The sequence below is a fragment of the Phocoena phocoena genome, chromosome 1 (genome assembly GCF_963924675.1).
Source record: "Phocoena phocoena chromosome 1, mPhoPho1.1, whole genome shotgun sequence".
NCBI lineage: Eukaryota > Metazoa > Chordata > Mammalia > Artiodactyla > Phocoenidae > Phocoena > Phocoena phocoena.
The window spans coordinates 96,124,397-96,228,729 of record NC_089219.1 but is presented as its reverse complement, the minus strand read 5'-3'; the positions used below and the strand labels follow the sequence as shown (position 1 = coordinate 96,228,729).

Sequence of the window (104,333 nt, the reverse complement as noted above, 5' to 3'; positions counted from 1 at the left end):
GTTGCAGCATGCTGACTCTCAGTTGCAGCACGCATGCGGATCTAGTTCCCTGACCAGAGATCCAATCTGGCCCCCCTGCATTGGGAGCACGGAGTCTTACTTACTGGACCACCAGGGAAGTCCCTGTCCGGTGTATTTTAATTTAAAAAAATTGTGATAAGCAACACGCACACTCAAGTGTACTATATGATATACCAAATTTTAACTCACTTTTAAACTTGCTGCCAATAACTTTTGCGTACACCTCTCATTTCTTCCAAGTGTGTAAAACGCATTATTTCCTCTTTGGAGAATTTTTCTGAGCTTGCAAGGCCAGTAAAGGATAAAATGAAAAGAAAACTTAATATTTCCAACTACCACATAGCGTGCACTCCCCCACCCCTTCCCAGTACCCAATACTTTAGAACTACTGTTTGTCATTCATTATAACCCATTTAAAAAATTATACTCAAAATAGATTCCCGGGTTTTACTGCAAATGTTACACATTCGAGAACTTATAAAATAAATCGATACTAAGAGAATACGCTTCGTATCCGTTTTATATATTTGGCTTCCATGTAAGCCTTCCTTTGCAGAGTTCGGCTGACGAGCGTAAAAAAAAACTCTGGCCTAAAAACAAGCCGACGGGGGCCGGCCCCGCCCCCTCGGCAGGCCAATCAGCTGCGCACCCGGGAAGGACGTACAGCTGCAGGCCGAGCGAGTCGATGAGGCCGAGCGAGAGGTAGGACCCCGCTGAAGTGCTCGGCGGCTCGGGGGGCGGCTCGCCATCTTCTCCAGCCTCTCGGGTAGGTGTTTGTCTTCCCGGAGCGGTAGGCTGGCGACCAGAGACGTGAGTCCGCCCGGTCGGGTGTGTTTGTGCGGCAGGCGAGGCTGCGGTTCGGCCTGGGCGGGTCCCGCGGGCGGCGACGCAGGGGAGGCCGGGACCTCTGTGCTGGCGGGGGCCGAGCTCGCCCGGGCCTGCGGGGGACTTAGGAGCGGGGCGCAGACCAGGATGAGCGAGAAACCTGCCTCTTTATCTCCCCGGCCAGTTGGCGGTCCTAACTCTGGGTGCCACGCGGTTGCTCTTACTTTACGCCGTTCATAGAGCGGCCTAGGGAAAAGGGGCAAGAAGGGCAAAGCGAGACGCGAGCGAACGTTGACTTTTGTTGGCTTCAGTTATCTCTGAAAACTTTAGGTACAATCTGAACAAATACCGTCAGCAGAATGGCTCGGATTTGGTTGTAGTTGTTTTCAAAAACTCCAAATTAATTTGAATGTTAATAGTTAGAGATGCATATTCATGAGTGGGTGGTGAAAAACAATGACGATTTTCACTATGATGGTGGTTATGAAGGTGTGGTCCCCAGACTAGCTTGTCACCATTACTGGCATCATCATCGTAGTCATCGAGGAACCTTTAGAAATGCATACTCTAAGTTTGAGAACCACGGTTCCAGGAAACTGCACAACGCACACGAACTAAATTGCAAGACCCTGACTTTTATGCCAGGCTACTTCTAGGTTAATACAGAAGTTGACTCTAATACCCAAGTTAGCTTTGTCTTACTCATTTCACGTGTAAATTCATTGAAATCAGGTGTGTCTCCTTTGTGCCGATTTCCACTCAGTGGCTGGCAGTCTCCTTGGAGATCTCTGTCTTTGTTGGTAGCTGTACAGTCTAGTAACTCCTGTTAAAGCCACTGTCTGTATTTCCTGCTTTGTGGAGGTGGGGATCCCGCATTTCCTCCTCTCCATCTTCTCAGAAGAGCCCCACAGGGCCACTAGCATCTTGCCCTGGAGAGGCAGTTTTAGGTAGAACCAGTCTGGGTTTGACCACCTAATAGCTGAGTGGCCTTGGGCAAGTTACTTGTGTTTCTAATCTATAAGATGAAGATAATAATAGTACTACTTCTAAGAGTTCTTGTGAGGATTAAATGAATGAATGCACGTAACAGGGTTTCGCACATAGTAATCAAATACTAGTTACTATTATTATATAATAATTTTGACATTATTAGTGTCAAAGACACATAGATGAAAAAATTTTTAAAAAATAGAACTAAGGGAGAGAGACTATTACTGACAAATGGTAGAATAACAGGTGCCACCACTGAATTACACCAACATAGGATTACTTTTCATTAACATTTTGCTACTCAGAGTGTGGTCTGTGGGCCAGTGTCTCTGCCATCACTAGGAGCTTGTTAGAAATGCAGAATCTCAGGCCCACCTCAGATTTACTCAATCAGAATCTGTTTCTTAACAAGATCTCCACCAGGTTTAGATGTGGCTTTGTTTGGAGGAAGTGTGAGATTATCTGAAGGATTTCTCAAGGAGAAATCAGTGACCACAGGGATTTGGCAGGAGGCCCTGACTTTGCAGCTGATTTCACTATTCTGCATCACCTCCTGGTCTTCCATCATTTCTGCATTGCTAAACCCTATCCCTGGATCTGCTGATCATTATTGGAGAAAATAGCATAGTTGCCAATAGCATGACTTTGTGGGGGTCATAGTCAAAACTCAGCTGCTTGACAGGCGTTTTGATTCATCTCCCTTTGTGGAATGCTCCCTTTAGTGCTGTTTTTCCACATCTCCATTCTCTATCCCAGCCTCTGCGTGCACAGGGACACTCTGGGTTTTTCAGTGGGCTTTTTCAGTATCCTCTTGATATCAAACAGTAATGTGAACTTTGAGCTTCTCTTCTTTTTGCTTTAGAACCTTTATTTCCATCCTTCCTCATTCATTTCTGTTGATGAAGTCATGTAAAACTTTGTTGCCTATGAAAAGCCTTAACTGTAGCCTTGGTATTAGACACTGCCATCTTTTCCGAGTCTCTGCTCAGTTCAGACACTCCCCTTGTCACCTATTTAGTTCTTTTTTTTTTTTTTTGGCCGCGCCATGTGGCTTACAGGATCTTAGTTCCGGACCAGGGATTGAACCCGGGCCCACACAGTGGAAAAGTGTGGAGTCCTAACCACTGGACCGCCAGGGAATTCCTTAGTTCTTTTTTTGTTTTGTTTTCATTGAGGTAGAGTTGATTTACAATGTTGTGTTAATTTCTGCTGTACAGCAGAGTGATTCAGTTATACATATATATATACATTCTTCTTTTATATTCTTTACCATCATGGTTTATCATAGGATACTGAATACAGTTCTCTGTGCTATAGAGTAGGACCTTGGTGTTTATCCATTCCATGTATAATAGCTTACATCTGCTAACCCCACCATCCCACTCCATCCCTCCCCCAACCCCCTCCCCCTTGGCAACCACAAGTCTGTTCTCTATTCACCTTAGTTCTTAACTGCTTAGAATTAGGCTTCTCCCTGTCATTCTGTGAAAGTCAGTTCACAGATGACCAGCTAATTAACCAATCCAACGGCTTTTTTCAAACTTTATTTTTCTCATTTTCTCTGAAGTATTTAATATAGTTGACTAATACCTTCTTCAAATTAAGCCCCTCTTGCATAAAACACTGCATGTTTTTAGCTTGCCTTCTATTACTCTCATTAGTCTTTACTCTCTTCTTTTGTATTTGGGTCTTCTCAAGGCTTTATTCCTTAGCTTAACTCTTTTTTTTCCCCCAGTATACAGTTATCCAGTATTTCTAAGCATCTCTGGAGCGTGACGGATTTTAGAATGCCTTCCCCATCATTATTGTTATCTAGTATTTTGGCTTTACATTTTTAAACATAGAAAGTTAGGTTTTTAAAAAAAACTATCAGTTGTTTACTAAATTTATCGATATGCTTGATCAGTTCCCATGCTCGTTGTTGTTTCTTTTATTCACACCTTTCCTCATTGAGGTTAAACTTCTTTAACATATCAAGAATCTGTGGGTTGTAGACTTTATTAGTATTTTTTATGTCTAAAGAAATTTGTATCAGTTTGCTAGGACTACCTTGATGAAGTACCACAGACTGGGCAGCTTAGACAGCAGAAATTAATTTTCTCACAGTTCTGGAGGCTGGAAGTCCAAGATCAAGGTGTCAGCAGGGTGGGTTTCTCTGTGGCCTCTCTCTGTGGCTTGCAGGTGGCCGTCTTCTCCCTGTGTCTTCGCATCATCTTCCCTCTGACCTGTGTCCAAATTTCTGCTTATAAGGACATGAGTAATGTTGGATTAGGGCTAATGACCTCATTTTTAACTTAATTACTTGTTTAGAGATCCTGCCTTTAAATACAGTATTCTGAAGAGCTGGGAGTTAGCACTTCAACATATGAATTTGGTGGAGGGATGCAGTTTAGACTGTAACAATACTTTTTTAAAAATAATTTTCATTGGAGTATAGTTGCTTTACAATGTGTTTCTGCTGTACAGCAAAGCGAATCAGTTATACATATACATATATCCCCTCTCTTTTAGATTCCTTCCAGTTTCGGTCACCACAGAACACTGAGTAGAGTTCCCTGTGCTATACAGTAGGTTTTTGATATCTATTTTATACATAGTAGTGTATATATGTCCCGATCTCCCAGTTCATCCTGCCCCTGTTTCCCCGCCTTGGTATCCATAAGTTTGTCCTCTACATCTGTGTCTCTATATCTGCCTTGCAAATAAGCATAACTATATCTTTTTTTTTTTTTTTTTTGCTGTACACAGGCCTCTCACTGTTGTGGCCTCTCCCGTCGTTGCGGAGCACAGGCTCTGGACGCGCAGGCTCAGCGGCCATGGCTCACGGGCCCAGCCGCTCCGCGGCATGTGGGATCTTCCCGGACCGGGGCATGAACCCGTGTCCCCTGCATCGGCAGGCGGACTCCCAACCACTATGCCACCAGGGAAGCCCCATAACTATATCTTAATTAGTCTTTCCCACGGGGGGAGAAAAACCTTTTGTAAAATGTGAAATATACATACAGAAAAGTGTGTAAAATACAAGTGTTCACCTTAGCAAATTATTAAAAAGCAAGCACCTATGTAACTACCATCCAGGTTAAGGAGTAGAACATTGCCATCGTCTCAGAAGCCCTCCAGTACCTTCTCCCTTGTCTCATTCTTGATCTCAGAGGGAAGGGTTTCAATATTTACCACCAAGTGTGATGCTTGCTGTAGTACTCTGACAAAGTTTTCTTTTATTCCTGGTTTGTTAAGTGTTTTGTTTTAATCATGAATGAATTTAACCTGTTTCTTGATATTGGTTTTGGGGGCCTTCTCTTTTTCTTCATTAATCTTACTATAGGTTTATCAATTTTATTCATCATTTCAAAGAACCAAGTTTTGGTTTTGGTTTTGTCATCTTCTCTATTACATGTTTTCTAATTTATTAATTTTTACTCTTTGTTTTTGAATTGAATCTTTTCCATGATTCTTTCTCAGGCCTCAGGTACTTTTCTCCTATGTGTGCACTGATCAGTGTGGTGCTGAACATTCAAGGGAGTCTGTTCTCATACCAATTCCTCTGATACAGACTAATTCAGTTCAATTCTGACCCTAACTATCCAGTCCAGTTACTGCACACCCCACAAGTTAAGGCAAAGTCCTTTACAAGACTTTCCCCACATCAGATGCATGTCTTGGGGGCCCCCTGTACTTCTGACCAACTGGCTGTAGATTGAGGGCTTCCCATTACCCCATCAGATTGGGTAATTCACTAGAACCACTCACTGAAAGTTCTACAGTTAATGGTTTTATTATAAAGGCTATAGATGAAGATCAGCCAAATGAAGAGACACATAGGGGCAAAGTCTGTGGGGGAGAACGCAGAGCTTTTGTGTCCTCATGGAATCCAGGTGTGTCACCATCTCAGTACATCACTGTGTCACCAGCCAGGGAGCTCCTCTGAGCCTCAGTGTCCAGAGTTTTTATCAGGGTTTCAGTCCATAGGCATGATTGATTCATTGACCACAAGATTGAATTCAGTCTCCAGCTGTCCTCTCATCCCCAGAGGTTGGATGGCTGAAAGTTCCAACCCTCTAATCATGTGCTTGGTCTTTTGGATGACCGTTCCCCAACCTGAAGCTATCTAGGAGCCCACCATGAGGCACCTTGTTAGCATAACAGACAGTCCTATCACTCAGGAAATTTGGGTTTTTGAAGGAGCTGGGGCCAAGATGGAGTAATAGGGACCCTCTGCAGACCTCTGCAGGTCTGTCTCTATGCAAATTTCCCTTCTGAACTCCAGCTGCCTTAATTTCTCCAGACTCAACTCCATCTCCTCAATGATCCCAGCTCCTGGGCTCTCCCTGAATTTCCCCTCTGGGTGCCCGTGGTTACTTAAGACAGTAGCCTGGGACAGTGGAAGGGCTGTCCATGTTTGCTTCCCATCTTTCAAGGACCACCATTCTTTCTTGCCTGGTGTCCAGTTTCTTGAAAACCATCTCATTTTTTTTTTTTTTTTTTTTTGCTGTATGTGGGCCTCTCACTGTTGTGGCTTCTCCCGTTGCGGAGCACAGGCTCCTGATGCGCAGGCTCAGTGGCCATGGCTCACGGGCCCAGCCGCTCATGAGGATCTTCCCGGACCGGGGCACAAACCCATGTCCCCTGCATCGGCAAGTGGACTCACAACCACTGTGCCACCAGGGAAGCCCATCTCATATATTTTATGCAGGGTTCTTTCTTGGTTGTTCAGGCAGGAAGGTAAATCTGATCTCTGTTACTCCATCTTGGCCAGAAGTAGGAGTCTGGGGAGTGCTTTGGAACAAGGAGTTACTATGTCATCTTAACCCCAAACCTTTACCTGAATTCTTCCTTTATTCCTGTCAGGCTCTTGTCCCTAACACTTTGTTAAAAACTGCTGTACCAAATCCAGTGGTCAGTTTGCTGCCCTCTGATCACCTGATCTTTCAGCAGCATTTGATGTAGTTATCTGTTCCCTTCTTTCTTCACATGGCTTCTGGAATACCAGCCTCTCCTGGTTTTCTTCCTGCCTTACTAGTACTCACTGACAGTGTCTCGTCAGTTCCCCCTATTTTTTCTGACCTCCAAATGTTGGCATGCCCTAGGACTCAGTCTTTTATCTTCTTTTTTTTTTTTTTTTAACATCTTTATTGGGGTATAATTGCTTTACAATGGTGTGTTAGTTTCTGCTTTATAACAAAGTGAATCAGTTATACATATACATACGTTCCCATATCTCTTCCCTCTTGCATCTCCCTCCCTCCCACCCTCCCTATCCCACCCCTCCAGGCAGTCACAAAGCACTGAGCCGATATCCCTGTGCCATGTGACTGCTTCCCACTAGCTATCTACCTTACATTTGTTAGTGTGTATATGTCCATGCCTCTCTCTCGCCCTGTCACAGCTCACCCTTCCCATATCCTCCCCATATCCTCAAGTCCGTTCTCCAGTAGGTCTGTGTCTTTATTCCTGTCTTACCCCTAGGTTCTTCATGATATTTTTTTCCTTAAATTCCATATATATGTGTTAGCATACGGTATTTGTCTTTTTCTTTCTGAATTACTTCACTCTGTATGACAGACTCTAGGTCTATCCACCTCATTACAAATAGCTCAATTTCCTTTCTTTTTATGGCTGAGTAATATTCCATTGTATATATGTGCCACATCTTCTTTATCAATTCATCCAATAATGGGCACTTAGGTTGTTTCCATCTCCGGGTTATTGTAAATAGAGCTGCAATGAACATTTTGGTACATGACTCTTTTTGAATTATGGTTTTCTCAGGGTATATGCCCAGTAGTGGGATTGCTGGGTCATATGGTAGTTCTATTTGTAGTTTTTTAAGGAACCTCCATACTGTTCTCCATAGTGGCTGAACCAATTCACATTCCCACCAGCAGTGCAAGAGTGTTCCCTTTTCTCCACACCCTCTCCAGCATTTATTGTTTCTAGATTTTTTGATGATGGCCATTCTGACTGGTGTGAGATGATATCTCATTGTAGTTTTGATTTGCATTTCTCTAATGATTAATGATGTTGAGCATTCTTTCATGTGTTTGTTGGCATTCTGTATATCTTCTTTGGAGAAATGTCTATTTAGGTCTTCTGCCCATTTTTGGATTGGGTTGTTTGTTTTTTTGTTATTCAGCTGCTTGTAAATTTTGGAGATTAATCCTTTGTCAGTTGCTTCATTTGCAAATATTTTCTCCCATTCTGAGGGTTGTCTTTTGGTCTTGTTCATGGTTTCCTTTGCTGTGCAAAAGCTTTGAAGTTTCATTAGGTCCCATTTGTTTATTTTTGTTTTTATTTCCATTTCTCTAGGAGGTGGGTCAAAAAGGATCTTGCTGTGATTTATGCCATAGAGTGTTCTGCCTATGTTTTCCTCTAAGAGTTTGATAGTTTCTGGCCTTACATTTAGGTCTTTAATCCATTTTGAGCTTATTTTTGTGTATGGTGTTAGGGAGTGATCTAATCTCATAGTTTTACATGTACCTGTCCAGTTTTCCCAGCACCACTTATTGAAGAGGCTGTCCTTTCTCCACTGTACATTCCTGCCACCTTTATGAAAGATAAGCTCTCCATATGTGTGTGGGTTTATCTCTGGGCTTTCTGTCCTGTTCCATTGATCTTTCTGTTTTTGTGCCAGTACCATACTGTCTTGATTACTGTAGCTTTGTAGTATAGTCTGAAGTCAGGGAGCCTGATTCCTCCAGCTCCGTTTTTCGTTCTCAAGATTGCTTTGGCTATTCGGGGTCTTTTGTGTTTCTATACAAATTGTGAAATTTTTTGTTCTAGTTCTGTGAAAAATGCCAGTGGTAGTTTGATAGGGATTGCATTGAATCTATAGATTGCTTTGGGTAGTAGAGTCATTTTCACAATGTTGATTCTTCCAATCCACGAACATGGTATATCTCTCCATCTATTTGTATCATCTTTAATTTCTTTCATCAGTGTCTTATAATTTTCTGCATACAGGTCTTTTGTCTCCTTAGGTAGGTTTATTCCTAGATATTTTATACTTTTTGTTGCAATGGTAAATGGGAGAGTTTTCTTGATTTCACTTTCAGATTTTTCATCGTTAGTATATAGGAATGCCAGAGATTTCTGTGCATTAATTTTGTATCCTGCTGCTTTGCCAAATTCATTGATTAGCTCTAGTAGTTTTCTGGTAGAATCTTTAGGATTCTCTATGTATAGTATCATGTCATCTGCAAACAGTGACAGCTTTACTTCTTCTTTTCCGATTTGGATTCCTTTTATTTCCTTTTCTTCTCTGATTGCTGTGGCTAAATCTTCCAAAACTATGTTGAATAATAGTGGTGAGAGTGGGCAACCTTTTCTTCTTCCTGATCTTAGTGGAAATGGTTTCGGTTTTTCACCATTAAGAATGATATTGGCTGTGGGTTTGTCATATATGGCCTTTATTATGTTGAGGAAAGTTCCCTCTATGCCTACTTTCTGCAGGGTTTTTATCTTAAATGGGTGTTGAATTTTGTCAAAAGCTTTCTCTGCATCTATTGAGATGATCATATGGTTTTTCTCCTTTAATTTGTTAATATGGTTTATCACAGTCTTTTATCTTCTTAATGGATCTTATGGTGATCTTACCCAGTCTATGGCTTTAAACCTCATCTACATCCTGATGGCTCCCAACTGTGTTTCTGTAGCCCCACTCCTCTCCTTAGCTCCATACTGTGTATTAGACATCTCCACTTTGATATTAGTAGACATCTGAAATGTACTGTGTCTAAAACAGAACTCTTGATATGTCAGAACTTGCTATCTACTCACCTGAGTGTCCCTCAGTCTTTCCCATTCTCCAAGTTGCCATGATCACAAACCTTTATGTCATCCTGAATCTTTTCTTGTCCTTACTTCTTACATCCAATTTGCCAGCAATTTCTGCAGTGTATTTCTGGATTAGTTAGGGTAGCACAAGATGGTGTTAAAAAAACAAACCCCCAAATCTCAGGGCTTACCATAAAAGAAATGTATTTTTGTTCACATGAAAGTCAAAAAACATGTTCCCACTTAGTAGGTGGCCTTGCATGTGGTCATTTAGGGTCCCAGCTCCTTTAGTTTGGCTGCCCTCCTCTAGGGCTCAGTGCCTTCCCCATTCCCTGATGGTCAAGGGGGCCAGCTGATGGAGGGTCACGTGTGGGAGGCTTTCATGGATGTGTTGCATATCCCTTCCACTGCTGTTGTGCTGGCCAGGACTTAATTGTCACATACTTAACAGGAGGATGGGCTGGGATGTGTAGTTACCATGTGTCCAGAAGGAAGAAGATGGAATGTGCTTGGTGACCTGTTAGCTGGTCTTCGCCACATGTGGTAATGTCTACCTCAAATTTTAAAAATCTCATCATTTATCATCACCTTTGTTGCTGTCTTAGTTCATGCCTCCTTCATCTCTCAACTGGACTACTGCAAATCCTCCTTTCTAGTCTCTTGCTTTTGCTCTTCTCTTCCAGCCTCCACATAGTAGCCCCAGTCATTGTAGAATGTAACCCAGATTCTATCTCGTCTGTGCTCAAACTCTAGTGGAGACACAGATGTAGAGAACAAATGTATGGACACCAACGGGGGAAAGTGGCGGGGGGCTGGTGGTGTGGTGTGATGAATTGTGAGATTGGGATTGACATGTGTACACTGATGGGTATAAAATGGATAACTAATAAGAACCTGCTGTATAAAAAAATAAAATAAAATAAAATTCAAAAATTCAAAAAAAAACCACACCTCTCTAGTGGGTGGCTTCCTATTACACTTAGAGTAAAAACCACACTCATTACTGTGGCCTATTCCCCTTCTCCCCTCCAACTCATTCCCAGGACCCAGTTGTTCTGGCCTTCTTGCCCGTTCTTTGAATGCTTCAAACATAATCCCTGCTTGGACCTTTATGCCTGCTATGCCCTCTCTCTGGGTTTTCTTTTCCTAAGTCTTCCTAAGGTTAGCTTATCATTTTTCTGTTTAAATGTGGTTATCTACCACTGTGTAACAAACCACCCCAAAGTTTAGGGGCTTTCAACAACCATTTTATCATCTCTCATGAGTCCGTGGCTTGTGGGGCTTGACTGAGCTCAGCTGGGTAGTTATTTTTTTCCACATGATGTTGGCAGGATCACCAAGTCAGTTACCAAGGGATTGGACTGGAACCACCTAGAAGGCTTACCCACATGGCTGGTCGTTGATGTTGGCTGCCAACTGGGAGCTCAGTGTGCCCCTGCACGTGGTCTCTCCAGGTGACTTGGCATTCTCAAAGCGTGGTGGCTGAGTTCCAAGAGGGTGTCCCAAAAGCAGGTGTTCCAGAGTGATAAAGTAGAAGCAGCTGATCCTGGTATAGGTTAGGCCAGGCCCAGAACCAACACAGCATTTCTTCTACCACAGTATTTTGGCTGGTCACACGGCCAGCCCATATTTAGGAGGAAAGGAAACAAACTCCATCTCTAAGTGCGAGAAATGATAGAGAATTTGAGGCCATGTTTCATCTCCTCAGAGGCCTTCTCTAAAATACCCAGCATTACCTAATCCATCTACACCATTGCCTTGTTTTATTTTCCTTATATGACTTATCACTATCTGAAATTTTTTTTTTTTGCCAATTCATTGTCATCCCCCACTAGAGTGTAAGTTTCTTAAAGAAGACCTGGCTGGTCTAGTTTCCTGGTAGCCCTGTCACTTACCACAGTGCCCAGTATCCAGCAGGTATTTTGTAAACGTTGAACAAGAGAGTGCTGAACGTTCTCCCAAAACCTTATTCTCGTTCTGAAAATGATAGCACCATTTTTGTTGTTGGTAGGCCTTAAAATCTTGGAGTCATGTCTGCCATCGTTCTCTTTCTTTCCTTCTATGTGCATTCAGTTGCTGAGGTCTATAGAATTAATCTTTAAAACATGTCCGATGGGTTCTTTCTGTTCTCATCCACATCACTCTTTCAGACCAACATCCTTTTTCTACTCAAGCCTCCTTGTTAAACTCTCTGAGTGTACATTTAATGCTAGTTTCATCTTCCCAAAATGTAGTTCCCATCACCCTTGAAAGCTATTGTTAGCCCGTGAAGTTAGTCATAAGCGTTTTTACTTTTGCAAAGTCATCTCAGCCACCTCTCCACCTCTTGTGTTCCGCCATGTCCATTCTCGTGTTTCCAGTCTCTGAGGAGTACATTTTCCTCTCTGTCTCTGCCTCCCTCATCTCATACTCTTAGAATGTTGCCCATACTTCAAAGTCCATTTCCCATGCCCATTCCTCCATGAAATCTTCCCAGTTTCTCCCAGTCAGATGTGCTTCTTCATCCTGTGAGCCCCTAAAACCCTTTGAATCCCTGCTGAGGCTTTGATCGTTTGCATTCGCGGCTTAACAAACATTTGCTGAATGTCTTTCACTTGCTGGCCACTGGGCTGAGTGTTGGGCTTGGAGAGATGGAGGGGGCAAGTTGGAGAGGGCATTGGGAAGGTGAATTTACACTTGAGTAAGATGTTACCTTCCCTGGAAAAGTTCACGTTACAGTGCAGTGGTTTTCTACCTTCATTCTGTGATGGAACCCGGTGGGGAGCTTTAAAAATCCCAGTGCCTGGGTCCCTCGCCTAGAGATTCTGATTCAGTTGGGTTGGGATGTGGCCAGAAGATTGGAGGATTAAGAAGCTTCCCAGGTGATTCTAATGCACAGCCAAGACTGAGAGCCGCGGTGCTAAGGGATGAGACTGCCCAGTAAGTGGTTAATTTCAGTGTGTGATACTCTAGAAGAAGAAACAGAGCACACCAGGAACACAAAAGAGTATTTAGTTTAGCCTGGAGTTACTTTTATTCCTGCAGCTAGAGTGTAAGCCATTTATGGGCAGGGCCCAGGGCATTCTCATCTTGGAAATCCCTTACCTGATCCGTGTTCAGAGTAGGTATAAGAGAGGCTGTCTGACAGAACATTCTGCAGTGGTGGAAGTATTCTGTATCTGCGCTGTCCAGTTTGGTAGCCATGAGCCGTATGTGACAACTGAGCACTTGAAATGCAGCTAGTGAGAATGAGGAACTGACTTTCAATGTAACTTAATCTTAATTTAAATTTCAGTAGCCACATGTGGCTAATGACTACTGTGTTGGACACTTGAATAGAGGAGATACTGTGTTTTGAGATAGGATTTGAGGGTGTTTATGCAGAGGCTTAGATGAAGCAAGCTGTTTTCTCTGAGAGTTCAGTCACATCATTTGAATCTTAATTTTGCACCTTTTACATTTCCCATTTGTTAAAAAAAATGGGAGATGGGGAGGGTTTGGTTCAAATACCTGTTTTCCTTAAAACAGTTTTACTGAGAAATGATTCACATACTATACAATTCACCCATTTAAATTGTACAATTCAGCAGTTTTTAGTGTATTCACAGATATGTACAACCATTACCGCAGTTAATTTTAGATCGTTTTTCATCACGATCTAAAACTTTTCATCAGAGTTTTTCATCAAAAACTCTGTACCGGGGACTTCCCTGGTGGCAGAGTGGTTAAGAATCTGCCTGCCAATGCACGGGACGTGGGTTCGAGCCCTGGTCTGAGAAGATCCCGCATGCCGCGGAGCAGCTAAGCGCGTGCGCCACAACTACTGAGCCTGTGCCCTAGAGCCCGCGAGCCACAACTGCTGAGCCTGCGTGCCACAGCTACTAAAGCCCGCACGCCTAGAGCCCGTGCTCCACAACAAGAGAAGCCACCACAATGAGAAGGCCGCACACCACAATGAAGAGTAGCCCCTGCTCGCCAAAACTTGAGAAAGCCCGCACGCAGCAATGAAGATCCAATGCAGCCAAAAGTAAAATAAATAAAATTGAAAAAAAACCCCAAAAAAGTCTGTACCGACTCACAGACATAGAGAACAGACTTGTGGTTGCCAAGGGGTGGGGCAGGGATGGATTAGGAGTTTGGGGTTAGCAGACACAAACTATTATATATAGAACGGATAAATAACAAGGTCCTACTGTATAGCACAGGAAACTATATTCAATATCCTGTGATAAACCATAATGGAAAAGAATATAAAAAGGAATGTATACATATGTATAACTGAATCACTTTGCTGTACGGCAGAAACTAACACAACATTGTAAATCAACTATACTTCAATCAAAAAAAAAAGAAACCCTGTACCATTTAACTACCACCCCTCTGTCCCTTATTATATCCTCAAACTTATATACCTACCAATCTGCATAGATTTGCCTATTCTGGACATTTTGTATCAATGGAATCATATAATATATGGTTTTTGGTGACTGGTTTTTCTCACATGGCATGATGTTTTCAAGATTCATCCATGTTGTAGCACGTATCAATGCTTCATTCCTTTTTATGGCCTAATAATATTCCACTGTATGGTGCTCATTCATCAGTTTAGGGACATTTGGGTTGTTTCTCCTTTTTGGCTATTGTGAATAAGGCAACTATAAATGTTTGTGTACGAGTTTTTGTGTTGACGTATATTTTCATTTCTCTTGGAGATATACCTAGAAGTGGAATTGCTGAATCACTCAGAAAATCTTATGTATACTTTTTGACTCAGTGAGAATATGTGTGCATGTGTGTATGTGTTTTTATGCGAATACCACTTAACTGAATATTTTTATTTCAGTTATTATTAAGAAAGCATTATCTTAACACTAGAAGGAAGTGGATTGTTTTTATTAAAACAGTTTCCTTCAAAAGTAATCATACTTCACTATATCTATTAATTTTTGTAGCCTTCATGCAGGATGCTGTGTTCTGTGCTCTTTTGTGAATGTCTGTGGCTGATAACTGCTTATGCTCATGATGATGACTGGATTGACCCCACAGACATGCTTAACTATGATGCTGCTTCAGGAACAATGAGAAAATCTCAGGTATTTAAAAAATGCATGTGTGTATAACACCTTATCAGTCCTGTGATGGAAATAGTCTACTTTTGTTATTGTTTTTTCACAGAGCTATGAGAGTCCTATATCAATGATTAGCAATCATGCAGAATGTCTTCTTGCCTCCTAGTCTAAGATGATTTCAACCTCATCTATTTATTTCTGTTTCAAATTTGAATGTAAAGCCCGTCGAGAAGCAAACTCATTTGATTTTAGTTCTTAGCTAGTGTATAAATTTGAGGCTCTTACTTTTTTGGTGGTTTAATACAGTTGAGGAATATAATGAGCAAAGCCATAAAATGATGAAGTAAAAATTTTAGTCTCATTAACTGTAGGTTATTTTTACAACTGAGCTATAAAGAAAGAAAATCTCTCTCTCCTTTGCTTTAGGTGAAGTATGGTATATCAGAGAAAGAAGAGGTCAGTCCTGACTTATCACATGCTGATGAATTGTCAGAATGTTACAGCAGACTTGATTCTTTAACTTATAAGGTTAGGTTTTTTTATTCATGATTTTTGTATTATTTATAGTATGTTAAATTGCTCTCTGTTTTCCTGTCATTGCTAACATTATTTGTGTTTCTATCTAAACTACAATTGACATATATATGGGGTTTTTATCTTTAGTTACTCTGGCCTTTGATTGTTAAAATAGTACTTCTATTTTGCTGTAATAACATCTCACTATGCTGTAATTATTTCTTTACCAGACTGAAAATTTCTTGGGACAAGGAATGGGACAAGGTGATGCTCTATCACCTGTTGCAATGCTGGGCTGTAGTAACAACAAATATAGCAAATGAAGAAATGGCTCTACTGCTAGTTTCTAAGCATAAGAGCTGCTCTTATAAAATATAAGGGATTATTATAATTTAGTGTGTGGTAGCTATTCATTTATTCAGTCCTTTATGTGGCTGAAGTAGAGTTTATGAGAGAGGAAGTAAGTCAAGATTGCTGGGGAGTTTGAACACAGGTTATGCTGTGGGAACCCACCTCAGTTGGTTGTGAGGCAGGGTGCTGGTGGCAGTGTGGAGGGGGCTGGGATGGGGGGGATGGCAGAGGTCCAGCGACACTGGAGGCTCACACTGAGGCAGTGACAGGGTGAAGAGAAGAGGAAAGCGTGCAACTTTTCCGTGGTAGAATAAGCAAGTTGTGATGGTTGAGGGAGGAGGGGAAAAGGATAGGGAAGGCTAGCGTGAATGAGGGAGGTTTCCAGCTTGAGAGATTGGGAGGGCTTTTTAACTGAGATCCAGATATATCCGAATTCGAGATCTATAAGCAGCTGCTTGTGGTTCTTATCAAATGTGAATGTTTTCTCACCCGAGTGCTAGCAAAGAAATGCTTGGATAAAATTTGCTTCAGTCTTAACTGCATTTTGTGGTGTAGAGAATTAATTTGGCTGGATATTAGGAAATGGAGAAATGCCTTTTTACTGAAGTTTTTCATTCCATTGTTTGTGGCTTTGGTTCAAACATTGTAACAACATGATTGGTAAAATGGAGTCTTTAGTCTTTGTTTTTAAAAAATCGTTTCTCTTAAAAAATTGTTTCTCTTAAAAAGAAACTAAAAATTCTTAGGGTTTGTAAACCTTGCCTGAAAGCAGAGGAGACTGCCCTGTGACTTCTTGAGTGTCTTTCTGTCCTGAGTCTGTGTGTGCTGCTCAGTTATTGTATGTTCATCATCTGAAGCCCACTTCAGTGCTCCATGCAACTTGTGGTCCACACTTAAGTAAAAAGTACTTTTCACAGGTTCTAAATGTCTGTAAGATGTGCACTACCCTCCCTCAGAGACTAGGCCACTGTGGTGTTTGTAGAGCTAATTTCAGAGGAAGTCTGTTCTAATGAAGGACTCTGTGCAGAGGGGGCCATGTGTAGGACACTCTGGAGAAGCCATGGTTCCTGACATATGGTACGGGGTGATTGATAGTTGGCAGGAAAAATTAATAAAAGGCCAAAAGTAATATGCACATTCAAGAAAATCTTTGCTGTGTCCTTCATTTTCCGACTTCATGCTATCCCTGTTTCTCTTTGTCCTCTCTTTCTGGGTTATTTTTTCCCCCCTTTTTCCTTTCATTCCTTTCTTTGTTAAACCATTACTTTGGAATTAGGAAGAGGCAGATTGGTCCAGGTGTTCTTGTCCACATCTCTGCTTCCTTGTTTCACGATCTTCAGTTTGTTTTTTTTTTGTGGTACGCGGGCCTCTCACTGTTTTGGCCTCTCCCGCCGCGGAGCACAGGCTCCGGACGCGCAGGCCCAGCGGCCATGGCTCACGGGCCCAGCCGCTCCGCGGCATGTGGGATCCTCCCAGGCCGGGGCACAAACCCGCGTCCCCTGCATCGGCAGGCGGACTCCCAACCACTGCACCACCAGGGAAGCCCATGATCTTCAATTTTAAAATTGCTGAAAGTCAGCAAGAAAACTGCCAGTCAGGGCGCAGTGTGGGACATGTGTTCCTTATTTGTTGCCTACTTGCCCTTTGCAAAGAGAACCCACAAGAAGCAGGTGAGATCTACATTTTAATGCGAGCTTGATAAAAAATAAAGAGCTCCTTACTTTGATCTCGATGGGGCCACTAGGCTAGAAACTTGACCCTTATTACATTAAACTTTGACGCTAACTAATGTTGTATTTATTTTGTGGTTACAGATCGATGAGTGTGAAAAGCAGAAGAGAAAAGACTGTGAAAGTCAAAGCAATCCTGTTTTTAGGAGATACTTAAATAAGATTTTAATTGAAACCAGAAAGCTTGGCCTTGTGAGTATTTGGTGGTGTGATACTAATCAGTGTAGTGGGTATTTTCGTTATTTATTAATTTCACATTATATCAAGCAGTGGCAAAGCATCATCATGCTTCAACAGAGAATACCTGACTCACCCTTTTATCAAAACCTTCATGCAGGATTGAAGGCAGCTGCCTGCTTTACAGTGGTTTGGTGGAAGGCAAGTGAGCAGTGCAGATCCCTCCTCTTTTTCCTGTAGTTCATGGGGATTTACTTACTCTGTGCACTGCCCTACCACTTAATTGAGTTGGAGGGAGAGGGAGTTTTGTTTTGTTTTTTTTTAATTTTGGCTGCACTGCACTGCATGTGGGATCTTAGTTCCTCAACCAGGGATTGAACACACACCTCCCTGTATTGGAAGGTGAAGGGGAAGTCCAGAGGGAGATTGTTTTAAATTTGCTATTTGAACTTTACTGAACAGTTAGAAACTTAATAAACTCATGACTTGGTAAGGAAATTCTATCCCAGTCCTTACTTCTTGTTTTCTACCACTTCCACACTTTCTTATTCAGATGATGTAATATTACATATTGTGAAAAAGAAAAGTGTGTTTTAAGTAGTTTTTTCTCCCTAGCTGTTTACTGTGGCAAGGTTGCTTTATAGAAATTACATATCAGGCACACACTGTTCATGACTAATGTTAAGATTCCATTTTTTAGAGTCACTGTTTTCACTTTGAGGAGTCGAAACATCAAGAAAACTTAAAAAAAGGGGGTGTTAGATGAATAGTAATCCCACCTTATTTTGGAGATGTAAAAGCAGATGTACTCACATGTACACCCTTCAGTTTGAGTCTTATAACTGAGTGCAAGGTGGAAAAGAGTCTATTTTATAGATGAGGTAGAGTCAGAAAATACTCAAGATGGAGATGCTTGGAATATTTCGTTCCTGGTCTTTTAGAAATATTAATCAATGGACGCTTTTTTATACTTACTGATGATTTGTGATATTACATGACACTTTGGTTTTTCTTATTTTATATTTACTTTTTAATATAAATATCAGTATTTACTATTAGAAAAGATAATGTTTATAATGATTTTGCTAACCTGAACTCTCAGTAATATAGTTGTGACTGTCATGCATATTTATGGAAACCAGATTTTGCTGCTTTTTGAGATCCTTTTTGTTTTTCTTATTTGTACTACTGCAAATTTTAGGCTATTTGAAAACTGTGTCAGCAAATGGAAAGTCATAAATGGAATCATAAAATAATGATAGTTTATCCTCATTATTTGTGGATTCCATATTTTTGAATATTTCAAATATTAAACTTTATTTGTAACCTCAGAATCAGTACTCCTGCTTTTGTGGTCACTTTCAGATATGCGCGGAGTGACAAAACGTTTGAGTTGCTCAGTGAGCCCATTCTCAGCTGAGGTGAAACAAGGCCATTTTTTTGTCTTCTTGCTTTCAGCTCTCATGTTATAAACAAGTACTTTTATGTGGTCTGTTTATTTTTTCGGGCTTTCATTTTTTAATTTAAAAAATTTTGCTGTTTAAAAATCTCCCGGGCTTCCCTGGTGGGGCAGTGGTTGAGAGTCCGCCTGCTGATGCAGGGGACGCGGGTTCGTGCCCCGGTCTGGGAAGATCCCACATGCCGCGGAGCGGCTGGGCCCATGAGCCATGGCCGCTGAGCCTGTGCGTCCATGGCTGCTGAGCCTGCACGTCCAGAGCCTGTGCTCCGCAACGGGAGAGGCCACAACAGTGAGAGAGGCCCGCTTACTGCAAAAAAAAAAAAAAAAAATCTCCCAAGTGTTATGCTGTCTAGTGTTCCTAAGCACAAGAAGGCTGAGATGTGCCTTAAAGAGAATTCCCTTGTTAGTTAAGCTTAGTTCAGTCATTAGTCATAGTGCTGTTGGCTATGAGCTCAGTGTTAATGGATCCACAGTATATATATTAAGGTGTCTTTATATATTTTTAATTTCTTTCCTTTTTTTCCTTCAATATTTATTTATTTTGGCTGTGCTGGGTCTTAGTTGTGGCATGCGGGATGGTTTTTTTTTTTTAGTTGCAGCACACGGGGTTCTTAGTTGCGGCATGCATGTGGGATCTAGTTCTCAGACCAGGGATTGAACCTGGGCCCCCCACATTGGGAGCGTGGAGTCTTACACACTGGACCAGCAGGGAAGTCCCTATATTAAGGTGTCTTTAAACAGTAACATAAAAAGGTTATGAATTGATTGGTTGATGAAAATGTGCTTGCAGGAACCTAACCCTGTATTTCGTGTAGGAGCCATGGTTCAGTATTTGCTAACTAGTGTTCAGGGTGACTATAGAATGTAAGTACTGCAGTTAGCAGGAATCAACTGTAATTTAGTAAAATGTACTGTATGTTACTTGCATAGAGTTTTATAATTTTTGAAGTGTTTTTCACATTATCTTTGGTTTTCATGTTGGCCTGTGAGTCAGACAGGTAGATATTATTCCTCTTATTTTATACCTGTGAAATATTGTGAACTAATTATATATTTAGTTCCAAATTAGCTTTTGTCTTAAAATATTTCATTGAGTAATGATAAAATTCTCCTTTTCTGGTTTTTTTTTTTTTTTTTTTTTGGCAAATTTAATTCAGCCTGATGAAAACAAAGGTGATATGCATTATGATGCCGAGATTATCCTTAAAAGACAAACCTTGTTAGAAATACAGAAGTTTCTCAGTGGAGAGGATTGGAAGCCAGGAGCCTTGGATGATGCACTAAGTGATATTTTAATTAATTTTAAGTTTCATAATTTTGAAACATGGAAGTGGCAATTTGAAGATTCCTTTGGAGTGGATCCATATAATGTATTCATGGTAAGATGGGATGAGGGGGACATGATTAACATGTTTTTATTTTTAACATGTTTTTGTTTTTTAAAACACTTAAAAAACCCCACCACAATTATGTTGAGAACTCATACTAAGTCACTGTTACTGGGTTGACGAACATGCAGCAAAATGGTACGAATGATTTTGCGTATTCAAGTCCAGTTCTTTTGTTTTTGCTGACGATCAGTGTTGTTTTTGGGAAGGATGGCTTGGCGGTGACTCTTCTTTCTATTCTGTTTCTGTTTCTGAGGTGCTTCTGTGTCTGCTCTGCATCGTGGTGTTAGTAGCTACTGAGCTGTGGACACGTGTTCGTTGGTACACCCAGTTGAGACGTGTTTTATTCATCAGTTTTCTCATCAGTTTGGGATGGAATTGGTTGTATTTATATAAGGTATTGTATAGATAGAAGGTTTTTAAATTTTCAAATGTTATTTCATAATGAAAGACTGTAATCCATTTAGAGCTAGTATATAATCTTGCCTCAGACGAGGGCAGGAGGCAGTGATTGGAGGTGGTGATGGTGAGGAAATTGGCAGCTGCTCAGGTGTCCCTGGTGTTTTGGGTCCTTGACCAGTTAGTGGGGAAAAATGTGCAGTCCTGATTTTCATAACCCAATTCCTGATGTTGGGTGGCATCTGGACAGCTAAATCAGAATAGAGTTATGTAGACACACTTGAAAAATTCTCATGTAGGTAATTTGGGGTATGTCTTTTTATTTGCTAGAAGTGATACCAAAATACTGTTTTTAAAAATTAGTTTATTTTCTGAATATAAAAGTGGTATATTTATGGTAAAGAAGATAGGAAAGATAGAAAGATACAGAGAAAGTTAATTCTTAAAAATTGTCTAGGGAATTCCCTGGCAGTCCAGTGGTTAGAACTCGGCACTCTCACTGCCAGGGGCCCGGGTTCGATCCCTGGTCAGGGAACTAAGATCCTGCAAGCTGCGTGCAGTGGCCAAAAAATAAAATAAAATTGTTTATAATTTTACCACCTAGAGATAATCACTGTAGATATTTTGAGGTATTTCTTTATAAACTTTTTCTAAATTTTTAATTCTTTAAAAATCAGGACCACATTATATATAGAAATTTGAAGAAGCATTATTGTTCCTGTCAAAATAGCATAATCATTTAAGGAAAATTTTAGACCTTTTTAGCAGGGTGAGTCAAGTAGCCAACTATTTTCAGTGAATTCATCTGATTAAATCATTGTGATATTTCCTTAGCTCTAAGTTCTATAGCTTCTAGAACTAAGTATTTACAAATTGGAGGAAAGAAGGTAGTTTGGTTGAAAATTGTTCTCTCAATGATTTCCCCCAGGGCTTTTATTTATAAAAGGCATATTGGTCATTTGTGCTAAAAATCATCCAAAGCAAAACACCATTTTGTCATGAATTGTGTAAGAGAATGAGTAGTCGTTAATATGTATAGCTATATTTGGGGGCATGATATCAGCTATATTTGAACTAATTTTTAAAACAATCTTTTTAGTAAAAACGTTTTCCTTCCTCCTCATAATTACTTTATAAAGAAGGCAATTGCAGTTAGTTCTTTACCTGTTGCATTAAGACTGTTTTGCCATGAGCTGAAAAGAGCCACTTTAAAAAAATAATATATTTTTTTCTGTGAAAAATTTTTAAATAATCTGGTTTGGGTGAATGGTGAAGACACACTTTGAACTAAGGTTTTTAGGATGTGTAGGCGTAACCTTCATTGTTAGCAGCCTTTCATGGTTCCCTTTGGTGTTGGTCAGCTAGCCTTTGCCCAGCATCAGGCTGAAGTTGCCAAGATGGAGCCATTAAACAATGTGTGTGCTGAGAACATGGATTGGACTGGAAGTCTCTTGGGTAAGGTGTTGGTTCCCTTGGCCTTATTTTGAGTAGAATTTCTGAGAATGAAAAAACATATTAATAATTACAAAGAAATGATAAAATGCCAGAAGGAGGCTTTCTATGACTGAATCTTTAGTATCAGAACAGGCAAGAAGAGTCTTAGGTTTCAGACCAGTGACTTTTGTGTTCATGTAATGTGACAGGAAAGGGATAGAAAGTGTGTATATTGCTGGCTCTTATATTATCTGTCTCCCTGCATTAGACTCACTTTTGTTCATCTAGTCCTTAGCACAGTGTCTAGCACATTCTGGGTCCTCAGCAGAAGTTTATTAGAGAAGTGAATCAATGTATATATGAATTCATTTCCATCTTCGATTTAATCTCCTTATATTGTCGTGTGAAATCTTATTGTAGCTTTACTGTTTTTTTTAAAAATTAGGAATTATTTTACTTTTTCTTACAAATTTTATGAACACTCACTAATGTTGACTGCCTTTAGTTATAGGTATCTAACAGTGGGAATGGTTTGATGATCAAAGTCTCTTTATAAATGCAAGTCTGTAATGACTGACCCAGAATAGAATCTCAGCAACAAATCAAGGTGTCCAAAAAATTAATTTTCTTGAAAAGATACGGGAGCCAAACCAGCCCAGCCTTGCTTCCTGGTTTCAGGGGACAACTAAATGCCTCCTGTAGCTCTTGCTAGTACATAATGTACATGAGTCTGATTTAGAAAAAGTGAGAGAACTAATGTTCTACTTTATTTTGTAAATTAAGTAAAGAACTGACATTTTTAATTGAAATTTTTTGGACATAGTTGTAGATTCACAGGTAGCTGTAAGAAACAGAGAGATCCTGTGTACCCTTTACCCACTTCCCCCACTGGTAACATCTTGCATACTTACAATAGTGCAGTATCACAACCAGGATATCGACTTTGATACAAGCCACCAATCTTATTCAGATTTCCCCAGTTTTACTTGGATTCCTTTGTGTGTGTAAAGAACTGTTTTTGTTTACCTTTTGGAAATCCTAATAAAATATATTTTACCTGTATAAGAGTTGTATAATTTGAATGGATTTTTAGAATAAACATTTTGGACATAAGATGAAATTTTTAAAAATCACTGTTACTGGGAGACTGTTTGCAAAACAATTTAAAATTGATTGGGGGTTGTGGGGAGAGGGACAGTTAAAACTAAAATATTGTCTTATTTGGGAATGAAATGTGACTTTTTAAAAAAATGACTGTTTTTGTCTGTTTCTCTAAATAGAATGGCTTAGAAGTTCATGGACCTATAAGGATGACTCATGCCAAAAATACTATGAGCTCTTATTAGTCAACCCTATTTTGTTGGTCCCACCAACAAAGGTTAGAATATATTTTGTGAAAATTACTTATACAAAGCAAGTAAAAAGTCTCTGTATTTATTAAAAATTGTTAGTGTTTTTTACCATCATTTTGCTAATAATAAACCTTTGTTCTAGAAAAAAATACTTCCATTACACAGTGATTTTCACATGAAAAGTATATGATAACATTTAAATGTATGGAATTTCATAATTTCAGCCTCAGTACAGTCGATTATGGCTTATTCTATATGCCTCAATCCTTTGAGGAAAAAAATTAAGTTGTTTTTATCTTTTGTTGTAGGCACTAGCAGTTACATTCACCAACTTTGTCACGGAGCCATTGAAGCATATTGGAAAAGGAGTTGGTGAATTTATTAAAGCACTCATGAAGGAGATCCCAGTGTTACTACACATTCCAGTGCTGATAATTATGGCATTAGCTGTCCTGGTTAGTATATAGCACTGTTAACAATTAACAGGATTTACAGAAAAAAGGCAATTCTGAAATTATTAGGTTTCTTTTATGTTGTAAATCAGGCTAAGTCATGCTTAATGGTATGAAAAGATGATTTTTAAGTGATAAATGTTTGTTTATACTTACTTGTACATTCCTCTAAGCAAGAAAACGGTTCTCAAGTTTGATTGTAGGTGTCAAAGTGGTGATTTAGAATAATACCCTCTTTTAACATTTGTTCTTTAAACTTCATGAATTAATACACATGATATCAGTTATGTCTTCTTTGAGAAAGGAGACCTTATTTCAGTCTGAATTTTTGCCACACTGAGAACAGAAGAACAGTGGGTTTAACACAGCATCAGAAAGGGATGTAGAAAGAGGTGGGTGTACTAAGAAACAATTTGGGGGATCCAGGAGCAGACATTTATTAAGGAATATTACAATATTACTTGTCAGTCATCCATGGTCTCTTCATCTCTTTTTTTGGTTGATTTTCAGCCCTTACCCTAATAAAGCAGTTGTCTCATAAAACAAAATGCAAAGAACTCAGATGTGCCTGGGGAAATTATTAAAGAATTGTCTTCCCTTAAGGATACAAAATTCACTATGATCTATTTACTTAAAAATTATTCTTGTTTTGTTTTTTGGCTTGTGATTAGGATTCATTGGTTTAGGGATATGGTTTTGTTAGGTGACATTAGTTGTATAGTAGTAGTTTAGTCTCCAAGACTGAAATTATAAGCAAAACCCCTTCATCGCTTGTTGCTTTATCTGCTGCCTAAGAAAAGGCCTTTTGCTGCTCTGTCTTCAAAGAGTAGTATCTCCAGTACAGTGGTTTTCAAACTTTTTGTTCTCAGGACCCTTCTGTATTCTTCAGAATTGAACACCACAAAGAGTACTTGTTTGTGGGAGGTTTATTTATTGATATTTACCAGAAATTTTTAAAATACAAGTATACACAAGCACACAGTGCATGAGCCATCAGAGTGAGGCAGTCACTGTAGCCCCACAAGACTTTGCTGTACAAGAGGAGAGTGAAGAAGACTAATGTCTTTGTATTATGAAAACTTTTGACCTCACAGATTCCTGAGAGTCTCAGAGATCCCCTGAGGGGTCCCTGGGCCACACTTTGAGAACTGCTGCCTAGTTTTTCCCTTGGAGTGTGACTCAAAACCTGTTGAATTTTAGCTGTAGCTAAAGCGAGTTTGTAAAAAATAAGCCTACAGGAGAATATTTACATAATGGTGTACAACTTTAATTTTCAGCATTTACCTTATATGATGTGTGTGAATGCAGACAACACATGAGCAATGATCAGACAATTAATACCTTTTAAATTTCTAGACTTTAGCCTAACTGCTGTTATAATTCAATAAAAATGTGTCCAGCTGATTGAAATGTCTACTTAATACTTGGCAATTTCTCAAATTTTTTTGGCTACTCTGGCCCTGTGTTAATCTAGAGAAAACCCAGTGAAATTAAGATGTTTATATCTATAAATGCCACAAGTTATGATATTTTGTTGGCACCGTGGAAAGCACCTCAAAATTTCGTTGTAAGTCAGCCATTAAGTACTCAGGAATATGTATTTCTTTTCCTTCTAGAGTTTCTGCTATGGTGCTGGAAAATCAGTTAATATGCTGAGACATGTGGGTGGCCCTGAAAGAAAACCATCCCAGGCACTTCAGCCAGGTGAAAGAAGATGGCAGCAGGAAATTGATTATAGACCCCATGGTGGAGCAGGTGATGCAGATTTCTATTATAGGGGCCAGATTGGCCCCATTGAACAAGGCCCTAATGACAAAACATGTGAGGGTAGAAGAGATGTTTTGAGAGAGAGAGATGTTGACTTGAGATTTCAGACTGGCAACAAGAGCCTTGAAGTGCTTCCGGCATTTGATTTACCAGACGCAGAGGCGAGAGAACATCCCAAGGTGGTACCCAGTGTAAGTCAGCAACTGTTTATTTCGCTGTCCCTTCATACTAGGTGTAAGTGCTTCCTATAGTGCTTTTGGTTAAGTGCTTTTACTTTTCATGGTTAATTATATCACCAGTGATAATAATTATTCACTCTCCCCCTTTCTGGTTGAAAGTCCAGCCTCCTCAGAAGAAATGAGATTTAATTTTTATGTTAAATAGCATTTAACAGTAATTTGTTGGAACAGGTGGTAATTCATAATGACATTTCATAGGAAACCAACAAGTGAGCATGACTGAAATTTCTACCTTTGAAGAGATCAGAGAGAAGTCCTCACTGAAGGCCTGGAGCCTTAGGGAGCCAACCCGCAGGAGAGCCCTGAAGCCTTAGGTAGATGGAAGAGTGAGCTGGGAAAGGACCAAAAACCTCGCTTTCCCAAATCTTTTATATCGTTGGCTGGCTAGACTATACTTTTTACCTGTGGAATGGTGAGGCCTCTTTTCCACCATTATTGGCGATTTAAAGGGACATTTCCATTTCTGTTTGAGAGAGGACTTTGTATTGTCATTTGCAAAGTTTAGGTTGCAGACGCAAACCTTTGAGAAATAGTAAGAAGCGCAGTAGAATCTAGGAAATTGTAGAATCCCTTCCCATGGAGTTCCTTAGAAGAACGTATCTGCCTGCGTCTAGAAAATTAAGATGTTCCTTTCAGCTTTAATAGTTAATGGTTATCTGTCACTCATCTCAAAAATCCTCCAGTGAGTTCCGGGCTCACTTGAAGGGAAAGCCAAAGATATCAAGATGGCCTGGGGCTTCCCACCTCTGTTACCACGCTGCTCTCTCCTCCTGTGCCCCCTCCACCCTCATTCTCCTTCAGCCACAAGGGCCTCCTGCCTATTCCTTGAACTCAGGCCTTTGTACTTGCTGTTCACTATCTAGAATGCTGTTCCCAATATATTCATAAGGTTCATTTCTTCAAGCCTTTGCTCATGTCTTTTCAGACCGCCCTAATTTAAACAGCTATGCAACCCTCCCACCCCCAGCATGATACTTTGTTAATTTATTGCCTGATTCTCTCCCCAGCTTAAATGTAAATTCCAGGGAGGGCGGGGGTTTTTGTCTGTTTGTTGTCTTGTATCCCCAGCACCTCGAACTTAATGTATGCTCAGTAAATATTTGTTGAATGAATTATTCTCCCTAGCAAGAGGAGTTAGCAGTACTGGTCACCAGTCTTCCTGACCCTTCCTTAAGCTGCATCACTAGACCACCTGGCATATCCTGAGTTTCCCATTCCTCCATGTACAGTTCTGTGAGGCTTAATAACATTTATATAATTACAATCCAGCACTGGAACCAGGACTTGAAAGAGTTCAACATTTGCTATAACAGATTTATGTGGGAACTTGTTGAACATGTTTATTACAGACTTTCACATTATGTTAATTAAACAATTAAAACACTGTAATTCTCTACTTTGTAGCATAAATCACCTATTTTGGATACAAAGCCCAAAGAAATTGGTGGAATCTCAGGAGAAAGCACACTGACTGAAAGCAGCCAGTCTGCTAAGCCTGTCTCTGGCCAAAAGATACCAGAGTGTGTGGAAGGTTCACCTGCAGTGGAAAAGGCCCAGCTCAGGACTGACACCACAGGCGGCCCAGAGGAAGGCAGCACATCCAGCCCAGCACTGCAGTGAGGGTGTGTGGAAGGGATCCAGACTGCAGCCCATATGGCTAGAGGAACACAGACATGGACCACAGCTCTGAGGTCATCTTTGAGTTTTGTAAAGTATACTCCTCACAGCTATTTCTTCTTCTCTACAAATATTCTGTTATTTACTACACAGGTGCCAACTTAAACATCAGTATTTTTACTCACAATCAGAATTAACAAGCACACGTGTATCTCTGTTTAATTTCATGTTTCTTTGATATTAAGATGCATTATAAGGTTTTGAAGTGTTAATTCTGGAACAGGATCTCATAGATGACATATGGCAAGCATTAATGATTTTGAATAATCAAAGAGGCCAGTTTGAATTAGGGGACATTGAAAAAGAAGTTCTGTTGTTTACAGGCATATATAGGAACCAACTCACCAAAGTGTGTGTTGCCTCGTGGAAGTCCTGTGATACCTACTTTAGTGAACAGAATTATTTGTTGTGCACTGGACGCAGAATATTTCAAGTGGTAGGTACTCAAAACCAACATTTAAGGAAAGTCACTGTAGTCATGCTTACCCTCTTCAGTCACTTCAGCATTTTAGTGCAGCCACGGAGTCTGCATCACCAGTGTCAGTCTGCCTCATGTAGGCTGCCTGCAGATCAGCCTTCATCTCTCAACTCTTACCGCTATTACTGGGCCTGCTTCCTTATCACCCCCTTTACTTTATCCTTAGCTAAGACAGAACTGAAGATTGTCAGGGGAATTTAGATTACATAGCTTGTTAAGTCAGTAATCTCAGTTTTACATCCTTTGAGAATGGCTTTATTTCCCCAGCAGATGAAGTACACAGGCTTTATAAGACCTGTTTTCCTTGCTACTCAGAATCCCAGCAGTTGTGATTGTTAGATATTACTATATCTTATTTATATTACAGTAAACCATACTGTCCAAGCCATATGAAGTTCTAATTTTTAGAGATCTATACAAAGAGAGGAATAAATACCACAATAAGGAAAACAGAGTAGGATTTTTTTTTTAACCCTAGACAGGTGATATAATCAACATTTTAAATTAGTTATTCTGATTTTTAAACTATTCTTCATTTTAAACTTTCTAAAAAGGGAATTTATAAATTTTTCACAAGCTCTAACTAGGAAGCACATATATTACACATATTCGGGTACCCTTTATCTTAACCTTCATACTACAATTTATATTCAGCTGCTTACTAAAAATGATAGCAGTCAGGAATGGTCTTAAAATTTTCATGCAGGCATTTCTTTCAGAAAAAAAGATGTATTTAAAGCATTTGCTTTTTTTTTTTTTTTTTTTTTTTTTTGCAGTACGTGGGCCTCTCACTGTTGTGGCCTCTCCCGTTGCGGAGCACAGGCTCCGGACACGCAGGCTCAGCAGCCATGGCTCACGGGCCCAGCCGCTCTGTGGCATGTGGAATCTTCCTGGACCGGTGCACGAACCCGTGTCCCCTGCATCGGCAGGCGGACTCTCAACTACTGCGCCACCAGGGAAGCCCAGCATTTGCTTTTTGATATGTTTTTTACGTGAAATGCAGAAATACCCCCTTTTTGGCTCCCAGAAGCATCACTTAGATGCCTGTAACAATTTAATTTTATGTGTTAATATTATTTTCTAGCTTCGTACTGCAAACAGTATTTCATCAGAAAGGTAATTTTCTCCAAGAAATACAAAAGGATTTTATATAAAACTTTATAACATAGTAGGCATGTAGGGATGCCAGCAGTTTGGGATAGATTTGTGAACATTGATGAATATAAAGTAGTCATCTGGGGGCTAGGCCTGTTCACACTGATTGTATGCTCTGAAGGTGCTAATTGTCCTCTGAGCTGTGAAATGAATGCCTCAGTTGATAGACTGTAACTGTGAGAGTACAGTTAATGTTGTTTTGCACTTCTGACTGCTTTTTATCCAAAAATGAATCTTTAAAAGAAAATTTAAGAAAAAGTTCACCTTTGTATTCTTTCATTACAGATAACCATTTGGGGGTGAAATCTACTTTGACAGCAAGGCAGCAAGGTACTGCTGTTGAAAGGTGACAGCAATTCAGGGAAGACTTATTAAAGCAAATTGAATATATCAAGGCCAGTTTATAACTAGAAGAAACAGCCTTGTTTATTGTCTAGCCAATGTTTATCATTAAAATCAAGGATGATAGTAACGAGCTTTTAGGAAAATCAGAGTGGGGCAGATAGCTTTTCAAAAGCAGTTTTTAAGTGGAATGGATAACGCTGAATGTTTACAGGGTCTGAGAACTACCATATACACAAAATAAACACTTATTTTTACATTATTGTGGTTTGGTATGCTGTCTTTGCTCAGTAAATATGCTTATAAGAAAAAGCCCAATGGAATTTAAGTGCAGGTTTTAAAAGGATGCTAATCCAGGACATTATCCTCTATATATAATACATAAAGCATAATATAATCCAGGTGTTAGTACTTTTGACAAAATTTGTGCCTGATCTCAGAACCAGGAGTATCTTTTTTTTTTCCTCTGAGCCCTCAATGTGAGTCCAGATTGTGTAACTATCTTTCTTCTCATTTTTTAAAACATTAGCTATTTGTAGAAGTGCTTTTCACTGCCCGTAAAAATCGCCTGGAGGATTTTTAGAAAGAACAAAGGCCCAGAGCCCTAGATCCCATCCCAGCTGTGTAGAATCAGAAGCAACCAGAGGTGAATGAGTTGCCAACTTGTTCCAGGCGTGGGCATTTGTATTATGCAATTCAGCCTTAGTCCAGGCCCAGCTCTGTCCCATCCTCGTTGACTTGCTTTTGCTAAACTTATGTCATGTTGCATTATGTCCCCTTGTAAAACCACCTTCAGTTTCTGGGAGGAGGCTTAATGACAACTGAGGGCTTAACCTACGTCTTTCGTACTTAATTTTTGTGACCTACGTTCTTGACAGAGTCACAGGAGGGTTTTGGATTTTCTGACATTAGGTCCTAAAAAGTTTTACAACAGTACTTTGCAACAGAACATACAATTTTAAACCATTTTATATAGATATACACACACACACACACACACACACAAAATGTACATATATACATATCTGTACTTATATATGTAAATATATAAAAATTAGTTATTTAAAAAATTACACAGAGGCCAAAACATGCTAAAGAAGTTTATTTTTAAGAGTTTCTTTTATAATGGTTTTGGCCTAAAATTATATTGAAAATAGAGATTTTCTTAGTGGAAAAAAATCTAGATTTTTTAATAGACTGTATAATTTTTTACACACTGGTCAAGTATATTATTTTTATGAAATAGCATAATTTCCCACTATATCGGTATAAAAAAGAGCCATTGTCAATTAAAAGTTAAAAAAAAAAAAATCTACCTCAGCAAGAGGATTAAATCCTAGGTTAAATTCATTTAACTTCCTACTTTACAAATACTAGGTAAAGGAATCTAACAAGTTGCAGAACATAATCCCAAGCAGTAATCACAGAAGTTGATTTTTCACTGCCCGTAAAAATCACCTGGAGGATTTTTAGAAAGAACAAAGGCCCAGATCCCTAGATCCCACCTCTACCCTGAAACGAGTGTCCAGAGGAATGTTAATTAATACTATGCTATCAAAGGTTAAATATTTACATCATGCTAAAAACATTTTAAGCTCAGTACAGTGCTATAATTTCTCCTTTGAAGGAAAAAAGTAATAGATTGAATTTTCCTGCAGTGTTCTGAAAGGAAATAAGGTTGCTTTTAAAAAGATATTCATTGTATACTAGTGGTTTGCTTATTTTTTTCCTGAATTTTCAAGTTCCAACAGAGCATTATTCTGCAAAAGGTCCTTCGGTCCAAATTCAGTGTCTCTGTTTTGATCTCTTTGTAAAAGAACTCTCTGTTCATCCATTCTTTTTGCTTGAGACCGTAAAATAAGGCTAAAAAAGTCCTCATCTGGTACTGTTTGTCCCTTTGTGGCAGCAGGTGGTGGAGCGCATCTTTGATCATCTAATCTGGATCCCTAAAAATTTACAAGAAAGAGATTAAAATACAAATACTGCAGGGAAGGAGAGCACCAAGGTATGTCTGTCATTCACAATAAGAAAATGTAGCTTTAAACATTTTCTGCCTCTTAGAAGTTTACTCAATCTTTAGACCTGAAACCTAGTAAGATCTTTTATTTGAAATGACTTACATAATCAGAGCAAGTATAACAATAACAAGTATTGTGTATAACAAATATGAAGCCATAGCTTCATGGCTTTGGTAAGATTAGTTAAGATGCAAGGTCACCTATGTCTAAGATTATAATCTTACTGTAATAGGCATCACCAAATACAACGTACCAAATCCTTAGGTATATCGTGTGAGGTACAAAAACCCTACATCACTACCTTATAAATACTGTCTTCGGCCAAGGGTCAGCAAACTATAACCCACTGCCCACTGTTTTTTTACACAGTACTTTCATTTCAACACCACGCTTGTTTGTCTATGAACTGTGTATGGCTGTTTGCCTGCTACAAGGGCAGAGTTGAGAAGTTGCAACAAAGGCCACAGGGCCCCGAAAAGCCTAAAATATTTTCTCTGGCCCTTTACAGAAAAAGTTTGCCTACCCTTGTCTTAGGCAATAAAATCTGTTAAGGAAATAAATAACCCAGAGTGAATTTTTCCTTCAAGTTCTGACTTACGATTCTTATTTTAGAAGTACGTTAGAAATGTTTTTGATCAAATGAAAGCACTTAAAAGTCTACACGACAGTGTCTGGTATTGTAACTCAAGAATACAAGTAGGAATGTGATGGCTGCCATCGGAGTGCCCCGTGTTGCTAGGCGCCGTGCACTGACACGCCCGAGCGTTTAACCCCACCGCCCAGTGAGGGTGCCGTGGCTGCCCGGATTCCTAGTCAGCGCCATCCCACCCTCCACACACACCTGGTTCACTCTTCATCATCTCTCCCGTCACGATTCGTGGTCATTTCACTGTCCTCTAAGTTTACCCAGCACTCAGGCGCTTCAGCTCCTAGACCTCCCCTCCTCTGGTGTTTCATCCTTGCCCTCTGCCTTATCCAATAGCTCCCATGGTCAGAGGCCAGACACAGTCATTCTCAATAACTGCACCGTCTTTGAAATCATGATTTTAAAATATCTCATGTTGACCACGGACTCTTATTTTTCTAGATCAAGCTCCCCAGTACTACCCCCCAGTAAATCATTTTTTAAAAAACTGAGGTAAAATAAATATAAAATTTACCATTTTTTTTTTTTTTTTTTTGCGGTATGTGGGCCTCTCACTGTTGTGGCCTCTCCCGTTGCGGAGCACAGGCTCCAGACGCACAGGCTCAGTGACCATGGCTCACGGGCCCAGCCGCTCCGCGGCATGTGGGATCTTCCCGGACCGGGGCACGAACCCGTCCCCCCTGCATCGGCAGGCGGACTCTCAACCACTGCGCCACCAGGGAAGCCCCAAAATTTACCACTTTAACCATTTTTAAGTGTACAGTTCAGTATCAGGTACGTTCATATTGTTGTGCAATCATCACCACCATCCATCTCCAGAACTTTTTTCATCTTGCAAGACAAACTCTAAACCTATTAAACAACAACTCCCCATTCTCCCCTCTCTCCAGCCTCTGCAACCACCGTTCTACCTTGTCACTGTTAATTGGACCACTCTAACTAGCTCACATGAGTGGCATCAGAGTATTTGTCCTCTTGTGACTGCATATTTCTCAGCATCCATGTTGCAGCATGTTTTTAAGGCTGAAAATATTCTACTGTGTATGTACACCACATTTTGTTTATGCATTCATCTGCTGATGGACACTTGGGTTGCTTCCACCTTTTGGCTGTTGTGAATAATGCTGCTATGAATATGGGTGTACAAATATCTGTTCATGTCCCTGCTTTCAATCATACCTAGAAGTGGGACTGTGTATGATAATTCTGTTTTTAACTTTTTGAGGAACTGCTGTACCGTTTTCCATAGCAGCTGCACCATTTTATATTCCCACCTGCAGTGCACAAGGGTTCTAATTTCTCCATATCTACACCAGCATTTGCTATTTTCTGCATTTTTTGGCTTGTTTTGATAGCCATCTTAAGGGCGTGAGGTGGTATCTTACTGTGGGTTTTGTTTTTTGTCTTTTTTTTCGGTTGCACCAGGTCTTAGTTGTGGCATGTGAACTCTTAGTTGCGTCATGCATGGGGAATCTAGTTCCCTGACCAGGGATCGAACCGGGCCCCCTGCATTGGGAGCATGGAGTCTTATCCACTGTGACACCAGGGAAGTCCCTCATTGTGGTTTTGATCTACATTTCTCTAATGATTTGTGATGTCAAGCATCATTTCCTATAATTACTGGCCATTTGTATATCATCTTTGGAGAAATATCTATTTGGGTTCTTTGCCCACTTTTGAATCAGGTTTTTTGTTGTTGAGCTTTTGGAGTTCTCTATATTCTAGATTAATCTTTATGTTATATGATTTGCACATATTTTCTGTGGGTTGCCTTTTTGCTTTGTTGATGGTGTCCTTTGATCCATAAAAGTTTTAAGGTTTCATGAAGTCCAATTTGTCTTTTTTTTCTTTTGTTGCCTGTGCCTTTGGTGTTGTAACCCAGAAACCATAGCCAAATCCAAAGTCATGAAGCTTTCCCCTTACGTTTTCTTCTAAGAGCTTTATAGTTTTTTAGTGCTTATATTTAGGTCTTTGATCCACTTTGAGTTAATTTTTGTCTATGGTATTAGGTAAAGGTCCAACTTAATTCTTTTGTATGTGGATATCCTGTTTTCCCAGCATCAACTGTTGATAAGACTTCCTTCCATATTGAATGGTCTTGTCACCCTTGTTGAAAACTGTTTGACAGTATATGAGAGTGTTTATTTCTGGGCTGTCTATTCAATTCCATTGGGTCTCATTATGCTGGTATCACACTGTTTTGATTACTGTAGCTTTGTGATAAATTCTGAAACCAGGAAGTGTGAGTCCTCCAACTTTGTTCTTCTTGTTCAAGATTGTTTTGGCTATTTGGGTTTCCTTGAGATTCCATATGAATTTTAGGATGGATTTTTAAATTTTTGTAAAAAAGCATCACTGAAATTTTTGATAGGGATTGCATTAAATATGTAGATCACACTGGGTGGTACTGACTTAAAACAATTTTTTTTTCACTTTATTAAGTGTCAGACCAGTATACTGGTCTGACCATTCCGTCACACTACCCCACAAATGAGGAGCGATGGGATTATGTCAGGTGTCAAAACAGTATTGACTTTTTAACAATCTTAAGTCTTCCAGTGGGAGGGACTTACGTCATATTTAATTTCTTTCAGAAATATTTTGTAGTTTTCACTGTACAAGTCTTTCACCTTCTTGGTTAATTCCTAAGTATTTTATTCTCTTTGATGCTATTGTAAGTGGAATTGTTTCCTTAATTTCCTTTTTGGACTGTTCATTATTAGTGTATAGAAACGCAACTGATTTTGGATGTTGATCTTGTAACTTTCCTTCTTAGTGCTAATAGTTTTTTGGTGAAATCTTTAGGATTTCTACATATAAGACCCTGTCATCTCCAAACAGATCATTTTACTTCTTTTCCAATTTGGCTGCCTTCTGTTTCTTTTCCTTGCCTAATTGGCTAGAACTTCCAGTACTATGTTGAATATAAGTGGCAAAGTGGGCATCCATGTCTTGTTCCTGATCTTAAAAGCTTTCAGTCTTTTACCACTGAGTATGATGATAGCTGTGTGTGTGGTTCATAAATGATTTTTATTATGTCATTGTAGTTTCCTACTATTCTTAGTTTTTTTATCATGAAGATGTGTTGAATTTTGTCAAGTGACTTTTCTGCATCATTCTATTAATGTGGTATATTACATTGATTGATTTCCATATGTTGAACCATCTTTGCATTCCAGGAATAAATCCCATCAGGTTATGGCATATAATCCTTTTAATATGCCACTGGCTTCTGGTTGCTAGTATTTTGTTGCTAATTTTTGCATCTATATTCAGAAAGGATATTGGTCTGTAGTTTTCTTATAAAGTCTTAACTGGCTTTGGTATCAGGGCAATATTTGCCTCATAGAATGACTTAGGAATGGGAAATGTTCCCTTTTTTACAATTTTTGGAGTTGGTGTTGTTTAAATATTTGGTAGAATTCACCCATGAAGCCATCAAGTCCAAGGCTTTTCTTTTGTCAGGAGGTTTTTAATTACTAATACAATCTCCTTATGAATTATGGATCTATTTTCTATTTCTTCATGGTTCAGTCTTGGTTTTGTGTTTCTACTTGTTGGCCCATTTCATCTAGATTATCCAGCTTGTTGGCATACAGTCATTCATAGCATTCTCCTATAATTCTTTTTATTTCTGTAGAATCAGTAGTAATGTCCCTGCTTTCATTTCTAATTTTAGTAATTTGAACCTTCTCTTTTTCTTAATATAGCTAAAAGTTTGTCAATTTTGTTAATCTTTTCAAAGAACCAACTTTTGATTTTGTTGATTTTTCTCTATTTTTTCATGTTCTCTCTGCCTCTGCTCTACTCTTCATTATTCCTTCCTTCTGCTAGTTTTAAGTTTAGTTTATTGTTCTTTTTCTAGTTCCTTAAGTTGTAAAGTTAGGCTGTTGATCTGAGATCTTTTTTTTTTTTTTGCCGTATGTGGGCCTCTCACTGTTGTGGCCTCTCCCACTGCGGAGCACAGGCTCCGGACGCGCAGGCTCAACGGCCATGGCTCACGGGCCCAGCCGCTCCGCGGCATGTGGGATCTTCCCGGAACGGGCACAAACCCGTGTCCCCTGCATCGGCAGGTGGACTCTCAACCACTGCGCCACCAGGGAAGCCCGATCTTTCTTTTTAAGTGTAAGCATTTACAGCTATAAATTTTCCTGAGCACCACCTTCACTGCATCCCATAAGTTTTGGTAAATTGTGTTTTCATTTTCATTAGTCTCCAGGTTTTTTGTGGTTTTTTAAAAATATTTATTTATTTAGGCTGCACTGTGTCTTAGTTGCGGCACACAGGATCTTCCTTGTGGCACGCGGGATCTTTAGTTGTATCATGTGGACACTTGGTTGTGTGCTGGTGGGCTCTTAGTTGTGGCATGTGGACTTCTTAGTTGCATCACGTGGACACTTAGTTGTGGCATGTGGGCTTCTTTAGTTGCGGCATGCATGGGGGGATCTAGTTCCCTGATCAGAGATCAAACCCAGGCCCCCTGCATTGGGAGTGCAGAGTTTTACCCACTGGATCACTAGGGAAGTCCCTAGGTATTTTCTAATTTCCCTTTTAATTTCTTCTTTGACCCACTGGTTTAACTTCTACAAATTTGTGAATTTTGCAATTTTTCCTTTTGTTGCTTCTAACTTCATCCTATTTTGGTTGGAGAAGATACTTTGTATAGTATCTTAAGATATCTGTTGAGACTTAATTTGTGGTGTAACGTATGGTCTGTCCTGGAGAGTGTCCCGTATACATGTAAGAATGTGTATTCTGTTCTGTTGTGTATTATTCTAATCTGTTAGATGTAGTTGGTTTATCGTGTTGTTGTCCTCTGTTTTTTCTTATCTTCTGCTTGGTTGCCCTACCCAGTAATGAGTGGGGATTGAAGTCTTTAACTATTATTGTAAAAACACCATTTCTCCCTTCAGTTCTGTCAATTTTTGCTTTATAGATGTTGATGGTGTGTTATTAGGTAAGTAACTTCAGCATTTCTTGAATCCACTGAGACCACTGCCACTTTTCACTTTCACACCTTTCCTTACGTCCCTTCTTAGACACAGTCCAGGTTCCAAAATCTGTTACTAAAAGCACTTCCTGACATTGCTCTCCCTCTCTATCCTATTCTCCTGGCAATACAAAGCTTGATTAAATCTATCTCTCTGCCTCCTTAAGCAGCTGGTTATGACTGGAGAAAATATACAGCTACACTGACCAGCCTTAGTTCCATGACTGTGAACCTCAGCACAGCTCAGCAACCCTGTTTTCCCTGGTCAGCATGCTTTTAGTTTCTCCAAGTCAACTAATACTCCACTTCCTTTTTTTTTCATAATTACCATGCTCCAACCTCAATCTCTGCTAAATGGCTCTATTTTTCTTTCATTCATTCAATTTATTCTTTTGGCTGCGTCAGGTCTTAGTTGCAGCACGCAGGATCTTTTGTTGCAGTGTGCAGGCTTCTCTCTAGCTGTGGCAGCACGTGGGCGCTGTAGTTGCACATGGGCTCTCTAGTTCTGGCATGTGGGCTTAGTTGCCCCTTGGCACGTGGGGTCTTTGTTCCCCAACCAGGGATCGAACCTGCATCCCCTGCATTGGAAGGCAGATTCTTAACCACTGGACCACCAAGGAAGTCCCTCTATTTCTTTTTTTTTTTTTTTTTAATTAAGTATAATTAATTTACAATGTTGTGTTAGTTTCTGGTGTACAGCAGAGTGATTCAGTTATACATACTTTCTTTTTCATATTTTTTTCCATTATGGTTTATTAAAATATATTGAATACAGTTCCCTGTGCTATACAGTAGGACCTTGTTGGTTATCTATTTTATATATAGTAGTGTGTATATGTTAATTCCAAATTCCTAATTTATTCCTCCCCCTGTCCCCTTTCCCCCCCTTGGTAACCGTAAGTTTGTTCTCTATGTCTGTGAGTCTGTTTCTGTTTCATAGATAAGTTCATTTGTATCACGTTTTAGATTCCACATATAAGTGATATCATATAGCATTTGTCTTTCTCTGACTTACTTCACTTAGTATGATAATCTCTAGGTCCATCCATGTTGCTTCAAATGGCATTATTTCATTCTTTTTTATGGCTGAGTAGTATTCCATTGTATTTATGTACCACATCTTCTTTATCCATTCATCTGTCAATGGACATTTAGGTTGTTTCCATGTCTTGGCTGTTGTAAATGGTGCTGCTATGAACCTAGGGGTGCATGTATCTTTTCAAATAAGAGTTTTCTCCAGGTATATGCCCAGGAGTGGAATTGCAGGATAATAGGGTAACTCTATTTTTAGTTTTTTTGTTTGTTTTAATTGAAGTATAATTGGTTTACAGTGTTGTGCCTCTTTGCCCATTTTTGAATTGGATTGTCTTTTTTTTTTTTTTTTTGGCTGTGCCAGGTCTTCGTTGCTGCATTGGGCTTTCTCTAGTTGTGGCAAGCGGGGGCTAACTCCTCGTTGTGGTATGTGGGCTTCTCATTGTGGTGGCTTCTCTTGTTGAGGACCATGGGTTCTAGGTGCGCAGGCTTCAGTAGTTGCAGCACACAGGCTCTAGTAGCTGTGCTACTAGTTGCAGCACGTGGGCTTCAGTAGCTGTGGCACGTGGGCTCAGTAGTTGTGGCTCATGGGCTCTAGAGCACAGGCTCAGTAGTTGTGGCACACGGACTTAGTTGCTCTGCGGCATGTGGGGTCTTCCTGGACCAGGGATCGAACCCGTGTCCCCTGCATTGACAGGCAGATTCTTAACCACTGTGCCATCAGGGAAGTCCTATTTTTAGTTTTTTAAGGAACCTCCATACTGTTCTCCATAGTGGCTTTACCAATTTACATTCCTACCAACAGCATAGGAGGGTTCCCTTTTCTCCACACCCTCTCTAGTTATTATTTGTAGACTCTTTTCTTTGATGATGGGATTCTGACCTGTGTGAGGCAATACCTCACTGTAGTTTTGATTTGCATTTCTCTAATAATTAGCCATGTTGAGTATCTTTTCTTGTGCCTCTTGGTCTCTGTATGTCTTCTTTGGAGAAATGTCTGTTCAGGTCTTCTGTCTTAAATAGCTCTACTGCTTACTTTGCTAAGAAAATAAAAGCAACCAGAGATAATTCCTACTTGCTTCTACCTCCAAGTCTGTACACATATACTCTGTTTTCCTTCTCACCTATGCAACAACTGTTCTTTATCCTATACTCTTCTGCATCACTGGTTCCCCTCTCTACGTGATCGTTCCATCAGCAGACATGCTGTATATTAACTCTCAAAATAAGGAAAAACCCACCTATATCCTAAAACCCCCTCCAACTCATGATTCATTTCTTTGCCTTCCTTTTTTTCTGTGTACTATCTATCTATCTCCCCTTTTACATTTCCCATTTTCTCAACCCACTCAGTCCTTTGCCCCCTCATGCCACTAAAACAGTATCTTTCACAATTATAAATGTTGCCATATCTAGTAGCTCAGCCATCATCTTACTTCGCTTCTTAGCAGCATCTGACACAGATGAACATTCCTTAAACACTTTCTTCACTTGGCTTCTACCACACTCTCCAAGTTTTCTTCCAAATCTCTGATTTGGCTGATTTCCTGCTTCAGTGGTTCATCTTCCTTTATCCAGTTAGTGGTTTTCCAGTGCCCAGGGCTTAGTCTTCCTATTTCCTTATCTATTCTTTATGTAATCTCTTTCCCAGGGCTTTAATACCAGCTATATGCTGATGACTCCTAGAGTTACTTCTCTCTGGGGCTCTAGGTTTTTATTTTAATAGTGCCTATTCCACTTCAATGTCTAATTAGGTTTCCCACATTTACATATCTAAAGTAAAACTCTTGCTTTTCTCCCCATACCTGTCTCTCCTCTGGTCTTCTCCATTTCAGTAAATGGTACCATCCGTTTACTCAGTTATTCAAGCCAAGAAGGTAGGAATCATCCTTGATTCTCTTTCTCATACCCTCCACCCAGTTTATTAACAGGTCTTGCCAACCAACCGTAATTTCAAGTTATATCCCTATTCTGACCACTTACCATCACTGCTCCCACCATGCTAGTCCAAGTCACCAATATTTTTTGCCTTATTACCACATTAGTTTCCTAGCTGGTTTTCCTACTAACAAACACCCTTTGCCACTACATTCTTTCAGTGATGGTCAGGATGATCTCCCAGAACCCTCCAATGTCTTCCTATCACATCTGGAACACAAGACCTCATCATGGCCTACAAGGGCCTATAAGATCTAGGCACTGATCACTTCTCCATCCTCATCCTGTAGCACTTTCCTCTACCCTTTACTCACTCTACACCAGTCACACTACACTGGCCACCTTGCCATTCCTTGAACCTGCTAAGCTTCTATATCCAAGAGGGGACTTGCTGTCTCTGCATGGAACGCTCTTCCGGTAGATATGCACATGGCTGACTGCTTTACCTCATTCAGGTCTGTGTTCAAGTGTCAACCCAGAAAGGTCTTGCCTAACCACCATGTCTAAAACAGACACTCCATCAACCACCACCACCACCACCCCTGGTTACCCATTACCTCTTTATCTTGCTTTAATTTTCTTTATAGCAAGTATCAGTACCTGACATATACTACCTATCTATGTATCTGTACACACACACTCTTACTCAATGTCTCTCCCGCTAAAATGTAGGATCCTTTAAAAAGCAGTGTATCCCCAATATCTAGAATAGTGCCCAGAACATAAAAGGTGTTCGGTAATATTTTGATTGAATGAATGAGAGATCATCATTTCATCTTTTTATGAATGAGAAAACTGAGCCATAGGGGTTAGGCACAGGAAATGTCTCTTTTTAGTGAAAATAAGCATTATTTTTCTCATGGTCCTGTCCAAGCCATTTGAGATATTTCTTAACCACTTTGGTTAATAATTATTAAAACAGCTAAAATATGAAAGCTATCTCAATATATACATTTCTCCCAAATGGTAAACTGTCTAGAAAGGGCCCCAGCTAGACTCTCTCCATATTAATCACTGGGTTGTTCCTGATGCTATTCCGAAAATTCAGAAGAGGGGCTCTTCCTGTAGTCTCTACTACAGCTCAGAGGGAGTCATCGGCAACATCCCACCTCACCAGCCAAAAGGAACACAAAATATGAAGCGATCATAAGGGAGAAGAAACAGTGTCTGATGGACCCCTGAATAATCAACTTATTGCCTTTCTAATACAAAATGAGCTCTTCCCAATTTAGAATCATAATACTGCCAAAGCTCTCAACAACATCTGAGCTATATATACAGGATGACAAAAATATGCAGACATACTTGACATTTTACAAGGATGTCAAAGAAGTCTTCGTCAGCCTCTTTGTTGTCATTAGTCATCAGGTGGCCAAGTACTGACTGACTGTTGTTTTGTGTCAGACGAAGCCCGGGCAAATTACTGAAACTGGCTCTCTGATCATCCAAACGGCGGCTCTGTGAGCTGGCAAGAAGGTCTAAAAACTCATCTGTGTTGGGGGACACCATGGAAACAGATGGTGCTATGAAAAGAGGAAAAAAAATCAAAAAATAATAAAGTTATTTAAGCATATTTATTATATACATACAATTTCTTTCTGGCTTATTCACTCCCAACACCCTTTCTGCCCTCCTGCTTTAGCTCTGTCACTGAGAGTCACTGATAGGCTGGGGCCAGACTAGATGGGTGGGGAGGGAAGAATGAATCCCAGAGTACTTCAGATGGTCCTCTTGGAGGTAATTCGGACTTGACTATATTTCCCTTCATCTAATGTCACCCAATATGTAACTTTATAAGATATGGGGCTAGATTTCAGAAGGTAACTAAATTGTTTTTCTCACATACTTTCTCAGACCAGGATGAATGGACAGTATTTTTACCCCATGCCCTGGATAGGACATTCAGCTAACTAGACTTTGAGTTAAGTGCTGCTGGCAAGTCTTGGTCTATGGGGGAGGAAGTCTTTTGGTAACTGAGATAGAAAATTTTAAGTAACCTATTTTAGATCTTTCGAAGGCTCAGGCAAGCCTTAGCTTCTGCTATAGCCATAGGTTCCTCTTCAGTCTGTCCTGGCTTTTCTTTTTTAATCCACATATGAAGTATCTGCATTTTACATGTAATTATAAGGTATGTATAACTATAATTTTTTCCTCATTATTTTTATTTTTTTAAAGTTAGAATTTTTTCCCCCACCCCCTAGGAAACTTGGGAGGCAGTATGATATAGTTAGTAGAAAGTGCACTGGACCAGAAATACAGATAAACTTAGGGGAACTGAAACAAAACCTTGTTTGAAACTGTACAGATACCAGCGTTTCAGATGTACCTTGATTCAGGCTCCTTTACTGTACCTCCTAAATTCTCAGAAATAAATCACAAGAATATCAAGTTGCAGGAGAAGCACAGATAACTTACTTTGTAGCATCATTCTGGGGGGAGTGGCAGAAGCTGCTGTTGAAGCTGATCCGGAGTTCTGTTCTTTTAAGCAGCACCTCTGATCATCCATCCGATTGCTCTGAAATCGGCTCAGTAGGTCAAAGAACCCTTCATCTCCAATAGTATCTGCACTGATTTTCTAAAATATTGAGAGGAAATCTAAATATTTCAGCATTATCCTTAGATCATCAATGAAACAATATCATATATACCTCAAATGCAAATGGTAAACGATGAAGATTAAAAATAAACAATTGACATTTTCTTTATACAAGATGCCAACCACTTGGTAATAAAAAGTTATTTCAATCCAACTAACAAAAAGCATTTCTGGTTATTTTTTAATCCTTGTATTCCTAAAGCTAAATAAATGTACCTCAGACTTAGGGGAACTGCTACAGATACTGAATAAATTATGCAGATATCAGTGATACAGGCATGTACCCCAGGTTCAAAGTTCAGTTCTAAGATTCTACAACAGAATTTAAGTAAACTAGTCTTTCTAAGAACTGATTAAAGTAAGAAAGCATATATATTTTCCTGGCATATTGATTTTTAAGGTCTTTTATTGTATTTAAAGATTTGAAGATCCTGAAGAAATATAAACTTCAAATAAATGAATATTTGAGACAGAGGGGTACCAGTTATACTTTATTTGGAAAGCTTCAAAACTAAAATAATGTTTAATAAAAGTAATTATTTTAGTTTTCATAATGATAGTATTATAATAGAAGTACATATATACAAACTGTTATGAGCCTTGGGAGAAGGGTTTAACTAATTCTTAAGTGAAACAGCAGAAACTTATGTGATACTTGAGTGGGTTCCTGGAGAGTGAATAAACATTTGCAGGGTAGAGGTGTTTCACACAGATTAATGCGCAATTCCAAAGCTTTGTAGTGTTTAGGGGATAATGAACTGAAGGGTATGCAGGGGTGGTGAAAAGGGGAGGGGAAGAAGAGACCAACACAAGGACCTCTGTATGACATACTAACAAGTTAAAGACATCCCATGTGACATAAGAGAAGCACTGGTAATAGCCAATTTTAAGCGGTTTTGTACAGAAACAGAACTGGCCCTTCCAATTGATTGCAAGGGTTAATAATGGAAGGAAAGGGGTCAGTTCAGGTGCCTATTCCAGAAATCTGGGTAAGAGATAAAGCAGTACATTAAGAACTAACACATAGTAACAGAGATTTTTTTTTAAAGGTGGGGGGACGGTGGTCAGGGCAGATCTGAGTGATATAGGGATTAACTGGATGTGGTCAATGAAGGAGAGGGAGTCTAGAATGACACCAGCGTTCCTAGCTTGGGTGACAGTGTAGTATACATGGTATCCCTTTAATTGAAGTAAGGAAAACAGGAGGGCTTGAGACAGCACAATTTTTAACACGTCAAGCTTGAGGTTTGGGAATAAGTATGTACATAAGCTATAGTCAACTGTCTTAATCACTAACAAAAAGACTTTTCCCTAGGGGCAAAAAGCCTCTAATTAAAAATTCTGAATATCAAAAGACAGGCTCCAAAAATACAGACATTTTTGGTTGGGCTAAGTGGGCTTAGTTAAGACCTCAAACCTTGAACAAAGATATGCCTTCCAGATCTACAAAAATATTCTTGGACCATTTTTATATACCCCATAATATTTTTAATAATATAATAATAATTATAATAATTTCCTTTTGTTAGTCATACATGTGTAAGGAACATGTAAAAAACTGATGAAAACCAAGGCAAAGGACACTACAAGGGTGCAGATACAAAAAAAAAAAATGCTGACAACAGGACCAATAGAAATTTCTGTTAAAAAATAAAAGGCTAACAATTTTTTCAAAGGTTCTCAACTGCTTGAAAAATGGACTTGATAATTTGAAGTATCTTCTTTTGTAATTTATTTTGATCTTTTTATCAGACTGTAGGGTAGGTAGAGATACCCCTGATACTTACCAGTAAACCCATGGTATTTTTCAACTTCTAAATATTTTTTATGTTCAATAATCTGATATCTATGCTCACTTTTAAACAACATCGTTTTTAACTGTATAATTTTAACAATAGAAATAAATAGAAATTGATGCATGCAGACACTCTTCATTTTAAATTAGTATTTAAAACTCCTTGAACATCTGAATTTCATTTGTTCTGACTTCTAGACTGAGTGGAGGACATTTTCACTGGGAGACACTCTGGTGAAATGAAGGTAGTAATTTTGCAAACAACAGTGACTTAAAACACAAAGAAATAATTACTGCCCAAAGTAGTGGAGCAACTTATCTATGAATGGAGTAATTATAGTTTCTAGCTTTGAAGAACACAGAAAAGATAGGAAAATACAGAAGACTTCTTTGAATAACAAAGATATTTTATACTGAATATCTAAAAATATATTACAAAAATCCAGTATGAATATAAAAAACTCAAAACACAATACTCAAAAACTTATTTTAAACATACCCTTTGAGAATTTGAAATTCGGTGATCGATGGAATTACTGGCATCTTGGAGAACTTTGGTGGAGGAATTACTTTTGTATTTTTTCCCCTTCAATCTGTTGACAAAGAGGAGCTTTGCAGAAGGTTTGGCAATAAGAGGTTTTTGTTTAGCAAGAATTTCACTGTTCCAGTTTTGAACCTACACAATTATAAATGGAAAGCACGACATGAAAAAAAACCACCAAAGCTATATATAATCTGCCATTTAGTAACTGGGGGTGGGGAGGGGGGTGAGTGGCTTAGATCTCTTAATAAATTCCTTTTTGCCAGTATATCTCACTGTTTTCTTTTTTAATTAATTATCTTTGGCTGCATTGGGTCTTCGTTGCTACGTGCGGGTCTAGTTGTGGCGAGCAGGGGTTATTCTTCGTTTTGGTGCGTGGGCTTCTCATTGCGGTAGCTTCTCTTGTTGCGGAGCATGGGCCCTAGGTACATGCTTCAGTAGTTGTGGCATGCGGGCTCAGCAGTTGTGGCTCATGGGCTCTAGAGCGCAGGCTCAGTAGTTGTGGTTCACGGGCTTAGTTGCTTTGTAGCATGTGGGATCTTCCCAGACCAAGGCTCAAACCCATGTCCCCTGCACTGGCAGGCAGATTCTTAACCACTGCGCCACCAGGGAAGTCCCTAACTCACTGTTTTCAACAGCTTGTACCGAATGTGTGTTACGGATTTCTCATTATCAAAATATTAAAATGGAGGTTTTTAAAAACCTAAGAAAAGAAAACAAAGTTTGCGAAAAGTCCATAAAAATAAAATTTAAATGGTCAGAGAAGAAGCCAAAGTTTTATTCTTGGTATGAGTTACTTAGAAATCTGCTACAATTGGAAATTTTGGATGTATGTAGAATTTATAACCCTAAAAAATAACATCTAAAACTTACATAGCAGCAGTAATCTTTTGTTGATAAAACTGTACTGAACTCTTTGACTTTATTATGACTTCCAAACAGGAAGTTAGGGACTTCCCTGTTGGTCCAGTGGCTAAGAATCCATCTTCCAATGCAGGGGACGCGGGTTTGATCCCTGGTCAGGGAGCTAAGATCCCACGTGCCGTAGAGCAACTAAGCCCGCACGCTGCAACTACGGAGAACACAGGCCACAACTAGAGAGCCCACGTGCCACAACGAGGAGCCCATATGCCTCAACTAAGACCCAAGGCAGCCAAAACTAAAACAAATAAATAAATATTATGAGGTAAAAAAAAAAAATCACAAATAACTAATTCCACTTAAACATATTTTAAATTAGACATAAAGCTTTATCATCATTAGGCTCTTGGAAAATTACAGGGTTGAATCTGGTCAGCTTCTCGTGGAATTTACTGTTGGTACCACTACAGATGCACCAAATTAATTTTGTTGCTTATTACTAGTTTCCTACCTACTAGAAAAACGAAGAAGATCTAAACTGACTTAAGTTTTCTGTGTTCTGGTTTTTTTTTTTTTTTTAATCTATAGATTTAAGGATTTGAGAACCACTCACCAATATAAGAGGTAAATATATGGGGGAAATCAGAAAGCCCTTCAGAAGTTAACCAGAAGTTTTTTAAAAACTCTGTAACTGTTTGGAATAAAAATATATTGGATATTAGTTCAAATCAGATGTTGGTCTTACGAAGACTACTTACACAAAAAATGTCAATATTAAAAAATAATATGCCTATTATAATAGGGCAGAAGAATATTTCATTACATGGAAAGATGTTGATATATTACTATGTCTTATAAAATAGTATCTATAATATGATATTCATATGAAAATGCAAGAAGAATAAATACAAAAACATTAATTTTGGTTACTACTGGTAGGTGGGATTACCAATAATTTCAATTTCCTTGTTGGAAGTTTCCAAATGTGTTTATAGTTCCAATAAACACATTTTATAAAAAGTGTTTCAAGAAATACACCATAAAGGAGTAAAAGCATACCTTAACAATGTAAAATTAAGATAAATGGAGGTAGCAGAAAGCAGCCTAGATTTGTTCTTCAATAACCTTTTTCCAATTATAAAGTCCCTTCTCTGTTACTTAAAAAAAAAAAACCTAGAGAAGATGCATCTTGAACAGAGTTATTTCTTTGTTAGTTAAAAAAAAATGCTTTTCAAAAATGCAGCTAAAAACACTAGCTTGATCATACATATCATTAATCTTGCCAATAATGTTGCTGTTACTTAGTTGAAAAAAGTCTTCCTAATCCTTTTCTGATCTTCCTGTTCTTCATTTAATTAAAAAAAGTAATGCATGTACATGGTAAAATAGTAAAATATTCAAACAGTTCAAAATAGTATATAAAAGTGTTTCTCCTAACCCAGATAGCAATTCTTTTCCCAGAGGCAATCGTTACTAGCAAGTATCTTATATATTATTCCAGAAATGTCTTATGCATCTACAAAGGATATATATGCATAAAACCTTTCTTAAACAGATGGCAGCATACCGTACACATTCTTTTTGCATTGTACTCGATTCTTTTCAAAGGAAAATGTTAAAGTGATACCCATATATGACAAGACTTATTTAAATTATTTAAATTAAAAGTTGCTAAAATATTTTGTTATAATTGTTCAAGAAATAAAAACTGCCAACCTTTTCTGGTGTTAACTTCATAAGTTCCATGTTTTCCATACTGTGTCGGCGTCCAAACTTGGGGCGTGCACCTTTGTAAAAAAAGTAAGCCAGGGAGCCCTTAAGACTGAAAATTCAGCATCACTGTGTTATTCAAATTTAAAGTCTGCTACAAAAACCCACATGGAAGGAGGAAACATGTATTCGTTCAAGAATAATAATTTTCCACACCAACTAAATTAAAATAAAATATACACTCCCTCTAAAACGTTTTGATGTAAGAAGTTAACGTTTTGGTTGGAAACTAACTTTGGTTACTAACTACCCCTTAATTTAGAAAAGGCATTTATATAATAACTAGTTTTATATGATACACAGTCTCCTAAAAACAACCCAAACAAACTGTAGAGAGGTTTAAGTAAGTAGAAACACAAGGAAAACATAAGGCCTTCAAATTTGAGGTAAGAACCAAAATAACATCCCCAATACTATATTATTACTCTTCTGAGTTACCTGTTTCCATTTTAAGATCTCATTAGATGACAGATTTACTTCCAGTCAGGAAAAAAGTTAAATAAAAAGATCTTCAAAATATTTTTTCAAAAAGTTGTCATTAAATATGAAGAACTTTCATATCCATTCAATCTTTAATATTTTAAAAGGCATAATATAAGAAATACATGATACCTGATAGCCAGCTTCAGAAATAAACCACGGGGGGTGGGGTGAGGGGTGCCTTCAAGATGGCAGAGGAGTAAGACGTGGAGATCACCTTCCTCCCCACAAATACATCAGAAATACATTTACATGTGGAACAACTCCTACAGAACACCTACTTAACTTTGGCAGAAGACCTAAGACTTCCCAAAAGGCAAGAAACATCCCCACGTACCTGGGTAGGACAAAAGAAAAAAGGAAAAACAGACAAAAGAATAGGGACGGGACCTGCACCTCTGGGAGGGAGCTGTGAAGGAGGAAAAGTTTCCACACACTAGGAAGCCCCTTCACTGGCGGATACAGGGGGTGGCGGGGGTGAAGCTTGGGAGCCACGGAGGAGAGTGCAGCAACAGGAGGTGCAGAGGGCAAAGCAGAGAGATTCCTGCACAGAGGATCGGTGCCGACCAGCACTCACCAGCCCCAGAGGCTTGTCTGCTCACCTGCTGGGGCGGGAAGGGCTGGGAGCTGAGGCTCGGGCTTTGGAGGTCAGATCCCAGGGAGAGGACTGGGGATGGCTGCGTGAACACAGCCTGAAGGGGGCTAGTGCGCCACAGCTAGCCAGAAGGGAGTCCAGGAAAAAGTCTGGACCTGCCTAAGAGTCAAGAGACCATTGTTTTGGGGTGTGCAAGGAGAAGGGATTCAGAGCATTGCCTAAACAAGCTCCAGAGATGAGTGCCAGCCGCGGCTATCAGCACGGACAGCAGAGATGGGCATGAGATGCTAAGGCTGCTGCTGCAGCCACCAAGAAGCCTGTGTGCAAGCAGGTCACTATCCACACCTCCCCTCCTGGGAGCCTGTGCAGCCCGCCACTGCCAGGGTCCCGGGATCCAGTGACAGCTTCCCCAGGAGAACACATGGCACACCTCAGGTTGTTGCAACACCATGTTAGCCTCTGCGCCCGCAGGCTCACCCTGCATCCGTACCCCTCCCTCCCCCGAGCCTCAGTGAGCCAGAGCCCCCAAATCAGCTGCTCCTTTAATCCCATCCTGTCTGAACAAAGAACAGACGCCCTCAGGCGAGCTACACGCAAAGGTGGGTCCAAATGCAAAGATGAACCCTGGGAGCTGTGCGAACAAAGAAGAGAAAGGGAAATCTCTCCCAGCAGCCTCAGGAGCAGTGGATTAAATCTCCACAATCAACTTGATGTACTCTCAGTCAACTTGTGGAATACCTGAATAGACAACAAATCATCCCAAAATTGAGGTGGTGGACTTTGGTAGCAACTGTAGACTTGGGGTTTGCTTTCTGTATCTAATTTGTTTCTGGTTTTATGTTTATCTTAGTTTAGTATTTAGAATTTATTATCATTTGCAATTTATTGATTTGGTTGCTCTCTTCCTTTGTTTATTTTATATATATATATACTTTTTTTCCTTTTCCTCTTTTTGTGAGTGTGTATGTGTACACTTCTTTCTGTGATTTTGTCTGTACAGCTTTGCTTTTGCCATTTGTCCTAGGGTTCTGACTGTCCATTTTGTTTTGTTTTTTAGTATAGTTACAGTTTTTAGGGCTTGTTATCATTGGAGGATTCGGTTTTTGGTTTGGTTGCTCTCTTCTTTATTTCTCTTTAAATTACTTTTTTATTTTTAATAAATTTTTTCTATTAACTTTATTTTATTGTATTTTTTCTTTCTTTCTTTTTTTCTTTTTCTCCCTTTTCATCAGAGCCATGTGGCTGACAGGGTCTTGGTGCTCCTGCCAGGTGTTAGGCCTGTGCCTCTGAGGTGGGAGAGCCAAGTTCAGGACATTGGACCACCAGAGACCTCCCGGCCCCAAGTAATGTCAAACAGTGAAAGGTCGCCCAGAGATCTCCATCTCAACACTAACACCCAGCTCCACTCAACGACCAGCAAGCTATAGTGCTGGACACCCTATGCCAAACAACTAGCAAGACAGGAACACAACCCCACCCATTAGCAGAGAGGCTGCCTAATATCATAATAAGGTCACAGACACCCCAAAACACACCACCGGATGCAGTCCTGCCCACCAGAAACAAAAGATCCAGTCTCATTCACAAGAACACAGGCACCAGTCCCCTCCAACAGGAAGCCTACACAACCCACTGAACCAACCTTACCCACTGGGAGCAGACACCAAAAACAATGGGAACTATGAACCTGCAGCCTGCGAAATGGAGACCCCAAACACAGTAAGTTAAGCAAAATGAGAATAGAGAAATACACAGCAGAGGAAGGAGCAAGGCAAAAAAACACCAGACCAAACAAATGAAGAGGAATTAGGCAGTCTACCTGAAAAAGAATTCAGAGTAATGATAGTAAAGATGATCCAAAATCTTAAAAATAGAATGGAGAAAATACCAGAAATGTTTAACAAGGACCTAGAAGAACTAAAGAGCAAACAAACAATGATGGACAACACAATAAATGAAATTAAAAATTCTCTAGAAGGAATCAAAAGCAGAATAACTGAGGCAGATGAACGGATAAGTGACCTGGAAGATATAATAGTGGAAATAACTACCACAGAGCAGAACAAAGAAAAAAGAATGAAAAGAATTGAGGACAATCTCAGAGACCTCTGGGACAACATTAAACACACCAACATTTGAATTATAGGGGTCCCAGAAGAAGAATAGAAAAAAAAGAGACTGAGAAAATATTTGAAGAGATTATAGTTGAAAATTTCCCTAATATGAGAAAGGAAATAGTCAAGTCCAGGAAGCGCAGACAGTCCCACACAGGATAAATCCAAGGAGAAACACACCAAGACACATATTAATCAAACTATCAAAAATTAAATACAAAGAAAAAATATTAAAAGCAGCAAGGGAAAAGCAACAATTAACATACAAGGGAATCCCCATAAGGTTAACAGCTGATCTTTCAGCAGAAGCTCTGCAAGCCAGAAGGGAGTGTCGGGACATATTTAAAGTGATGAAAGGGAAAAACCTACAACCAAGATTACTCTACCCTGCAAGGATCTCATTCAGATTTGACGGAGAAATTAAAACCTTTACAGACAAGCAAAAGCTAAGAGAATTCAGCACCACCAAACCAGCTCTACAACAAATGCTAAAAGAACTTCTCTAGGCAGGAAACACAAGAGAAGGAAAAGACTTACAATTAAAAACCCAGAACAGTTAAGAAAATGGTAATAGGAACATACATATCGATAACTACCTTAAATGTAAATGGATTAAATGCTCCAACCAAAAGACATAGACTGGCTGAATGGATACAAAAACAAGACCTGTACATATGCTGTCTACAAGAGACTTGCTTCAGACCTAGGGACACATACAGACTGAAAGCGAGGGGATGGAAAAAGATATTCCATGCAAATGGAAACCAAAAGAAAGCTGGAGTAGCAATTCTCACGTCAGACAAAACAGACTTTAAAATAAAGACTATTACAAGAGACAAAGAAGGACACTACATAATGATCAACGAATCAATCCAAGAAGATATAACAGTTGTAAATATTTATGCACCCAACATACGAACACCTGAATACATAAGGCAAATGCTAACAGCCATTAAAGGGGAAATCAACAGTAATAAAATCATAGTAGGGGACTTTAACACCTCACTTTCACCAACAGACAGATCGTCCAAAATGAAAATAAATAAGGAAATACAAGCTTTAAGTGATATATTAAACAAGATGAACTTAATTGATATTTATAGGACATTCCATCCAAAAACAGATTACACTTTCTTCTCAAGTGCTCATGGAACATTCTCCAGGATAGATCACACCTTGGGTCACAAATCAAGCCTTGGTAAATTTAAGAAAATTGACATCGTATCAAGTATCTTTTCTGACCACAACGCTATGAGACTAGATATCAATTACAGGAAAAAATCTGTAAAAAAAATACAAACACATGAAGGCTAAACAATATGTTACTACATAACCAAGAGATCACTGAAGAAATCAAAGAGGAAATCAAAAATACCTAGAAACAAATGACAATGAAAACACAATGACCCAAAACATACGGGATGCAGCAAAAGCAGTTCTAACAGGGAAGTTTATAGCAATACAATCCTACTCAAGAAATAAGAAACATCTCAAATAAAAAACCTAACCTTACAGCTAAAGCAATCAGAGAAAGAAGAAAATAACCCCAAAGTTAGCAGGAGGAAAGAAATCATAAAGATCAGATCAGAAATAAATGAAAAAGAAATTAAGCAAACAATAGCAAATATCAACAAAACTAAAAGCTGGTACTTTGAGAAGATAAACAAAATTGATAAGCCATTAGCCAGACTCATCAAGAAATAAAGGGAAAAGACTCAAATCAATAGAATTAGAAATGAAAAAGAAGTAACAACTGACACCGCAGAAATACAAAGGATCATGAGAGATTACTACAAGCAACTATATGCCAATAAAATGGACAACCTGGAAGAAATGGACAAATTCTTAGAAAAGCACAACCTTCCGAGACTGAATCAGGAAGAAGCAGAAAATATAAACAGACCAATCACAAGCACTGAAATTGAAACTGTGATTAAAAATCTTCCAACAAACAAAAGCCCAGGACCAGATAGCTTCACAGGTGAATTCTATCAAACATTTAGAGACGAGCTAACACCTATCCTTCTCAAACTCTTCCAAAATACAGCAGAGGGAGGAACACTCCCAAACGCATTCTACAACGCCACCATCACCCTGATACCAAAACCAAAGATACCACAAAAAAACTACAGGCCAATATCACTGATGAACATAGATGCAAAAATCCTCAACAAAATACTAGCAAGCAGAATCCAACAGCACATTAAAAGGATCATACACCATGATCAAGTGGGGTTTATCCCAGGAATGCAAGGATTCTTCAGTATATGCAAATCAATCAAAGTGATACACCATATTAACAAACTGAAGGAGAAAAACCATATGATCATCTCAACAGATGCAGAAAAAGCTTATGACAAAATTCAACACCCATATATGATAAAAACTCTCCAGAAAGTAGGCATAAAGGGAACTTACCTCAACATAATAAAGGCCATATATGACAAACCCACAGCCAATATCGTTCTTAATGGTGAAAAACTGAAACCATTTCCACTAAGATCAGGAACAAGACAAGGTTGCCCACTCTCACCACTATTATTCAACATAGTTTTGGAAGTTTTAGCCACAGCAATCAGAGAAGAAAAAGAAATAAAAGGAATCCAAATCGGAAAAGAAGAAGTAAAACTGTCACTGTTTGCAGATGACATGATACTATACATAGAGAATCCTAAAGATGCTACCAGAAAATTAGTAGAGCTAATTGATGAATTTGGTAAAGTAGCAGGATACAAAATTAATGCACAGAAATCTCTGGCATTCCTATACATTAAAGATGGAAAATCTGAAAGAGAAATTAAGGAAACACTCCCATTTGCTATTGCAACAAAAAGAATAAAATACCTAGGAGTAAACCTACCTAAGGAGACAAAAGACCTGTATGCAGAAAACTATAAGACACTGATGGAAGAAATTAAAGATGATACAAATAGATGGTGAGCTATACCATGTCCTTTGATTGGAAGAATCAACACTGTGAAAATGACTATACTACCCAAATCAATCTACAGATTCAATGCAATTCCTATCAAACTATCAATGGCATTTTTCACAGAACTAGAACAAAAAATTTCACAATTTGTATGGAAACACAAAAGACCCCGAATAGCCAAAGCAATATTGAGAACAAAAAATGGAGCTGGAATCAGGCTCTCTGACTTCAGACTATACTACAAAGCTACAGTAATCAAGACAGTATGGTATTGCCACAAAAACAGAAATATAGATCAATGGAACAGGATAGAAAGCCCAGAGATAAACCCACACATATATGGTTACCTTATCTTTGATAAAGGAGGCAAGAATATACAATGGAGAAAAGACAGCCTCTTCAATAAGTGGTGCTGGCAAAACTGGACAGGTACATGTAAAAGAATGAAATTAGAACACTCCCAACACCATACACAAAAATAAACTCAAAATGGATGAAAGACCTAAATGTAAGGCCAGACACTATAAAACTCTTAGAGGAAAACATAGGCAGAATACTCTAAGATATAAATCATGGCAAGATCCTTTTTGACCCACTTCCTAGAGAAATGGAAAAACAAAAACAAACAAGTGGGACCTAATGAAATTTAAAAGCTTTTGCACAGCAAAGGAAACCATAAGCAAGACGAAAAGACAACCCTCAGAATGGGAGAAAATATTTGCAAACGAAGCAACTGACAAAGGATTAATCTCCAAAATATACAAGTAGCTTATGCAGCTCAGTATCAAGAAAACAAACAACCTAATCCAAAAATGGGCAGAAGACCTAAATAGACATTTCTCCAAAGAAGATATACAGATTGCTAACAAACACATGAAAGTATGCTCAACATCCCTAATCATTAGAGAAATGCAAGTCAAAACTACAATGAGATGTCACCTCACACTGGTCACAATGGCCGTCATAAAAAAATCTACAAAGAATAAATGCTGGAGAGGGTGTGGAGAAAAGGGAACCCTCTTGCACTGTTGGTGGGAATGTAAATTGTTACAGCCACTATGGAGAACAGTATGGAGGTTCCTTAAAAAACTACAAATAGAACTACCATACGACCCAGCAATCCCACTACTGGGCATATACCCAGAGAAAACCATAATTCAGAAAGAGTCATATACCACAATGTTCAGTGCAGCTCTATTTACAATAGCCAGGACATGGAAGCAACTAAGTGTCCATTGACAGATGAATGGATAAAGAAGATATGGCACATATATACAAAGGAATATTACTCAGCCAAAAAAGAAACGAAATTGAGTTATTTGTAGTGAGATGGATGGACCTAGAGTCTGTCATATAGAGTGAAGTAAGTCAGAAAGAGAAAAACAAATACCATATGCTAACACATATATGTGGAATCTAAGAAAAAAAAAGGTTCTGAAGAACCTAGGGGCAGGACAGGAATAAAGATGCAGACGTAGAGAATGGACTTGAGGACACGGTGGGGGGAAGGGTAAACTGGGACAAAGTGAGAGAGTGGCATGGACACATATACACTTCCAAATGTAAAGTAGATACCTAGCGGGAAGCAGCCGCATAACACAGGGAGATCAGCTAGGTGCTTTGTGTCCACCTAGAAAGGTGGGCTAGGGAGGGTGGGAGGGAGATGCAAGAGAGAGGAGATATGGGGATGTATGTATATGTATAGCTAATTCACTCTGTTATATAGCAGAAACTAACACACCAATGTAAAGCAATTATACTCCAATAAAGATGTTAAAAAAAAATGATTGTTGCTCCACTTCATAAGCTCCATTTTAAACATGAAGTGCTCTAATGATCTTCTTTGAGGCATGGTGATAGTAGGAACTGGCTCCCACACCTTATTCTATTCAGACAGTTTTATTCTGGGAATAGTGTTGTAGGAAATAGATTAAAAATATTAAATTACTTTTGAATACATACCATCAGAAAACAAATACTCACATAATGTGGTTGTTACTGTTTATGATGTCAAGAATTTTCTTCCCTGATAAGAAACTCTTGAAGATAAAGAATGAAATAAATATATCTTCTAAAACAATAAGCTCACAAAATGATGAGGCTGGTTGCAGTGCTCTGAGTTTAATTGGAAAACATAGCCACTGAGAAGGTAATTTGAACTATGACTATAAATTTTTGTGAAGAGTCATCATCTGTAACAAGCCTTTTACTTCATTTATTCTTAGCTATTTCACATAAAGAGAAAAAATTTTTCTTAAAGAAATTGGATGCACTAGAAAGTAATGAAATCTAAAGTCATTCTTTTTGTACAAAGTGAATCTGTAAACCTCTCCAGTTGCTACCCTTTCAGTCCCTTTCTTTGAGATTTTTACTTGACAGGGGTGGGGTAAGGGAACGTAGTTTCTCAACAAATTGCCTTCCTTCCATAAGTAGTTCCTACCCTGGGTTTTCTTGTCACAAAAATCTGTAACTTTTCCAACTCTGAAAATTATTTCAGTCAAATTGTGTATCATGTGCTGCTTACTTTGTAAAACAGAAGAACTTTGAGAAGCAAAAAAAAAAAAGAAAAAAAACCACAACTGACACATTAACTCCCCCTTTTGTAATTCCCCCCATAACTTCCCTCTTCCTCCCTAAGTTTTTATATTTTCATTACATATGTATATATCTCTAAGCAATGGAGCTTATTATATAACATTACATAAGTGGTCTCACACTGTGTATGTTCTCTAACTTGCTTTCTTTGAGCAACCTCATGTTTGTGAGATTCATCCAAGTTGGTGTGAGTAGTTTAATTTTCATTGCGATTTTAGGACAAGGAACTATTGGTGACAGCTATTTAGGTTGCTTGCAATCATTTGTCATTATAAGCAATATTACTACAGAAATTCTTGGAAATATCTCCTCGTGTACACGAGCAAGCCTTTGTTCCAGTCTGGATAACAGATGAGTGTAACCGGGAGTGGAACTGCTAGATCATACGGTTGGTACATCTTCAACTCTACCAGAATATTGCCAGACTACTCTTTTGAATACATCAATTTCTACTCCTATCAACACTGCATAAAAGTTTCTATTACCTGTATTGTTTCAATACTGGTGTTATCAGGCCTTTTAATTTTCATCCACCTCATCCACCAATATTACCTCACTATGGTTTTCCCCGATAAGTTAAATACCTTTTCACATATTTATGGGCTATTTGTGTTTCTTCTGTTCATCACTTTTGCCTATCTTTTAGTTAGGTTATTTGTCTTGTTTTTAATTCATAGGAGTTCTTATAAATTGAGGATACAAATCCTTTTTTAATCATTTGTGTGGCAAATGTCCTCTCAGTTTGTGTTTTATCTCTTTACAGTTTCTTTTAATGAAATGAAGTTCTTAATTTCAGTGTCAATCTTTTTCGTAATGGTTTTGTTTTTGTGGGGTTTTTTTTTTGTTTTTGTGTTTTGAGACATCCTTCCCCTCTCTGATATCATGAAGATATTCTCCTTTATTTTCAGAGGTAGTACAGCATTCTGATTGAACAGACCAATCACTCATTGTGATATGACCTTGGGCAACTACCTCTCTGTGATTTTCTCATTTGTAAAGGACAACTATACCCCTACCTCATAGATCACTGTGTGATGATAAATGCACCATCATCTGTAAAGGGGTCAGTATAATGCCTGGTAAGTAGTAAGCATTCAGCAAGTGTTAGCTGGCTGATCATAATTATTGCTCTAAATCTGTCTTTCATACTTAAATCCTTGATCCATCAAGAATTTATTTTTGTGTGATATTAATTGCCATATATGCAAGGATTATAGACTCTATATTCCATTCCATTGGTCTATTTGTCTCTATGCCAGTAACACACTGCCTTCATTACTGTAGCTTTATAATCTTTATATCTGTAGAGAAAGCACTTCTTATCTCTTGTTTTTCATCAGGAATGTTTTGGCTTTGAGTTCTTAGCCCTTTTTTCTTCCACACACATTCATGAATGACCTGGTCAAGTTCCACAAAAAAACTGCCATTATTTGCTTGGCAGCACACTGAATTTATATCAACTTGGGAAGAACTGACATCCTTTAAAATATTTAGTTTTCCGATAGGCGCAATTCCTGAGAGAAATGTGTTTAGATTTCCCCTTATGGTTCTGGATTTTCCCATTTCTCCTTTTAGTTTAGTCAGTTTTGCTTTATGTACACTGAAGCTTTGTTATTAGGCTTGCTAGATACATACAAATTTAAGGCTTTTATCTTCCTGGTGAATTGAATTCTTAACCATTGTGAAGTGACTGTCTTCATTTCTAACAAAGTCTTTTGCCTTAAAGTACATTTTATCTGATATTAGTACAGCTGTACCAGCTTTCTCTTGATCCGTTTTTCCATGGTATGTTTTTTCAATCCTTTTACTTTCAGGCTTAGTTGGATTTTATTCTTTTACCAATCTGATACTCCTGGTCCTTTAAATGGAACGTTTACATTTAATAGAATTACTGATATATTTGGATATTTGAGCTATTTTCTCCTTTACTATGTTTACTGGTATATTACATTAATTGATTTCCTGATATTCAGTCCACTTGAATTCCTATTTATTTGTTTTAAATACACTGTGGGTTTGGTTTGCAAATATTTTGTTTAAAATTTTTGCATCTATGTTCATGAGTAAAGATTTGCCTGTAAGTTTCCTTTCTTGTACATACTGTTCTTGTCTAGTTTGGATATCAAGGATATACTATTCTCAGAAAGACTGATAAAGTGTTCCCACTTTTCTAGTTACCTATAAAATTTTATGGAAGGTCGGAATCAAGTTTCTTAAATGTTTGGTAGATCACACTTGTAAAATCACCTTGGCCAGGTATTTTCTCAGTGGAAAGATGTTAAATGACTCATCAAATTTCCCTATGGTTTTAGGTATTAGAGATGCCATCCATTCACATTACATTCTACCATTAGATTTTTCTAGATTCAATTTTGGTAAGCTGCTTTTCTAGAAATTGTCCATTTCTCTTAGGTTTTTAAATAAAATTATTCAGGATAATCGCTTATCTTTTCAATGTCTGCTGCATCTACATTATATCCCCTTTTCTCTCTCTTTTTTTTTTCCTCAAATAATCTTGCAGTAGATTTGTTAGGCTTTTAAAAGAATGAAATTTGGGTTTTTAAAAATTTTCTCTATTGAATCTTTGTTTTAAATTCATTAATTTCTGCTATTATTTCTTGCCTTCTACTTTCTTTTCCGTTTTTTGGTTTGTTTTTAACTTTTTAAAAGCTGGATACTTAGATCACTGAGTCTCTTTCCTTTTAAAATATGATACAATATAAATTTTGCTCTAAGAACTAAGGTAAGTTGTATCACATAAATTATAATTCAGTCCTAAGTCATTTTCTAATTTTATTTATGATTTCTTCTTAAATCATACCATAAGTTACTTAGAAGTGTGTATTTTCAAATGAATATGTTTTATATATTATCTTCTTGTTAATTTCTAACTGAACTGCACTGTGCTCAGGGCATGAAATCTATGTGATACAGATTCCTTCAAATTTGTTGGTTTGGCATGTGGTCAAATTTTTGGACCTGTTTCATGAATGTTTTAGAAGAATGTGAATTGATTAGTTGCTTGACACAGTATTCTGTATGTCCATTAAATCAGTGTGACCCATATTTTTAACTGTGACTCATATTAAGAAATACATTTGGAATCTAAAAAAATTAAATGAATAAAAATAAGAAAACAGAAACAGACTCACAGATACAGGCAAGAAACTAATGGTTATCAGTGGGGAAAGAGAAAAGGAGAGGGGCAAGATAGGAGTAGGGTATTAAGAGGTACAAACTACAATGTATAAAACAAATAAGATGCAAGGATATACTGTACAACACAGGGAATATAGCCAATGTTTTATAATAACTTTAAATGGAATATAATCTATAAAAATTTTGAATCACTATGTTGTACACCTGAAACTAACATAATAATGTAGATCCACTATAACTTTAAAGAATACATTTGCATTGCAACCCTAAATACACTTACACAAATGTAGAACAAAATCTCCACACAACAGTACTTGCCCTTATTATGTATGATAACCCCATTAATATGTATGTATGTGTGTGTGTATGTATTTAATGTTAGTTGCAACACCTGAGATTGATTTTATAACTCATTAAATGGGTCAAACACACAATTTGAAAAACACATCAAGCCCATTAATTGTGCTGGTCAAATCCTCTATATTATTACTGATATCTGACTCCTGATTTTTACCTATCAATTACTGAGAGGTATGTTAAAATCACATTAAGCTAGAAGTATCAGCTAAGACGGACTCTGAAGCCAGACTGACTAGGTTGAACTCCCATCTCTACCACTTAAAAAGGTAACCCCAGGAAATTTACTTAACCTCTCCTGCCTCCTAGAGTTGTTAGGATTAAATGAGTTAAAACAGGCAAAGCACTGCCTGGGCACATAGTAAGCACTCAATAATTGTTAGCTATTATTATTTTTTTCAAATCTGCATGATCATTTTTGTTATTCCTTTGTTTCAATTCTGTTATTCCTGTAAACATTTAATCATAGTCATTTTATACTCTGAAGATCTTGGTGACCTGATTTTGCTTTTGTTTGTTTTCTTACTCATTCTGGCTTGCTTCTTTAGGTATTTGGTAATTTTGTTGTTGTTGTTTTGAGTCTTTATAGGCCTGGATAAAGGATGGCTTGCTTACCTCCGGAAAATATTTGATCTTACTTCTGCTAAGTCCCTAGGAGTATTTCTACTTTAGTATTTCTAAAGTGCTTTCAAAAGCACTTTAATGGATTGGGCTTTCTTATACTGTGCAGGTAGAATAAATCAAATTCCAAACCAGTGTGTAGATAGGCTTATGAATTCAGATTCTTATGGGAGACTCCTTTTCTCCACCCTGAGCCAACACCAGAAATATACAAGTTTTCTTGTTTCTTTTGGCTGCACCACATGGCATGCGGGATTTTCATTCCCCGACTAGGGATTGAACCCGTGCCCCCCTGCAGTGGAAGCATGGAGTCTTAACCACTGGACTACCAGAGGAGTCCCTATACAAGTTTTCTTGCAGTTCCTTTAACCAGCAGATTTTTCCAGGCACTAGGGATACAGCAATGAACCTAAGAGACCAAAAAACACCTGTCTTCATGGAGCCAAAGTGAGCAGGGGGTGTGGGAGGAAATGATAAAGCAGTCTGGGCCCAGATTATAGGGCCTTTTAGCCACGATGAGGACTGAAGATTTGGTTCCAGGTATGATGGGAAGTCACTGGAGGGTTCTGAGCAGAGAAATGACATGACTTGATTCATATTTTAAAAAAGCACTCTGGCTGCCCTGTGGAAGTCAGTGTGAGGGATCAACAGCGGAACCAAAAGAAACAGTTGCAAGGCTAATGCTCTACTGGGAGATGTTGGCAGCTTGTACTAAGACTGTTGCAGTGTACATTGTAAGAGAGATTAGGGATATATTTTGAAGGTAGGGTTTCTGATAGGTTGGATGTAGGAGTGGGTGGGAGAAAGGGAACATGGATGGCCCTTAGGTTTTTGGCCTGAACACTGGTGTGAATCATGGTACCATTTCCTGAGACAGGGCATACTAAAGCAAGAACATGTTTGGGGAGAAAAAAACAATTGATCCATTTTGGATGTGTTAAGTTTTAGATGCCAATTAGATATTCAAGTGGAAATGTTAAACATATGAAACTCTAACTCAAGAGAGAAATTATGACTGGAAATATCAATTTGAAAATCATCAGCATATAGATGATATAAAAGCCAACCGACTGAATGAAATCATCTAGAGTTGTGCTGTCTGATATAGTCGCCACTAGCCACATGTGGCTTTTAAAACTTTAATTAAAATTAAATAATATTTAAAAATTCACTTCTTTTTGCACTGGCCACATTTCAAGTGCTCAACAGTCACATATGGCTAAAGGCTACTATACTGGACAGCACAGATACAGAACATTTCCATTTTCACAGAAAGTTCTATTAGAAGCACTGATCTAGAGTGTAGGATAAGAGGAAAAAGGATAAAATCAGGAGGAAGGATATGGATGGACAGAAGATAGAGAAGGAGAGAGGGAAGAGGGAAGGGAGAAGAGGTCCAGCAACAGAACCCCAGGTACGACAAATGTCAAGGATTGGAAAGATGAGGAAGAGAGGGGAGTTATGAAGACAGAGTGGCCAGTGAGGTGGAGGTAAGCCAGAAAGAGGGTGATCCTGGAGGCCAAACGAACAAAGCACTATGAGGAGGGAATGATCAGCTACAGGAAATATTGTTGAGAAATCAAATATACGGACATCTAAAACTGATCAACGTATTTGGTAAAATGGAGTTCTCTGGTAACCTTGAAAAGGTTTTAGTATCATCATGGGGCCAAAGCCAGAGTCCAGTGGTTTGAAGAGAGAATGGGAGGTGAGGAAGTAAAGACAAGGAACAGTGATGTTATTTTCAAGTTTTGTTGTAAAGGGGAACAAAGGAATAGGTCTATAGCTAGAGCGGTCCATGAGGACAAGTGATAATTTGTTAAAATATGAGAGCTATTACAACCTAACCAACTTGAAAATTAAACACAGGAAAACCTTTTAGCCCATTATTCAATTACAAAGTACACGGTTCAGTTTACTATACTGTTCATACTTCAATATCATTTTTCAATTAAATGTTCTTTCAAAGTCTTAGATGACTAGCCACTAATTTCTTTTTCTTCTTCCTTTTCTTTGTATGGGTTAAAGGAGGATATTGGGAAGATAAAAGCTAGATTTTTCACTGACTTTCAAGTTCAAAACATCTGTCTGTGTCAGTAATTTTTTTCAGACTTAGAATTTTTTAAGCCTTGGCTGGATCTTTAAAATGGATCTCACATAGTTACATATAGATGGTATCCAAAAATGTGGTTCTACTTTTTGTTCCTTTTTATTTTTTTAATCAACAGTAGGTTTTTTTTTTTTTCACTTAGAAACAGAGACATTATAGCATATTTTTTTCTTATAGCAATGTCAAAACCAAATCAGCACCTAAAGAAAACTTCTGGGTTTTCTGAATTAAAAAAATAAAAAATCCTAAGAGATTCCCCCTTAGAAATGAAACGGGAGGAATAAAAGCTAAACAAAAATCAAATACGTAAAGACATTTGAAACAAAGAGGTTAAACAATAAAATGTTTTAATTTTCACATCTTCACATTTATAAATTTTTGAGTGGGCCTAGAGATACAGAATTTAAATGTATTTTAAAAATATTTAAACAAAATAGTTATACCTTTACCATTTCTAAGTTCATGATGAAAGCTATAAAATACTGTATTCCATACTGATAAATTAATGGGACAGTGGTAAAGCAAAAAAGTATAATAGTTGAGCTTCCTATGTTATATATCTCTCTGGATATGGTAAACATGAGATAAGTAATTTAAATGTAAATCTTGAGGATAAAGAAATTGGGTTTTGAAGACCTAATACTTACCATGCAAACTGTTATCAACTTCAATATTTTCAGACATCATTGAATTGTTTGTGCTGTAGCTCAGCCCAAGAACCATTTGAAGATCTGAGAGATTGAGTTGTGCTGTTAGTTCACCACTTCTATCCCCAACCTACAACCACAAGCATTTATACTTTAGAGTAGTATTTAAAGTAAAGAATGGTGAAGATTAGTTGAAAAGGTTGTCAACCTAAAACTGGAAGAAACTAGAGAGATGAAAATAGTTATTTTAAAATTATAATACTATGAATGAAATGTGTTTTTTCATTAATAGTATTTTAAAGAAGAAAAGCGACTAAAATATGACAAGAGGACAGATAATTACATTCTACCAATTCCTTACTTCTCTAAATATTAGATTGCTCTTAATCTCTATGATCACCTTAAATAATAAAGTAGGTTACTCTGTGACACGTTAACTTGGCATCACATGAATACAATTTCCTTAGAATACTGTATTTCCAACCTATAGTAACAGTATTTATTAAGCTAGCACTAGACATTATACTAGGTACTTTTATATATACTTTATCTCTAATCTGTGTAACGATTTGCAAAGCAGCTATTATTATTATTCCCATTTTACAGATGAGAGAAATGATGCTCAGAAAAGTTTCCAAGCTCAAATAGCCAGCAAATGGCAGAACTGTAACAGGAACCAGTCCTTGATTCTAAGAGCCGTGTTCTTCCTTTCATACCACGCTACTTTTCCACGTAGAGATGGGGGGACAGCGGAGGCATATGTTAGTAATTCTCCCATTCCTCCATGCTCAGCCCTTCCTTCCTGTCTTCCTATATCAAGGCCAGTGCAAACATACCCCTGATCTGTATCTCAAAATGCTCTGTGCAGTTCTTATGCCAAGAGAACAATATATAATTAAATTTATTACTCAGCCATATAGGAGCATTCTAGAGAAATAATAGGGCTGCAGATCTGTGAATCGCAATAGCACAGATAACAATTTTTTAGTTTCATACCTCTCTTGAAATTTCCAAGTGCTTTTCAGCAAAATGCATCGCTTGATCATGATTTCCTAGAGCTGTGTATGCATTTCCTAAGCTCCAACATGCTCTTCCTTCACCAATTCTACAAAATAATTCAAAGCTAACATGCAGTTATCTGAAAGGAGGTCTGTGTGAAGAATAAAATCTATCTAGCAGTAATTAAAGGCATAAGCAATGCTTTGGATTTATTTGGTCTTTCTTATAAAGAACAAACTATCATAATACTAGAGACATACAGTTGGCCTGCTTCAGGTTCCACATCCATGGATTCAACCGTTATCTGAGAAACCCCCCGGATACAGCCGACTGTACTACACCATTTTACATAAGAGACCTGAGCTTCCATGGCTTTTGGTATCCAAAGGGATCCTAGAACCAAACCCCTGCAGATATCAAGGGACAACTGTATTAGAATAACCACATAATAATGAACTCAGAGTCATGTTTTAAAATGGAAAACATCCTTTTTAAACATGCAGTATATTATAAATAAAGTCTCAGGGATAGGTCTTGCAGTTCAACTACCCCATTTTCTTTCCATGGCATCCTTACGAGGATTCAGTCTGTAATCATTCAGTCTGTATTTGAACACCATGAGGAAGAGAGAACTCACCTCTTGAGGTAGCATACTTCATTCTGAATAACATTCTCAGAGTTCTTCATACTGAGATAAAAATCTATCCTACTAAAGCAAACATCACAGACTAAAGTCCTGCACAGATATTCTGTTTCTTCATACAGTTTTTTAAAAACAGAAGAATTAAACATCAACATTTAAAACTCAGAAGATTTTATATGAAACTCAGGACTTGCAGCTTCTCTTGAAAAAAGAGGCGGCTCTGGATCCTCATTCCTGCCAGGCAACACTTAGCTGGAATTGAATAGCAGCTGTCCCCTTAACACTGTTGGGCCTATTAATGTCACTACAATTTTCACACTGATCTAGTCAGGAGGGCCTTTGCAGGCAACTGAGTTTGTGACCTATTTACTGATCTTGGTTCAAGGTTATATGGAACCATTCTAATCCTCTCTAGCCCTTCAAACAGTAACATACAGAGGATGTTACTGAAACAGAGGAAATACCTTAAAAAGGAATTAAAAAGAAAACAAAGGAAACAAAAAAAGAAATTTAAAGGAAATATTCTAAGGATTCAACAATGTATCTATATTTTATCATAACTATAGTAAAAAGGTATATAACTTACCTATCATTTAGCTCTTGAGCAATTGCTAAGTGCTTTAGATGATAGTCAATGGCCTTTTCATAGTCTTGAAGTAAAGTATATGTGTTTCCAAGACTGTAGCAAGACTGTGCTTCTACAGCTCTGTCTTTAAGCTGTCGAGCCAATAGTAGTGTCTTTCTGAAAAAAGAAATTAATTCTTACATAATGGCTATTATAACTATATTGGCTATAATAACCATAAAATAAAACTCACTTTTCCTCCTGCCTTTAAAGTAAATGTTTTAGATCCTAATATCCCATATTTTCTCTATTACTTCTAGATAAAATGAAGAGATGTCCTTGAAACACAAAAAGCAAATCCAGACTTTTAGAATAAATGTAGGAGTCCTATTAATTCCCCAGAGAAAAGGAGAACAGATGCATGAGATCAAGTGCCTCTGAAGATTAAAACAGTATTTTTAACATTAAAAAAAAAACTTTCGCTGTTGCAGTGCAATAACGTAAAGTAAGTTTGTCCACATACCCTCTCTTTTCAATCATACTGTTGCCTTTACATTTTGTCAAAATTGAAAATACTTAGTTAAAATTGTTATGTATAGGCCATTAGTCACTGATTCATGAAAAATATTAAATGCTACATTTAAATATTAACCAAATTCTACCTTGTGGAATCAATGAGAAGCTAGTGTAGCAATTAAGGAGCATGGACCCTAGAGCTAGGCTGACTGGGTTCAAATCCCAACTTTGTCAGTTAGTAGCTCTGTGACTGGGGCAGGTCACTCACCCTCTCTATCCACTAATTTCCTTTTACATAAAATGGGGAAAACACCTCACAGGGGTTTGTGAGGATTAAATGAATTAGTATATATAACGTGCTTAGAAGAGCATCTTGCTCACAATAGATGCTAATAAATGTTAATATGTTTTGTTATTATTATCATCAGTGCTTAAATCTACAGATGCTTTTTGGATCCAGTAATTTAAATGACTCTTTCCTATAATTTCTGCCAAACAGTATAAATACTTCATATCATTTATAACTATATGATAATGTGATAGCTTTTTTTAAGCAAACAAACCTGAAATTATATGTTTAATGATGATACCTTTAAAGCTGTTACCTTGGGAGGCTACCCACTTGTTCTAACGTTGCCTGCCCTCTCAAACACTTTTGGAAGACTTTTGGAATTGCTTCCGGCCCTGTGGCACAACCCTTTCTGGCACGCTGTTATTCTTTGAGAGTACAGCTAATTTGTAAATGGTTGGAAGTCTTTCTGGAACCAAACTCAATTACTAAAGTAGGTTTACCAAACTACTGCTTTCTGTCCTTTCTATTATGGATCTATAATGTTAAGAGAGTTTTCTTGTATGGCCCTGAAAACAATTCCAAAGACGAGTTCCAAAAATATTTTTAATCAATATTTTTGGAATATGTGTAAAGTTCTGAGTTCTACCTGTTTGTGGGTGTGTGGGGCAGGGGTAAATTTCATTACTTTATACTCATGCTTCTTTAGTCAGACAGCCACCATCCACTTTATTACAGAACTTTTCAGTATTTAATACAAGTACATCATTTATTAAGACTTTTCTATGTGTTTTGGATTTAAAATATAAGAAACTTTTGTATTTAAAATCAAAACATATGCTCCTTGTATAGTGATGTACTTTATTTGGAAGGATATTTCACATCTAACTAGTCATAACTAGTCAACCAACAAATATCAACCATTAGTTGAAGTTTAAAGGAGGATGGGATGACATTCTAGTTTTTTAGATGGACCTAAAGCAATTTTACCTTTTTTTTTAGATGATGAACTTTCCAGAACTCTCTCATGGATTTTTCAACAATAAAATATAAATCAATCAAGACTGTGTCTTTGGTTCAGTCAAACTGGCTTCTGCCTAAGGTCTGTATGGGCCTTCAGTTCCCACTAATTAGAGAAAACTCCGAACAATCTAGAAAGCAGCACAGGGCAGGCAATATGAAGCAGTTTAAACTTTGCTATCATGTATGCTTCAAGTCTACAGATAGATTAAAGAGACCCTGCCACAGAAGAAGCTGGGAGTACTAACTCCTCGAGTAAGTGAACAGGGGGCCTCAGCTTACAGCAAGGATCAAAGCTGGGCAGAGAGGGTGGGAGGATGACTGCTCGATAAGATGGTAGGATGATGGTGGGAAATTCAGTCATCACTGGAGGAGACTAGGGCATCTATTTGTTACCAAGCTTTCTTGTGGCCTCTCTGGAAAGCCGTAACTGGTGGTGGTGGTGTGCGAGCATATAACTATACACACCATACGTGCTAAACAGGTTTAAAGGATTTTAAATGTTTAGAATCTCATTTAAAATAATGTTTTAAAGATAAAAGCTAATAAAAATATAAAGGGGCCATACTGCTGCTATCAAATCTTAGGTACAATGATATGTATTGAGCACCGTGTGCCAGGTACTGTGCTAAATAAGTGCTTAATATATTCTTTCATTCAATCCTCATAACAATTCCAAAAGCCAAGTACTGATATCTTCCATTACAGATGAGAAGACTGAGACTTAGAAAGCCCAAGGTTCTGCTGCTTGTATGCAGCAAAAAAGTTTTAAACCCAAAGCCTATGATTCTTTGGATTGCATAACTACCCATTTTACATTTATCTACAGAAATATTAGACTAACCTATAGTATTCAGAGGCAGTTTCAAATTCACCAAGAAATATATACGCATTTCCAAGGTTGCTATATGCTCTTCTTTCAGCTGCTTTATCTCCAAATTCTTTTGCAATAAGGAGACGCTGAAACAGAAAATTTTAATTAGATGTAACTATATAATAAAACTAAAGAAAAATCTAATCACTGTTCAAAACACTGATGGAGAAAACGACCTGGCTCCAAAGCCTTGCATCATACCTGCTCATGAGCTATAACTGCATCCCTGAAGTTGCCAAGGAGGTAATGCGTGTTTCCAAGATTGCCAAAGGCACGTCCTTGGGCTGCTCGGTCGCCCAAAGCAGTCACTAGTGATAGGTTTTCCCTAAGTGATAATAAAAAGTTGTGAAAAAATGAATTTGAGAAAAACATTTATTGACTTTATTTACAAATCTAAACTCTTTATCAGGAAAAGAATATTTAAATAAGCTTACAACCATAATGTGCCACATTTAAAAGATATAGCTATGCTGGAGGGTGATTACAGGAAATAACTGGGAACATTTTACTCAACCATTCAGGTAGGTTTCTGCCCAGAGTCCAGGACAGAGTTAAACTTAGAACCCCTATAGCTAAAAAGTTCTATGAAATTCTATTGATAAAAGACTAAGTTTACTCCAAATAACTTAGACTAACTATTGATGCTTCTTGTTTGTGCCATTAAGTGGCACTGGTCTGCAGTTTAAATGAAAGTTTTCCTGGGGAAGGAGGGAATTACTTCTAATACAACACTATAACATTTTGGCAATGATTTGATGGTTTATTTTAACTTACTAGTCTATGATTTTAAAACCTTTGCCAAACTTAAAAACTTACTACTGGCTTGGGCGGGCCACATGACTGCTGATGCTACTCACTCATAATAATCCACGGCTGCCTGCAGAGCGTTTCTTACTTCTTCTGGAAATTCTCCTACGTCCTGAGGACCAGGGCAGCCAAAACTTTTCCCTTTGGTGTGATACACATTTCCGAGATTGTAAAGTGCTCTTGCTTCTCCCACCTAGATGAAGATAACAGCAGTTTACAATTTGAAATCAGAGGCCAGGTATTATAATGCTATCACATATATTTATTCATGATATCCTTGATATTACAGTCAAGAGAAAGAAATGTTTACATTAGCCATCCATACAGAACCAAACACATGACTACCTATGAAAGAAGGACCTCTCGTTATTTCTTTTTTCTCATCTATTAAAAATTTTTCATTATGTTTCTCTTTTTTTTCCATTTTTCTACAAATACTTTTTTTTTTGGTATTAACTTTTAGATAAACTACAGTATAATTAAATAGGATTAAAACACAAAGCAATTTCAATGAAAACATTTGGCCTACCATCTAATGTTTCCTTATTACCTTGTCGTTAAGCTCTCTGGAAATATCTAGGTGTCGCTGACAACAAACTACAGCTTCATCAAAATTCCCAAGAACCTTTAAGGTGTTTCCCAGATTACCACTAGCTTTAGCTTCCCCCAATTGGTCTCCAATAGTCCTGGGGTGAAAAAAAAAGAAAAAAAGTAAATGGTGTGTTAAAATATAAAGCAGCCAGAATACAGTTTTCCCTAGAGAACAGTTGACATGCTTAAGGTAAGAAAGACCCACTAGCCTTGAAACCGTCTTTAAATAAAAATCTTAAACTTACATTTCTGTATTTAAATTTAATTAGTTTTCATTCATTTAATTAAACTCTAGCATCATTTCACTACTATTCATTTACTTAATTAAACTGTGTTCAGCCTAAAGATTAGTTTCAAAATTCAATGCTAATAAATTAGAACTCACTAAATGTACTGAATTGTTAGTTTTTTTAATTGGATGAAAATGTGTTTTCAAGTGACAGTTAATCTAGGGAGAATTCAGCTTAAATTAATTACCTTGCAAGAGTTAAATCATGGTGATGGTATTCTAATGCTTTGGCATAATCATGCAAATAGAAATAAGCATTGCCCAGCTGGCTGTAAATAGCGCTAAGTGTTTTTAGGTCTTCAGTTCCAACTTGAACTGCAGCTTCAAAGAAGGACACACCAGCACGGCAGTCTCCTGATTTACACAGACGCTCCCCTTCCAACGCCAGTTCTAGGCAAGAAGCTTCCATTCTATAAAATTATATAGGACAGACATTTACACGATTACATACACGATTATACATTTACACGATTATATAACTTCCAGTAATATAATCTAAATGTGGACTGTGGCTACTCTTGCTTACAACAGCAGCCTCTATCATTGAAGTATATATACATTATTGATAAAAGAGGAAACTATTATTTATAGCAAAAGCTTATTTGCCTATTCAAACGTCTCTCAGCTACAGAGGTCTTTTTTATATGATAGCTAAAGACCTCTATATGGAGCTGATGAAATAAAATTCGTGTTTTATGGCAAGATGAGAAAAATTTAAACATAACATTTTTCTTTGACCATTTGGCCTCCTTCCTCCCCTTTACTGTGTATTGCACATCTGCATTAACCAGACATCTTTAGGAGACAACATTCCTTCTTAATCTCATCAAGGGGCACAACTCCTTAGGAGATAACCTTCCTTCTTAATCTTTAAGGGGCCACGAGGACCGCATGACCCACTACTTGCTTTATTGACCCATTACTTGCTTAGTACGTGTAAATCTGGATTGTGTAAAATGTCAATAATACGTCATCTAATGTACATCCCTCTGTCTCAAAAACGTACATAACTCAAACAGGTAGAACAATTCTCGGAGTTTTCTGAGAGGTGTTCCCGGGTTATAATCTTCAATTTGGCTTAAATAAAATTTTCCATTTCTTTCTTAGATCCACTGACTAATTTTTTCATCGACAGAGCTCATTTTACTTGCCTCACCCAGAGCAACCTACTTTACCAATGAGAGAACCTAGTAGTTTTTCCTAAACTGTTCTGAACTGCGGCAGACTTACAGACTTTCTGAGAGTCTGGGGAGAATAGGGGTGCCTGTGGGAGGTGAAGTCCTATAACTAATACTCTTCTCTATCCAGGTATGCAGGTGATCTACTCAACCTGTCCATCAACCCCTCCTACCACACATCCCTATCTCATACTCGTGTCCATGCACGTGCACGAGCACACACACCACCACCCCCTTCCCCGTCTTATCACCATAGGATCACCTATACCTTAGAAAAGCAGAGGAGCAAAATATCTTGATGCACAAGGTACACTTCTATGAAAGAACTAAGTGTTAAGAAACTTTATGTTAGGAAGCAATGATTTAAAGATCTGCAGAAATTCTAATTCTCAAAGTCTGTCACTGAATTTTAAAAGCCAGAGAAATTAAGTTACTATAAATATATCTAGGAGGAAAAGCACCATTACTTCTGATTCTAATCCTAACCTTTAGTAGGTGCCCTTCACCAAAGTTGCCATTGTGTTTCTTCAACATTTTTATGATTTCTGCCATGTCTATGTACTACATAATCATTCACTTAAATATGTTTCTAAAATTTGGCAAATTCCTTTAAATTGGCACATGCCGTGAAAAAAAAAAAATCTAGTTTCATCCAAAGCAGTTATCTACGAAACTGAGTTTGATGTGATACTTACATTCATTTTCTAATGCACCTCGAAACAAATATGGAAGTATTAAAATAAAAAAGCGAGTAAAATTACCTTATGTACCACCAGTGGTATAACACCATCCTTTGGAAGACTCTGATTTAGCTCATCAAGCATTTTAATTTTTGGAGCAGCACTAAATTATTCCTTACTACAATTAGCTTTGAGCAACTCTACCAGAGTGGTGGTTCTTGATCCTGGCCGCACAGCAGCAGAGCTCACATGGAGCATTTTTTAAAACTCCATGCTGGGTCCCACTCCCTTGGGCGTGAGGTCTGTCCCCAGTATTGTTTAAAAGCCCCCAAGTGGGCTTCCCTGGTGGCACAGTGGTTGGGGGTCCACCTGCCGATGCAGGAGACACGGGTTCGTGCCCCTGTCCGGGAAGATCCCACATGCCGCGGAGCGGCTGGGCCCGTGAGCCATGGCCGCTGAGCCTGCGCGTCCGGAGCCTGTGCTCCGCAACAGGAGAGGCTACGGCAGTGAGAGGCCCCCGTACCGCAAAAAAAAAAAAGCCCCCAAGTAATTCCAATGTACAAGGCAGGTTGAGTATCACTGCTTTAACAGGAAATATGAGTTAAACCACCACTCACCCTAAACTCATTCAAATATGATTACACTTTGTATTTTTAGTAGCAGGTCAATTAATATGTTTCTTCAGGTGCTGTCTTTTAGTCTATAAAACTTCAAGTTTCCTTAGAGTCATAAATTAAAATGGAATTGTAAAAGTGGAAAATGAACCAGGTGAAGCTAAATGAAAAGTCTGGACTAAGATTAATAGAGCCAATTAACAAAGGTTCAGAGCAGACTTCTGGCTCAGAATAAGCAGATGAAAGTAGTCATCTCTGACAGGTAATTTTTAAGTTTTACATCCAGGTATCTTTTTCTAATAATTCAGGTGATTTAGCCAAAGGCTACTGTTTGTTCACAGTTAGTGACTAGTGACTTCACCCTCACTTTATGGGTCAAAGTAAAATAATGCAAGTTAACCTCTTTTTAACATTTTGCTTCAACATTAGACTAGGGGGCGGGGGTGGGGGGAGAGCTAAAGCACGTGGAAATATAAATCAGTTTACTGGAAACCTTAAACTGCTGTATTTATTTTTCTTTATACGTCATTTCAAATTTTAAAAGCCTATTTTTGTCTTTCACAAGTGACAACTGCCATTTGGAACTGTATTTTTGAAGATGAAAGAGTTAAAAAAAAAGATTTTTTTTGTTTAAGGTTTTATGAGGTTACTGGTGTATTGCATGTGTGAAGAGAAATGGGTCAGCAAAAGATTAATATGTAAAAATGTGGTTTTCTTTTCACTAGATAAAGTACCTGAACTACTTGCCTCTATTTGTCTAAATACTAAAATCACTGAACTTCTAAGAATTATCATAGGGAAAAAAATTGGAAAAGATATTTTTACATATAAAATACATTGCTTTCTTTCTATTAACAGATTTTAATTTAAGCATGATACCAATTATGGAAAAAAATTATATATTGAGCAATTTCACTGCTAGGAATTTATCTTAAAGCTACACGTACACAAATTCAAAAGGATATATGTAAAAGGATGGTCACAGCAGCAAAAAACTACCAACAATTTAAATGCCCATCACTAGAGTATTGTTTAAAAAAAATTACATGCCACCATACAATGGAATACTAATGATGGCAGATGATTTCACCAAGGGAGAGGTAGAGAAATAGTCACACCAGAACCATCAGTTCAGGATGATTAGGTTGCTGGCCAGGAAATCAGAAATAAGGCTATTGATGAAACAAAATTATTTTTAAGGCAGGACAAAAAAAATTAACATAAAATTTTCTTTGCCATTTGAGCCATTACCCTCTCCCCTTTACTGTGCATTATGCACCTGCATTATACATTAACTAGATCCCCTTAGAAGACACAGGAATGCCTACTTGCCAAAAAAAAAAAAAAGGCAATTCCTCCTGGAGCCAGCAGGTAACTCATTAAAGACACAAGATTCCTTTCTCAATCCTGTAAGGGTCACAATAATCCACTACTCACCTTGCTGGACTATGTAAACTGTCAACATGTTACTTTGATGTAAAACCCTTTGTCTCAAAAACTTTTATGACTGTGCATTAACCTCTCAAAGACAGAACAGTCCTTAAAGCTTTCTGAAAGACTGTCTCCCAGGTTATAATCCTCAGTCAGGTTGGCGCAAATAAAATTTTCCCTTTCTTTCTAAGATTAACTATTGATTAATTTTTTGTCAGCACTATTCATATGTAAAAACTGGAAGTTAATAACAGTATATCCATATAAAACACAGAAGCATCTTCTTCAAATAAATATATTCACCACAAATATCTGACCTTCTGGACTTAAACTTATACAACATTACAATGGAACCATCAATCCAAATGCTGTTGCCTCTAACAAAAGTTAGCTATAAGGCTGCATGGTATCATAAGAGCTACAAATTTTTAAAAAGGTACTTTACATAATTCTCACTGGAAACAGTGATAGCCACCTGGAACCCTGCTGGCTACACAGCTGTCCTTAAAGTGCATGAGGTGAGACTGCCCTACAGGAGAACCTATCTTAGAAAAGTCATTTCAGTAACGAATGCCCAAAACAAAGCTCAAATCTCTCTAGCTTATTAGAGTTTATTTTGACATATATAATGGCTCTGGTATATTTTATTGGAAAATAAGTCAATATTCTGGCAAAATCTCCAACACCTCAAATATACCTAATTGCAAAACAGCCAACACAAGTTGGTTTATAAATTTTTTAAGAGATCATTAAATAGTAACAGAGAAAGTAATTTCATATCCTGTCTCTATGAGAGAATAGAATTACTGCATTTGTTTATCAGTTGGGTTAAAAACAAAGAACATACCCAGAGTAGAAGACAAACCAGGAAAATAGCTCTCCATTAAAATACATCCCACATACAAAGTTTCTTTTATTCTTCCTAATGGCCTATTTAATTATATAATCAAAAAAGTACATTTCTAATAACTATAAAGACAATATTACTATCCTTGACTGAAATGTTTTCATTTTTGTTAACAGACTGAACATTATAGCTTTAATTCCTCATCTTCTGCACAAACACATCATTTCAATTTATTTTAATTTTTATATTTTATTATTTTTTACTTTTCTTCTACAACTTGATTTTTTTTTACCTCCTTATTTTTGGTTTCTTGTGTTTATAGTATATCAATAAAAGCAAAAGAGGATTAAAATCTTGACGCTACAACATTTAAAAAAATTTAATAACCGATTTTGTCCAAATCTGACTCTCCCTTCTAAGGGCTTACATACTAATTAAGAATAAATGATGGGATTCACGACTTAAGACCAAAGCAAGAGTGCCCTGCACCTTCTCCATTGTGCTGTCTTCTGTGGCAGTCCACTCTCTCATTACAGCCCTTAGCTCCACCTTCTATGTGTTCTACTTGGGCGTGGATCTTTTCCATTACCAGTCCTAGCCCCCATAAACAATTTTCATCCATCCAATTTACCACATATATCTAATTATTCCAGTTTAGTTTATAAAAGGGAAAGTGCAAAACCATCTTGATTTAAATTTAAATTTTGATTGGTAACTTAGTTTTAAAGTGATTCTAACTATATATTATATCAAATTTAATTCTCAAAATGATGCTCTGAGATGGGTATTATTACAGAAGCAGAAACTGATGCTCAGTGACCTGCTTAAGATCATACAATGACAAATCTGAGAAGTGAAATCCTGTCTTTGTCTCCAAATCCAGTGTTCTTTCCACCACTCCACATTACCTCAAACTATTCTTCAGAAAGAATATTATTAATAACTATATTTATTTATCAAAATTAAAGAATTCAACACCAAAACTGTATTCCTTTACAACTTATGTGCAATAATCTAACTTTTACATTAAAGTACTGAAATGTTTGTTATTCACAGTAACAAGTATGAACAAGGACATTTCTCAAAGAAATATAAAACTAGAGGAACTAGTATGATGAACCTGATACATCCTTCTACATCAACAATTACCAATACATGATACATTATCAATATATATTTCATCTTTACTTCCACCCTCACTCTACAACTTCAGATTCTTTTGAAGTATATTCCAGAATGCATACAATTTCATTAGTAAATATTTTAGTATGTAACTCTAAAAGATAAGGAGCCATTTTCAAAAATTATAATCAGGACTTCCATGGTGGCGCAGTGGTTAGGAATCTGCTTGCCAATGCAGGGGACATGGGTTCAATCTCTGGTCTGGGAAGATCCCACATGCCACAGAAAAACTAAGCCCGTGTGCCACAACTACTGAGCCTGCGCTCTAGAGCCCGCAAGCCACAACTACTGAGCCCGTGTGCCACAATTACTGAAGCCCGTGCATCTAGAGCCTGTACTCTGCAACAAGAAGCCCGTGCACCGCAACGAAGAGTAGCCCCCGCTCACCGCAACTACAGAAAGCCTGCGTGCAGCAAGGAAGGCCCAACGTAGCCAAAAAATAAATAATAAATAAATTTTAAAAAATATATAATCACAGTACTATTATCATTCCTAAAAAAATTAATGATAGTTATTTAAAATCAATTGCACACTTCTTAAAAGTTTAGAAACAAATCCCATTTTACTATCAGTTTCCATTTCTCTCTGCCTCCACAAATAAGATGTAAACTATTTCATAAAGCATTCTGATATCTCTCAGGAGGTTTCTTAGTGTCTGAAGAATTATTCCACTTCAAAATTACAAACTTATTGTGCCACAGAAGCTCCTCCAGAGATAGATGAGGACCTCCTCAATGAAAGAACCAGATGAATAAAACTTTACATGCTAAGTGTTTTCCACAGTAAAAAAAATAACCTATATTGGGCCATAACTCCTAACACAAGGGATACAAACTATTACCTGCAGTTATACAATAATCCAGTCAGTGTATAGAATGCTGATCTTACAGCACTGATGAAACCAGAGATTTGTTTGGTATAGTCTTACTACAAGCAGTTGAGTCTTAAATTTCTTTTGGTGAAGTCCTATATCAATGTATAACCATGTTTGACCTATGCTATATCATGAAAAAAGGATGAATCTAAGACCGTCTTATAGGCAGAGGTACAATCCGCTCCTGCTTACCTATTATTGTTACAATATTAAGAAGTAAACCACTCTTAAAAACGTTTAGCAAGACAGATAAAGATAAACATCTTACCAGGTTCATCTGATGGTTATGTCCAGTGAAGTTCAATGGACAATTCCATCAAATGTGGACTACAAGCCAGACCACAGGCTAGGCATCATGGCTGCCCTAAGGGAGCTAAATGGTCAAAGAAGGGGTGGCGGGGACTTCCCTGGTGGTCCAATGATTAAAACTCTGCACTTCCACTGCAGGGGGCGCGGGTTCTATCCATGGTCAGGGGAACTGAGATCTCACATGGTGCACGGTGCAGCCAAAACATAAAAATTAAAAAAAAAAAAAAAAGGGGCTTCCCTGGTGGCGCAGTGGTTGGGAGTCCACCTGCCGATGCAGGGGACACGGGTTCGTGCCCCGGTCCGGGAGGATCCCACATGCCGCGGAGCGGCTGGGCCCGTGAGCCATGGCCGCTGAGCCTGCACGTCTGGAGCCTGTGCTCCGCAAACGGGAGAGGCCACAACAGTGAGAGGCCCGCGTACCGCAAAAAAAAAAAAAAAAAAAAAAAAAAAAAAGAAAAGAAGGGAGTGGCAAGGAAGAGGAGACAAACATATAAACAGATACACTGAATTTTAATACAGTTGGTGCCAAGAAAGAGATATGCACACGATATGTGAGGGCATACAGCCAAACTACGGAGTTTAGAAATGGTTTCTAAGAGGAGAATATTTCTGAACTGAACCTTAGATATTGAGTAGAATTAGCTAAACCAAGAAAGTGGGAAGGGCATTCAAGTCATAGGGTGTAGCATGAGCAAAAGCACTGAGTCATGCACAGGGAACCAGAGCTCAAAGTGCAAGGTGAGGACTGGAAGGAGTAAGGATGAAGGAATAGGTAGAGGCCAGGCAATGGAAGCTCCTGTGTACTATATTAAGTGTGGCTCTGCCCTACACGTGACTAGGAGCCACCAAAGGGATTAAAGCACAGGTTGCATGGTTAACTCTGTGTTTATAGACAGAGCCCTCTAGAGGCAAATTTAAAAGACAGATTCCAAGAGGAGAGAATGGAGAAGGCAGGGAGTCTGGAGGGAAGACGATTTAGTTCACTGCTACACTGAACTGTAGCAGTGGTGGGGAGGATCCAGATGGATGGATAAATCTGAGCAACATTTAGGAGGTAAAACTGGCAAGACTTCACAGTGGATACAGAGGTTCCTGGAACTATGCCCCACAGGGTAGAGCGAGAGCATTTCTATTAAAAGCTGATTTTAATTATGGTGAATGTCTTCCATTTTCTTTTATTTGAAAATTTTAAATTTTTAATAGAAATACTCTCAGCTTACCTATATAAACTTCCTTGGCACCATGCCCTAACATGGACCATCTGCCCCAAAGCAAAGGACAGTAAATCTCCTCACTATTTCCTACGCATGTGTTAAGACATCCAAAATTTGGTATCAAACATCTTCACTCATTAGGGATTTGAATACTATTCAAAGCCATAAGTTCTGATGTTTTTAAATATTATTCAATATTTAACTTATAATAGCTTTGATAAGGAATCTATTAATATCTAATCACTTTACTAATAACTGTCTTCCATTCTAATATTTGTTTGTCTTTATTTTAGTTTAGTACAATGACCAGAACTTCCAAAATAAATGTTAAATAATGATGATGCAGATATTCTTGCTTTCTTCCTAAATGTATCAGAAATGTCATTAATATTTTACCACTAAATTTTTTTTTTCCGGCCGCATTGGGCCTTCATTGTTGCTCACGGGCTTTCTCTAGTTGCGGCAAGCAGGGGCTACACTTCGTTGCAGTGCACGGGCTTCTCACTGCAATGGCTTCTCTTGTTGTGGAGCATGGGCTCTAGGCGTGCAGGCTTCAGTGGTTGTGGCACACAGGCTCAGTAGTTGTGGCGCACAGGCTCAGCAGTTGTGGCGCACAGGCTTAGCTGCTCTGCGGCATGTGGGATCTTCCCAGACCAGGGCTTGAATCCATGTCCCCTGCATTGGCAGGTGGATTCTTAACACTGCGCGACCAGGGAAGCCCCCAGTTTTACCACTAAATATTAAACTATTAGTGTATCATGTTTAGAAAGTACCCACCCATTCCAACATTAATACCCATTTTTTAAAAGCTCATTCATAAAAGATCACTAAAAATTTTAACAGAAAAATTAGGTCATTCAGCCAACCACACTACAAAATCCATCCTCTGCCCTCAGAGATTCAGAAATATATTTCATTTTTATATTTGCATTATATAAAGAGTAACAAAGTTTAAAGTAACTATTCATAAACTCTTCCACAGAACATTAATAAACAAACTATAGTAAATAATTGGTCTCTACTACCATTTTCCTATAGAAAGGATATAAAAACTTACAACAACCACAACAAAAAGAAAACACTGCTTAAAGGAGATTCTAACTATGGCTAGTATATTTTTAGTACTTTCAAATTTAAATTTGAAATGATCAGAGTTAAATACACGTTTAAATAAGTATTAAAAATTACCCGCTAAGAAAGCAGTAGTCTTACCTGTAACGAACATGAAAAGAATGGTCTTCCCTCATGCTTATCAGATTTTCCTCCATCGAGTCATATTATAAGCTGGGTATAATAAGAAATTATTTTATCTTGTGCCAGTCCAGTTCTACAATGTAAAGTTGTTGCAGAACATTGTCCGGTTAGTATATTAATGAGTTGATGTTAATACATCCTAAGCTCCTGCTTCTTCTTTATTAATAATGAAAGGAGGTCAATGTCAGACAGCTTAAAGGTTCAAAATGTGTCCCAAATCCTTGCGTCTCTGGCCCTTTCAGCAGCACTTCAGCAACATTTCTGCAAAAGGAATACAAGACGTTTTGGTTGAAGTCCTATTTTCAAAGAATAACCTAAAGTACTTCCAAGCTGTATATAATCACACAGGTAACTTCACAGACTGTTATCATGTCAATTACGGGAGAAAAACAGCAGAGGGCTTAATTGTCAGAGGGCTTCTAAATAAGGATGTGAGTATATGATATTTATTTGAGACCTGTACTTTAATTTTTTAAATTGGTTTGAAATAAATAATTTTATGTAATATTTTCTATTACAAACATAGAATATGTATGACATTAGTATCTTAAAATTATGATACTTCAAGATTTTAAAAACTGCTATTAACAAGTAAAATGAAATTTCAATAATTCATTTGAACAAGTCAATCCTAAACTCTGTAAACATATTGCTTCAAAGAAGATGTTTGTGCTGATAATAATATTACACTGATATTCATATGTTCTCAATGCACATCCTATTTAAAATCTTTGAGGATTTTTAAATGTTTTCACTGAGTAAGTACAAAAGAAATTTAGGAAATATGTGTATGGTAGAATGACACAATAGCACCCACTTTAAGATAAAGAACATTAGCACTGCCTTTGAAGTCTCCCGGGTGCCGCAACCTGACCCATCTAAGGTGATCTCTAAACTGAACTGTGTTCATTATTTCTTTGCTTCTCTACTTTGCCACAACTGTCTGTATAGGTTTAAATTATATATTGTTTAGTTTTGTATGGTTTTGTTCAACATTATGTTTCTGAGATTCACCTCGCTTGTTGTTGTACATAGCTACAATCTGCATGTCTTATTGCTGTATCACATTCCATTGTATACCAAATGTATTTTTCATTCTGCTTTTGATGGGCATTTGGCTTGTAGTTTTTCAGATTTTGTTTTGCTACTATTAAAAGTTTTGCTATGAACATTGAAACTAGTAACTCAAATTACTGGTTAAACAGGTCAGCAGTTAAACTAAGGAGATGTACTAGAAGAATACCTGCAGAGTTTACCCAGACATACATAAATAGATAGAGATGAAAAATACTAAAAATACTAAAGAGCAGTTCAGAGAAAAGGAAGACAAAAATGAAAGGCTCTAACAGAGGTCTAACTAGAGTACCAAAAAGAAAAATAGAAAAAGGAGCAAAGGCAAAATCTTCAGTGATAAACACTGAGAGTTTTTCAGAATCAAAGACAGACATTAATTAGCAGATTGAAGAAGCACACTAAGTCCTAAGCAGGACAAATAAAAATGAATCAATATCCAGATATACCACAGAGAAACAACAGACCATCATATATAAACTATAACCTCTACAGAAGTGGTTGTGGGACCCCCGTGCTGCCCTCCCGGACCCCAGGAGTGGTCACAGGTCCCCACGACTGCCTGCCCGAACTCCAAGAGTGGTTGCAAGCGGCCTCCGCTGCCATCGCGTGCTCCAGGGGCGTGCCTAAGCCGCCACCGCCACCACCAAGGACCCCAGGACAGGGCATCTGCCACCGCATGGGCACACCCTCTATCAACGGGATGACAACCGGCACATGCTGAGGAAAGAGGCGACAGACATCCATACTAAAACAGCCCGCGCACCAAATATATTAAACCCACACAAGCAACACAGAGACACCCCCACATATAAACAGCCCTCCGAGACTGCAGTAGGTACCTCTTTCTCCTAAACTCACAGAGTAAGAGAAATATAAGCAAAATGAAGAAGCAGAGGAACCACTCCCAGTTAAAAGGCCAAGAGCATTCCCCTGAAAGAAAATGAAGCCGACCTCTTCAGTCTAATAGACACCAATTTCAAAATGGAGCTAATGAAAATACTGAAGGAATTAAGAAAGGCTATCAACAGAAATGCAGAGTATTGTAAAACGGAACTAGAAACTATAAAGAAGAACCAAGAAGAATTAGAAAACTCATTTGCAGAGATGAAAACTAAGCTAAAAGCAATGAAGAGCAGATTGAATAATGCAGAAGAATGAATAAGTGACCTGGAAGATAAAATAATGGAAATCACCCAATCAGGACAGCAGACAAAAAGTCAAATGAAAAAAGAAAGCAATATGAGAGACCTATGGGATAATATAAAGCATGCCAACCTACACATTAATAGGGATGCCAGAAGAGGAAGAAAGAGAAAAGAAGATTGAAAATGTATTTGAAGAAACTACGGTTGAAAACTTTCCAAACCTAGGGCTTCCCTGGTGGCGCAGTGGTTGACAGTCTGCCTGCTAATGCAGGGGACACGGGTTCGAGCCCTGGTCTGGGAGGATCCCACATGCTGCGGGGCAACTGGGCCCGTGAGCCACAACTACTGAGCCTGAGCATCTGGAGCCTGTGCTCCGCAACAAGAGAGGCCGCAATAGTGAGAGGCCCCCACTTGCCACAACTAGGGAAAGCCCTCGCACAGAAACGAAGACCCAACACAGCAAAAATAAATAAATAAATTACTAAAACTCCTACCCCCAACATTTAAAAAAAAAAAAAACTTTCCAAACCTAAAGAAGGAAACAGATATCCAGTTACAGGGAACACAGAGGGTCCCAAGCAAGATAAACCCAAACAGACCTACACCAAGACATATTATAATAAAAATTGCAAAAGTTAAGAATAAAGAGAGGATTCTAAAGGCAGCAGAGATAAACAAACAGTTAATTACAAAGGAACCCCCATAAGGCTATCAGCTAATTTCTCCACAGAAGCACTGCAGGCCAGAAGGGAGTGGCAAGATATATTTAAAGTCCTAAAAGGGAAAAATCTGCAACCTAGGATACTCTACCCAGCAAGATTATCATTTAGAATAGAAGGAGAGATAAAGAACTTCTCAGACAAGCAAAAATAAAAGAATAAAGCAATACTAAACCTAAACTAAAGGCAATATTAAAAGGTCTTCTCTAAATAGAAAAGAAGTAAGAATCTATTGGAAAGAGAAAATCACAATTGGAAAATAAATCACTTAAATAAGCCAGTACACAGATTAAAAAAAAATCAAAAAATTTTCTGTGAGAGTGATGATAAGCACAATGAGCAGCAAAAGGATGAACATGAAGATGTGAAAGAGGACATCAAAATCATAAAATGTGGGGGAGGAGAGTAAGAAAATGTAGATTTTTTTCCCCCTAGAATGTGTTTGAGCCTATATGACTACCAGTCTAAGGCAAGTAGATATAGGAAGGGGTTAACATACTTGAAAGACAGGGTAACCATAAATCAAAAACATACAACAGCTTCACAAAAACCAAAAAGAAGTGAACATAAGTATAATACAAAAGAAAATCACCAAAACACAAAAGGAAAAAGAAAAAGAAAGGGACAAAGAAGAAATATAAAATCAACAGGAAAACAAGGTTTAAAATGGCAATAAATACATATCTATCAATAATTACCTTAAATGTCAATGGACTAAATGCTCCAATCAAAAGACACAGAGTGGCAGACTGGATTAAAAAAACAAGAGTGTACAATGTGCTGCCTACAAGAGACCCACTTTAGGGCAAAGGACACTTATAGATTGAAAGTGAGGGAATGGAAAAGATATTTCATGCAAATGGAAATGACAAGAAAGTGGGGGTCACAATACTTATATCAGATAAAATAGACTTTAAAACAAAGGCCATAAAGAAAGATAAAGAAGGACTCTATATAATGATAAAAGATCAATACAAGAAGAGGATTTTAAACTTGTCAACATATATGCACCTAATATAAGAGCACCCAAATACATAAAGCAAATACTAACAGACATAAAGGGAGAAATCGATAGGAATACAATAATAGTAGGAGACTTTAACACCCCACTCACATCAATAGACAGATCTTCCAGACAGAGAATCAATAAGGCAACAGAGATACTCAATGATACAACAGCACAGTTAGACTTAATTGATAATTTCAGGATATTACATCCAAAAAAACTTGAATACATATTCTTTTCAAGTGCACATGGAACATACTCTAGGAGTGACCACATAGTGGGCACAAAAAAAAACCCTCAACAAATTTAAAGAGTATAGAAATTATCTCAAACATCTTTTCTGACCACAATGGCATGAAATTAGAAATCAACCACAGAAAAGGAAAAGAGAAAAAAAAGATTACATGGAGACTAAACACATGCTACTAAAAAACCAATGGGTCAACAATGGAATCAAAGAGGAAAGTAAACTATAATCTTTAAGGTAACAGTAAAAAGAGACAAATAAGGTAAAATTAAGATACATGTGCTTATATAAATAAAATTTATTTATTTATTCATTCATTCACTCATTCATTCATTCATTCTTGGAATCCAGCATTATAAACAACCCCATAGGTCAGTTAGTCCAACATATTACTACAACTACAACACTCCCAGAAAGGTTACAAGGCAGCTAATCCTAATTTTGAATAGTCCTTTTAGACAGTTGTTCCACACTTTGAGCAATCTTTCCATTTCTACCCATTTCTCCCTTCTGCTGCCATCCAATAGAGCCTAATTCCTCTTCCACATCCTTTTAAGTATTTCAGCTATAATATAAATTAGACTCTAGATAATACACTCCTGCTGCTTTGTTAATTAAGTATAGTTAGAGAGAGGTTAGTATGGAACAGAGCAGGAGGAGGAAGGTGGAAAGGATTAGCCTTGGGAACACTGACAAGCTTCCTAGAGGAAATGAGGTTTTCATATTAATACCAGTTTAGCACATAAGAAATACAAAATATTATTCCTCTTATCCTCTCTCTTGGCCAACAAAGGAAACAGTGTCTTAAGAAAAGATGAAAAGGTAGGTAGCAGTTATTAATCCAACAAATCTTCTCTTTTCCTTTTGTTCAGAATTCCACTGTACCTTTTTACCTTAATAAAAAACATTAAGGGAGTTAGTGTAGATAGTCATAGCAATAGCTCCAAAATGCATCTAAATTACACAACAGCTACACTGTCAATTAAACTGTCTTCCACTACCACTTTGAGGTTTACGTTGTTATTTATACTACGGGGGAAGGTGAGGTATTAGAATTAACTTAACTTAGAATTAAGTTAAATTATAATTTAATTGAAATATTTTTCCAGCCATGAGATCATAATGAAATCCCCAAATTCACCAATCATTAAAAAAATGTTAACTTCATACTTATTAAAATGTAAGCATTTAATTAACAAGTGTACATAAATGGAGCTGCAAAATACCTTACTTAAGACTGCATACAGAACCACTAAAAACTTTTTTTTAAATACGCAAGAAAACAGAGAATACAATTCACCATTTTACGAAAGACAATTTATAATACGGCTTTACTATCTTCAAAGGAAGAGTATCACCCCCCTGCAAAAGTCACTCTTAAATTTCAATCTACATAACAATTAGGTAGCATTTCTTTTTTTTTTTAATAAATGTATTTATTTTTCGCTGTGTTGGGTCTTCGTCACTGGGTCTTCGTTGCTGCGTGCAGGCTTTCTCTAGGTGCAGAGAGTGGGGGCTACTCTTCGTTGTGGTGGGCGGGCTTCTCATTTCAGGGACTTCTCTTGCTGCAGAGCACAGGCTCTAGGCACGTGGGCTTCAGTAGTTGTGGCACTCGGGCTCAGTAGTTGGGCACTTGGGCTCAGTAGTTGTGGCTCACGGGCTCTAGAGCACAGGCTCAGTAGCTGTGGCGCATGGGCTTAGTTGCTCCGCCCATGTGGGATCTTCCCGGACCAGAGACAGAACCTGTGTCCCCTGCATTGGCAGGTGGATTCTTAACCACCGTGTCACCAGGGAAGTCCCTAAGTAGCATTTCTTACTTTACAATTACTCACTGAACAAACAAGCAATTCTTTTTTTTTTTTTAACTTTAATTTTATTTTTGGCTGTGTTGGGTCTTCGTTGCTGCGCATAGGCTTTTCTCTAGTTGTGGCAAGCGGGGACTACTATACATTGCGGTGCATGGGCTTCTCACTGTGGTGGCTTCTCTTGTTGCAGAGCACGGGCTCTAGGCATGCAGCCTTCAGCAGTTGCAGCATGTGGGCTCAGCAGTTATGGCTTGTGGGCTCTAGAGGGCAGACTCAGTGGTGCATGGGCTTAGTTGCTCTGTGGCATGTGGGATCTTCCCGGACCAGGAATCGAACCTGTGTCCCCTGCATTGGCAGGTGGATTCTTAACCACTGTGCCACCAGGGAAGTCCCAAACAAGCAATTCTTGATTCAATGATTCATGTTGCAAAAACTCTCTAATTTACTAACATGTTCATTAATGCTCCACATGGAGTTAACAAACCCACTTCATATTTAACATGTAGTTTACATATTATTAGATAACACTAATAAAATTTACAACAAATATTAAATTATTTTTAATATTTAAAAATAATTAACATAATAAAATTTAATGACAGGACCAGGAAATGGAATGGAAATTATAGGTTTGAAAGAATATTAAGAAGCTATCAAGTTTAACTTGCAACCTCCATTAAGACTTACAACTAATAATTTGCAAGAAACACATATGCCCTTAATAGCATCTCCCAGGTTTTAACAAACAATGCTCCAAAAACCTCACTGCTAACAAAATTGTTAGCTCACAGCATCTTTTGGTCTGACCATAGATAAAGAGAAAGCAATAATTATCTTCCATATCGCAGAAACTGACAGAAGCATATAGAAAGATCAACTAGTAGAGAACTCTGATCACCTCATGTCTAATTACCTGATTAGGAGGTCAAAACAGGCAGACTCCCATTACACACCTAGGTGGACTTCTAGATACTGTCCAAGGTATGCAATCAGAGGAAACAATAAATCCCAGCCCTGCTTTACTCGATTAGCAGTAAAGTATCTTCAAACTAGGTGACTGTGAAAAATAAGGGATAGACAGTTACAATTACAATTGACCCTTGAATGGGTTTGAACTCCAAAAGTCCACTTAAATGGGGAATTTTTTCAATAGATACAGTACTACACAATCCACATGGTTGAAACTGCAGATGTGGAACCACGGATATGGGGGGCCAACTGTAAAATTATTCGTGGATTTCCCACTGCCCAGGGGGTCAGCGCCCCTAACCTCCACATTGTTCAAGAGTCAGCTGTATCATCTTTTGTCCTTCTTTCAATTAATCTAAACTATCTACTCCTGACTGCAACTTAAATGCCAAAAACTTTTGGTCTGATTCTTTCATTTAAGTGTCTCTATAAAGTGGTACACCCATCAGATAATAAATATCTTACTTTTCTTGCCTCCAGGATTGATAATCTAAATTCTTTAAACTCCTCTTATCCTAATAATTCCCTCTCAGGTACAATACTCAAATTCTCCAAATCCCTTCAGCTGTAATGTTTCAAATCAGATACAGGAGCTCTTTATAAATTGGAACTGGGATAAATACTGAGGAAGAATGAAGAACACATTTAAAATAAAGTTCTTTCACATTAGAATTCAGGGTAAAGGTTAGAGTAACAAATACACATCATAGTACTAATGGGGGTAGCAAAGTGGGAGGCCAAAACATCCACTTATAAAATAAACTCAGGTAACTACCCTAGGTAAACTGGTTATTTCCTGTCAAATTATGTATCAGTAAGCAGACACTAATTTATTTGTAGATGGTCTAAATATGGCTTGTCACCTAATCTAAACATGTATTTCTAATTACATTTTATCTGGAACCTACAGTGCAAACAAGGTGGCAGGTATAAGGAACGATACATGTAAAATCAGGAGTAGGAAGGTAAAAGCAGGAAGTTTACATAGAAGAATATGAAGAGTGTAAGAAAAAGCAAAGGGTGTAGTAAGCAAAGTCCAACATAGAGTTCAGAGCTTGATTTTAGTGTAGCAGGTGTTGAGGAGCCAATCAAAGGCAAGAAAACTTATTTTGACATTAGAATATACGACTGATGTGGGAAATTAGTGCCTAAAGCAAGGGAAGTTAGGATCAAGAACGACTGGGTACTTAAGTAATCTAGCTAAGAGTACCTACAGAAAAATGAAAACAATGCCCACTGGCTAGGTGAGAGGCAAAGGTCAAGCAGTGACAGAGAGCTTACAAGACTTCCAATTTTGAGGACAGGTGGAACAGTAGCAATAGGCACAGTAACGGACAAATTGGATTGCAAGAGTGATACTTCGAGAGGGAAAAAAAAATGGACTATTTGTATCAAACTTGTACTTGGTAAAGTGCTAGGTTCACAAATAATAGCTGAAAGAAACAAAAAGATAACCTGAGAAAATTTGACATCAGATAAAATTTGATAAATGGGGAAGGATGGGGGGAAGTAGAATGAGTGACTAATATTTCTTAATTTTTCACATCTTTAAAACTAAAAAATTTTAAAGTACCCATGAGATTCAAATGTTAAAAACTGTGATGAGTCAGTGGCAAAATTAAGGAGAAATTGCAATGGGAGAAAAAAAAAATAAAGCAATGCATAAAAGGTCTGATTCTTTACTCAACATACTAAATCTCTAAACCAATAATATAATCAAACTGTCACATAATACTGTGAACTCAAGATTATAGGCATGTGTGTATCTATCTATATCCATCTATAGTGTTGGACATAGTTTTAGTGTTAACTGATAATTGTATATATCAAATGTAAATTACTTTACACAATCTGAAATTAATAAAATAAACAATCATGGTACATAGTAAAGCAGATGATTCTATTCTCTAATCATTCTGGAGAAATGAGAATTTGCCACAGAGTATGCTATAAAAACTGTATCAGTAAAGTTTTCCTTTAGCAAATATATAACCCTAAAGTATGTGCTCCAATTAAGGTTACATCTCAATTTATTGCTAACCTTTAAGTCTGCAACAATAAATATAAGTCTGTAAGATGTTAGGCCAAGTTAGGTTAAAAAACAAGTGTAACAGTGTAACTGTTAAATAAATACATATTTCATTATAAAAACTTTCTAATAAACTGTGACTACTGATCAGCTAAATAAATAGAATAAATCCAATGAATAGATTAGAATAATGGTTCCAGATTCCAAGTAAATCTATATCTTAAAGGCACATCACCAGTCAGAAGGGTTCCCATGTATATTTGAAATTAATCCTCATGGGTCATTCGGAAAAACAGCAAATACATGCAAAGTAAAAGCACTATTGATTTTAAACTCTCATATTTATTCTTGGCAGATGAGAAAACAAGAAATTCAGGTCTAGAGCTGTGGACATTAAAAAGGTAAAACAATGAATGCAACTATTTCAAAGTTGTATAATCCAAAAATAATTTTAGTAATATAAAATAAGAATTCCTTTTCAATTTTTCCAAGGTTTACACCTAAAAGCTCACCATTCTAAACAACTATATATAAACTTCCTTTTTTGGTGAAGAACATTTATATTTTTATCCATCACATAAAGCTAAAAGGACTTCAAAGAATATGTTCTCTGGATAACCAAAACACTAATAAACACCGTATATGAAATTTTAAATTAGATAAATACTAAAACAAAATGTAACCTAGAAGAAAGGGATTTGAATATTTCAAGCCTTCATCTTAGCATTGTTGTTTAACGGTGAGAAATGACCAAGTGTATGAGTCTACTTATGAGATAGGCTGAAAGTTTGTAGTTCAACAGTAGTTTCCAACCATCTCTACACGAAGCCCTACAAATATAATCATTACTGCACAGGCAGCCTCTTAGTGTCTTAACGTTTGGCAGTCCGTGATAAATCAGAAAGAAGTTGAATACTGAACATTTTCCTGGGGAAGGGGATGATAAACTAGAAAGGGGATCTATTTTTAGATTAACATGGAGCCAATCTGAATTATGCCAGTGACTACGCTAATCATTAAAACTGCTGTTCTGAAATTACAGTCCTTAGTGATTACAATAATTTAATGGAGGATGAAACAGTTGCTTAAAAATTTCAGGAACAAAAGGAAGATTCTTTTATGCAACAGCTCTAATCTTGGTTACCTTTTTTCCCTGCAAAGCAGTTAATGAATCAAAAATCCTATTTCAACAAAATTACTTATTTATATTTAAGAATATAAGTATGTCCAACTAAAGGAGAAGAGTCTTATATATGTTCATTAGAATAAAATTAGTATTTTTCTCCCTATTACTTGGTTTTATTTTTCCTCAAACTGAAGCCCAGAGTCTACAAATAAGGTTAATTTTCCCTCCTATAAAACAATTTAAAATATATTGTACTTTTAATCCATTAGTAAAATTAATAACCTTTTGGAAGAGTTTCAACTAGACACATAAATGATTTTTAGTTCATTACTGTAAACACATAAAATTGGACACATAGCAGTATTTTAATATCAAGGTTATAGAAGACACAATGATAATTTTTTAAAAATTCAATCAACCCCAATTATATTTTCAGTACATTCCAAATGACTACTCAGGTTATAAGGCCAGGTGATCACAAGGAAATGCAATCCAAAAACATTGATGATTCACACTAAGCCCAATTTCTTAAAAAAAAAAGACAAAAACCAAACCTAAATATATACATTAATCTTTGCCCTTTCCAAACTGTAATCTTTTGTTAATAAATAAATTATCAGACAAACATGATGCAATTAATAGGAGCTCAAAGAAGTAAATGCAAAATAAACATTATCTTATGAGGACATTACTATGTCAGAAAAAAAAAAAGAGAAATACTTATTAGTAAACAATGGGGAGAACACTACTTTGAGCAAAACTCATCACCAAGTCACCAGAAAATATGACCAAAAGCCCTTCATTACTACCAATGATGGTCAGCCATCAGCTTAAATCAATTAATATATGTATGAAGAACGAAATAGTGAAGGAGAAAAGAAGTGGTTCCTTTTCCTGAGCATTGTTCTTGAGTTAGTAAATGACAATAAATCAGTTCTCTTAACAGAAGAACTATGAAATGGCAAAATTGGTTTCAAACACATTTTTAAGGAGAAATAAATCCCAGATGCAAAATGATTATAAATGCCTAAAAAGAATCCTTAGAGAGTTTTAATTCAGAATTCTTCATAGGAAAATATAACTGTTTTCTCCTTCTGAAAGTTATCACAATTAAGTGTAAAAATGTTTCTGTTCAATTCAGTGACATTATGAGATGATATGGGAAGAATAATTCTAAGCAAAAAGACTAGGGAAAGCTTTTTGGAAGCAAGGAAATCGGCATTGCACCTTGAAGGATGGGTAAACCTTATTAGGCAAATCCAGAAAAGGTGTTCCAGTCATGGGGAATGCTCAAGCAAAAGTAAGGAGGTGGGATCGCAGATAAAGTGTGCCCGGATGAGCACACTGGGTGAGCAGTAGTAAAAGAGAAGTCTAAGAAGGTACTAAATTGTGAGGGACACTGAATATGTACGTGGCTGAAGGAGTATTTGTCCTTGTATTTATATGATGAGAAACCTTGTAATTTTTTCAACAAAGGAATAGCAAAGCTGGATCTGTGTTAGGAAGATAAACTGGCAGCAACAGACAGAGAAGGACAGAAGGAAGTTACTGCAAAAACTCCAGAAACTATTATTGAAAAGGAAGCTTTCTCTCCACTATCTCACAACACCAAGCAAATTGCTTTGCACATAATTGATGTCCAACAAATTTTTTTGATTTCTTGCCTGGAAAGAAGAACTATGGAAGCAGCAAAGAATCCTATGGTAGTGAGAAAACCAGACTTTAATACATTTCTGCTCCAAAGTAAAGAGTATATTCGTAGTCACGTAAATAACTCAGGAAAGTCTTACTCTTATATTTTTACTGTTTTTATAAAGACGATTAAAAGGACACTGAAAATGTTATGTGACTTATAAAGCACTGAAAGGAAAATAGCTGTCCTAAAAGGGCTGAAATATTTCTGCACAGTTCACAGCAAAACAGAGCACATACAGGCATCCTAAAAGTAGGATTATGTCTCTACAAATGGAATCCAGAGACCTGGAGGAGATTTAAACAAACACAGAAGCAATACAACATGTGCTTTGGGACCAGGCCATGGTTTGAATCTCAGCACGGTGACTTATTAGTTATACGATCTCGAGCTAGTTAAACTCTCAGTGTTGGTTTGGCGTAATGATACTTATCCAACATGTGTCATGATGATTAGAGATATGATTTATAAAAAGCACCTCAGTGCCTGGCTCTGGTACTTAAAAGTACTCAATAGAGTAGTAATACTGATAATTGCCATTGTTATTATAAAAAATAACGTCTATTAGAATAGATTTAGAACACTAGTCTAAATCTATGTCAGGTTTTCAATTTTAAAATTCCAGAGAAGTAATTACAGAATTTTTATCTTTTAGGTAAATCTTAGAAACATTTTATGCTTAAGAGCAATGCCATTTAAAAAACTACTATAACCTATCTTTGTTTTAATTAGCCTAGTACCAAGTCTGAGATTTATATTAAAATATAATATTTGTAACACTGCATGTCTGATTTAATAACAGAAGGAAATACAACTAAACAGCTTATCTAGCCAAAGAGGATTTGGAGGGAATGCCTCTAAAACAATAACACACAACTTTTTACTCTGTATCTGCTCCACTCCTCATATTATAAATAATGGCCTGAGAAAGAGCTTGCCAGAAGGAATCCATGGTAGGGTGTAAAGAAGAGTAGGTATGAGACTGTTCCTCCTCTCGAGTCCCCACCTACACACACTCACACACACACAGGTCAACCAACAGCGATCTGCCCCTTTTTAATGCTGCTTACTGACTTCTAAACCATCAACCAAAGCTGCTTCTTGAATAATGACAAGCCAAGCAAAAGTGGTATTTATCAGAGGTGATCACACTGGTGATTATCAAGCCAGAAATCTTCCGTGCACCCTTCTAAAGTGGCAGCTTGAAAATTCAGCTTCCCACACACGCCACCAGCGACTCCAATACAAGCCGACTGAAAGGAAAGCCAAGAATCTACTTCGTTCAACTCCACGGGAGGGTTAAATTATGCATTAAGGCAAATAGAATTTCCATCCTTACTCGTTTTCTTTAAGAGTTCAAATGATACCAGGTAAAATGAGCTAACTGGTTACCATCAATACAAGGAAATTATAGGTTTTCCACTTTTTAATATTCGCAGATATTCCATAGATTTTCAGAAAAGCGCTTTCTTGACATTCTCTGCTTACTAAAACTTTTTGCAGCAACTATCAATTTCTACGGTAAGTCGACAGGTTGGTTTCCCCAAAGTCAATGTGGTAAACGCAGGTGTCTGAAAAAGCCTGCCCGCTTTAGACAACAAACTCACGACTACAAGTGAACGCGACCCGCCTCGGATTTAATTCCACAGGGTTTCGGGTTTTTAATGTTTGTCACACTCCGAATACGTAAGAAGTCGTTGTATCCTACTGTACTTTTTATTTTTTAAAAAACTAGGGAATGAAGCTCTTAGAATGTACTCTTCTTTTTAAATCTCCAACCTGAAAGCACCCGACTGCTCGACCTGGAGCGGGCTGCTGCTCACCCCGAGCTTCAGGTTTCTCGAGACCGCCCCCGCGACCACCCCGGCCCCCTCCCGCCCCGAACAAAGGAGCACGCCCCACACACACACGCCCCCTCCCTGTCACCTCCCTCCGCGGGGCGCCCACAAACTCCCCTCCGAACTCACCTCGCGGGGGCCGGCGAGTCTGGGGAGCGCGGCGCACGAGGCGAAGCTGCAGCAGGGGCCACCCGGGCTACTGGCGGGTGGCCGCGGCCCTTCCCCCGGCGGGTCCCCAAGCAGAGGCACCGCGGGAAGCCGGCGCGCAACACCCCTCCCCCGTCCCCACAGGTGACGTGGGTCAGAACTCCGGGATCTCCTCGCCTCCCGGCCAGTCGGCCGCCACACTGTGGTGCCGCAGCACCGCCCGCCCGCCCGCTGCCGCGCCCCTCCTCTGCGCCTGCGCCCCACAGCTCCAGGCGCTCCCATTCAAACCGACAACGCCCGCATCTTTCGGACACGCCAATGGCCAGCGCGGGAGGCGAGGCGGGGCGGGGCCATCGGCGCTCTGCCTCCGCCGTCTGGGGTGGGCTGGGGACTGCGTGTCGGCCTCTGGGGAACCTTGGGGTTCTTAGTCCCTCCGCTGCCCCGGCGTCTGTCCTCAACCACCAAGTTGAAGTTGCTTTCCTGCCCTCCTGTTTCTTCTTCAGACGTTGAAGGGTGGGCGATAAATATCGTCCAGAAAGCGTCCTTCAGACGGGGTCTGGCGCAGAGCATTTTAAAGATGGGAAGCCCAGGCAAGGGCCGCCTGTCCTGAAGGCTTGGTTCCGGCCCGGAGAATGAGTCCCCCAGCGGCATTTGTGGGATGTTTAAGAAAAAGAGGGCTCTATGAAAGGAACAGAGGGACCCGTGTGAAAGTCTGAACAAGGCAGCCTCAGTTCTTGAGGCTGTGTCACAATTCGGCGTTCCCAGCTGTTAAAAAAGCAAACTGGTGTTGACTGCAGAATCGCTGGTTCCCGGGAAAGTTGGGTGGCAGCTTTGCTCAGTTTCAAGCAACTACATTCCAAAGGCACTGGGAAGGCTAAGTTTTATTTCCATTCCCTTCCTCTTCACGTCAAGTTAACTGAAAAATAGGTCTGTTTGTGCTTTACAAAAATACTAAGACTATAATCTCTATCGGCTAACTAATCTGATGAATTTAATAGGGTTATTTCTCAAATAGATATTTCTCCACTGAAATGAAATTTAAGGGTTTTTACAGCCTTAAGGCTGTATTAAGAAAACTCCATTTTCAGTATCTCTTACTGAGAACGTGTTAATGGCAAAGGGGTTAAAATAACAGCTTTGGCATCAAACTAGACCCAGATTTGAGTTCCATCTCTACCACTTACTGGTTGATTGACCGTGAACGAGTTATCCTTATCTTCTTTAGCCTCAGTTTCCTCAACTGTAAAGCACAGATAGTAAATCCTCTTTTAATAAAGGTGGTTGTGATGCTTAAGTGAGGTAAGTTTTGTTAAGTGCTTAACATCATTCCTGACTGCTCAGTAAATGGTACCTGTTATCATTATTATCAACAACTACCCTTAATATTAGGTGCTTAGAAGCAACAACTGAATTAGCTGGCTGTATTATTTCAGAGATAGGTATTATAATCTCTTCTTACTCATAAATTCTTTTTGGGGTGTTGATATGAAAGCCACAAAGGAAGTACAATATGTCAAATTCATCATGTCGGAAATGAATCATTATTTCCCCCTTGCAAATCTTCTCTTACACATATGACTTTCTATCATATTAGTTATCTCCATATTACTCAAGTTGAATTATCTTTTAAATTATCTTTTAAAAGGTATAAATCAGATGTCCTACTCCTACTTGAAAACCTTTAGTGACTTCTCATTTGATTTAAAATAAAATCTAAATTCCCTGCCATGACCCGCAAAACCCTAAACCATCTTTCCCTGCCCACCTCTCCACTCTCCTGCATTTCTCCCTCCTGCTAGCTCACTTCCCTCCAAGGGCACAGGACATTCCTCAGACACTAGAATAGACTAAGCTTCAGGGTTCTCTCAGGGCCTTCTCCCTGGCAGTTCCCTCTGCGAGTTTTTTACCCCAGCCTCTTTAAATGCCTGGCTTCTTTCCAGTCCTCAGCTTTCAGCTTATTCATCAGAGTATCAGCAAGTATTTATTCTGTTTTTGCTATGTGTCAGGAACTGTTCTAGATGCCCGAATGTAGTAGCAAGCAAGAAAGAACACAGCCCTGCCCTCCTGGAATTCAATTAAAATAAATAACAAGAAAGATATCAGGCTGTGGTAGGGACCATGCAGAGAATTCAAAGTAGGGGGATGTGAGAGTGACTGAAGGACTGCTTTACATTGAGGGTCAAGGTAAGAGAGGCCACTCTGAGAGGACAGTATTCAAACTGAAATTTTAATTATCAGAAGGAGCCAACTTTCCAGCAAAGCTCAGGGAAGAGCACATTAGACAAAGGGAACAGCTAACGCAAGGACTAAAGCTAATGCCTGTGAGGACAAGCTTCGTGGGTTTGAGAAACTGGAAAGAGGCCACTGTGGCTTAAGATGCAGTGAGAGAGAGAGGAGAGTATACAGCTCATGTAGGCCTTTGTAAACCAGGGGAATGCGTTTGGGCTTTATTGTTATAGAAGCCAGTGGGAGATTTTAAACATAGAAATAAGTTTATCTGTTTATATATTTTTAAAAAGCACTGTGAAATAAATGCAGAATTTGAGACATTCTATTAGCCAACTAGCCCAGACTCTTCATAAACATCGTCAGGAAAAACTAACCAAAAAAAGTACGTGAATCTTGATGGAGTTCTAAATGAGAGGGAGACAGGGGAAAGAGAAGAGAGAAAGAGAGAGAGAAGGGAGAGACTATAAAAGACATTTAAGAAACAATTGGGGAAATTTGAATATAGGCTGTGTATTAGATGATATTATGGAATTACTGTTATTTTTCTCAGATATGGAATTATGGCTATATAAGGGAATTTATTTTTAGAAGATGCAAGCTGAAATATTTAAGGGTAAAGAGCCATGACTTCTGAAACTTATATTCAAATGGCTCAGCAAAAGACAGAGAGAAATACAAACCAAATATTAACAGTTGGATCTCGGTGAGGATGTATGGGGATATATATGTATATATATACTATTCTACTATTCTTGTACTCTACTATTCATGTATTATTATTTTACCTTTTCTAGAAATTTGGAATTTTTCAGAATAAAAAGTAGGGAAGAAAATCACTCTGTAGACTTCCATTTCTGACAGTTAATGAAATAGATACCTTGTCCAACTCAGACTGAAAGCAACTTAAAATGCTTTTAAATATTAAAAAAAAAAAAGAAAATGTATCAATGAACTAGCATGAAAATAGGATTGATTACTCAGAAGCTAAGAACTAGTAAAAGAGATAAGTAGAACCCTGAAGTCAAGCTTTTTCTTGGCTAAATCAGATGAATTTGAGTTTTAGCTGTCATGGTCTCATGAGGCATGGAAAGAAGGGACAAAGGCCAGGTTCCTGCCAACGTGAGGAATCTCATAAGACACTCCACACATAAAGCCAGGATCCCCCAAAACGCCTCTTCAGCCTCTTTCCAGAAGACTACAAAAGGAAATTGCCTATAATCAGCCTTAACATAGGATGGAGGGGGAAATATCTCCTCTGAGATTTTTTTTTTTAACCAAAGGCAATAATCTTCTCTACCTGAGTTGTCTGAAAAACTCAAGCACATAATTTACCTTAAAGTGGTTTCAGGTTGGTGATGCCCACAGGCAGCTGGCAAAGGTAAACCAGGTCACGTTTAGAGAAATCCAAATGCTATAGGCTGAATGTTTGTTTCCCTCCCCCAAATTCATATGTTTAAACCTAATCCCCAGTGTGATGGTATCTGGAGATAAGGGCTTTGGGTGGTGATTAGGTCATAAGAGTGGAGCCCTCATGAATGAGATTAGTGCCTTTATAAAGGAAACCCCAGAGAGCAACTTCACCCCTTCCACCATGTGAGAACACAGTGAGATGATAGCCCTCTATGAACCAGAAAAGGCACACTCACCAGACACTGAATCTGCCAGCACCTTGATCTTGGGTTTCCAGGCTTCAGAACTGTGAGGAATAGATGTTTTAAGCAATGATATTTTACTTTACAGTATTTTGTCAACCCAAGTTGACTATGACACCAACTTAAGCCAGACCCCAAACATTTCCACAGAAAAACTTCCAAGAAATATGAACTCTCAATCAAATCAGAAATCATACAGAGAGAAGGCGTCTTGTACAAGAATTAGCAGGAAAAAAAAAAACCCCAAACAAACAAAAAAACAGATAACAGAATCAAACACATAAAGACTTTAAAACTGGAATAGATCACAGTCATAGATTATAAATAGTCATAGACTATAAATAAGTATGTTTAATATAAAAGAAATAAAAGATTGAAAATATAAATAATGAAGTTCTGTAAAAAATGAATGGGCAGGTTTAAAAACAATCTAGACTTTAAAAAAATCCACAATAATTAGAATTTAAAATTCAATGGGCAGGTTTACCAGTAGATTAGACATTCTGAAGAGAGAATGAGCAAATTGGAAGATAGAACTGAACTAAATTTTTTATATAAAAGAGAATCAGAGGATAGACTGAGAAGATCTAACATGTGTCTGATTGAAATTCTAAGATGAGAAGAGAAACAGACAACACTTTCAGCAAGATTTTTTTAAAGAATAAAAGAAAAATATTTACACCTAGACATGAGATAATGAAAATGCAGAGCACTGAAAACAAAGTAAAACCAGCGAGAGAGGGCTCCCCTGGTGGTGCGGTGGTTAAGAATCCACCTGCCAATGAAGGGGACATGGGTTCCAGCCCTGGTCTGGGAAGATCCCACATACCGCGGAGCAACTAAGCCTGTGCGCCACAACTACTGAATCCTGCGCACCTAGACCCCATGCTCTGCCACAGAGAAGCCACCGCGGTGACAAGCCCGCGCACCACAACGAACAGTAGCTGAATATCTTTGATATTACAGTCAGAGAAAATGACTGTCAACCTAGAGTTATTTAACCAGTTGAAATATCTTTCAAAAATGAGGATGAAATAAAGGCATTTTCAAGTAAACAAAAACTGATTTTGCCATCACAGACCCTCACTGACAGAAGCTATATGGGTTCTCCTTCGAGAAGGAAAATGATCTTGGATGGTTAAAGATGCAGGAAGGAAATGGCGACCATATTAAGTGGTAAATAAATAGATACATATAAACAACTATTAACTGATGTCATTGCTCTATCTTGCCTTGTAAACTCATTCAGTCATCTACTCAATAACACATATGTTGAAATGCCTATTGTGTGCCAAACATTACTAGATGAATGCCCTGGTGTTGACATAGGCTTACTTGACCATTTTCCAGTGCCTTGAAGAAGGGAGAGAGCAATGAGTGTGCATAACCTTAAACCTGCTGGGTTGTTAGGATAGATCAAGCTTAGCTTCTTTTTTGAAAAGCTGAAGCTGGGTGGCTGGACTTTTCTCTGAGTTATAAATGACACCATTGAGTCAAGACAAATTTGAATAACCCGGTGGATGATGCTTGTGGCTTCCTTTTCCAACAATTCTATCAGAGAATAACACTGCTCCCTTGACTGAAAGAAAGTCAGAATGTTGGGTGTGATAAAAAGGAACGAAACTGAGTTATTTGTAGTGAGGTGGATGGACCTAGAGACTGTCATACAGAATGAAGTAAGTCAGAAAGAGAAAAACAAATACCGTATGCTAACACATATATATGGAATCTAAAAAAAAAAGGAACAAAATGGTCAGAAGAACCTAGGGGCAAGACGGGAATAAAGATGCAGACCTACTAGAGAATGGACTTGAGGATACGGGGAGGGGGAAGGGTAAGCTGGGACAAAGTGAGAGAGTGGCATGGACATATATACACTACCAAACGTAAAATAGATAGCTAGTGGGAAGCAGCCGCATAGCACAGGGAGATCAGCTCAGTGCTTTGTGACCACCTAGAGGGGTGGGATAGGGAGGGAGGGAGGGAGGGAGATGCAAGAGGGAAGAGATATGGGGACATATGTATATGTATAACTGATTCACTTTGTTATAAAGCAGAAACTAACACAACATTGTAAAGCAATTATACTCCAATAAAGATGTTAAAAGAAAAAAAAGAATGTTGGGTGTGGAGGTTCCTCAGCAAGAATATAGACTTGGCAGCTCTACCTTTTGGAGTAAAAGAGAAAAAAATGAAGGGGAAGGAGGTTTCCAAAGGAATACCTAAGAAAAGGGGCATGGGAAGGAGACCTCAAAATGCAGGGGAAACAACCTATTAACAGGCTTAATCTTTGATTTGAAATGGAGAATGAATCAATCAGTAATAATAGATAAGATTAATTGATGCTAAATATGCACCAGGCACGGTTCTAAGCACTTTACTTGTTTAAGGATTATACCTGGACCCTGACTGATATAAGGACTAAATGAATTAATACATGTAAATTGCTTACGACAATGCCTAGTGCATAATAAATGCTAGATAATTTTTGCTATTACTATTATTTTAATTAATATTTCATCTCTACAACAACCCTATGAAGTAGGTACTAATATTATCCCCATTTTACAGACTCTTAGATTGGCTTCCCTAGAACCAGATCCTGCGACAGACATTTAGATCCACATGATTTATTGAGGGAGAGATCTACAGGAGGCACCTGTAAGGAAAGGAGTGAAACAGAATAGGGAACAGAAAAGAGCTGAGCAAGAATAACTCCAAGGAAATCTTAGCCTTGGTCTGATTCATAGACAGAGGGCTCTAGAGTCTAGAGCATAAACCTCACCCACTTTAGAGAAGGGTGCTAGCTTTTAGTTCCCCTGTATCGGGATGGGCTGAAATGTAACTTCCCCAGGTATGGCAGCTCCCTCTAGGGCAAACTCTAGAGAGAGGAGGGCAGCTGTAATCCTTAGTAGCCAACCTCACAGCAGCTGGGAGATGTGTATTCAGTAAAGGGCCTCTGAACAGGGCATCTAAACAGCATCCACCACAGCTGGTAAATAGCCGAGCCAGTGTGTCTCTCCCTATACTGCCTCTTGTGAAGTCAAAAGGAAAATGATAAATGGAGACATATGTGACTGACAAAGGGTTAGTACTAAATACTTAGTATTTAAAGAGCTCTTACAATGAAACAACCCAACAGAAAAAAAGGCAACAACCTGATAGAGAGGCAAAGGACAGGGACCAACACTTTACAATGGAAATTCAAGGAACCACAATGAGCCCACATGTGAACTTCAGCTTCATTAGTGTTTCAATAAATGCAAATTAAAACAATGGGACACCTTTTTTGCCTATCATATTGCAGATTTTAAAGAACAATAATACTGTCGGTGAGGGTATGTGAAATTAGTCCTTTCACGTGCTGCTTTTGGGGCGGGAAATTGGTATTACCATTGTGGAAGATTTTGTAATACATATCAAAAACTTCAGTACCTCTTGACCAACCAATTCCATTTTTTAGGACTTTACCTACATAAATGATCGGACAAGTACACAAAATAAATGAACCAGATGTTCATCACATTCATCAGAGTCATTTGTAAATGGAAATATTAGAAACAACTTACATGTCCAGAGGATTGGTGAAAACAGTTCTGGTTAATCCATACGATAGAACATTATGCAGCCATTAAAAATGATGGCTTAGGGACTTCCCTCCACGCTCCCAATGCAGGAGGCCCGGGTTTGATCCCTGGTCAGGGAACTAGATCCCACACACATGCCGCAACTAAGAGTTCTCATGCCACAACTAAAAGATCTCACATGCTACAACGAAGATCCTGCACGTGGCAATGAAGAACCCACGTGCCACAAGTAAGATCCAGTGCAGCCAAATAAAAATAAATAAATATTGTTTTTAAAAGTTGTTTGTTTAAAAAAAATGATGGCTTGGGCTTCCCTGGTGGCACAGTGGTTGAGAGTCTGCCTGCTGATGCAGGGGACACGGGTTCGTGTCCTGGTCCGGGAAGATCCCACATGCCGCAGAGCAGCTGGGCCTGTGAGCCATGGCCGCTGAGCCTGCGTGTCCAGAGCCTGTGCTCCACAATGGGAGAGGCCACAGCAGTGAGAAGCCCGCGTACGGCAAAAAAAAAAAAAAAAAAAAAGTAAAAAAAAAATGATGGCTTAGATATACACTGGTTGACATAGAAAGATATTCTCAAAGTATTGGATTGAGTTATTTAAAGAGCACGTTATAAAACACTATAAATATTCAAATGTTCTAATCCATTTTACAATGTGTTCATTACTTTTTAGTTACTTTTGTAATAAAATAACTAGTCGTATTGTGGATAATAGATAAATGAGCAAAGTACTGAGATAATTCACAAATGAAGAAATAAAAATGGCCAATAGGGACTTCCTTGGTGGCACAGTGGTTAAGAATCCACCTGCCAATTCAGGGGACACGGGTTTGAGCCCTGGTCTGGGAAGACCCCACATGCCGCGGAGCAAGTAGGCCTGTGCGTCGCAACTACTGATCCTGAGCTCTAGAGCCCGCAAGCCACAACTACTGAGCCCACACACCACAGCTACTGAAGCCCGTGCGCCTAGAGCCAGTGCTCTGCAACAAAGAGAAGCCACTGCAATGAGAAGCCCGCACACTGCAGCAAAGAGTAGCCCCCGCTCGTGGCAACTAGAGAAAGCCCGCACGCAGCAACGAAGACCCAGTGCAGCCAAAAATAAATTAAAAAAAAAAAGTCAGTAAGCATATGAAAAATGTCTAACCACACCAGTTATCAAAGTACTTCAAATTAGAACAACACTGAAATTATTATTATTATTTAAATTGTTGGCCGCACTGTGCAGCTTGTGGGATCTTAGGTCTCTGACCAGGGATCTAACTCATGCCCTTAGCAGTGAAAGCATGCAGTCCTAACCACTGGACGGCCAAGGAATTCCCTGAAATTATTTTTTAATTGACAAAGATTTTTAAAATGTTACTGTTTAGTGTTACAGAGTATATATCAGTATATCACTCCCAGGTTGCTAATGAGAATATATGCCTTTCGAAACTAATTTGGTATACATGTTAAAAGCATTAAAATATTTACACTCTGTCCTAATACTTTCCCACATAAGACTCTATCCAGAGTAAATAATTTAAAATACAAGGAAGAATGTTTACTGTTATGCTATTTTAAAACATTGAAAAATTGGATACAACGTAAATGCCTGTCATTAGGGAAATGATAAATTACAGTATAGCTATAGGGTGGATATAACCATTTTAAAAAGGTACTTATTTCAAAGTTTTTAATAACATGGGGAAATCAATGTTCAATGAAAAAAGCATGTTGCAAAATTGTATATTATGACCCCAACTATGTAAAAAATGTTTAATAAACACTAGAAAGAATTATCCTGAAGCATTCTCTTTACACTTTTCTCTACTTTTCACATTTTCTATAATAAGCAGAAAAACATAAAGGAATTTTTTAAGGTTTAAAAACTAAGAAAAGTTACCGTGGATTTGCATATCCCCATCCCCCCATAAGCGTGCCTCTCTGTCATTTCCTTCTGGTGGCTTTGTATAAAAAATACTTAGGGGGCTTCCCTGGTGGCGCAGTAGTTGAGAGTCCGCCTGCCGATGCAGGGGACATGGGTTCGTGCCCTGGTCTGGGAAGATCCCACATGCCGCAGAGTGGCTGGGCCCGTGAGCCATGGCCGCTGAGCCTGCGTGTCCGGAGCCTGTGCTCCGCAATGGGAGAGGCCACAACAGTGAGAGGCCCGCGTACTGCAAAAAACAAAAAACAAAAAAAACTTAGATATGAAATGGGATTAAGTGATTAGGAGTAAAGGGATAACAGAGAGGTTAGGAATTTGGTGGGGTGAGGGAATCCATTCTACATTGGGGTGACTAACCATTCCTGGATTGAGGGGGTCTCAGGATGCAGAACTATCTTAAATCCAGGACAGGAGTTGGTAAAGGCAGGTGAGCACGGCAACCTTTAGGGCTTGTGGAACAAAGACGGTAGGTGTACGAAGCCTGAGAAAGAGAAGCAAGTAGTTCAGGGCTTTAACCAGGAAACAGCTGTGTTCTTTTACAGGGTTAACTTTTGGGGTTATCTAAAGTTGAGATGGTCGGTATCACAGCTTAACAGCAGATCTGGATGCTGCCTGTTAGCAAAGCAATCAAATGCTCTTAATTCACATGGTGTCACATGTGAAAGAAGTTGCCCAATGACACTTATTTACTACCCTACTATTCCAAAGGTCACTTAGGAGGGTGGATTGCTTAGAAAGGAAGCGAGACTCTCTTTCAACTCCCTAGCAATCTTCCATGTGTCTGACTTCTAAGAGTCTGTCTGCCTCCAGGATAGTATGCATTACTCAGATGTTCTCCTCTGAAGATAATAACCACTGTTTTATGACGTTATTACCAGTTTTAATTATGGGATTGCAAATGTGCCCAGAGGTTCCCTTTGAAGACAGAATCATGCAAATCTAAACGATATCTGCTTAGAACTCTTTCTACCTTAGTAGCTAGACTCCAACTCAGATAGGTGTCACTGACCCTTCCCAAAGCATTGTTTTGTTTTGCATCAGTAGGACCTTGATAGGACCCAGAACTCACAGTCACAAGGGACTAAGTTACTTTTTAGAGGTGCCCTACTTCCCAGCTAGCTCAGATTCCTCCCAAGAAGTCAGGTGTTGTCATCCTACAGATACTTGCCAGCTTGCTTGCTGGAGGGATTGTGCAGAAAAGAGCAGATCTTTTAAGAATATTGAGCAACACCACCACGTCAGCGTCTACGAATTCTCTTCATTGCTTTTTACTCACCATCAGTTACAATTGACCACAGGCTTTCTTTAAGATGTTCATGAGTTCTCAGAGTCCCTCAAACCCATTTAGATGGCTTATTCATGTCTCCTCTCTATCCAACTAGGTATAAAGGCTAATTTTTAAGTCCAGGTTTCTTAATTAAACTTCTATACTTGTATATCCTTCCACTAGGGAAGAGGAGGAAGAGGGAAGAAAGACTGGACAATCATTGAGTACCCCCCCCCGCCGTGTCAGACACTGAGCAAGCCACTCTATATACTTATCTCATTTAATCCCCACAAATGCCCTTTATCTGCATATTGTGGATGAGGAAACTGAGGT

At 38.3% G+C, this 104,333-nt stretch overlaps 2 protein-coding genes across 2 annotated transcripts; one reads left to right on the top strand and one right to left on the bottom strand.

The window, feature by feature from the left end:
- The first annotated feature begins 14,552 nt into the window (after nt 1-14,552).
- On the top strand, nt 14,553-27,541 carry CLCC1 (chloride channel CLIC like 1). Its single transcript, XM_065890575.1, has 10 exons — nt 14,553-14,681; nt 15,084-15,185; nt 17,339-17,446; nt 20,048-20,269; nt 20,535-20,675; nt 22,039-22,132; nt 23,392-23,489; nt 23,772-23,918; nt 25,532-25,873; nt 27,326-27,541. The coding sequence occupies exons 1-10, from the start codon at nt 14,553-14,555 to the stop codon at nt 27,539-27,541; spliced, it is 1,599 nt and encodes a 532-aa protein (XP_065746647.1).
- Nucleotides 27,542-31,291: 3,750 nt separating this feature from the next.
- Nucleotides 31,292-79,560, bottom strand: GPSM2 (G protein signaling modulator 2). Its single transcript, XM_065878699.1, has 14 exons — nt 79,505-79,560; nt 70,152-70,373; nt 69,634-69,769; nt 69,134-69,276; nt 68,478-68,601; nt 68,247-68,362; nt 65,599-65,754; nt 64,367-64,475; nt 63,371-63,500; nt 47,707-47,777; nt 45,088-45,264; nt 42,613-42,772; nt 41,503-41,720; nt 31,292-31,519 (listed from the first exon to the last, which is right to left on the bottom strand). Exons 1-14 carry the CDS (start codon nt 79,558-79,560, stop codon nt 31,292-31,294), a joined length of 2,046 nt encoding a protein of 681 aa, XP_065734771.1.
- Nucleotides 79,561-104,333: the final 24,773 nt, after the last annotated feature.

Bases quoted from the DNA above. Each gene is read 5' to 3' on its own strand.
- CLCC1 (XM_065890575.1), top strand. From the start codon at position 14,553: ATGCTGTGTTCTGTGCTCTTTTGTGAATGTCTGTGGCTGATAACTGCT. The intron at 15,186-17,338 runs GTTAGGTTTTTT...TTGTGGTTACAG, and splicing joins TTGATTCTTTAACTTATAAG to ATCGATGAGTGTGAAAAGCA. The intron at 25,874-27,325 runs GTAAGTCAGCAA...TCTACTTTGTAG, and splicing joins ATCCCAAGGTGGTACCCAGT to CATAAATCACCTATTTTGGA.
- GPSM2 (XM_065878699.1), bottom strand. From the start codon at position 79,560: ATGGAGGAAAATCTGATAAGCATGAGGGAAGACCATTCTTTTCATGTT. The intron at 65,755-68,246 runs GTTAGTCTAATA...TTCTTTTTTCAG, and splicing joins ACTGCCTCTGAATACTATAG to AAAGACACTACTATTGGCTC. The intron at 47,778-63,370 runs GTAAGTATTAGG...TTTTTTACAAAG, and splicing joins AGTTGATAACAGTTTGCATG to GTGCACGCCCCAAGTTTGGA.